Source organism: Brachionichthys hirsutus, chromosome 3 (genome assembly GCF_040956055.1).
Source record: "Brachionichthys hirsutus isolate HB-005 chromosome 3, CSIRO-AGI_Bhir_v1, whole genome shotgun sequence".
NCBI classification, from domain to species: domain Eukaryota; kingdom Metazoa; phylum Chordata; class Actinopteri; order Lophiiformes; family Brachionichthyidae; genus Brachionichthys; species Brachionichthys hirsutus.
Window position 1 is genome coordinate 4979170 of NC_090899.1, and position 138029 is coordinate 5117198.

The 138029-nt window shown below is 43.6% G+C and overlaps 17 protein-coding genes across 17 annotated transcripts in view; 9 read left to right on the forward strand and 8 right to left on the reverse strand.

Annotated features, from left to right (window-relative positions):
* The first annotated feature begins 253 nt into the window (after positions 1-253).
* On the forward strand, positions 254-7380 carry epn1a (epsin 1a). The gene is made up of 11 exons (XM_068756424.1): positions 254-322; positions 590-748; positions 1389-1517; positions 1845-1965; positions 2046-2203; positions 2377-2448; positions 3808-3891; positions 4376-4658; positions 5246-5410; positions 5602-5844; positions 6830-7380. Exons 1-11 carry the CDS (start codon positions 254-256, stop codon positions 7276-7278), a joined length of 1932 nt encoding a protein of 643 aa, XP_068612525.1. The 3' UTR covers positions 7279-7380.
* Positions 7381-7441: 61 nt separating this feature from the next.
* On the reverse strand, positions 7442-12467 carry foxj2 (forkhead box J2). The gene is made up of 10 exons (XM_068756435.1): positions 12425-12467; positions 11784-12131; positions 11572-11646; positions 11346-11429; positions 10547-10669; positions 10042-10462; positions 9852-9968; positions 9663-9764; positions 9195-9506; positions 7442-9114 (listed from the first exon to the last, which is right to left on the reverse strand). The coding sequence occupies exons 2-10, from the start codon at positions 12114-12116 to the stop codon at positions 9005-9007; spliced, it is 1677 nt and encodes a 558-aa protein (XP_068612536.1). The 5' UTR covers positions 12117-12131; positions 12425-12467; the 3' UTR covers positions 7442-9004.
* A 362-nt stretch (positions 12468-12829) lies between these two features.
* Positions 12830-14918, reverse strand: isoc2 (isochorismatase domain containing 2). The gene is made up of 7 exons (XM_068760274.1): positions 14834-14918; positions 14614-14679; positions 14254-14378; positions 13955-14167; positions 13542-13612; positions 13300-13417; positions 12830-13035 (listed from the first exon to the last, which is right to left on the reverse strand). Coding segments are annotated over exons 2-7 (594 nt in total). The 5' UTR covers positions 14615-14679; positions 14834-14918; the 3' UTR covers positions 12830-12969.
* Positions 14919-15271: 353 nt separating this feature from the next.
* On the forward strand, positions 15272-17694 carry atg12 (ATG12 autophagy related 12 homolog (S. cerevisiae)). Its single transcript, XM_068760405.1, has 4 exons — positions 15272-15415; positions 16264-16400; positions 16537-16599; positions 17523-17694. The coding sequence occupies exons 1-4, from the start codon at positions 15322-15324 to the stop codon at positions 17580-17582; spliced, it is 354 nt and encodes a 117-aa protein (XP_068616506.1). The 5' UTR covers positions 15272-15321; the 3' UTR covers positions 17583-17694.
* Positions 17695-19770: 2076 nt separating this feature from the next.
* si:ch211-149k23.9 (germ cell-specific gene 1-like protein) lies at positions 19771-23488 on the forward strand. Its single transcript, XM_068759336.1, has 6 exons — positions 19771-19966; positions 22002-22184; positions 22445-22492; positions 22633-22785; positions 22901-23012; positions 23116-23488. Exons 1-6 carry the CDS (start codon positions 19771-19773, stop codon positions 23486-23488), a joined length of 1065 nt encoding a protein of 354 aa, XP_068615437.1.
* A 1626-nt stretch (positions 23489-25114) lies between these two features.
* rcvrn2 (recoverin 2) lies at positions 25115-27558 on the reverse strand. The gene is made up of 3 exons (XM_068757949.1): positions 27178-27558; positions 25586-25697; positions 25115-25203 (listed from the first exon to the last, which is right to left on the reverse strand). Exons 1-3 carry the CDS (start codon positions 27556-27558, stop codon positions 25115-25117), a joined length of 582 nt encoding a protein of 193 aa, XP_068614050.1.
* A 2932-nt stretch (positions 27559-30490) lies between these two features.
* LOC137914354 (transmembrane protein 100) lies at positions 30491-30913 on the forward strand. Its single transcript, XM_068757961.1, has one exon. The coding sequence runs from the start codon at positions 30491-30493 to the stop codon at positions 30911-30913; it is 423 nt and encodes a 140-aa protein (XP_068614062.1).
* Positions 30914-33749: 2836 nt separating this feature from the next.
* si:dkey-17m8.1 (C-Jun-amino-terminal kinase-interacting protein 4) lies at positions 33750-41225 on the forward strand. Its single transcript, XM_068760307.1, has 27 exons — positions 33750-33848; positions 33982-34176; positions 34250-34370; positions 34506-34576; positions 34711-34775; positions 34869-34941; positions 35039-35205; positions 35321-35538; positions 35800-35857; positions 36092-36244; positions 36353-36395; positions 36508-36635; positions 36754-36807; positions 36981-37121; positions 37222-37354; positions 37542-37628; positions 37712-37759; positions 37875-38016; positions 38607-38649; positions 38778-38858; positions 39031-39098; positions 39226-39374; positions 39462-39633; positions 39823-39936; positions 40007-40105; positions 40200-40289; positions 40390-41225. Exons 1-27 carry the CDS (start codon positions 33750-33752, stop codon positions 40506-40508), a joined length of 2931 nt encoding a protein of 976 aa, XP_068616408.1. The 3' UTR covers positions 40509-41225.
* Positions 41226-41669: 444 nt separating this feature from the next.
* LOC137917846 (transmembrane protein 238-like) lies at positions 41670-42389 on the reverse strand. The gene is made up of 2 exons (XM_068760582.1): positions 42297-42389; positions 41670-42046 (listed from the first exon to the last, which is right to left on the reverse strand). The coding sequence occupies exon 2, from the start codon at positions 42037-42039 to the stop codon at positions 41710-41712; it is 330 nt and encodes a 109-aa protein (XP_068616683.1). The 5' UTR covers positions 42040-42046; positions 42297-42389; the 3' UTR covers positions 41670-41709.
* Positions 42390-43212: 823 nt separating this feature from the next.
* ccdc106a (coiled-coil domain containing 106a) lies at positions 43213-46679 on the forward strand. Its single transcript, XM_068759881.1, has 7 exons — positions 43213-43319; positions 43414-43512; positions 43617-43838; positions 43965-44021; positions 44164-44439; positions 44525-44692; positions 44787-46679. Exons 1-7 carry the CDS (start codon positions 43250-43252, stop codon positions 45101-45103), a joined length of 1209 nt encoding a protein of 402 aa, XP_068615982.1. The 5' UTR covers positions 43213-43249; the 3' UTR covers positions 45104-46679.
* A 342-nt stretch (positions 46680-47021) lies between these two features.
* u2af2a (U2 small nuclear RNA auxiliary factor 2a) lies at positions 47022-53889 on the forward strand. Its single transcript, XM_068755327.1, has 12 exons — positions 47022-47561; positions 48331-48472; positions 49006-49041; positions 49320-49423; positions 49898-50049; positions 50170-50286; positions 50592-50748; positions 50860-50939; positions 51122-51244; positions 51414-51500; positions 51613-51861; positions 51951-53889. Exons 1-12 carry the CDS (start codon positions 47513-47515, stop codon positions 52083-52085), a joined length of 1431 nt encoding a protein of 476 aa, XP_068611428.1. The 5' UTR covers positions 47022-47512; the 3' UTR covers positions 52086-53889.
* A 2465-nt stretch (positions 53890-56354) lies between these two features.
* LOC137917367 (zinc finger protein 420-like) lies at positions 56355-59811 on the forward strand. The gene is made up of 3 exons (XM_068760140.1): positions 56355-56526; positions 56857-57624; positions 57709-59811. The coding sequence occupies exons 1-3, from the start codon at positions 56355-56357 to the stop codon at positions 59367-59369; spliced, it is 2601 nt and encodes an 866-aa protein (XP_068616241.1). The 3' UTR covers positions 59370-59811.
* Positions 59812-61214: 1403 nt separating this feature from the next.
* On the forward strand, positions 61215-68592 carry cacng6b (calcium channel, voltage-dependent, gamma subunit 6b). The gene is made up of 5 exons (XM_068754754.1): positions 61215-61260; positions 62674-63518; positions 66061-66135; positions 66968-67105; positions 67190-68592. The coding sequence occupies exons 2-5, from the start codon at positions 63155-63157 to the stop codon at positions 67408-67410; spliced, it is 798 nt and encodes a 265-aa protein (XP_068610855.1). The 5' UTR covers positions 61215-61260; positions 62674-63154; the 3' UTR covers positions 67411-68592.
* A 3713-nt stretch (positions 68593-72305) lies between these two features.
* Positions 72306-77360, reverse strand: cacng8b (calcium channel, voltage-dependent, gamma subunit 8b). The gene is made up of 5 exons (XM_068754763.1): positions 77336-77360; positions 76201-76425; positions 73853-73936; positions 73335-73475; positions 72306-73099 (listed from the first exon to the last, which is right to left on the reverse strand). The coding sequence occupies exons 2-5, from the start codon at positions 76421-76423 to the stop codon at positions 72306-72308; spliced, it is 1242 nt and encodes a 413-aa protein (XP_068610864.1). The 5' UTR covers positions 76424-76425; positions 77336-77360.
* Positions 77361-87995: 10635 nt separating this feature from the next.
* cacng7b (calcium channel, voltage-dependent, gamma subunit 7b) lies at positions 87996-93285 on the reverse strand. Its single transcript, XM_068759862.1, has 6 exons — positions 93271-93285; positions 92062-92257; positions 91687-91773; positions 91157-91300; positions 89098-89243; positions 87996-88451 (listed from the first exon to the last, which is right to left on the reverse strand). Exons 2-6 carry the CDS (start codon positions 92255-92257, stop codon positions 87996-87998), a joined length of 1029 nt encoding a protein of 342 aa, XP_068615963.1. The 5' UTR covers positions 93271-93285.
* Positions 93286-97939: 4654 nt separating this feature from the next.
* Positions 97940-109819, reverse strand: prkcg (protein kinase C, gamma). The gene is made up of 16 exons (XM_068760306.1): positions 109590-109819; positions 107300-107331; positions 107105-107187; positions 105378-105489; positions 104771-104899; positions 104501-104657; positions 103975-104176; positions 103478-103675; positions 101685-101858; positions 101441-101532; positions 100967-101029; positions 100682-100820; positions 99817-99897; positions 99566-99673; positions 98905-99045; positions 97940-98101 (listed from the first exon to the last, which is right to left on the reverse strand). Exons 1-16 carry the CDS (start codon positions 109817-109819, stop codon positions 97940-97942), a joined length of 2103 nt encoding a protein of 700 aa, XP_068616407.1.
* Positions 109820-123640: 13821 nt separating this feature from the next.
* The window catches only part of LOC137914364 (glutamate receptor ionotropic, NMDA 2D), a 24475-nt gene continuing 10086 nt past the window's right edge, over positions 123641-138029 (reverse strand). Inside the window, exons 6-16 of the mRNA XM_068757968.1 lie at positions 136933-137138; positions 136300-136468; positions 134880-135033; positions 134244-134369; positions 133255-133484; positions 132754-132914; positions 131633-131702; positions 131423-131540; positions 127538-127773; positions 126283-126850; positions 123641-126174 (exon numbers count right to left, since the gene is read on the reverse strand). Of these exons, the coding sequence (XP_068614069.1) occupies positions 123641-126174; positions 126283-126850; positions 127538-127773; positions 131423-131540; positions 131633-131702; positions 132754-132914; positions 133255-133484; positions 134244-134369; positions 134880-135033; positions 136300-136468; positions 136933-137138 (4572 nt within the window). The remainder of the gene's footprint in view (positions 126175-126282; positions 126851-127537; positions 127774-131422; positions 131541-131632; positions 131703-132753; positions 132915-133254; positions 133485-134243; positions 134370-134879; positions 135034-136299; positions 136469-136932; positions 137139-138029) is intronic.

A 138029-nucleotide genomic window follows, 5' to 3' on the forward strand; every position in this document is an offset into this window, starting at 1 on the left:
TAACAGGTGTGCACGACTCTTTCTGTCATCCTGTGCTGCTTCTAGCTGTCACAAGATTGATTTCTGGTCTCGCACTATCCTGACTATTTATCCTCTTCGGGAGTTTTCTTGGCTATATAAAAAAAGATGTTTGATTTGTTTAAAATAAAGATGTTCGGTGTTCTGTGTTTGGTTTGTTTTAACTATATATTACAATGAGTTTTCACCATCTACTCTTCAGATTGTAACAAACCTCAACAGCCAGCCTGTTGCCATGTCGACTTCATCACTACGGCGACAAGTGAAGAACATTGTCCACAACTATTCAGAAGCTGAAATCAAGGTTGTCTGCTCCTCTGTAGATCTAGCTTTTTTTTCCCTTCTCTCTTATTTTCGCCCACAACTCCCAACTGCATGTAGGTTTAATATGAAAGCTTTAAGTAAGGGAGATCACAGAGTTAGGCCTGAATGATGCACTGCAAAGATAAAGTGAAACTGTCTTTCATTTTAAACCTGATTAAACATAACATGTTTATTTTTATTGTCACACACTTTACCTTTTGAACGTGGACACGGAGGCTAGTTTAATGTGATGTCTTGTCTTGTACAGGTTAGAGAGGCCACGTCCAACGACCCATGGGGCCCCAGCAGCTCGCTGATGTCAGAGATTGCTGATCTGACATACAATGTTGTGGCCTTCTCAGAAATCATGAGCATGGTCTGGAAGCGCCTCAATGACCATGGCAAAAACTGGAGGCATGTGTACAAGGTGTGTGTTCAAGTCTGCAATGGTTGATGGCCGTTTAGCACATGACATATTAATATCATACATTAAACTAACATGATCTGTGATGCACCGGGACTATTATTGCATGGCATATCCAGATGTGTCCAGAATCTCACTCGAATGTCTGTTATATTTTAGACATACATTTGGCTTATCATGCGTAAAAACATTCTGGGAATTATATTAAATTTGGAAACAACACTCCCTACTTTGCTCCTAGATTATAGTCTAGAAACTGAGCAGGGAAGAAAATTTGTCAACTTGCTACTAATGTACCGCTAATGGCGGCGCACAGCATTGGCTGCAGCCCGATGCTCACTCATTGAATGTAATTTCGTTGTCGTACCGTACTTGTAATGACAATAAAGTCTATCCATACGATACTTTCCAATGCTAAAATTATAAGGATGATTATGTATTAAAATATATATATAAATAGAGTTGTTGATTTCCACTTTTGGATTCATGTATTTGCTTGTAAATAGATGCAGAGTTTACTTAAAGGACTAATTGTTACTGGTTAACTACTGTAATTAAATATTTGGATTTCCTTGAAGTCACTGTCGAGACCGTTTTCTTTTTTTTACGGGCTGTGATTGTTTGTGCTTTGTGTTCTTCCCAGGCTATGACTCTTATGGAGTACCTGATCAAGACGGGTTCAGAGCGGGTCGCTCAGCAGTGCAGAGAGAACATATACGCAGTCCAGACCCTCAAAGATTTTCAGTTCATCGACAGAGATGGCAAAGACCAGGTAAAATAAAATACAGAAACAGAGCTGCATAGAGTTAAAGTGCTTAATGAGTAAGGTCCACATTTATGGAATGCAGGGACTCCATGGTGCATTCATGGACATTATACAATAAGGTCCTGGCCTCTTGTGCAACCCAAAGCAAAGCCATACAAGTTTTTATAGTTTGTTGACTGAAAATGTGGTAATAAAATAAGCTTTTACACAATGCTAATTATTTAAGAGTAATTTATTGGTTTAGTAATTAAGTTAACTGCGTCTATATAATATTTAACTTCTGTAAATTGTACTGTTGCAGTATTTTATTGCGTGTACGTGGTATTTTTCCAGGGAGTGAATGTACGAGAAAAAGCCAAACAGCTAGTGACCCTGCTGAAAGATGAAGAGAGGCTAAGAGAGGAGAGGATTCACGCCCTCAAAACCAAAGAGAAGATGGCACAGACATCCAGCGGTAAGACCGGCACTTTACCTGTTTTAACAGGTTCAGGGCAGAAAGTGGCATGAATGAAATGCCTGTATTTTTCACCATAGCCTCCTCTGCTCCCTCAGCACCCAGCATCGGGGGCAGCCTGTCTGTGGGCTCCCACTCTGGAGGAGGGGAGCCTGAGCAGGCCTGGCCACAGAGCTCTGGAGAAGAAGATCTGCAGCTCCAGCTGGCTCTGGCCATGAGTAAAGAAGAGGCAGAGCAGGTAACCCAAAGCAGCCTATTCAAGGAAGGAACCGCTCGCTGTCCAGGATGAGGACGAAAGCGTCACGAGAACGAGCCAAGTTTTTAACTTGACTGTTCAGAGTGATGCTGCTGATATTATCCACTTCATAAACGTAGTAATGCTCTCACCATATAACGCCTGACCTCCCCCAGACTAGACCGGACCCTTTGGAGGACGCAGACATCCGCTATGCAATCACACTCAGCAAAGAGATGCAGCAACAGGTCGGGGCAGAGCGTGTGCCCAGAGGACTGGCTAGCCTAGTCATCTGTCTCTTTCTCTCAATTGGATCTTTGCAAACCGATATCAGGCTGTGACAAATCGAAATAATTTATGCTCGTATCATGTGCAATTTTCCTCGGGATTCTGATTTACCACTCCAGTATTAGCGTTGCGATAATTTAGTTTGTTGCAGTGTCACATGCCTTCTGGTGCTGGAGAACCAAAATAGGTCCTTTTCAAATCTCTGTCATGACAAATTAATGGAAAAGCAAATGGCCAAAAATTCAATTCTTGAGTTTGCATGAGATTGACAATTATTTATCGGAAATGACAAAGAGTTATTTGAAAGCATTGATTATTCTTTCCTCTCTAATAACTCCACTAACAGCATGCATTTATCTGAAACACTGATTTCTCCTGCTCTACTGTTTTTACTGAGTGCCAAAAGTGTTTGCTTGTGATAATCAAATGGTTGGTGTTCCTCGTCCTTCCTGGGATGACCTAGGATGATCTGCACGGTCTTTGTGAGATTGAATAATTTGTTTCTGTTTATGTTTCTGTTATTGAATGTACCGGTAACTAGAAAAACAAACCTCCGCCCAGCAGCTCATTCCCCTAATTGAATTTACACCGTCCACATGATGATCTGGATCATCATCGAAAGGCCCTAAATTGTTCTTGGTATCTTTATACACCAACCGTGAAAAGTAAAATTGAATCAGCGTAGATGTGCATTTTTTACCGATTTCTTTTAATCCATAAATGGGTTTTCAATGTTCAAATTTCATATTTTTTCCCTGACCTCATTCTGGATCAGATCCGGAAGACATTTGACATGATAGTGAATATCGTGTTAATTTAATGCAGATTTTTATAAGATATTATTTTTTTGAAAAAGCCTCCATTCGAAGTAAATATAAAATAAAAATGTATTTTGTATTCGGACTGGTATCCGGATCGGTCTGAACATTTAACGGGATCTAAATTAGACCCGTCTTCAGATTTCTTTTTTAATCAAGATCCATCCGGCAGTTTTTCTGTAATCCTGCTAACAGACAGACTATCAAAAACATAACCTCCTTGGCGGAGGTGAATATTTCCCTGTTCATAAGCCAAATGATAACGGAGCTCCACTGTGCTAAGCTGAGAGACTGGTGCCTTTTCCTGTTATAGAGGAGTGTGAGTGACCATTGAATCACAAGCAGTTCTGTATAAGGAATCGTGTGGTAATTAGAATTTCTCACTTTGTTTGGTGTTTATTCATAAAAGTTACCACTCCGTCTCCCACCTAGCTGTGATGTACTTTCAATGGTGGAATGTTTCAGATTGCTGACATCACAGTGCATTTCTGTGATCGGCAGGAAGAAAGACTGCGCAGAGGCGACGACCTGAGACTGCAGATGGCCATTGAGGAGAGTAGGAGGGAGAAACTGGAGCCCGAGGAGGTGCGTTTAAAATGCATCCGTTTAAATCTGTCCCGTGAGATCAGCCACACCTGAAAGTTAATCATTAAGAAGTGTCTAATAGTGAATGTAGCAAGTTATTGCATGAAGCCGGTGTCAAACAGTCAATACGCATTGCTGTGGAGCCGATAGTGAATAAAGCGCGTTCACTCGATCGGTACATTGTTGCTTCTCCGAAGGTTTGATCTGACCCAATGTACAAATTCCATCCATTTTGTGTCCAAAGCTGTGAGACTTAAATGATCTCTGTGTATTTCTTGAAACTAGTAACTGGCATGAAAATTATACAACTGAGTAAATTACCTTTCTTTGCTGCTTTAAACAAATGTATTCAGACAAAATAATTAGAAAAATGAAGGTTTTTATTACATTGTAAGCCTAGATTAAGATTAAGTGCCGGGGTCGCCACATTTCTTCCTAAACACGGGCAGAGAAACATTAATCTATCATATAATTTCTTGTACAGAGTGCTTTGATGGAGCTGAGTGCTGTGGACCCCTGGGGGGCCCCTGCTGCTGCCGCCACTGTGAGCTCTGCTGGCCCCTCACCCCCACCCACAATTTCTGCCCCTGCAGCCTCAGGTCCCTGGGGCACAGCCCCCGCAGACCCATGGGGGGTGTCATCACCCACATCTCCTACAAGCTCTGATCCCTGGGGTGGAGGCGCTGCACCAACGATAGCCCCTCCTCCAGACCCCTGGGGAGAGACGTCCAACAGAGTTAACAACGTTGACCCCTGGGGAAGCTCGGGTAAGCCACTCAAACAGCCAATGAAGTGTTAACTCTGCAGCCAATCGGGTTAGCCGGATACACTCATCGAGTATCAGAAGACAACCGTGTCTTTCTCTGCGGATGGGGGAGGAAGTGAAGACCTTTACTCCTTTTCCACTCCTCTGTTCCATTTTCTGTCGTGACGTAATCCCTCATCCACTCACATGCTTTCACTTTGTGAGGAGAAATGCAAGCATGTCTTATTCACTCTCCCTCCGTGTCTGAACCAGTGATTGGAATCCTCTTGTTTCCGGTCGGGACTGGCTGCGGCTGGGTCCCAACCAGAGCGGTCTCATCTCCTACCCCTTTGTGACTTGTAGTTTATGAGGTAGCTTCTTGTCATCTTTCCCTTATCCCAGTCCTCGGTTGCTGAATAGTTGGAAGTAGCATGGTGGGTAGCTGACACCCCCCACCCCTGTTGGGTTAGTTAGTCAAACTGCAAAGGTCAAGGAGAGGAGCGCTCATGTTGGAACCCAGCCCAGCTTCCTGATTCCTTAATTGTGCGTTGTACTGTAAGGTTTCGTGTTAACCCTCCCCTCCATTGCGTCTGCACCCTTACCCTGTAGCTGTGACCCCCCCCAGTGCTGACCCGTGGGGCCCCTCAGTGCCACCCAGCACCTCCTCTTCGGGGGGGCCAGTAGACCCTTGGGCAAGGGACGGGCCTGTCCCTGCCTCTGACCCTATCACGTCTGACATCTGGAGTGACACCGCCAAACACACTAATGGCACAGGTACATTCACACAGCGTTGAGGTGCTGGCTCCGCCCCCTTGAAGGGAACTCCGCTGCATGCACAGTTGTCTCGTCTCGCATTTCATCCTCCTCCAGTGTGTGATCATGCGGTTCTGTACCGTTCTACAACGACAGACGGTTTGAATGTTCTGTCTCTGATTTACCATTTCTGTTCCCCCTCCCCCCTTTAGCTCACTCAGAGCAGCGAGGGTCCCCGGCCATTGGCTGTGACAGTACAGGCTCCCCGGTGCCCTTCGACCTATCATCTCTTGGCCCTTCACTTCCTGTTCGCAAGACTCCCGAGTCCTTCCTTGGCCCCAACGCAGCCCTGGTGGATCTCGATTCACTGGTGTCCTCTAAACCCAAGCCGAAGCAGCTACCACCTCCTTCTATCTCTTCCTCGTCAGCGCACAACCCCTTCCTCCAGAGCGCAGGTGAGCTGCAGGTGTCGAGTTAACTACTATGTGTGACCCGAGAGAAGTGAGCCGACTATGGAAGCGCAGTCCTCGAGTAAAGACACGTTGGACAATGTTCATTAAGGGTTTCGTGGCTTTATTAGAGCTTGCGTTGATTTTTTTTTTTGTACTTGATTGCATTTGTAGAAAGAAAGTACTTTATCATCATCTATTATTCAACATGAATAAATATCAATAGCTTGGACTTTAATAACATCATGAACATGGCAGCAAATATTTACTTTTGTCAGCCCTAAAGTTGCATTTTTAGAAAAATCTCAACATAAACCAGTTTATACGTCTCGTAATTATTTTATACATTTCCTGCATTAAAATGTGTAAAAACAACTTAACCTTAAATTGCCTCAAATATTTCCAACAATATTAAAACCCAGACCGATCCACGGTTTTATTCAACATAACATTTCATTCATCCACAGAGTGAGGGAGGAAAAGCGTCACTGATATTTCTAAAATGTCCAACAATGTGGCATCTGAAGATTTCAGCACGAGTCTCATCAGATGACTTTCATATTTTCACAAACCATTAATGCGCCCTTTTTTTTCCCTCAGTTGATGGATCTACCATCTGCTGGACTTAGTTGAAATATTTTTTGGCTCTAATCCAGCCAGAGACATAACTTTGGTAGAGTATTAAATGTGAAAGTGCCTTCCATTCACATTCATTGTTGTCCAGTTAGACAATCATCTTCTTGTTGTTCAGTCAACGAAGATGTTCAGCTTATTCGTGTTAGTTTCTTCATCCCAAAGCCTTCAAATGCTCACGTTGTTCCGACTAATATTCAGTCGCATACAACAGAGAAAAGTTGCAAACATTCACACTGTGCTAACAGAAAATAACGAGTGTTTGTCTACAAACACACATTTTAAAACGGGTTAAAAGCTGAACTTAATGATTGAGAATTGAACTCCTCTTGCGTTAAACGCCGCCTTTGACCATCAGGCTCCTCTCCTGCTCCTGGAATGGCAGTGACTCCAGGCAGCACCATTTCCAGTAGAGGAGTGTCTCCAACACCTGCCTCTTCCAACCCTTTCGGCGTGGCTCCATCCATGACTTCCATCTCACCTCAGCCGTCATCACTTGGACTGAGTGGCCTTCGCTCCAGTCCTGTGCCTCCCAATCCCATGCTGGGCATGGTGCAGCCAGGAATGAGCATGGCACCAATGAGTGTGGGTATGGGGCCTCCAGGAATGAGTTTGGGAATGATGCAGCCCAGCCCGATGGGAATGCCCTACAGTGGGCTCTCGCCTATGGCGCCCCCAGGTTCCGCCCTGTTGGGGCCCGGAGGTTCAGCAACTCCTCAGCTCATATTGGGCGTGCCCTCTGGAACAGGAGGAGTGATGGGAGCAGGAGGAACAACGGGAGCGAGCACCAACCCTTTTCTTCTTTGAGGAAGTGTCACCACTACTATGATCACCTGTTTCAACCTGTCATACCTGCTGCCACCTTCATTCATCGCCCCCCCCCCCCTTCAAAACACACTTTGTGTCCAAGAAGAAAAATGTATACATCTATATATTTAAAGAAAAAAAAAGAACAAAAAATCTAAAACTATCTTTTCCTTCAAAAGCATTATTTCATTTCATTTCAGAATAATTTCCCAGATTGTTCCGTTCATTTCAATAAGGATTTTTGTTGTGGAGAGATCTTATTTATTTTTGTTTTAATCCCTTTCTGTTCTGTATTGTTTATGTTGTTGTTGTTGTTTTGCGGTCCTGTCTTGAGATGAAGGTAAGTCTATGTGGAGGCTTTTTCAAGTGTAGTCTAATATGACTGCACTGAGAGGAAGAGAAAACATGGCCACTAACTGACAAACTGTTCAACCTGCCTCTGTGAATGAGGGCAAACGCTGAATCGATGTATTGACACCAGCACATATTTTTATTTCATATATATATGTGTATATGAAATAAAAAAATATGGGAAGAACAGACTGAAGAACCCTGCATTTCTGGCACAATGTGGTTAAATATTTCACTTTTTAATTTAATGTTAAATGTAATTTATATATTTTTTTCCCAATTCCTGGGAACGAATAAACAAGGAGAACGACACGACGATGCCATATAAATCAAATGCTTATATTTTTTTTCTTCCTGATTTATTGCAGAAATCTAAAGAAATCTCTGACGTGTAGTCTGAGGAGAAATGGGATGTGTGTGTGTGTGTGCGCGTGAGTGTGTGTCTGCAGCAATGTGCAAATAAGCATATGAATGCTCCATGTGTGGGGCATGCAAGAATGAAATGGTGCAAATGCCCAGTTTGATGTCTGTGTCGATATCTGTCTCCATTTTTCCTGTGTCCGATCTTATTTGAGTGACTCACGCAGGGAGAATTGACATCTGTTATTTTTAAAAAATGGTCACATGTATGAATACTATGTAACGGGGGATTTCCAATGAGGTAGTCACACATTTCTCTGCCAATCGCATCATTTTAAAAATGAAGCCTTTCTTTTTTTCCAGTCACATTTCATACGGGGGGGTCCCTGGTACAGGGGTGTCCCAGAGCACCGCTGTGTTTCATCCCTCTTTTTTTGAGGAGGGAGAGATACTGCTGCTTCTTGAAAGACGATTATTTCACTGAATGAAATGGGGGTGGGGGGGTGGGGGGGAGAAACGGACCTGACAACATGCTCCATGCTGTTCTTTTAATTGAGCTGGATGAATTTATTTTATATCAACAAGAAAAGAATGTCATATTCAGTAAGGTTGAATTCTGTGTGGTGATGACTGTGAACATTCACTCGCGCTTGAAAGTAAAATGGATAAAAATAAAATGAATTTATGAAATGAAACAAAAACACAGGACGTCTTTGGCTTTTGTCATGCTTGCTCTATTTTAAGCTTCTTTCTACATCCCGTAACTGAACTAGAAAAAAACGTGCACTCTTTGGTGAACACGGTTACAAAGCTGCTAGCCAACAACACAAAAGTTCACCCTGCAATTAAACAGATATTACAGCATAGGAATTTGAAAAAAAAAATGAACGACCTTTCTGACTTTGAACTTTCAGTCGTGTGAAAACTGTTTTCTCTGAGAAGCATCACAACGCCCCCAGTGAGGCAGTTCCTGCTTAGGTTGAAGATGGCTGAGTGGGGTGGGGGGGGGGGGGGGTCAAAGGAGCAGAGAGTCCCAGTCAAAGTCATCCTGGATCTCCTCACTGTTGCTGTGCAGACTCTTTAATGGAGGACGCGGTCGTGGCGCCGGAGACTGATGCTGCGTACCTGTCGAGACCGAAAGAGGAGACGGAGTAAAACTGGTGCAGGCAGACGTGACGGGGAAGGGAAAATGTACCAGAACGTACCAGGTTGTGTTAGCTGTGGTCTCAGCACACCTTGCAGGGGCCTCCGGGGAGGCTGTGTTCCACCGGTGGGGGGGACTGTGGGAGAGTAGGCCAGGGGTGAGGGCTGTGTAAGGCTGGTGAGGGTAGGAGGAGGGGCACCGGTGGCGAGCAGTGGGAACTGTAAGGGGTGAGGTGTGCCGAAGGTTCCTGGGGAGTTGGTGATCATGCCCCTCTGGGTGAAGAAGCGGTTCATAGAGTCGCACAGGGAAGTGAACAGCGCCGGGTCCAGAGCCCAGTCGCAGAGCTCCGCCTGACGCATGCTCTCCAGCAGGTCTGATGGCGGAGGCAAAGGAGGGGCTTTTAGAACAGATGCTTTTTACACATAACCCCCCCCCCCCCCCCCCCCCAACAGGTAAAGCCTGATGCGATGTGAGAACATATGTTTTTATATTAGTCTGGGTGAAGCTGTCCTTTTAAACGGCTCGTTACCCGGGTGACCGGACAGGTCTATGTTCGCCCAGTCCAGGCTGGTGGCGATGCGGAAGCTCTCCTTCAGAGAATCAGGGTTGCTGAACCAATCAGGCGGCACCGCTGAAGTGGTAAAAAGAAAGGGAAACTTCTAGAACTCTTTACACAGTTCATGCGTTTATGGGATGGATGAGGCGACGTGAGACTCACTGTGTTGTGTCTCGGGAGGGGGTGGAGGAGGTGCGGGGTGAGGAGACATCGGCAGCAGAGTTGGAGTGTGAAGTGGGGCGATGTCGTTGCCCACGACGGCCAGAGGAGCGCCGTCCGCTGGACAGAACAAACGCAGTCACTCACCCAGGCTGCTGATGTGGGTGGTATAGTGAGTCTACGGGGTACTTACACTGTGAGCCCCCCCTCTCCCGCATGGTCTTGACGAGATATTTGAAAGACGAGTACATGTCTTGTAAATTCAGCTCATCAAAGGTGAAACGGAGTGGAGGGTCGGCGGGGGGGTTTATCGACACAGCAGGAGGGGCGGCAGAAACCGAAGAATGGCTGGGTCCCGACACGGTGCTAAGGGTCGAGGAAGAGGAGACGGATACAGGCCTTGTGGGAAAGGACTCAAAGGATGAAGCGGGAGCGGCCGGAGAAGCTGCAGTCATATTGGAAGCAGGCAGAGGTCCGGCAGTGGAAGTGGGGATGGACAGGATGGGAGGGGGGAAAGAGTTAATGGAAGGCATGAGGAAAGCAGTGGGAGGAGAGACCGATGGGTGATGGACAGGGAGACTGGGCGTTGGGTTTGGAATGTAGGTTGCCGGTTGCTGTGGAGATAAAAGACACCATGCAGGCATTTAGAAACGGCCCAGGAAAAAGCAGCGCTGAAGATGGGCAGACGGTAACGCTACCTTGCATGGGGGAGGGGAGAGGGAGGCAGACTGGTGTGACTGGATGCCTCCCAGTGGCTGGTGCTCCATCTGGGTAGATGGTGTTGGTGGATGAGGTGAGGGTTCTCTCTGCGCTCGTGTCTTCTGTAACGGCACAGAGCTCTTATTTATTTACGAAAGCAGAAGAGGTATCCAAATCTGGCAGTAGCATTAACGAAGTTTAACTTATAACTTAGAATACATCCCCTGTTAATGCTGCTGACATTAAGGTCTGCTCATTACTTTTTCTCCATTTACTTTTTGACACAATTACGCAAAAACAACTTTTTATTTATTTAGGTGGAAGGTTGGGGGCGGACAGAGGAAGAAACCGCTGAATGTCAGAATGAATCTGGATGAAAGGGTGAATCCAGGAATCTACTTTCACTTTTATTTCAAAAAAGAATTCAAACCATGTTAAAAAAAATTAAGTAAATTAAAGGGTATCCATCGTTTTCATTTTCTTTAACATTTTGCGAGAGGGCTCTTCTTTTCTTTTAATTTAGCTTTGATTAGGTATAAACTACATTACAAATGCTCACAAAAAATATTTTAGAAATTTGTGGGGTTTAGCATTTACCGTGTGATTAAACTGTGTGCGCTTCTTTGCTCTTCTGTTTTTCTAATATGGAGAGGCTACAAAAGAAGGTTTGTTTGCCTTTTTTTTTGGTGCAACCAGAAATTGTAGGGGGACTTATATTCTTAAAGCTGTTACAAATAAATCCGGCAAATTAAAAGCAATTAAAAGCAAATAAAACAGTTATTCGTTATAACAACATACATCCTCCCTCTCCTCTGGATAGGCTCGTTTCGGAGGTCTCACTTGATTGGCCTGCGTGGGTCCGTCCATCGTCCAATAGGCACCCTGGAAATAGAGTTCAGACTTTCAGAGCGGTGTTCTTATGTCATTTCTTCATCTATAATAATAATAATAAAAATAATGCAGATTCTAATGTGACGAGCAGAATATTCAATGCGACATCACAAAAGTAAGAAAAGTAATTCACCTTTCCGGGGTCGTTCTCTGGGCGTGGAACTTTCCTGAAGCATTTATTGAGGGACAGATTATGACGAATGGAGTTCTGTTAAGAAAACAAAGTATCATCAAGTAAGAAATCAGAACTGAGTAAAAAAAAATATTAGGTTTAAGTCAGCAAAGTAAACTTTATATTTCGGCTGTTTTCTCTTCCGTTCTGCTGCGTCCTACATCAAAGCTCACCTTCCATCCACGGCCAGCTCGGCTGTAGTAGGGGAAAGTGTCGCTGATCCAGGTATAGATGTCGTTCAAACTCAACTTCCTCTCAGGTGCAGCTGCTATTGCCATGGCGATGAGAGTGGCATAGCTGTGGGGGGGTTTCCCCTTGGAGTTACAAGGTGAAGGCTCCAGCAGAAGAGGTAGAAAGTCTCCCCTCGCCCTCCCTCCGTCTTTCTTGTCGTCTTTCTCCCCTGCCCTTGCTTCTCCTCTTTCCCTCCCCGATCGCAGGCTGCTGAGTCCCAGCTGAGGCAGCCAGTCAATACTGGTGAGACTGGAGTCCAGGTTGGAGGAGGACATTGTCTCTCTTTTTCTCTGTTCAGGATGTGAGGGTACAGAAAAAGTACTTAACTGTTTTTGTTTTTAACCATACATGCATGAAAATCACAAACATTGATAAATAGACTTCTGACTGCCTTCTATCTGTTATGTCAACAGCTCTCGTACTGAACTTCAACCATCAGTTACAAGCAAATAAGCCCTGACGCAGGACACCGTGGAAACTCTCCACTGACGGGCAGCAAGCCTCTGCATGAATGTGGAACCCTTTATTAGAGCCGTTTTGCAACTACATGATGTATTTCATAGAGAAAGAGTGACTTGCTTACCTCTTTTAAGTCACTCGAGGCCCAGGGCCTTACGAGGTGTAAATGTTTGTTATTAGCGGAGCACGTCTGCCGTCCCTCCTTCCCTTCAGCATGTTAACTCCCACAAGCCCGATCTTTGTGAAAGTTTGTTTAACTTTGCAGAAACATGAAACGTAAAAAAAAAGAGAAGAAAACTTATCGGAGTGCTTCCTCTTCCTCCCTCCCTCCCCTTCTTCTCCTCCCTTTCTGAATATAACAGAATTACATCACTCACTCCTCCCCTTGTGAGGTCATCCTTAGCGCACGCCCCTGTAAACTGGTTCCACCTCTCCATTTTGAAGTTTACACAGCTGTGAGCGCCACAGGAAGCTAATAAAAAGGGAATAACCATTCAGTCATTTTCACCCAAAACCGCCTCATGAACACAGAAGCAAAGCATTTTTTATTTTATTTTTATTTATAGCAGCAGCATCACTTTATTGCATGACTTTATCAGGGATGTTTGAAGAATCTGGATCTGTGTAACAGAAGGACAGATGATGGTGACGATGATGATGATGATCTCCCTACAGAGCACTGAAGAAGGAGAGGAGGCCGGTGTCAGGAGACGGGTGAGCCAATAGCGCCTGGATCTGTCAATAAAGTTGGGAGAAACGTGCGTTTGTCATTTTGCTTACTTAGACCGGTAAGTCACTCAGCATGAAATCTCCCTTCTACACGTCAGCAGGCGCAGAAATATTTGTTTTCTGCTGTGTGGTTTGTCAATTTATTTACTCCACCGCTTTTAAGAGTCCAAACTCGAACATCGAACTTGAGTTCCTTCTGTGTAAAGAGCCAGATTCATATTTGTGACGCATCTGAAAGCCGACACAGACAGCAGCGGTACTAATACGGACCTCCTTGAAGTTGGGGTGTTTGGCGTCCTGAACCAGCTGCAGCAGAACAGCCTCCGTGGTCGTGAGGAAAGCGCCGCTCTGCTTCAGTCGGGACAAAGCAAACAAACGATCCGTCTGGCTGTAGAGAGAGAGAGAGAGAGAGAGAGAGACACTGAAGTAATAACATGCAGCGCATATAGTTTCCAAACACATTTATATTAAATGGAGGCCGTTAGAGTGATTTGTAGCTGACGAGGAGATACCTCCTGGAGGAGACGGCATCCGCCACGATATGAACCTCAATCCCGGTCTCAAGCAGGTCATATGTCGTGCACTGCGACAAAGACAAGAAGCTGAGGTTCTGGAATAATAACAAGTGATGCAGCACGCCGACACAACAATTTAATAATGCGTCATAATATAATTATGTTTAATTTCCCTCATAATCTCACACGATCTTTGCCAATTCAAAGATGTTTTTTCTGTCTTTTGACAGTTTGAATTAATCAACGTGTTCCCGACAGATTTGGATTTTGGGATGGGGAGTTCCCAGGTTCAAGAGGGAGCTGCTATACGGCCGCCCCATCTCTCTCTCCATTGATTTTAGACCCTTATTTGCCAAGTATTCCCCGTGGGTAACTATAACTTATAGCAGAAACACAAACAGACGTCTTACTGCAATGCAGGCGTGTGCTTCTATTCCACACAGTATGGCCTGTTTGGGGTTCCCCAGGGACTCCAGCTGCTTCTTCACTTCCCCCACCATCATGGTGAAGGACGTTTTAGCATGAGCTGGGAGGCCTTCTGCTCCGAGCTCCGGCACCGTGGGGCCCAGACCTTTAGGGTACTGCTCCGTCAAAACGGCAGGGATGCCAAGAACGCGACTGGCCTGTGAGAAAAAAAATAAATGCAGGCATATTTCATCAGCCATGTTAACACACACACACACACACCTGAAGCTGGGCCAAGGCCAACCTTGAGCACTCTGGCTGCGTTGCTCACGATGTTGGTGAACTGGAAGATGTTGGGTCGGAACTTCTCCTGCATGTCACAAAGGAGAAGCACAGAATCCTTGCCGGAGAGTCTGCCGATGTTTGCCACTGGAAGAACAAGATCACAGAAGAAATTGTACCCACATGAATTAGAATCAGAATACTTGATTATCATAAAGTCACTAATGGAGCATGTTTTTGGCTGCACGATCTTTAGAGATGCACGCGTTTCAAAAAACAAAAAACCTGATTGTGCTGCTGAACTTCAAAATAGCACATTACCTTTAAACAACCGCTCGGTTTTTTGTTTTCTACAAAAATCGTTTTGAGCAAGTGACCTTACTGTTGCGTGAAGTGAGGTGAGGTGAGGAGTGGGTGACAGAATAAAGTCCAGCTGTTACGTCTCCTCCTGTGTAATTTCAAGCCAACAGAGGTTTTACTTTGCAAGTGAAAGACGAGAAATGCATTCAAAAGTAAGCAGATCCAAAGAATAACGAAAAATCAGACTTTTTTTTATTGTGCAAACACGTCATTGAGAAACTAAAGTCAAAATAATGACTCACCCAGCCTGTAGCTAAACGCTCGCTGTAGTTTGCTCGACGAGATGACCCGAGGAGCAAACACAGCTCATTTCCTGTATGTGTCACGTGGCTCTATTTGTGACACGCCCCTTGTGAGTTTATACAATTCTCTTGTCCACAGGTAGCGAAACGAGATGATCATCATTAATATTTTTTCATTATTCAGTATCAATATTCTTTTTCAAAGCAAGTTATGCACATTTTTGAACATTCTCACACCAACATTCAGCCAGATAATTCAGGAAGGCATTCATTTGTTTGAAAGACGATTATTGAAGAAGATGTGTAAACGAGAATATTTAGTAAATAGATAATGTTTCGTCATTTGTTATGTGAATGTGGAAACATTTAACGAAGGAAAGAAAGGTTGCTGCAATAAATACTAACCAATCGCAACCCAGTATTACTGGCCAACCACAAAGCAGTAAGGCGGGACAAAGAGGGAATTGTATTATGAATGTCTTTCTAAAATGTCTGACAACGTCGAGTCTCCACCAGATGCGCAAAGAGAGGAGTCGCAGCCACCATCAGAGGATTCGCCGACAAGCGAAGAGAAGAAAAAGTGTAAGAAAATATATTACGAGAAATGGAATAAGAGAATTACGTTTTGCGAGATTGACGCTAGTAGATACGGAAGTATTCCTGTTTGGTGATGTGACGACAAACCATTTTGTCCAATGGGAAGTCAGATGTAGTCTCGTTGAGCCAATCACCTTTTAGCTTTCATTGTACTGTTTACTGACTAGTGCGCAGCAAAGCAACGCTGAAGCTAAAGCTGCTAAAGCTAAAGCCAGTAGTTAGGAAGGTGTCGTACCATAGTCTTACTCAAAAGGTACAAATGTTACAAATACTTCCACAATTTATCAAATATATGCCGCACTAAGGCCGATAGCAACCCCACATTTTGTACATTAGATTATGAAACTATCAGGCCTAAATTAAACTACGGTTAGCTTAAAACTGGCACACGAAACTTGTTTACTTTACATATCACTGTTTTGCGGGGTTTTTGGGGCTTTTGTCGGGACATATCATGGAATTAAACCTTTAGTTTAGAGCCTAATCAGATATATTTGATACAGTCGCCTACCTAAACGTGGACCTTCGATTTCTTAACATTTCAAGGTCTTTTTACGGAAGTCTTTAAACACAATGTTCAAATACAAGCTTTAAATTTTTACTGCCAGGTCACCACATCATTATCATGTCATTATCATGTCATGTCATGAGGAAATTAAATAATTACAAATCAGAAATGATTGAATTTACTGAAGTGCTGTACAAAAGATAATTTTAGACTGTAGTGTCAAATGCAGATAGTTTTACAGTTCATATGTCAGTATGAAGAAATGCGTTTTTAGTCCTGGTGACTGCATCATGAACCTTACTTATTATTTTCTGTCTTTTTGTAGTTGATGTCCTGTTGAAAGCTGTGGGGGACGCTCCTATCATGAAAACAAAGAAATGGGCAGTGGAACGGGGGAGGACAGTGCAGGCCCTGTCTCAATTCATTTCTCGATTTCTCAAGCTCGATGACAGTGAGCAACTGGTAAGGGTTTGTTTATTTATTTATTGATTCATTTACTGACATAATTTAACAATGTTGTGCCTTGGACAGAGGCTGTTTCAATTCTGTGTTTCTTTTAATTCATTATGCATAATAGCACTTTTTTTTTGTCTCCCAGTTTATTTATGTAAACCAGTCATTTGCCCCCTCACCAGATCAGGATGTAGGGATCCTCTTTGACGTGAGTACACTTACCCTTTATTGAATAACTGGTTACACCATATTGTGCACTATTTTCTTTGTCTTTTACCTTGTACAAAATTGAGCAAAGAAAAGCAAACAACTGCTCGTCACCTTTTATCTCTTTCATTTTGGGATCCAATTAAAACGTGAGGAAGGAAGATTGTTCTTGCAAATAACAAAATTATATCAGGAAATGGCTTTTGTGTTTTAACTGCAGCTTCAGCAAATAGATGATAAAGACCATTAGAATGTAGCTGCACTTTAGAAAACTGCCTCGTAAATTTTTTTTTTTTTTTTTACGAACTTGTCCGCAGACAAAATTAGAACACATGCAGGCACAAAATCTAAGGCTTCAGCTTTGCTAGACTGTCGTCATCGTAGCTTTAATACTTGTTTTGTTTTGTTTTTATTCAGTCAATGCCAAGCCAGTCATTACAGATGTGATGTGTTGATAATAATATTTATCTACAAAGTATAAAAACCATAAGAAGGTAATAAATATAGCCTTGTTCCTTTTGGTATCTGTGATTCCAACTCAGGCTTCAGCTGAGGTAATATTCAAAACCCTCAATGACAGAAACATTTATTTCCATTATCATATCAGTCTAGTCTTTTAAACATAAATGAAATCGTACATTTTGAGCTGACCATTTGCTAAAACTTGATTTTAGAAGTAAATGAGCAATGAGAAGCTCTGACCAGCAGGGGGAGCAACAGCAGCAAAGCTTGTTTGACAGAACCTAGAGACAACATTAACATGTTATTAGCAAACACTGTACCACAAAGTCCGAGTCTCCTTAAACCTTTGATCAACCCACCATGCTTGACAGATCAACACAGCTGTTTTAGAGTTGATGAGTCAGCTACATGTTTTACTGCTTTACTGAACAGTTGTCTTTTATGTGTTTCTGTTTTTTTCAGTGTTTTGGCAGTGATGGCAAGTTGGTCCTACATTACTGCAAATCTCAAGCTTGGGGTTAAACTGCTTTTCTTTCATTCTTATGTCTTCAATTCTTCCACAAACATTTTCTGCCTTTTTTAAAAGACAAGTTCCGTTGATTCTTCTGTACATATTGTAAATAAATAATCATTATGTGCAGCTGTTTTGGCTCTTATTAAGGTGTCACATCTGTCTCCAATGAGACGATAAATTGGGTGCAGGAATTTGCTTTGCACTGCATATGAAGTAAAAACCGTTCACAGTTAACAGCTTTATATTCCTGGTTTAATACTGTATTTAAAAAGCAGGGAGCTTAAACTGGTGCTGAGGGTTTAGAGAGAAGCCACCTCTGAAAAGGGATGGAGGGAAGGAGAAAGGGGGGCACCACAGGAACAGATGGAGTTAGAGGGATTATGTGGTTCAGGATGGGTTTGTGACAAATTACCAAGAAAGAAAGTAAACAGAATTTGGTGGTGTGGAGACGGGTTCAGCCGCTCCGCCAGTTCTGCATCTTCGTCCAAGTATTGGGAGGATTACACGGGAGCGTGCTGCTGGAGAGCTAAGGGTCGCTGATGCTCATCTGGGCGGAGGAATGCTGTTGACGGATAAAGAAGGAAGCGACAACGAGGCGAGTGACGTGGTTCTGGAGCAGCTAAAATGAAGTTACTATGGAAATATTTGACCAAGGCAGCGATAACCAAAGTTTTTACATTTTGCAAGAAGTGAGGTGTTTATCTCTGGTGTTAAATCTTTGACCGGAAGTAGGACCAAGGCAAAGCTCCACGGTAGGTGACCGTCACTAATTACTGAGAATACAGGTGAACTTATGAGTTGTTTGATAAGAAAATGAATGCTTTGCAATTTTTTTGCATCAACAAAAATCTAACTATTTAATTTTTTACAAATATAACAAACGGTATACATAATATAATATTCTTTAGGTCGTGGACTGATGGTCAAAGAAGTCAAGGATTTTGCCCTTGCATTAGCTGGAAAAGAATAGGCATTTTTATTTCTTTCATAATTGCCTCGAGTTTAAATATTTTGGAAATGTAACGTTTGTCTTCTTAAAGCCTCGATTGAGCACTCAGATATTTACTGGAACTAATGTCTAAAAGTCCAACAACGTCAATGTGTGCCCAGTTTCTAATCAACACCTTCATATTTGTCCAGACAATAATGTCAATTTGAATTTCCCTAAACTCCAATGTGCAATTTGATGTATTTTTTGTCAATATATTTCAGCTAGCATAATCCATAAAGTGTTGGTTCTCATGCAAATTACTGATCGTGCTAAATTCACTTAGTTTAAGTAATTCTCTGCTGTGTTTATGGCCTGACAGTGAAATGCCGCCTAAGAAGAAGTGATAGAGATGGCGAGAAACTATAAAATACACCAAACACAAGCAGATTGAAGCAGATCACCAAGGGTTCCAAGCAAGCAATTTCATTTCCCCATTTAACTTGTCTTCCAGGGGGTCCAGCCGTGGAGGTCGTCATGAGGAGGAGGGTCAGGCCTGAGCATGCTGATCAGGAAGCCGTTAGATATTAGCCCGGGTCACAGGAGCGCACGCGTTAACCCAAAACGATTCCTTGTAAAAACAGTGTCAGGTAGATGTATAGCATCTGTCAGCATTACATGCCACCATATGGACACTCTGGTGAACACCTGTGTGTGTCCCAGTCTTCCATTCAATCTAATATTAGTGCCTTTTGATGGATCCGATACACAACTTCTAATGATGCTTTTTAGTATTTTATAAAGGATGTATGGCCACACCCACAGGAATCAATAAGAGGATATCACATTAACGCTGTCTGGCCAGGATACTGTCCTCACCTCCTACTGTTTTCTCCCACTTTGAACCATCTTCCATCTAAATCCCCCTCCTGCATTTTTTTTGGTTTCCATCTGTTCATCTCTCTTTCCACCGATTCTTATATCCCATCTTTTAATCACGCTGACTGCACGATATCATTTTGTCATCTGTGTTTTCTCATCTTCTGTCTCTAGTGTTACGTCACATTTATCTTTGCTTTCCATTTAAACCTGGCAGCTCATCAACTTTATAAAACCACCCCAAAGCATCTGTCCCACCCTCTTGGCTCCATCTCTGACTGCAGTCACCCCCCCCCCCCCCCCCCCCATCCCGTTTCTCCTTCACCCATCTCTCTCTCTCTCTCTCTCTCTCTCTGGCCTCCCCTCACCCTCTCCTCTCCTGCGTGGCCATGCTGGAGGGCATGTCCCGTCGCTCTCGCTCCCTGCTCTCCCTGACCTTGACCTCTCTGGCTCTGGCACTCTCCATCCTGGCTCTCTGCACTTCATACTGGTGCGAGGGAACTCACAAGGTGGTCAAGCCGCTCTGCCTGTCTCCTGTCAAAATGAAGAACTGTGGTCAGAACAACAGCGAGCCTTACACCACAGGTACTTGACTTGGTCTTTCACCTTCCCACATTGAGAAGTGTTTTCTGCAGTGTTACTGTGATCCATGTTGTTTTAATCTTTCTGTGGGTTAGGTAATTGCTCTAACTGGTAATAGAAGCACATTTGGATACCTAATTTCTTTTTCCAGTTTTACAAAGCAACGATTATGTGACAATGATTTGTGTCCCGACAGATCATTTAAACAAGCAGGCAGGGTGGAGGAGACTAGTTAACGCTTAACAATTAGAACGATGCTTATCCAAATGGAATGAGAATTATTGATGTTGCATACAGTTTAGCATCTAATAACCAGATGTCTTCTATGGATTTTTGTCATAGAAATGCAAAGGAGCAAATAAAATGTATGTTTTCTCTTAACAAGAACATACAAAGCATGAAAATACCAAAAGATATGTTGACCGTAAAGAGACGTCATAGGAAAAACCAGTTCTACTACACTGTGAAAGACCTGCATCCAAATGTATATAAAGTGTATATGTATAATGTATATATGAATATGAAGGGCAGCACAGTCGTGCAGTGGTTAGCAACGTTGCCTCACAGCAGGAAGCTCACGGGTTCGAATCCAACTTGAGGCTTCTCTGTGAGGAGTTTGGATGTTCTCCCCGTGTCTGGGTGGGTTCTCTCCGGGTTCTCCAGCTTCCTCTGACTGCCAAAAACATGCAAAATGGACGCATTGATTACGCTAAATTGTTTGTGTTGCCCTGCGGTGAACTGGCACCCTGTCCAGGGTGTACCCCGTCTCTTGCCCGTAGACTGCCGGGATAGGCTCCAGCACAACCCGATCACGGATAAAGCAGTTAAAAAAAATGGATGTATGAATAAATAAATAAATTTGAGGATTCAGAATTTTGTAAAGCAAAACTTGATGAGTTTTTCCTCATTCTGTAAGAACAAAGAGACAAAGCCTCATGAAGACGTTAGTCAGTAGTGACTGCAAAGCATCGCTGTGTTGTAGCATGTTTGCAGACATGCCAGTCGGATTTATGTATTTATGTAAAAAAAAAAAAAAAAAGGATTTATGTATTGATTCTACGTGCCGTCAACAGAGATGTGATGTTTTCCTGGCGTTAGAGTTTAAGCCTAATTTAACTGATGAGTTATCGTTAGGCTTTGCATTTTGCATTTTTCCAAACCAATAATCTTAGCAGTAAAACAAATCATCTCATGCATGGTCTCCATCTGCAGGTTATGAAGTACAACAGAAGTGGTGCAAAACCTTGCTCGCTGACCAAATATCTGTGTGACAACCAATGGCAGGAATCAACCTGACCGCACCCCTCCCGCCCCCGCTTGGATACTGAATGTTCTTGTTTTGAAATGTCTTTTTTTATCCCTTTTTGCCCACACCTTAGTCCTGCAGTGAACTTAATTATGGCTTAGTCCAAATCTCTGGGGGTGTGTAGTGAGCTCCCAACACTTTATTTATCCATGGAGAGGTTTACAAGATTAACAGCTCCTGCTGTATAAAGCAATCAGTTTAGCTCACTAAGCGTACTTTGTGTATACAGAAATATCTACCTTCATAGCATTGGATGCTTCTAACCCAGTTTACAAAACACACATAGAATCAAGGGAAGACAACTCGGTGGCTGACGAAACCTGTATGTGACTGCAAAACTTTATTATGTACCGGTACTGCATTTTTAGTCGGTGTGTAACAGACTGGCAGGTGATTGGAGCGCTCATTCTAAAGTCTTCTTAATGATCTTTCTTAGTGATTTTTAGTATTTCAAATCAGACGTCATATAGTTTCCATTAACACAAACGTGCATGTTCAGTGTGTGCTATTTACTTTATTACGATTTAATGCAACATGTCCTCATCAGAATCAGTCAGGCAGACCAAATATTCTGGGTCTTTAGCAATAAATACAACTCCCATAATGACCTGCAGTTTTATTTAGAGAACCACAGAGACAGAATAAACATTTGCAATTTAGCTGATGCCCAGTAAGCAGCAGCAAAATCACCTGAGACACTCCACTCGTTTCACCCTGTTGTCCGCCACACAGAGGGTCCCACGCAGAACCCCTTCAACCGGACCATGTCTCCATCCAGGAGGGACGAGCTGGCCAGGATCAGACAGAGGCAGCTGGCCAACGCCGTTCACTACATCTGGGAGACGGGAGAAGACAAGTTCGCTTTCAGATACTTCCACACCGGCTTCTGGGAAAGCTGCGAGAAAGACAATGATGGTGGGATTTGAATGCACGACAGCAGCTGCACTTCATCAGAATGTTAGCTCCACTTCTCCACAAGGAGGAGGCGGGGGGTGGGGGATTGATGTCCTTTGACCACATCTTTTGTCCTTTGACCTTTGGCCAAAAATGTATCAATCCCTAATTTATCAATGGCTTTTATCAGCTCTGTGTGATTTGTTTTTCAATGTCCAGTCAAAGAACACTGCTTTCTATCTTTTTGCTTATTTGAATCTGTATTATTTTTTTTGCAGCAGGGGAGATATGTCGAAGCTTTATTGACCTAACACCTGGAGAAACACAAGGTGAGTTGTAAGTCAGTGATTGGCTGAAATATTAAAACTATTAAATATATATTTCTTTGACAGTGTAAAAAATACTTTCAACTATAAGTTTCCATGGAAGATCAGTTCACGCATCGTGTGTGTATTTCCTTTCATTGCAGGCGTTCTCTGGCTGTCGGTGATTTCAGAGTTTACGTACATCGGTCTGCTGGGGATGGGCTTCTTGCTAATGTGGCTGGAGGTCTTATGTTCCCACAAAGAAATGCACTCACTCAAAATCAATGCCTATGCAGCTATCTGTACCGTGTTATCAGGTGAGACTTTCAACCATTTTCACAACACTAGAAGTTGAAGAACCTCCTCCCTCTGTCCTGCGTGTTTTGTTTTCTAGCCTGTTTGGGCTTTCTTTTGTTTTATCTCCTGTGGAAGGTCTTCTTGGAATGGTTGCTCATATGATGTACACCACGGTATTCCAGATGACTGTAATTGTTGGGCCCAAAGACTGGAGGCCTCAAACCTGGGATTATGGCTGGTCATTTGCGTATGTAGCCGTTCCTGTATTATACAAGGATAAGTCATCATTCACTGCGATTGGTCGTTATTCCTTGTCTTTTTTTATAACTCTTTATCCCATCGGTTTCCAGCCTTGCCTGGGTGTCTTTCAGTTGCTGCATGGGTGCCGCTGTGGTCACACTCAATTCCTACACAAAGACGATCGTCGAGCTCCGTCACAAACAGAGGCTCCGTTTGGAGGAAGCCAGAGCCACCACACAGGCCCCTTCCTATGATGAGGTTGTTCCAGGAGGCGGGCTCTACGCGGTCAGCGGCCTCCTGCAGTGTCCGGACGGTATGATTGATGTGACGTGGGCGTCGAACGGCAACGTGGTTGGAGTGGGAAACGGGGATGTACCGACACTGGTTTTGGTCGGAGGCTGCGGGACGGAGGGATGTGAAGACTGCGAAAGAGAGATGGGCGAGAATGAGATGGAGGGTTACCGAGTTGATTCACCTTGTTAGGGGGATTCTTTATTTATCTGTCAACAAAAAGACACAAAGAAGACGAAGGGACGAGAAGGCACCGATGCCCTGCTGGAGGAGGATCAATGTGAGCAGACGTCTTTTTTCTTCTATTCCAGCTGGAGCTTTAATGAAATAATGAAATCAATGCAGATGAAACTGTAAAAAAAAAATGATACGCGTAGATCACAATGACCTGCAGGACTATGTTTTCTGGGTAATTCTCAGTGCCTCATGATGGTGAAGAAAGTGCACGTCTCTATATGTAAATTCACACAATGTTTATTTTATTGTTTATACATATTAACATGTATCAGAAACCTCAATGAGCTTTTCATCTCATAGACGGGACAAATGATTTTCTGACAGTTTAACAGAACGGCCTGTCCTTCAGAGGGAATGTACGACACGTGATCACCCGAGTGGGACATTGAAGACTTACTCTTCTTTAAAGTAACGTAGTCTCTTTTCACAAACTTTGGATGGATGCAACGTGCGCAACGTACGGCACGGACAAACTCACACCCATAGAGATAGAAAGATTACAGAGATTTTCAAAAGTCTGCTCTCTGATGTTGAACAGAAGATTACGTGTAAACCAGTAATCCCGAGTTGGATGGAGCGATGGCAGGCATGCGATGGGGTGGCGATGGCGACGGGTGGGGGGGTAAAAGGGATACAGACTGAACGCACACACACATATGCTAATCTATTTTAACAGCAGCGCATACTTTCAGGGAAGTCCTTGTTCAAATGGGTTTTACATTGTGGTATTTACATTTACCTTAAATGTAGGTTAAATTCCCTGCCAGTCACGTCTAAAGAGGTTTTTTGAAACCCAAACATTCACTCCCAACCCTGACGTTGAAATCTGTCTCTCTTCAATGGCCAATAATTCTGGAATGAAGAAAATGGCTGGAACTCACCTTTTTTTCCTGGTGAAAGAGGAGACTTTAATCTGTCATTTGGCACGTTTGGTGTTTGCATAGTCATAGTAACGAATATTCTGTGGGGCTTAGAAAATCGGGCACTCAGCACATATAGCTGCGTTGGAAATGGCTGGCACTGAATGAGTTAAAGATGTGGGATAATCCTGGATTTACAGTCTGAAAAAAATATATTTAAAGGTCTGAAGCACTGTTGTGTATTTTGCAAAGACAAGCATAAAAAGATGAATTTATTCTCCTTTGGTAAAGAGAGGTGAGTCATTTAGCTGTATGAGAAACGTTGAATTTATTGTACAGCGAATAAAGAGCAACCGCTGAGAGCTACTGTGTCTAAAACATTTACAGTTCTGTAAAAAAAAACTTCAATCAGCTAATATTATATTAATAGAACCTTTACTTTACATCTAGAGCCAAGTTTAATTTCAAATATTTAAAACATATTGAGTTAAAGTTAAATATACGATACATCGCCAAAATGTATTTACTATAAATCTATGCTTTAGTGGTACACATTTTATAAAACTCTATTCCACACCTGGCCTTTTTTTTATAGTTTCTATAAGAACGTGACACAATAAATCAAAGACACTGCAAAGAAGAATATTTACACAGATGGGTCGAGCGGGGCCAAAAGGAGGGAGTCTAAGGAGAGAACGAGGAGAGTGACATCGGAGCACGTTTAGTGTTTGAGCGGTTCGTAGTGGATTAGACGCATCGCATTCTCATTTTCAATCACTCCTTTGATGAACTCTCCTTCAGCCAGTCTCTCTGTGGAGGGGAAAAAAGAACAGGAGATGTTAAAGCGGAATGACAGGATATAAAGTATGAAGTGGGAGGGGAAGATGAGGTTAAATAATAACTCTTATCTAAGAAATCCCGTCTTATCGCCTGCGTGTGTGTGTGTGTGTGTGTGTGTGTGTGAGCATGCAACTCCAGGCTGTTACATACTGTACAATGTGATGCTGGCATGAAACAAGTGGTTGTAGAGCAGAAGATTGTGAATTATAATTTCCACTGCAGGATGTAAGAACAAATGATGAGGAAAGGCACTAAGGGCTTCTGCTGATTCGCTCTCTCTCTAATGTGCGCATATCAAGATAAAACACAAGGTTCTATATCCGCATGCGTTTTTACATGTTATTTCTCTCACCATTGTCTTTCTTTTCGAAGCAGGCCCACAGCTTGTTGGCTCTCTTCTCGGGGGTGTTCTCGTCCCCCGGTAGCTTGCTCTGGTCCTCTTTGGGGATCAGCTTAAATATTGCCTAAGAAACGGTTGGGGAAAAAAGGTTGGAAATACATTTTTGCAAGATTTCTCTCAAACAAGTAATGTAGCGAGCATCAGCGTAGCTCGTAAAACAAATGTGTGCAAGCCTCTTAATTCAGTTTTTAATTTTGCTTTTGATTTGGCGGACTCTCGTGTTTACTTCCTGATTGCTGTCACAAGATATGCAAATTCTGCACAGTTTAACTGGATGTGACCAAATCAAGTAGGCTGTCTACTAAATGCAGCCAGGAGAGCGAACCTTAAGGGCCGAGCATGCAATTAAAGAAATCCCCTCATTGCATTAAGATGCCTGCAAGTGGCACCTTCAGGCCTGTGTGTGATTCCTCATTTCTCATTCTGTACTTGGCCACTTGGAATTCAGCAGATTGGAAATAACTGCGCACTTTAGGTTCAGGTCTGTATTTGTGTGTCCCACTTTAGAGAGGAAGAACTCATCTCCCACATTTAAGACACCAAGATTAACATGGATTAGTGCCAAGACTCAGGCCACAGTCCAAATACCGAGATGTCATCTTTTTTCTACCAGGGCTGTCCCTCCATCTTGCCCCTCTGATCCGATAGTCCATGGAGTTCAGACTGTGAACTTGGAAATGATAAGTACCTGCGGTTATTAAAAAACAACAACAATTTACCTGATCTGGATTCAAACAAACATATATGGACACCGGTTATAGAAACGATGTAGTCACACCATAGCATTGAATTATACTAATATATATATTTTAGAATTTAAATCCCATATTTAAAACAGCTCTTTATGTAATAATGATGTTGTATATGGATTTAGACCAGTTGGCCAGGAAACTAAATCCCATTACAATGCCAGCTGGATCCTCGGCTGATCTGTTTAAACCGCTTACATTTCTGTTTAATTTGCTCCGGAACGTACAATCTCTATCAGACTGAGCTCTGATCATGTGGAAAATAATGGCAAACAAGTAGTATGCAGTAATTAGCATGAATGAATCAAAATGTGATTAAAAACCAGGGGTGACCAGTAGTTCTCCTGGTAGAGCAGAATAGGACTGCCATCATCTGAGCCTCTAAACCTATAATCATGGAGATTATCAGGGGTTTGAATCTCAACTAGGACGAGCTAATTGGGCTGCTTGTTCCAACCGAGACCGACATACCATAAGAGCGATGCTCACTTTGCAATAAGGAGAAAGTCGTTTTCCTTAAAGGTGCAATAATTATTGCTCTATTGCTCCAGAATCTGGAACTTTACGGAGGACAGAACTATTTTTTTAAAATGTAATCTTAAAGTCAAATAAAACGTTCGTTACGAAACCTTTTTTGAAGGCACAATAATGTTCAGCAATGTGGCACACTAAAAAGCCTTTCTGTCTTTGACACTTTCTAGTCACTATAATGTGATCCTCCAAATGAAGGGATAAATGTTGCCCAAAAGGGTCAAAGTTGAATTAAGATCTCATCCCTCCTGTCCGACCCCTCACCTGGCAGATCTCCGTCACTTCTGTCTTGTTGATGTATCCGTTCTTGTCTACATCAAACAGCGAGAAGGCCCACTCCAGCTTCCTGGTCGTCTTCCCAGTGGAGGTCATGTGCAGCGCGATGATGTACTCCTTGAAATCCAAAGTGCCATCGTCGTTGGTGTCAAAGGAGCGAAACACGTGTCGGGCGTAGCTCTTGGCGTCGCTGTCGGGGAAGAAGCGGGTGTAGATCTGCTCAAACTCCTCCGGCGTTATGCGTCCCGTCGGACACTGCTTCTGGAAGTTCTCGTACCACTGGCAGATCTCATTTTCTGTGAATTTGGTGCTGAGCTTCAGGTCCTCCAGGATCTGCTTTGATATCGCGCTACTGGTTGCATTTCCCATGGCGGTTGATTCTTAGTGTCTTCTAGTGGGAGATTTCCGGCAAATACTTGCCACTTGAGTTTTTTTGTCCTCTTCCTGTTCCACTTGAACCTTGTTGAAAGTGGTGATTTCAGAGGCCAGAGAAAAGTGTCTGCAAGTCAACAAAGTAGATTTACAGTTGTGAAGCAGTCTAGATTAAATCCTACATCAGATTAATGCTCATCAATGAATCATATTGTTAGGATGTGTAAGGAAAGCTTACTTGCGTGTTGAGTGTAGCGGTGATTTCTGGAGAGTGCCTGTCTCGACAGTAAGACAGTGAGAAATGAAGAGAGCACGGGTAAACACACTCCTGCTGTGGTTAATGCACTTAGTGCAGGATTTAAGGTGGCTGAGCTCTTGACCACAATGAACCCCCAGTTTTTTTTACTTTTGGCTCTGGACGTCTCGAGAGTACCTGAGTGATGAGGTCATACTTCTGTTAAATTATCTATGAACCCGTTGGTATTCTGCTTGTGGTGACTTCATAATGGTTAATAATTTAATGCTAATAAATCACCAGAGATTCCGCGCACTAAGTGAATCCCTCTAATTAGAATCCTATTAATGGTATGGAAACATTTGACGACAATGAAAACCTTTTTTTTTTAATGCCAGTAATTTTCAAAAGCTGATCCAGGATGGGTTTTCGCAACCAGTCTTGGGTCTTTAAACAGTCTGAGTGCTATTTAGGTAGTGCCATTTCAATTAGTTTACTTGACCACTGACATTTAATTCCAGACTACCATCTGTCCCAGCAGGTTAACTCCCTCCTCCCCCACCCACTTTTACCTCCAATCCCTTACATTATCGCCTCTCGTTTTCTTCGTGACCTCATTTCCTCCTTCCTATCCAACATGAGCGATGTTGATGATGAAGTCCTCCTTGTTTGTTTTTCACTGAACCAAACAACCAACAGAACGTCTGCTTCCTCACGGTTTTGGTTGAGGGCTGTCCCATCTCAGATTCTGACAGAAACAAACATCTTCACTGATGTGAGCTTTTCTGCACATTCCCTTGTAGTCCCGTCTCACACCTCTTTCTTCTATCATTTAGTGCTTATTCAGCAATTTTTTTTCTTTACGTCTGGATTGTCCTATCTGTTGTTTCTGACCCGCTTCGCATGGAGACCTATGGAGGCTATAACTGACTGCAGATTACTATTTGTAGAAGAATGCACACATCAACATAAAACATCAATAACACTTTGACATGTGCTGCTTTTATAACATTGTATATCTATAATTTATGCTCTATTTTTTTTTGCAGCAATAGTTTATTTGCTCCAAAACTATTCACAGTAAATCCATTTATTGGATTACAAATGCCCTTCCCCTTCCCACCCAATCCAACATTTAGCCAATTACCATCATCCTCCTCCTCCTGTGAACGTCGCGGCCAATAAGAATTACTCCCTCCTCTTCATAAAACAATGCCTGAGATGTTTTTGCTCAAAATATAGCAGCTAACAATGTGTGGTTATACTTGTGAAGGTTTTACCCGAGCCGAGACAGCGATGATTCGTAGCATAGCCTAACAACTACAAAGCATGATGACACAATAATTAAAGTATTTAGTCCTAATACTATATCTTTGTAGCTATTATGCTATTTTGCATGACTAAATATGATATAATTTCCTTCTGAAGACAATAAAATATACATGAAATAAATAAATTGTGCAGCCACAAATGGTGATTTGTCAGATGTAAAAATCAACCCATCTAAAAATAAATGCATTTAGGTCAGTGGCTCTTCACTGGCAGCATCCCAGTTGGCCGGACAGCACCACCACCTGATGGTGTCAAACGTCTCTTGTGTTACTTTACAGATCTGGGGCCAGCTTAATGTCAGCGCTGAAGTGTATGCACAGTAAATCAGCCTCACTCGGTGTATAAATGTATAATTTGTGTGTGATTAAAATGGGTCACTGTATTTCTCAAAGGGATAAGGGTATTTATAAGATATTCCATCGGCAGCAGACAATCTTCAATGAAGTCCATCCTCTTCATTCCAGATTTAGTGACAAAAAGAAAGCAACTCATTCTACAGGGTTTTAGGACTGGTGAGAGAAAACTCGCCCCCACCAGCAGTGGCACAAGAATTGGGAATGTTGAACAGGAAAATGCTTTTGAAAAAGAAAAACCCACTCCCAGCCTAAACAATGCTTCGACATGGCTCGGATTTGAACACTGAAAAATGGAGAGGAAATGAGGAAGGGAGTTGTTTCAAGATAATTATCTGCTAATGCGTTAAAATGATGCTTAATGACAGACAAGCACTTCCTTCTGAACACAAGGGGAGAGAGAGAGACAAACACATGGTGACAACGATCTTGAAAATTGTGAGCGCCATCTTCTGAGGCCAACGTTTGTGACGTATAATAACAAAGGTGGACGCACACACACGCACACACACTTTGGCGCCCTGCTCCCATTTCTTCACCCATTGTCCAGGGAGAAAGTCAGCAGGCTTTTTAGGTGTTCATTAAAATCACCTGGGGAAAAAACAAATCTCTTGAACTACCAGGATCCTTTCAGAAAAAAAACAGTTCCCATCAGCATCTAAGCTTCTGAGCCAACATCGAGGTAAGTAGCCCGATGCGTGTTGTATGAAATACAGTTTGGCTGCCACAAGTTAGCATCGTTAGCAGCACATTTTGATTCACAGTTATTTTACAAATGCAAATCTGAATTTCTGGGCAAATGCCCTTCAATTGAATATTCTATCCCAGTGAAGTAAAGAGTAAATACATTGTTTAACTGCTGTAGCTGTACAGTCATGTGGATTCTTTTATTTTATTTTTACAAAGAGTCTGGACTCTGAAAAAAAAAATCCACAATTTAATAATGTTGTGTTGTAGGAGAAAGAAAGAAAGAAGAAGACGCAGAGATCCATATAAACCCTGACACAAGATGGAAGAGCTTGATCCTTCAGCTCTACCAGATGTCACTGCTGCCGTCACCTACGACCGTAAAGCCGAGGCAGTGATCTTACCGGGGGGGGTCGTCTCAGTGACGGGACTCACCACGATGACTGGGGGCGCTGAGCTGTCCTGTGGATCCTGCATGCTGGCCTTTGGGTTTTGGGGAACCCTGATCGCTTTCAGTTGTGTAGCTGTGGGAATATGGGATGAGATGAACCAGTCCAGAGGGGGAACCTCTCACCTGCTGGTATTTGGATTTGTGATTCTAGGCTTCAGTTTAATGGTGGTGGGGGGTGTCGTGGCTTTTTATCTTCTGACGAAGAAGAAGAGAAAGATGAAACGGAGGGAGAGAGAGGAGGGGAAAGAGGTGCTTGTCGCGAGTAGCAGGGTGATTAAAACAGTCACGGTATAAAAGGTTAATGCCAGAATGTGAGTTAAGGAGCCGGATTCTAAATGGACTGTGTTATACAATAAACTAACGGTCACTCGAAGCCTAAACCACATCCGTGACACTCCTCTCTCTATGCCTGCTGCTCCCTAAGCTGTGCAGAAATGCAACTCCTATTTAGTAACACTTTAACTTGTAAATTATAGTTACTGGTTTCATTGTTGTAAAGATTTTACATGCAACACCTTTTGAGAAACGCCTGTGTTTGCTTGTATTATTACAGAGTCAACTGCCAGACAGTGTGAAATAAAATGATGCTGAGCTATTGATGCTGTTATTCAAGTAGCACTGCGCAACTCTTCTTCCACCATTCCATACCATTGTGTGTTCTTTTGCTCTCATTATTTTCTATGTATCTCGTGCGGAGTATGCAATAAATGGACCATGTGTAAACTGTGTGTTTGTGTGTGAGTGATGGAGCAACACAAAGCCAAATAGAGAGAGGGAAACACGCCAGGATGAAGACATGAAAGGAAGCAAACGTGTCTGGATCACATTCTTGCAGATGAAATTGTTAGATATTTTTTTAGTAATGCATTCACGCTTACAATGCATAGGCCACACCAATAATCTTAGCTGCTTTATTTCTATATACGTTTTAGTAATCACACACATATAATAATCACATATAAATCATGGAACATGGTTAACTGATACATGATAAGGATAAATTAGGGCCCATCCCAGGAGGAGAGTGTAAACGCCCACTATAAAGATCATTGCCGTCTGGACTCTTCTAGCGCTGTATTTCCTTACCAATTTTGTAATGACTGAAAACACGCGGTAAATTTATTCTTTGTATAATCCTGACTATCATTATTGAATATACACCTCCAATACGAGAGAAAAGAACCGAGGGAAAATTGAGAAATCTAACAAAATGTTTCTTGTTAAAACAGCCACCTTTAACTCAATTGAGCCTCATTTAAAAAATAAAATAAAGAGTTTGTGCAGCCCCATAAAACACACACACACACACAGGGAAACATGTAAACTATACCACAGAAAAACAGACAAACACAAAGGGAGACGACAGGAGAGCAAGTGGGGTTAAATGTATTAGTATCGCCACCTGCTGGTCTTTAAACAAACTGCACCCTATCACGTCATTCCCAAAGCGGCGTTCAAAAGCTGTCGTCGCTTTTAACCTTTTCTATTTAACTTTTCGCAAACTTTATTGACAATCATCGTGCACAGCGCAAATATTGCCACCTGAGAATATTCTGAACAGTCACTGAGAGAGAAGCGATAAGCGGTGTGGAAGTTCTCAGGTATGTGCGGTATTTCGACAGGTATCGCGCGTTACTCGAGTCACCTGACAGTCCGCTCCGCTGCGACCTCTTTGGGTCACGTGTCAGAGCTAAAGTTTCAGTAAAGTTTTTTTTTTTTTTACGTTTCGAAAACAAAACGACCCCCAAAACCCGCCTCTTCCCTCCTCCAATTGGTTACGCACGACAAATACGGAGATCTGATTGGCCGGAGGGCGGCCTTGTCTCCTGCTCGTCAGAACCAAAACAGGATCCCCTTCTTGCAACTCGTTTGTGTATAATTAGTGTCATCCCCGAAGAGGGAGTGAAAAGAAACCTTTAAATTTAGTAAGTTAAGTTAGAAAGAAAGTGAAACACCAGAAGGAGTCGTTTGTTACGGTAAGTCTGTAAAACGGCGGTCCATGCAGGCTTGTGTAGTTCAAGTTACAACTTGTTAACTTGCTGCCAAAGATCTCACGGTGTCCACTGTCAGTCGCGTTACTTATTTATATTAGTACTTACTGTATGTCTTTGCAGACCCTTCACTAGTTCTATTTAGCTAGTTAGTGAACGCCAACCTTTTGGGGAACGTAACCTGACGTTATTCTTAAATTTGTCGTCTTTACATTTCGCCAATTGAAAGCTTTGGAGCTACAACCCTTTCGCTGTGGTTCTGCAGCATCTAAGGAATTGTTGTTGTTGTTGCTATTATGATCAGTTAAATTACTGTTTTTATTGGTTAATAGTTTGATCGACGAGGTCCAGGGAAATAAACACACATCTTGGGGTTGCATGTTTTTGCTTCCAGCTGAAAGGTATCCATACTTTGGTTTTCCTTTTACAATCTCACAACTAATTTAGTAATCGAATTGATGAAAAATGTTTTGCATGAGGGGACATTGTGGTCAGGATTCATCTACAGCTTTTATGCTTTTCTGACAGTCATCATATGACATGGTTATGTGATTTAATTTGAAAAATAGTTCAAATCTCAAAGATCATAAATAGTTTTTGAAGCTTTTTTCTTTTCTCTTGTACTATCCTTGTCGTACTATTCTTAATTTAATATTGTACAAAAACCATCTACACTTGTTTTGCAATTAAATATAACAACTCGAAAAGCACTCCATAATCCAGGATCTCTTCTGGATCATCACTGAAATGGAATAATCTGTTCCTGGTAACATTCCCAACATCTCCTGAAAATGTCATAAAAATCCATCCAGATCTTTTTGCCTTCTTTTGCGAACGGACAAACCAACGTCGGCGACTACATAACCTTCCGCCTCGGCGGCCGTAACAATGCGGAAAAGACATTTATGTTTTTATTATATTCTCTTCTTTCACAGGATGGAATCTAAATCACCACCTGGCATACAATAAACTTTAGTGATGGTCTCGTCAAGAACAATTGGAACGCTGAGTTGCAGAGGATGGGGTGGAAGAACAATCTGAAATGGTTTCCAGAGACATAAAAAAAAATCATTCATCTTTGGTTTTGAGGGTGAGAAACCACTTTGGTCGTTAATACAGGAAATAAAAGTAGCCGGGAGATGGAGTGCAGCGAGAGAGTGCTGTGTGGGACGGGCGAGCTGGAGCTGGATCCCAGCATTGTGAGTGAAGAGGCAGGAAAGCTCTATTCAGAGCTGCAGGTGAAATAAACTTTATTTCTCTTCTGCTGCTGTTTAAAAATACATTTTCTTTTCTTTTTAATGGAATAATTAAGCTGCTGCGGCTGCCCGTGATGTACCCGACTTCCCACTCCTTTGCTTTGCCCCATTGCAGACCGTTATTGAGACTCACGGTGAAGCTGTGGTGGAGACCATGTTACCCATATTTGTGTGGGTGCTGGAGGGACTGGCCAGTTCCAAAGCCCAGCTGAGGGACCGGGAGGAGGATGTGGAGAGGGAGAAAGCTGATCGAGAGGAGCTACTTGGGAGATACCAAGCAGAAAGAACATTGAGGAAAGAAAGTCAAGAGGTGGGCGTTAATGGCTGGTTCCTAATGAAGTGTTAAAAGTTGTTCTACTGTAAAAGCGCTTTGTTTTCTGTAGCGGTATCTGGAGCTGGATGACCAATTTGAACAAGAGAGGAGGGCCATCAGGGGGAGGGAAAAGGAACGAGCACGGCGAGAGAGAGAGCTTGAAATGAAAGCCAGAGAACAAGCTGATCGGTGTGAGTCGTTGAATATTAACTGTTAATATTAACGCCAATTAGCTCTCCTGTTTTGAACTAGTAATCTGCATCCATCTTCCTTTTGTCAATTTAACCACTGAAGATATTCTAAATCTCTGTTTTGTTTTCTGCCAGTGGTGGCATTGGAGGAGCAGAAGGGAAATCTAAATAGAGAGCTGAGCACATTGAGGCATAATCACAGCAAGGTCAGAACGCTTTTATGCGGTTGCATCAACAAGTATGAGTTGTTAAATAGCCTTTTGCAGAGTGCAATGTTGTTCCTTTTTTTTTTTAAAGTAGCATTCTACACCTTTCCCATCACTGTTGTTCTCTCCTTCAGTTGGCTCATACCTATCGGGAACTTTTGGAAAGGAAAAAGGACTCTGAAAAAGATTCTCCTTTCAGGTTGTTCTCATTCAGGGCTCTTCTTTCTAGAGCTAATTCCTGATATTGTTCTGTCAGATGACTAAGCTTGTAACACCACTATGTTGCATCTAGGAGTCCTGTGCAGCTCAAGAATGCAGAATTTCCATCCAACCCAGTTATGTCACAATCCAGTGTTGGTGAAAAGGTAACTCTGCTCTCACATTCATATTTAAAAAGATAGCTGCAACACGAACTTGGCAGAAAGGTACCTGTTATTTCCCTTTTTTTTTTTTGCTTTGCAGATGATTCAAAGACAACATGCAGATTCCAGCCCTTCATGTTTTGAAGATGTAATGGCCAACGAGGAACAGGGGATTGACATTGCAAAGCCCCCTGTAGATCAGTTTATCAGTGACATCATAGGCTCCACTCCTGAACTCAGGGCCTTTCATGGCGGTGTGGATGCAAGGTAATATATTTCATTGACAAGTTAAGCAGACTTAGCCTCATTGACCTATTCATCTCAAAGTACCTTAAATATTCACTCAAATTTACTCTCCTTTCTCATTTTTTTTTATCATCAGTACGCCAGTTAGCACCAAAGAGCTGGAGAACGGCTTGGGGATTCAGATGGGGAAGGATGAGCAGAGAGATATCAAAATGGAAGGAGAGAGGCAAAACAAGGAGGTGGACGAGGATAGTATGGAGTGGGAGCTGCGCAACACCGACTCTGTGTTCTCTGAGCTGTCGGATCTGAGTCGGGATTATGTGGCGAGCGTAGACCAAGGGGCGAGCATCGGAGGTAAACTCATCCACAAATCCGCTTGATGCACGTCCCCCTTGTGTTCACCACAGGTTTAATTAAAGCAAAGGCACCAGGAATTCTCCAGCTATCGTTTTGAGAAAGGTGCTGATGTTGCATAGACTTTTAGTTCCTTTTTTTTTTTACCATTTTGTACTTTCCATACAGTAATCTCATCTCGGATGGGAATGAAGACTTAATGGTAACATTACAGGAACGCAGCTCTAACTACTGTGAGTGGTCTCCGATCTTTTCCTGTAGGCAGCACAGACCAGTTTGAGGAAATTGCTTCCCAGTATGAGGAACTGAAAGTCACCCAGTGAGTTCTATATTTAATTTGCTTCAGCTTTTTTTTTTGTCTTGTATTTTATTGTATTTTTTGGGAGTGCTAGGGGTTTTCCACATGTGTCGGTATGGTTAAATTTTTTGTTTCCATACAAACGAATCAATAAATATTCTTGTCTCTATTTAACTGAAATTTGAGACTCAAACAAAATTCTTGTCTATACTGTTGTCATCTGAAAGTGTTCATCTTTGGCTGTTTCTTCTAAAGTGAGTTAATAGAAGCGGCTCGTAAGGCTTTGATATTTCGGGCCGTAGAGCTGACCGGTGACCGCACGGATCTTCAACTGGAAGTGTCCTCCCTTCAGGAAACGCTCTCACGAATGGAAGGACGGATAAAAGAGAGGGAAGAGGAAATTAAGAGGTAAGTTTGACTTCAAGGAAAGATAACTGCATTTAAAAAATGTATTTTAAATACTTTATATTCTAGTGTTACAATAACTTTGTGCTTTATATCCACTGGTTTTCATAGACTTCGGAATGAGCTGGAAGCATGCCAGTCTGAGAATCCTGACGTAAGAAAAAGGTTATATTCATCTGTAGAGCAAAGATGAAGTGCTAATAGTTAATTATGATTCATCAAGCTGATGTACGTCTTTATTAAATCGCATAAATCTCTGTATCCAGGTCTCTCTACCACCATCCATGCGCCACTTCTCCCGTTCTGAAATGGCTCGTGTTGTTATGGAGAAGAACCAATATAAGCAGCGTCTATTTGAGCTGCAGGAGGCCGTAAGACGCAGTCAGACGCTCAGGTAACACTGCAAATGAATCAGTAGAAGATCTTAAGTTAGGTTTCCGTACCAGTAGTTTACAATAGGGCATTTATTTTTAGTTTCTATTTTCAGCCTACATTTCTTTTCTATTTTATAGAGCAACAAAGGAGGAGAGGTTAACTGAAGAAAAAAGGTCAAGTGTTTGGAAAAAGTGAGTGTTTTTATCTGGGGGAGAAAAAAATAGTACGCTTCATATTTTCTTCTAATCGACACAATCTCGACTATAACTGCTTGTTAAACCACTTGCGTTGTGAGGACGTCACACGGAGTGATTTAGCATCATTTTCTGATTTAGTTTTTTATGGTATATTATTTTACTCAAAGGTTCAACCGCTTCTTTGGCCTGTCAAATGAACCCCTAATCCCACTGTCTGCATCCGCGTTCGCCGTGCCAACTTCTCTATCAATAACTCGCTCTTCTCTGGGGTCTCCACAACTACCGGCCGTCAGTCAAACTCATGCCGGGTAAGCTAGTTTGATGCATACACTCTTGTATTTTCAGCAAAATGTAACAATCAGAAAAAGTTCAGTTGAGCTGTTTTAACCCCGAACGTGTTATTTTTAGCTCTGCTCCTTCTGCTACTCTTTCCCATCGGGTCAGGAAGAGAGAACTGTACAGGGAAATCCGCACCCACATTTGGGAATCACTAGGAAAACGTCAGATACACGGCTGGAGCACACCATTGGCAAACATGCAGGTCATTGAAATGCACACATTTGTAAATTAAACTCTCAGGATGCGTTGGAAAAATACTTCTCTTTTTTTCTTATGTCTAAATTGTGCATTTTTGATACTGTAAATAATTTGTCTGTATTAAATCAATTAAAGTCACATGCACAATTCCGCAATCCTAATATCCTTATGATTACCTGCCATTGTTGTAGGAATGCCAGGAACCGATCCCAGAGCCTAAAGATGTTCCTGTTCTCATGCAGCTGAGGCTGTTGGATCAAAAAGACTCCATAGCTAAGGTAGATTTTACTGTTGGACACAAACACACGAGCCTGTCTTTAGATCCAACCTCTGGTGGTTCCTAACCTATTTCTCTTTCCAGCTGAACTGTGCTGTCGCAGTCCCACCTGAGATCTCAGGAGAGGGCACAGTAAGTCTGTCACTTAGCATGCAAAATGCCATCGTGACCATGACTAACGGATCCTTCTGATGTATGGTTTCATGTCAGTCATCTTTGATTTTCCACGTCCGCCCTTCTCCGCCAGTGTTCCGTGTGGGTTATTTCTGGGCCTGCTTTCAGCAGCGACGTCACAGTGATCGATCCGGCACGGTCTAACACGGTACTGGATCAGTTCAGCCTCCCTCCCACAGCTCCTGCTATCTGCATCTGTGCTGTGCCTCCTGTAGGTCAGTGCCATATGACAGCCCGCAGTTGAGTGTGCATTGAGACCAAACCGGGTGAAGTCTAGTCTTTCCCTTAATGCGGTGTGTAGTGCATTTAGACTGCAGCAGTGCAGTCCACAGGGGTCTCAAATAAATCAGGCTAAACATGGACATGGATTCAAATTTTGGAGAAATATAACTCAAGATCTAGCAGTGGTGGCCAAAAAACAACAACTGCAGCTCAGAAAAATTCACAACTTGCTCTGCGTTTCTAACTTGGAGCAGACTTTTGCCTATAGAGAATCTGAATACTTCATTAATTCTAGAGGGAAATTCTACTAGCAAATCCTCTGTAGATGAGTTGTTGCTTTCAGGGCAGGAGTCTGAAACCATGTGTTATCCAGATGGAGTGTACACAAACCCAAGAATGATGTTTCTAGGTTGTCTACTTCCACACCACGAAGCCTCGTTTGGTCCGAGTGCCGACTAAGGAGCTCTCATTATTATAGTAATCAACTCTTACCATATCGAAGGTTTCCTAGAACAGTTCGTAATGTAACTCTGCAAACTCAGCCTTTCCTTTCAACACAAGCTTTCTTATCTTGTTATTTCAGGTGCAGCTGCAGGAACCGTGTGGATTGGAACTCAGGAAGGAAGGTTGGTGTTTGCTGAATAAGAAGCGAATTTCACTGAATAACACAAGTGAAAGCATTCGTGTGCACAGCGCTCCGAGCCGCTCATTCTGTCTTTCCTGTCCCCTGTCCCCCCCTCTGTCTGTATCTCAGTATATTGGTACACTCAGCCTCCGCTGGGAGGAGGTGGTGCTTGCAATCTGTGTCCCTCTCAGAAGGTGTTCATTCACTCACGTGAGTTCAGCCTGCTCTGTGTGTTTGTGTTCATCTGCCGCCATGAAGAAAAATAGGATGGCTAAAGGCTTACGTTTGTCCTTCAAATGTCGTTTCTGGAGCCAGAAATGTTTAATGCTTTTTCTTTTTTTTATATACAAATAATCTTTCCTGTTATTTCTCAATCTGGTAGATATTCCCAGGGTCACGTCGTAGCTGGTTTAGCTGATGGGACTTTAGCATTCTTCTCACACAGTTCAGGTAATTCTTTCCTCTTCCAGTAATATATTACTGCGACAAGTAGCCTAGCTTACCGTTTTAGAAGCTTCACATGCCTTACCTTTTTTAGTGATACCAATAGTAAGATAATAAGAGTTGTGCATGGCAGGTGGCTGGAATCTACTTTCACACTATTTGATGCCTGTTGGATCAACTCCTCTGCAGCCCATTCGCTGCTGCCTTGCAAAAGGTAGCCGTCTGTGGGTGGGGTACTGGAACCGAGTCCATGTGGTTGACACGGACAGAAAGAAGGTTGAGGTAAGAAACTGAGAATGTGCCCCACACTGTGTGTGTGTGTGTGTGTCTGATGACCTCACTGTCTTCATTCCCTGTCTGACCTCATAGCAAACCTTCTCGGTCTCCGAGCGCGGCGAGCAGCAGGTTCGCTTCCTGTGTGCAGGTGGAAGTGGGGTTTGGGCAGCCTGCCGACTTGATCCGATCCTTAGGCTCTTTGATTGGTCCACAGGAAGGCCGCTACAGGAAGTGGATTTGACTGCTTTGGTCACCAAAACATTAGGTGCTAAAAACATTTCATCTTTCATCACAAATCTCTTTGAAATGTCCAGGTTAATATTAAAACGTTTATTTAATTACACCAAATGTTTGATCCGCTGAGATGGAAATTGTTCTCTGCTTTGCGTCGGGGGAACTCTCTAGTAAAACCCTTTTACTTCAGGCCGGCTAACACTTCTGTCTGCTTCTGAAGGACGAGCCTTCCTGACGCTCTCGCCTCTCCAGATCTCATCTCTCGCGCTCATCTCTGGACGTCTTTGGGTGGGCACTGGAGGTGGCGCCCTTTTCTCCATCCCGGTATCCATAAGTGAGTTTTATTTAAAATGAGATCGTGATCTGTCTGGTGTAACCCATGTTAATGAAAGTGTGCGCTACAGCGTCAGAGGCTGTTTCCATCCCATATTGCTCCATTGGATCGGCACAGCTGTGTTACCACGGACATCGACAGGCTGTCAGATTCATTATTGCCGCTCCTGGTGAGATTCTAACTCTGACCAGCTCAGGATTTCCAATAAGTTGATTGTTCGGGCAGAGCCTTCAGTGACCTCAGCTTTGGGTGACTCCCCACAGGCTGTTTGATCGCCTCTCCTGGTAGCAGCAGCGTCACCACCTCTCATCTGATCCTCAGTGGAGGAGAGGGTTACATCAATTTTCGAATTGGTGAGTTCAAGGAAAGCAACATTGTGCTATCAAAAAAAAAATCTAAAGTATTATGGTTAGTGGTTTATTAAATGCTTAACTGAGCCACCGACTCCCTCAGGAGACGATATGAATGACGGATCAGATGAGTCGTCCCAGGCGACTCCTCAGCGGTCTGAACGCAGCCACCTGATCATCTGGCAGAATCCCCTTCCGTCTCTACCCAGCGCTGCACTTTGACGTCGCTCATCGCCTATCAAAATGTTTTAATTGGGGCTGAAATGGAAGGGACATGAACTGAACGCAAACAGAGACCATATGAGGAATTAAAGCCACGTTTTCAAAATAGTGGTTTGCAAACCATACGTAAACCATAATACCTGTACCTAAAACCCTTTATGAGATATAAGACTCTCACCCTTCATTGGTGAACCATATACTTATTACGCACATCAATATTTTGTGATTTTCCTTTTATAATGAGAAGACAATCTTTTATTTAGAGAGGCAAGATGATGAATTGCTCTGATTGAGTGGTCTGCACTGTTGCTGCTCATTGGTGTATCGGGTACCTCAGCAGAGGGGTGACGACACAAGAGTAAACAATAGAGTGGCTCTATTGTTACCATCCACAGCTGTCAATAGTGGAAACGAAGAAATCATATTTCTAGTGTGGAATGAACTGGTGGGAGCAACAGCTCAATGTGGCAACAATAAAAGTATGATATTGTGATCTTTATCTTTTGGCTGGATTATACTAACGTATGATGATTTGCTTTCTTTGCCTTTTATATGATTTCATATAATTACTGTGGAACTTGTCTGTAATTCAGCAATTTTCACGTTTTCTCTATCACATGTAATACATGTAAATCACATCTTAAATGTATTTTTTAATATACATAATATATGATATTCCTTTTAAACTATTTCAGTGTTATCCTTATAAATTATTTATTTTCTCAGAGAAAGTAGCTTATGGTTTCTGAATGTCTGAATGATACTTTTCTAGATTAAGGGGAGAGCATATCTTTGCAGAGTCATAAAGCAGTCTAATTAAACACTTGTGCACACAAATCATCATAGTATTTATTTTTTGACAGCATGATCAAGATATGAGTTATTGATTGCTCGGTGGTTTATGCATTCACTTCCATCCACAGCGGTGCTTCTTTGCCACCTTTGTCAGTGAATAAATGAAAACACTAAAGAAAATTGATTAGCAGCCGTTTCTATTACATAAAGATCCAGGGTATTGTCCATAAGCATCTAGTCAAGTGCAGAGAAAACAAAAAATGACCATTAAAGTTGTTCCTTCTTCTGAACTAGTGTTTAGGAGGAAATCAAAAATCACCGATGCAACTTGTTTGCCTTGCAGTCCTGTGAAAGGCAGACGCTCCTGTGCTTTGATTACTCTGGTCATTGTCAGGGTTTGCATCTCCTATGTCGGGCTGCTGTGAGTCCTGTTGATTCGGATCCTGCGGCTCAAGGAGCGGGCGATTCGGTCCACAGCGCCACCTACAGTCCCTCCCAACTCCTTTGCGGAGGTCAGACCCTCGATATTGCCGCTGTACCACAGAACCCAGCCCGCCAGGGAGAACAGCACCAGCAGGGCTCCCGTGTATACAAAGAGATCCCCAAAGTCCCGGCCGTTGACCTCCAGCGTGGCGAAGACCCCGAGCAGCAGGAGAGCCACCCCCAGCAGGTCCATCAGCACGGCAAACGCCAGGACCAGCTTGCAGTGCGACAGGCCGTCGTACTTCTGTGCCATTGTTGCGCTGGAAAAAGAGGAGGATGTCATGTACTGTGTCACCGATCAGAATTAGAAACGCAATGACTTTTGCTTTTTGCGGAAGATACGTCGGCGAGGAAACATTTTTCTAACTTCCCACTCACAATTTACAGTTTGTGAGGCAACTCCTGACAAAACAAGAGCCCCACCTGTCACCGACGCGAGGGAAACTTCATTATGCAGACACAATTTAAAAAAAAAAAAAGTTTTTAAGAAATACAATCCAATTCACTTACCGTTGTAGTACCACGATGCCGAGTGTTTAAAGTTCAAACGCATTAAGTATTGTAATTGTACGTTTTGAGTCTTTCCCGATCCACTTCAAACAGCGACCAGCTACAGTTGAAACCTGACACCTCTTCACCTGCTATACCTGTCCGGCAGTTTTGTGTAGCGCGATAATAAAATGTCAGCTGAGTGTGTTTTTCATACTGGCTTGTATGCCTTTTTTTTTTTTGACGAATGTATTTTTTCCGCTTTAAAAATGTAATAAGTTAAAGCAACACACGTTTATTTTTCTATTTAAAATACTTACGGTAGCTTAATGTTATTGACACAGGAAATGACGCAACGGAATGGAGTATTGAAAAAAATAAAAAAGACGGTAATTGTTATTGTTAGCTTGTTAGCTAGCAGACGGACTCGTGAATGGAGATATGACAGAGTAATAACGTGCTATTACATGTACACGATTAAGTTATTACAAACGTAAAGTGGTACGTACCAATCTCAGCATAAAAAAGGCAGGATATAGGATCTAGTACTTTCTGAATAGTGGAAATAAACAGTCAGAGTATAGAAAGGATGGAATTGTAATTTTATTGTCGTTGCTAAATTTTTGCTAACATTATGCCAGGCTAACTACTGTGGTGGAGCTAACTGATGCGAGCTCTCTTATTTGTGGTTTACCAGGCCGTTAAAAACTTAAATTCGAGTAAAACAAAAACCCCAAAATAAAATCGAATTTTACTGTTCAGCATGACGAGAGAGGTACATAATAAAATGAGCGCTTGGTTGGCTGGGTGTCAGAAATAATTCAGATCATATCATGAACGCTTTGAACTGCATTCAATGTATATTAATGTGAGCGTGAGCACAGTATTCGTGTGAACTACCCCCATTTGTTCAGTATGGCCCGGTAATATATTATCAACTAACCAAAGATTATTCATGTTTCCTTGTGTGTGAGATGGAGGATGGAAATAGAATTGATGCTGCCTCTACATCCAAGAGCCACGCAAGCTCCCTTCACCTGCAGAGTAAGGTTTTTAAGACTACAAAGAATGACACTGCCACTGATTTAAGGTCAGACAGTATTATTTATTTATACTATGCATGATTTCTCCTCTTCAGCTCCAAAAAATGAGGATGCCTATGAAATTGCCATCCCCTATGAAGAGAACAACTTTGAGCAGCAAGGATTTTTCAACCAGAATGATCAGAATTTTGATGGTGATTACAAGAACGAATATTTATTATGAATATAGTTTTTCTGTTAAGTTTTCACAGCTATGCAATATTATGATCTCCCAACATATCCTGTCTGTTCTCCTCAGAGTCACCCCAGTCTGCGGGCCCATCCCCAATCAACAGCTCATATATGGTGATCACCAACCTGCGGACCCAACTGCAGATTTCTGTGGAAAAAAACTCTTGGCTTCAAAAAAGAATTGAAGACTTAGAAGAGGAGCGAGACTTCCTCCGTTGCCAGCTAGACCGCTTCATCTTTTCCACAAAGAGCCATGTGCAGGAACAGAGTCAGAGCCAATACACGAATGGTGAGGATGGCAGATTTGTGACAGGAATTTGAATATAAGTTAATCAGAAACAGGTTTTGCAAGAGACGTCTCGCAGCATTAAAAAAAAAAAAAAAATCTTACCGGTTGCCATTTTTCACTCTGTAGGTTATGAATCTAGACGATTCAACTGGAGGCCTAGAAGAGAGGATGATCATCCCATTGGTAAGAAGAAAGATTTGTTCACTTAACTGCTAAATGAAAAACAAAAATAGTTAATCATAGCCTTACTGTACTACATATATGTGTGTTTATTTACACCTGAAGTTGTACATTTTCAAATATTGCATCTTCCATATCTTCACAGAGCAAGAAAAAACAGACCCGCAGCATTTTCCCTCACGCTCCTTGATGCAAAGAAGGCCTTGCCCACTAACTAAGATGTCTTCCAAAAACCACTCCTCGAGTCAGCTAACCAGTCAGCTTGCCTCTATAAAAGCTCTGTTCAGCACAGCACAGTCCCAGACCCTCTTGCAAGGCCACAGTCATAGTACTTCCAGTACAACACCCACTTGCAGTATCGCCAACAATGCTTCAAGGCCATCCGTGAGTGAAATAATTGGACATAGCAATGCTGGACCAGGTAATGCAAATAACACAAAGCTTTCCTTCACTTTAGTGTGAAGCGAAAAGTAATGGGAAGTAAATGTTTTCTGTTTTTCATTCAGACCCACTTTCTCTCCTGGGGGAATCTGATGAGTACTTGGAACAGGATAGCTACCTGGAGGAGGAGGCAATTATATCAGGGGAAGATGTTATGTCAGACACCATTAACAACAACAGACACCAGTTAAAGAGAAGGAGGGTCTTCCAAGCCCCTAGAGAGAGGCAGAGAGGTATGGGAATGATAACATTGCAATTAATCATTTAGTGTACATTTTTTTAACCACAGACATAAAGATAATTTCCTTGTTCATTTTTGGTTTTCAGTGAAAGATGCTGCAGGAGTGCTTTTTCGCTACAAAAAGATCCTTCTTACATATCAACGTGTAAAAAATATGTCTAAAGCTTTCCAAATCCACGGAGTGGACCGCAACACTGTGGCATCCACCACACCCATCGCGGAGCTCTTATTAGTAGCACCAGAGAAGGTGATCGAGGTGGGGGAGTTTGACCCATCCAAGGAAAAGCTGCTGGACTATGCCCGACGCTGCTACACTGCTTTTGACGAGGAGACACTCAGCAGGGTGCAGGCCCTGAAGAAGAATAATCTGCTTCTGCCCATTTCCTACAGGTTCAGACGTTGAGAAGAGGAAGAAAGAGAAGCGGGGAAGTGTGTCGTGACAACAGTGGATTTTGTGGATGAGTGTGGCGAGAAGAGGAAATTGGTTTTAGTTGTAGCAGGCCGTCTTTACTCAGAGCAAATAGAAGTCCAGATCAAATATTTTTGTTATCTCTGTGTCCTTGATATGGCCATGTTAGCTGTGGCAGAGCTCCTCAGACAATTCAACATTTCACTTTAAGCATATGCATATTGTATTAGGAGGCCAGTTTCTGAAACAGAACTTCACTATTGTTCCAGTAATATTAAGGATTTTGGATGCCTGTGGCAGTATGGAAGGAAAATATTTGATCCCAATCACTCAAAGACAAAACTGAGGTGCTAAATAAAAATGGGTACACATTTGAATTAGAGAGTGGCTTGAGCTCCTGTAATCTGTCACTGTAACCAACAGAGCTCATTCATATTTCAGCCCACAAGATGACAGAGACACACCACAGAGCTGTTCTTTGTAGAAATGATGTAAGTGTTGTATTAAAATTCCGCTGTAACCCATATATTTTGTACATGAACGTCAGAATTTTGAGAAATAATTGTTGCGTTTTATTTATATTACCTGGTGTTTTTTTGTTGTATCGATTTTGACACTGTTATGTTCAAACATTTCCACTTATGTTAATGCCTATTTTGTGATTCCTTCATGTGAGAAATACAGTCTTTTTCCCTCACTCGTCTACTTGAAAACCCCACTGAGTTAATAATCTGAGTTGCTTTGCATTCTCTTTTTCCCCTCGCCATAGCCAGCTGTGATAGGCTCCAGCAGACCCGTGACCCACAAGGCGGATAAAAGACGTCTTCAACAAAACTTACCGTAAACAAGTCCAGTTGATTCTCTCTTTTTTTTGCCTTTCGTGACCGCCATAAAATGTTGGTGATATTGTACGTGTTTGACTTTTATTAATCAAACAATTACATTAATCTGTTCCACTGTGGGTTGCACCTGTGTTTTAACTATCCATGCTAAAACACAGCAAACGGCTTTTGCTTCTGGTGATGAAGCTCTTGCATTGCTTTGGTGACAACAAGCATTCACTACATTAGCTATTTATTGTATTGCTGTCAAACATATAGCCATGCATGAGAAATTGTGCACATAGATCATACCAACAGTTTTACAGTGTGAACTACAGCAGAAATTTAAGCGACCGTTTAGTGCACATGGAATTGCTTCTCCCTACACATGCATGTGAAAAGAGCTCCTTCCTGGTCTTTACTTCATAGATGTCAGATTTCAGAGTTGATAAAGCAGCAGACTTATTGATTTTTATTGTTTTTCAATTTGTAGTATTTATACTGGTGATGTGAAAATATAAAATCATAGTAAAATAGATTACCAATATGTTATGGTTGAATGCAGTCTTAGATGATTTTTTTCTCAACCCATAGATGGGCCTCCAAACTGAAATTAGCAAACATTTGATCAGTTTGTCTAAAAATAAACAATCTGAGACACATTTTGACTGTCCAAAATAAATTTCACATTATTAAGGGGTGCTGAATTTTAAGAAGCAAATCTGTTTTTTGTGATTATTTAATGGAATATGCATCTCACTGAAACAAGTTATTTTATTCATTAAATGTATTTTGTGTCTTACAATTCAGAAAGGTATTTGATTTATGGTGAGTTGGTGTGGTGATTCTGATTTATGTACCATATTATGCTTCTGTCTTGATTGACAGATATTAAAATTCGGAGCCAGTGGCACAACGCTGATCCCAGTTTAGATAAACACTTGGTAGGTCATATTGTTTGAGAAATTAGTGATTATATAGTTATTTTGATACCTAATTACTTTTCTGTGAACCTGAAACAGAGCGAAGGCTGCTTTTTTACTCACCGGAAACGTGTCACGTATCAACCTCCGGTGTCACGGGGACCCGGGAGACGGAGCGCAAAGGCGGCCATACCGAAGTCTTTATCCTATTTCTTTGTCTTAAGACGTTTGAAAGAGTATTTATTGACCTATAATTTCGTTATAAGATTTGCAGCTAAGATTTGTCGTTTGTTCTTTCGCTTTGGTGGAAGCTCGCTCGCTGGCTTCCTCCGCCCTGGTGTCTGGAGCAGTAGGCCCATTCTTCTGGACCTTGCTACAAGCTAGTTAGCTAAAATTAGCAAGCTAGCCCATGCGAACACGTTTCCTTTCTCAATGATTTTGTATGCTAACTTGTAAATTAATATTACACGGTCAATCTATGTGAATGCTAACTCTTCTTTGTAGCTTCATCGTTGCGAAGACTGCTAGTTGAAGCCAACCAGGCTGAGCTACTACGAGGAGGCTTTTCTTTTATTAGTGTTCTCACTTTTTCGCTAGCTTACGCTAGCTAACAATTGTGCGACGCAGTCACTGAAAGCCTAATAGGCTTCTACGCAGCGATGTCCGACTTCGACGAATTCGAAAGACAGCTCTCTGAAAACAAACAAGGTAAATGATTCATCGCACATCGATTGTTAATGAAATGTGTATATTTGGATGGAATTGTCCTCGTTCTGTCTAATCCTGGATGTGTCTATTTGCTGGAGCATTGTACGCTATATTGCTAGCGCGCAGCCTTGTGCAATTTGAGATGCGATAGGATTGCAAGATACTGACTCAAACTGAATATACTGGAAATATTTATTTATTAGGATTATGTGGCGTTAGACAGTGACTGGTTCAATTGAATGAAGGCGACCATTACTTTTTCCTTCGCGGTAGGGCCAGTCGTCGTCGTAGTAGTGCTTCAAATGACCGAATTCACGATGTAGCTTAGCATCCGTTCTTTCCAGCTTCAGCATTCATTCCCACTATTTAAATTATATATATATATATATATACTTATGCTACATTAAGCTTTTCTAAATCTAGTAAAAAAAAAAAGTTGTTTATGCATATTAAACGATTTAAATTCTCATCCAAAAGTTCATGTGTGTATATATATATGTTTTGTTTGTTTATTGCAATGATGAATTACTATTCAATAATTGTTAAAATAATGTAACAATTCCAACATTAACGCTTTGCAATCATTTCCCAAGTTTAGACAGTGTTGCTTACTTCATGTCTGTCCGTCTGTGGTAATGTATCTTAATTGAATCTTTGAGGCATCAACTAAGCCTCTATTTCCTGTTGACTTTATCAATATTTGTGAATTGCCAGGTTTGTGCTATTCCACTGGTTTGTCATTTACATTGATTTTGTATGATTTCTGCAGCTGAAAGAGATAAAGAGAATCGCCACCACCGCCGATCCTCTTCCCGCAGCCGTAGCAGAGACCGAAAAAGGAGGAGCAGAGACAGGGAGAGACGCAGCAGGGACCGCCGTGGAGACAGTAAAGATCGCCGACACAGACGAAGGTGAGTGCTGATTGTTGCCTGCGCCTGTACCAATGAGCCTCTAACGCGACTGCACATTAGCATATATCCCCCATTGGTAAATCTGGTAATACAGTAGATGGCATTCACTGTTTTTATCAGCATATATATTGTAAATACAATTCAATGATACAGACATGTTGGCTGTGGGTCACATACAAAGATGAATATGAACAGTCACATTCAGATAACCTTCCCACGTTATAGATTTAATCCAAACTGGTAAAGATCGCATCTGTGGGGGATTTTTTTCGGATTTTGCTTTTGGTCTTTGAATTTGAAACAGATTGGAGACTATCGACCCCCTCCCTCAGAATATTTGACCTTTTTATGTAGTTTGAACGATATCCCTTCTGCTTTATTGTAATTACATTATTAGTTTTTTTAATAGCACGTCAACTGTGAGGCTCAATGAATGTACTGGTTTGACATTAAAACTTTAAAGAAAATTTCACTTGGACATGCTGTCATGGTTGATTTGAGAGAAATGTGAAACCCTTCCAATGTCATTTCAGCTCACCAGCCACCTACCCCCAGGACAATACTGGAAGGTAATACAGCTAACTAGCACAACGCCAGTGTGCTCATTATTGCAAAAGCTACAATTTAATGATCTTTGGTTCTATTTGTGGTTCTATGGTGTTTTCTCTCCGTTATATTTCCTTTGTTTCCACCGTTTTCGTTGATGCAATCATTCAGAGGTTGTTAGAATTTGTTGTGCATTTTTGAAGGCGCTACTCGTAATTGTAACTCCTAATTTACCGTTTTGTTAGTGAGATCTGTTTCATGCTGGCTTATTGCACTTTCACTTCTTCTCTTCCTCCAACAGCCGTTCTCCACACCGTGAGAAGAAGAAGAAGGTGAAAAAGTATTGGGATGTTCCCCCACCTGGTTTTGAACACATCAGTCCGATGCAGTACAAAGCCATGCAAGGTCAGAATAACCCATCCTTCTCATGAGTGCTGTACACAGGGAGCAGCCTCATTTCCTTTTTAATTCATATTATTTGCAATATTTATGAATATTATTTAAAAATCTAATTATACTACATTATAATATTTTATACATTGTGTTAGTACTATAATGACATCACTCATGCTTTTTCTTATCTTGTCTTATTCTTGTTATATAGTTAGTAAGTCCAATATTTTGTCTGAGCTAGCTCAATATTAACATATTTCATGTTTAGAACTCCTAAATCTGCTTTTTTTAAGGCAATTATGAGCTTGAACCGCAGTACATGTAAACATTTTTTAATTAATGTTCATGAAAGGTGGATAATCAGGTAGTTGCCTGATTTAGGGTCATCTCTGCTACAGTATTCTCAACAAGGTATGGCTAAAAGCAAATAAACTGCAAAAAGCACCATTCATTGTTGGATGTTTCCTGTTTGACTTTGATCCTCAGCTGCGGGCCAGATCCCAGCTACAGCCCTCTTGCCCACCATGACTCCGGATGGGCTGGCTGTTACTCCCACCCCTGTACCTGTAGTGGGCAGCCAGATGACCCGGCAGGCCCGTCGGCTCTATGTGGGCAACATCCCATTTGGTATCACAGAGGTGAGAAAAGGGGCAGCATTTTGCTTCTAAAGTGTATAAACCTGCTTAATGTGTGTGTTGCTTTTAATGCGTAGGTTAATGAAGTAGTGGGTTCCTTAATTCTCTCCCTCTCTGCTGTAGGAGTCCATGATGGACTTCTTCAATGCCCAGATGCGTTTGGGTGGTCTGACTCAGGCCCCTGGAAACCCTGTCCTTGCAGTACAGATCAATCAGGATAAGAACTTTGCCTTCTTGGAGGTAACCTCTTTGTGCCCTACCAAAGGAGCCGTATTGTATTAGTGCATTTCATTTTAATTGTCATACATGCTTTGTTAGGGGCCCTAAAGGTCTGTCTCATAATTGCTACTTCATAACGCTAATCTAGACACTAGATCTGATGTGAATGTTATGTCTATTTGCTATGTTAATGTTTATGCTCTATTCACAGCGTATCAAAAGGACTGCTTCAAATTGCGGTGGCAATTTGTGTTGTTGGATGCACATTTTCTGTTGTTGTTTTTTTCCCTCCAAGTTTTAGCAATTTTAATTTTGTGTCTGTGTAGTTCCGTTCAGTTGATGAAACTACACAGGCTATGGCCTTTGATGGCATCATCTTTCAAGGCCAGAGCCTTAAGATTCGCCGTCCTCACGATTACCAACCACTGCCTGGCATGAGCGAGAACCCCAGTGTCTATGTGCCTGGTACACAGCCCATTAATGGTTTTTAACTCTAAGTACTTGTGGCATAATTCACTTAAATTATTTACAGGAGCTTGCTCCTTTTGGGTTGTTGGTTTTGTTCTTTTACTGTTATCTTGTTGTGCTCTGTAGGAGTTGTGTCCACAGTGGTGCCTGACTCTGCTCACAAGCTCTTCATCGGCGGATTGCCCAACTACCTGAATGACGACCAGGTCAGTAATTTTATACCAACCAGCTTTGCCGGCTACAGTGTATGACGTTTCTTTTCCAAAATGTCAAGGTGATGATATCCTTCTAGCAGTGATAAAGCCTGTCACCACAATGGAGCCCTTTAACTTTGTTTTTTTTGTCTCAATATTTCTAGTTCTCAAAAAGACTTTATTTCCTGTCACAGGTGAAGGAGCTGCTGACGTCATTCGGCCCGCTGAAGGCATTCAACCTGGTGAAGGACAGCGCCACAGGGCTATCTAAAGGATATGCCTTTTGTGAATATGTTGACGTCAACCTCAATGACCAGGTAATCAAATCAGAAAAGTGTGCTTACAAGTCTTCCAGAACGTTTCTTAATCACTTTATTTAAAATCAATATCAATGTCCTTTGCGCCGTCCTCCTCAAGCTACTTTTTTATGGTTTCATAATAGTACGGGTTAAAAATAAATAACTTTGTACCTTCATATCTCAACAGGCTATTGCTGGGCTGAATGGCATGCAGCTGGGAGACAAGAAACTCTTGGTGCAGAGGGCCAGTGTCGGGTCCAAGAATGCCACTCTGGTGAGTCTCAAAGTGTTGAACAGGCCCCTGCTGGGCGGCGGGATTTAGCATGTTCTTAATAGAGTGGACGATGTAGCCCCGGATTGACCCTTTTTTGTGTCTGTTTTTGTAGACCAGTATAAACCAGACCCCAGTGACGCTGCAGGTGCCAGGTCTAAACAGCTCGGTGACTCAGATGGGTGGCCTGCCCACTGAGATCCTTTGTCTGATGAACATGGTGGCCCCAGAGGAGCTGCTTGATGATGAAGAATACGAGGAGATTGTTGAGGATGTCAGGGATGAGTGCAGCAAGTACGGCCAAGTTAAGAGCATCGAGATTCCTCGACCAGTGGATGGCCTGGAGGTGCCTGGTACCGGCAAGGTAGGACCGTCACACGAAAATATAGATGTGTTGTCATGTAACAATCATGTATTTGGTTGCATTGATCCCCCCTCCCCACTCTCCTGCAGATCTTTGTGGAGTTCATGTCAGTCTTTGACTCCCAGAAGGCCATGCAGGGACTGACAGGAAGGAAGTTTGCTAATAGGGTGGTGGTGACCAAATACTGCGACCCAGACGCTTATCACCGCCGAGATTTCTGGTAGAGAAGACGTGGCGAAGACGGGATGTTAAGGAGGGGGGGGGGGGGGGGGGGACATGTGCTGCCCATTTTCTTTTCAGACCACCGACTGAATTGGAGTATTTCAGATAGATTTGGGAGGCTAATTCTTTCGGAAAAAAATTTGTGGCTATATCCAATTTAGCATTTAAGATCCATGTGAAATGTCCATGAATTGAAAGAGAATGGGGAGGGGCATAGCTGGGTCAGATAGGAGTCAAAGATTTTCAGAAATGTGTGTAATATTAGGTCCAGGGTGGGGTGAACAATTTTTTTATACTTTGTGAGACAGGGGTGACATTTCGAGAGGGAGGGGTGCCACACTCAAAGGTTTGTATTTAAATGGAGCTAGCCTGTTTTAAGTACAGTAGGTAGTGTTCAGATCGAGAAAACGGGGGGATGGATGTAGAGGAAGACGAGGGCATTTCAGTTTGTCCATCTAACGTAGAAACAGTAAATGTAACGCCCACTTCAGTTTTTGCCACGTTAGAAAGGCAAGTCCTTTCTGTTTGGATTCAGTCATGTCTTTGTGTTGCTTCACTTTCATCAATCTCCTACCCCCCCCCCCCCCCCCCCCCCCAGGATGGGTGTCAGAGGATCTGTTGTCCAATTGGACTCTTTGAGTGTTATCTGTAATTGTTCCAACGCTGTGTAGCTTCACTGATTTCAGCTGTAATATCACCTTGTTTTCACGCCACAAAAATAATCCGAAGTGCAGTAAACGGTGTTTAATTTTCTTTCTTCTTAGTTTTCTGTACCCCGTTCCCACATCCGTAGTCTGTACAGAGCTTCTAACAGGTGACGGTGGTTTGTTATCAGAATAGTACTCAGTAGAGAGCAGGTCCCGCCAAGGCCGTACAATCTGTAGCTCCTGCTGTACGGCGTCAATGAAAATCAGCCCCTCCCAATACATATGCAGATCTGAGTTTAACATGAAGATCTGCCCTCCAGAGACAACTAAAGGAACGATCAGAGCAGATTGGTACACGGTAGTGGATTTATCTCTGCCCGATGACAGCCTGTCGTGGAGCTTGGAACAGAAATTTAATGTTGTCTTGATGCTCACGGAGGTAACTAGCTTGCTTGATCATGGCATTCCTAGTTTTCATTTGCATTATTTCTCACCAGATTTGGATTATGGGATGTGTTGAGACGTTTCTGTGCAACATCTCCTCTTTGACAGACCAAATGAACACTGATACCAGTAAGAGAAACCATTACCACACAACTTCTCTGCTCTTTCTTCCTTCCTGCATCATTCATGGAAAAGTGATGAGCAGCTCGCTGGCAAAACCAAACACCTAAGATGCTTTTTGAAATAGTTTTGGTTGTGCAAACTTGCTTTCATCAAACTAATGTTCAATAAAATCATTTAACTTTTTCGTGTCCAGCTGTAGCGGCGCCGTTATTCTGTTTGGCTGTCGGATGATTTTTAACTAAATCCAAAAGGTAGACGTGGGAAACTGTCCTCGCACGCCAGGACAAACGTTTTCTCTTCCGCCCCGGATTCTCTGAGGAGCACGTTGTCACACTGTACGGGCTTGAGACTGCTTTCATTTGATACCTTGGGTTGCTCAATGTGGAGCTGGAAAAATGTAACACCATAAGATGTTGCTCCTTACTTTCTGAAACATGCTGTCACTGTCTCTCTCTCCCCCCCCCCCTTCTGGAAATGTGATTTCTTAAACAATTTAAAACCTAAAACCCACATCTGGCTTCTAAAAAGCAGATACAGTCTTTCATTTGTCCAATTTGTTTTCAAATGTTGATTAAAAACCGAATTTACATGACTTTTGTCTTTGTTCTGTCTCTTATGTACGCTCACGCTGTTCGCTCACCCAGCTGTTTAATCCAATCCTCAGTGTGGTTCAGCGCTGATGAATACTACACACTGAGTCCTCTTAGGGGGCATTCAACAGGGAGACCCTAGAGTAGCCCGCAAGTCAAAAAGTTTGCCCATACCTGTCCTAGAGTCTAGAGCAGGGGTGGGTAATTATATTTTCCATGGGGGTCACATGAGAAACGGAAAATATTCTGGAGGGCCGGGCCAAAAAGTTGAACTCAATTCTGCATAATTGTATTTCTTTGTTAGAAAAAGCAGTAACTATTATTGTATGTTATAATTAAGCAATGAAAACAATTGAGGTTGCCTTACAAAAGATGACATTTGTTCAATGACATTTCTCAAAATGGTAAAATCCATGTACCGGTAAACGTTTTACCATTTGTGACTCATATTAGTGAACATTTTGAGTTTAATATACTGTTGTAAAGTTGTGTGAAGGTTCTTAGCATCCTAAAGACGTCACAATATTGTCTCTGTGCTCATTTAAGAAAGATGCATCATGTTGAACTCACTGAATGCAGTTTTAGTCCATGCATGAGTTACAATTAGAACATTTGTTTATATTTTACAGTCAGAGTCAACCAAAGGGCCGTACAATACCCAAGTCTGCTCCAAAGGTAGCAAATGATCCATTTACGACATTCCCAGTGTCTGCTTTGTGCTGCCCATCTGCATCGCTGCACCAATGAGCAGCAGCCAGAATCAGGACCACTGATGCGATACTGGTTCCCTGCAGGACTCGGATAAAGGATCAGTTCTCCTGGGGCTGTATAAACCATATCCATCAGTGCACACGTGCAGAACTGACCTGCGCCCCCCACACACTGAGACTCTCAGGCTGCAGAACGTGAGGCCCAGTACGGATGATTGACAGGCCGAATGCCGCAGTGGGAGACTGTAAATGCATCATCTCCCTCTGGTGGTGGATGTAAAGCTCTAACGATGGCCATTGTCATTCCGGGCAGTGCCTCCATGTTGATCCTCATTCAGAGAGAATACTGCAGTATCGGGGGAGAGAAACACGAGAGCAGGACAGATGCAGGACTGGTCCTAACCCAGCTAACCCTGCAGACAGAGATAAAACATCACAGAGCAAAAAGCAATATGAGATCATTTCCTCTTACACTTACTTCTAATTTGGCTTTTATCAAACATCACACAAACAAAAGTAAATAGCTGGGATTTATTTTCTGCTGCGCACTCCAGTGCAATAATTTCCATTCATGGCACAGAAGCTACGGGAACATGCAGCAGTGCCCATGAGGTGTTTGGCTCATTAACAGTGTTGGGAAAGTTACTCAAGATCAGTAATATATTACTTATTACTAGTTACAACAAGCTCAAAGTGCTGGTGCATTTCAATGCAAACAATATGCACATTAGTGTAATAGGAATAACAAGAAAAACATTTATTTTAACTGTCACAAGTTGTGCAGAAGGTGCACCAGAACATTCTGAATGTTGCCAATACTACAAACAATTACTGCAATTTAAATACATCTCCAATATTCATGTAAATATTAATTGACATTTTGTATTCTAAAATTGAATGTGAAATGTCTAAATTATAAAAGCAAATTCTGATATAGAATAAATATATGTTTAATTATAAATTAGACCCATATTCTGTGGATAAAGTGCACTAATTGTGTTTTTTAGATTTTATTTCTCACTAGTTTAATCTTTGTCTTTGCATGCAGCCCTGGTGAAAGTCTAACTCTCCTCGCCATAGAACAAACATTTGGTAACACTTAAACTCAGCGAGTAGTTTATGCCTTTTGTGCACGGACGATGTCCTGGAGTATCTGTGTTGTTAGTCGTTTAGTTAAATAAGAACTCCATTACCCAGCATGCCACAGGAGTGGAGTATGCGCAGAACTAACCTGTACGTGATGGAACAGGATTGCTATGACTGTAGCGCGGCACAGATAATATGCAAGCTCCGAATAAAGTATATTACGGACCAGTTAACGCGCCTTGTCTGCATCGTATAAGCAAGACAACACAGTATCTGTTTGCTATTTTAACAAAAGACTGGCACAGCTATTTCATATAAGTGCCCAAGAACTGCGTTAACTTGTGGAAAAACGGTATAATATGTCTCGTTTAAATTTCAGGAAATTGAGTTTCTTGAGTTTTTCAGCCCCTGCTGGAATAAATGGAAGTTGATTATTCCTTTCTATTGATTTGAAGCACTCGAATTTTGATTCCCTTCCGTCAGTCGTCGTAGTTTTACCCTCAGCGACAGCGGAACAAAAAAGCTTAGATGATTTTCGAGTCGGAGGATATTGTGGGGGACAACAACCGGAAGTCAACAAATGTTTTTGTAGCGTTAGCTTTCTGCGCACATGAGATCAGTGAAAGTCGGTATTTTGTTTGTTTCTCAAGTATTTCGTTCAGTTAACAGAAATGTCTTCATTTGAGTTTTTGGGAAATGTAGTTAAAAATCGACTAACAGCTCCTGAAGAGGATATTTTCGGAAAGTTTGATAAAACTCCCGCCGAGGACGAAGAAGAGATAAATCGTCAGCAAGGACTGCTGGGTCGCAGCCTGAGGCCCGAATTGAAGTTACACAGGATAGGTAAACAAAAAGTCATTAAATATTAATAAAACGGAAGATTTGGCGGTCAATTTATCCATATTTTATCAAACGATAACTCTTTTCCTCGTGTATATGTATATATATATATATTGTTGAAGGACTTTTAATGGAAACAAGACAGCAAGGGCTTTTTTGAAATGCTCATCTTAGACAAGATGTTTTACTGTACTTGTACTGTAATACATGCTACTGTTTGACTGTACTTGTACTGCTCTAACATTCTATCTAATAAATATATGCATCATCATTATCATCTACGTCTGTGTCATCACAATGGCGTCACCCTCCTCTTGTTCTCTGTCCCTCCAGATCGCCCACAGCGTCATGTCTGTGAGGAGGAGGAGGAGGAGGAGGAGGAGGAGGAGGTCCCTGCTGACCAGCAGCTCTGGAACCAGGAGGTGAAGTCCAGCATGAAGCAAGAGGACCCAGAGCTTCCTCACCTGAAAGAGGAACCGGAGGAACTCCTCACCAGTCAGGAGGGAGAGCAGCTTGTGCTGAAGGAGGAGACTCATGTCGTCATGTTGACTCCGACTCATGAGGAAAATGACCAGAGGGAAGCTCAGACTCTGTACATGAAAGATGAAGATGGTGCAGCAGAGACCGAGTCTGATGTCAACATGCCGATTATAATCTCTGTGGTTGGAGCAGCAGACGTTGACCTGCTGATCTCTAACAGCTCTCACGTATCTGTCAGCCATGATGAGGGAGGTGGAACAAGCAGAAGAGATGCTGAGATTGAGCCTCAGTTTCAATCCCAGAGAAGAAATAACACAAGTAAGAAGCCATATGTTTGTACATTATGTAACAAGGGTTACACAAAACACGCAGGCTTAAAAGTCCACATGAGAATCCACACTGATGAGAAGCCCTATGAATGTGAAACATGTGGGAAACAATTCCTCCAAAAGAATGTTTTGAATGTCCACATGAGAATCCACACTGATGAGAAGCCCCATGAATGTGAAACATGTGGGAAACATTTCAGACAGAAAAGTACCTTTATTAGGCACATGAGAATCCACACTGGTGAGAAGCCCATTGACTGTAAAACATGTGGGAAACATTTCAGACAGAAAAGTACCTTTATGAAGCACATGAGAATCCACACTGATGAGAAGACCTTTGACTGTAAAACATGTGGGAAACATTTCAGAACGAAAGGTAACTTTATTAGGCACATGAGAATCCACACTGGTGAGAAGCCCTTTGACTGTAAAACATGTGGGAAACATTTCAGAACGAAAGGTAACTTTATTAGGCACATGAGAATACACACTGGTGAGAAGCCCTTTGACTGTAAAACATGTGGGAAACATTTCAGACAGAAAAGTACCTTTATTAATCACATGAGAATGCACACTGGTGAGAAGCCCTATGAATGTGAAACATGTGGGAAACAATTCCTCCAAAAGAATTATTTGAATGTCCACATGAGAATCCACACTGGTGAGAAGCCCTTTGGCTGTAAAACATGTGGGAAACATTTCAGAGAGAAAAGTACCTTTATTGAGCACATGAGAATCCACACTGGTGAGAAGCCCTTTGGCTGTAAAACATGTGGGAAACATTTCAGACAGAAAAGTACCTTTATGAAGCACATGAGAATCCACACTGGTGAGAAGCCCTTTGGCTGTAAAACATGTGGGAAACATTTCAGAGAGAAAAGTAGCTTTATTAATCACATGAGAATGCACACTGGTGAGAAGCCCTATGAATGTGAAACATGTGGGAAACAATTCCTCCAAAAGAATTATTTGAATGTCCACATGAGAATCCACACTGGTGAGAAGCCCTTTGGCTGTAAAACATGTGGGAAACATTTCAGAGAGAAAAGTACCTTTATTGAGCACATGAGAATCCACACTGGTGAGAAGCCCTTTGGCTGTAAAACATGTGGGAAACATTTCAGAGAGAAAAGTACCTTTATGAAGCACATGAGAATCCACACTGGTGAGAAGCCCTTTGGCTGTAAAACATGTGGGAAACATTTCAGAGAGAAAAGTACCTTTATGAAGCACATGAGAATCCACACTGGTGAGAAGCCCTTTGGCTGTAAAACATGTGGGAAACATTTCAGAGAGAAAAGTACCTTTATGAAGCACATGAGAATCCACACTGGTGAGAAGCCCTTTGACTGTAAAACATGTGGGAAACATTTCAGAGAGAAAAGTACCTTTATTAATCACATGAGAATGCACACTGGTGAGAAGCCCTATGAATGTGAAACATGTGGGAAACAATTCCTCCAAAAGAATAATTTGAATGTCCACATGAGAATCCACACTGGTGAGAAGCCCTTTGGCTGTAAAACATGTGGGAAACATTTCAGACGGAAAAGTATCTTTATTAATCACATGAGAATCCACACTGATGAGAAGCCCTTTGACTGTAAAACATGTGGGAAACATTTCAGAGAAAAAAGTACCTTTATGAAGCACATGAGAATCCACACTGGTGAGAAGCCCTTTGACTGTAAAACATGTGGGAAACATTTCAGAGAGAAAAGTACCTTTCTTAATCACATGAGAATCCACACTGGTGAGAAGCCCTTTGACTGTAAAACATGTGGGAAACATTTCAGACAGAAAAGTACCTTTATGAAGCACGTGAGAATCCACACTGATGAGAAGGCCTTTGGCTGTAAAACATGTGGGAAACATTTCAGACAGAAAATTGCCTTTATGAAGCACATGAGAATCCACACTGATGAGAAGCCCTTTGGCTGTAAAACATGTGGGAAACATTTCAGAGAGAAAAGTACCTTTATGAAGCACATGAGAATCCACACTGATGAGATCCCTTTGAATGTGGCAAAGATTTGAAAGAAAACAGCAAAATGAAAGTCCACATGAGAATCCACAATGATGGTTAAGCCTTATGATTGTCAGACATTTGGTGAACAATTCACACAAAATTCTGATTTGAAAAGGCACATGACAATAAAAACGGGAAAAGACTGACAGTTTAAATGTGTGAAGAACCTTTCGGTTACGCCAATGTTTTGAAACACCACATGAAATGTGTCCACCCTGGGGGGAAGGCCTCCCTTTGGCATATCTATGAAAAAATATATTTAGTATCTGAATTGTCAATTTTTTGAGATTTTTGTAAGATGGAGCACAACGAGTCGGTCTCTTTCATAAGGATTGCTGAGAATTGAACTTTGTCTTCAGGAACCTGTTATGTAGAAATATTTGTTCTTAAGTGTTGATTGTGTTGAATATTTTATTCATGACTATCATTCTGTGTGAATATATTAATAAAAATCACTTTGTTTTCTGACTGCAGAGGCATTATTGAAAGTAGTCAGCAACCAGAAATGGAAGTTGTTGCAAAGGACATTCTTTTAAAGGTCCCACATGATGAAAAACTCACTTTTCCCATGTTTCTACACTATTATGGTGATTTTGGGTCCTTATCAACCCGAAAACAGCTCAAAAAAAGTTAAAGTTAGACAATAGAAATGATAAAACCAGGGTTAGGACTCCTGGAGACCAGAGCCATCCCGTGATGCGGTTTCAGTCTCACCGTGGATCTGAAGGCACAGGTTGAGGCGCGATTTATGAATGTCTCAACATCTGAGAATTTAATTAAGACATACAAGTTTCAGCCAAGAGACAAAATGATGCTGCGTTCGTGTCTCAATTAGAACGTAGGAAAATACCAAACTCTGTACAGAGAAAAGTACTTCAATCATTTTCGCTCAGTAAAGTTATTTACTGATCAATGTGCCACTTCTCATTAATCGACATGAGCATGATTGGCTATTGTTATGGCCGTCAGCTCATTCCTATGTTGTTTTCAGAGTTGATCACGTGACTGCACGTTCTTCAGTTTCTGTTGCCAAATTGGGATTAAGAAATTTCATTTCATGAATGAATTCGGGCATCAGTCGGCAAGTATTTATAAAGTAAAAGGCTTTGTACCCCCCCCCCCCCATCTCTCTCCCTGGCCCCTGGGTTGGCCTCTCTCTCTCTCTCTCTCTCTCTCTGCCACGTATGTAACCCAAACTGTAGAGGAGCCAAGCAGGGCTGGGCCATGAAAAAGCTTTCCATAAGACCAGCCGAGCCTCTAAAGTCGGCCTGGACCTCGTTCAGGGACGAATTAAATGGGGGGGGGGGACACTTCCTTTCTCACGTTCCTCTCTACAGCTCTGCGTTTTGACTCAGTGCGCTCCACACCAGACATCATCGCCCCTTCAACCTTTTCATCAGTCTTTCATCTACTTTTTCTTTCCCTATGCACCCCCCCCCCCCCCTATCAGATTCCCACTATCACCGTGTGTTGCTGTAAAACGTTATCTCCCCCCCCCCCCCCCCCCCATGCTTTAATGTCATTAACAGGTGGCCGTCGAAAATAGACACAGACATGTGCGCACAGACGAGGTTTTTTTCAATCAGCTCTTCCGTCGTCGGAGCAGAGCGCCCCCCCCCGGCTGATTCGTGACGTCATACATGCGTGTATTTTAGTTGATCCTGAACAGGAGTTACAGCTGCGGTGAAAACACAAACAGGCAGATTTAATGATCAACAGTGTTAACCAACCAGGCTGCAGCCCCCCCTCGTTACTCCCACTTTACATAACCCCAGGGCGCCCCCTCCCACTTCTTCCACTCCTTCCACTTTCTCACTAACTCTCCCATCACCGCTCCTCGCCCTCTATTCAGTTTCAAGCGTCTCTGACTCCCGAACCGAACAACTAGCACCAAAACAGGTCAGACATATTCCTCTTTTCACTCAAGCGCTTTAAATGGCTTTTTATTTTTATTTTTAAAGTGACCCGTTTATAAAAGATTACTGTAGCCTCAGTTTCCAAAACAACTGGAATTCTTTTCAGCATTTATCCGCCTCACAAAAAAAGGCGTTCTTACCATAGCCTGTGGTTTAAAGTGAACTTTGTGTGCATTATTCCTCCAGTAAAGCAGCTAAACTAAACTGCCATGTTCTAAAAGATCCGATCATCCGGTGGCTCTTATGGATGTAACGTGATCAAGGTTTGAAATGTGACCAATGACCACGGACATGCCTGCAGACTGTCCAAACCATGTTCATGCAGTCGCTCTATTAAAACATCCCTTGAAGGGCTTCCTTGTTAGTTATCATTGGATGATTATTGATTTAATAACGCTTCATATCCCAACATGATGACTAACTCAGTCCCTTTGCTGTGATGAAATGATTGTCTCCAAACAGAGGCAATTAAAGCTAGTTAAGTCTCTGTAGTGTCTGGCTGTTTAGCTCATATAATTTGATCTTTGCCCCCCCCCCCCATCAGACAGAGTAAAAAGGTTTTCAAATATATGAAGAGTTTGATGATATGAGTTTGTTTGAGTTCAATATGGGATTTTGTACACACGTGCGATACCATAAATATTAACAAAATGACTACAGGGTAGCGCCTTACTCATTATTGTTAGGATAGTTCTCGATTCTTTTGTCGTTTTCAATGAAAATCTCTTTATTAATTTCTTTGTGGGTCCATGGGGTGTGTTGCCTGCCTATATTAAACCCCCCCGATGCTGTCAGCGTGACGTTTTGCATCAAGTGATCCACCAACTGCTGGTTTCTGCGTCCTAAATGGCCGGGCCTCCTTGTTGGATTACACTGCGGAGTTAATTACTGCAGCCCCCACACTCTGTCAAGGGGTCCAGGCATGAATTATCACCTCCCCTGCACCCCGACGGTGACGCCGTCCTACCCCGTCACCCATGTGTTTATGCGTCTCCGAAGGCACCTCGCTTGCAGTTTAAAATAACAGAAACAACCGTCTCAGCTCACGTCCGGTTAAAGTTTGTTAGCCCCGCACAGGAAAAGACACACACACTCACACACACACACACACAAACACACACACACACACTCAAGAACACAGTCCTGGCAGCAGATTCCACGTGTTTGCCGGTACACGTAAAGGATGGGATGTATTTGTAGAAGCCATCATCCCCTTCAGATCCACAGGGATCCGTGTACCTGCCACGGAACGAGCTCTGCTGCCTCCTCCTCTGGGATAACAGAACATGGGGGGTCCGGTCTGGCCCTGCAGTGTTATCGCTCAGCTAGACCCTCCAGCAAAAAAAAAAAAAAAAAAAAGATTGCTACTCCATCTGAAGCAAAATCTGCCTTTCAGGGAATTCCCATTTGGCTCGTCTGTTGTTGGCTGATGGATTGTCGCGCAGCTCTTAGGGAAGGACGTCTGTTGCTGGTGATAAAGCTGGCGGACACTGAATGTTAAGTTGTTGATGAAAGGATTTTGCTCTGGTGAAGAAACATGCTGGTTGTTCTCACATCTTTCTGTTTCAATCTGTCCGTTTCAGAGTGGTGACTGGAAAATACTCACTGGCTCTCCTGCTCCACGAGTCTGTCTCCCTCCCATTTCATCGACCACCCTATGAATTGGATTCCTACTAACATATAGATCTAAATTCAGTGTTCAGTGCTAATTGTTACGATATACCACAGGATAGCTGCGATATATACGCTTTACCATTATAAAGATTTGCATCCTGTCGCCTCTTCACCCATAAGCTCTTTGCCTTCATAGTCTCATCGAGCAATCTTAAATCCAAAGTGCCCCATTTCTCCTCTGCCTTGTTCTTCTGTGGGCTAGAATGTGGTCCAACTTCTTCGTGCAGCAGGATGAGGAGGGGCGCATCGGGGTGGTAGGGTCTGGACAGGCGGGGGGCCTGGGCGGGGTGAAAGGTGGACGTGGACAGAGGAGGATCCACAAGATGAGTGACAGCCAGGAGGGAAAGATCAAGCTTGCCTTCTTCATATCCATCGTCGGCGTGACCCTGACGGTGTTGGGCATGGGGACAGAGTTTTGGGTGGAGCTGGCCCAACCGAAGAATTTCAGCGGCAACCAAACCTGCCAGATGGCCCATTATGGGCTGTGGAAGGGCTGCATCCGCACCCTGTGGGTGGCGGACATAGACCCAGAGAGGACAAGCTGCGGCCCTGCCGAACTTCCTGGAGGTGAGACTCCTGTCTGCCGCTCTGCCTGTCTGTCTGATCTCTGTTTCCAGAGGTGAGACTTCTGGAAGGCATTTGTCTGCTCTGTTACTGAGGCCGTCTGCTCATGTCTGTAAAAAGGTGTTTCTGAGAAGCTGCACGTTGTTGATGTTACAGAGGAGGGAAAAAACGTGCAGTTAATTGCTGCTGTTTCTCTTTGCCATCGCCGCTGATGTGAAAACAGAGGGCGCAGGCACAACTAATATGGCGTATGCCCTCTGGGAATACGGTTACATCTGGAGGTCTTTCATGTGAGGACAGGAGGGACTGAGAGAGAGTGTGCCAAGGCTTCATTTTAAATACAAATCTTTTCCCTTGATCAATCCTCAGATTTTTGATCATAGTTTATACACGCCCAAGACAGCGTTTCCCAGCGCATGTGCACGGGTGACTTTGTAAAGGGATAGAGAGAGGATAGTTGTGTATGTGAAGCCGCCTGCAAACACATGCATCGAGGTCATCCTACAGATAATGTGCAAAAGTAATCATGAAAGAAATACAATTTAGATTCTTGTGCAAAAACAAAAGCCTCATGCTAATTTGAGGTTGTACAGCTTAGCATCTCCTGTTGTTGCCATAACGCAAGACATGAAGGAGAGACCACAGGATTATTTTGGATTAATATCAGTGCTCAGATTTGTGACAGCTCCGTTCTCAAACTAGACTAGAAGAGCACTCTGAGAGCGCAGACCTCTGCCAAGCAGCTCATTCCCCTCCTAATTAGATTCACACCGTCCAAATGGTGACCTGGATCATCACCAAAAGGTTCTAAATTGTTCTTGGTATCTTTATACACCAACCATGAAAAGTAAGAGTGAATCAGATTTGATGGGTATTTTTTAACTGATTTTGGAATCCATAAATGGAGTTTTCAATATTAAAATTTAATATTAATATCCAGAAGACATTTTACATGATAGTTCATATCGGACGTCTTTATGACTGTGATGTTTGGTGACTAAAGTGAATGCATATTTTACAAGATCTGATTTTTTGAAAAAGCTGAAATAGAAAATAGAAATGTATTTTGTATCCAGACGGGTATCCGGATCACTCTCAAAATTGTTTGGGCTCAAGACTCATCTTCAGATTTCTTTTGGTATCAAGATCCGTCCAGCTGTTTTTCCATAATCCTGTTAACTAACAAACAAACAGACAGACAGACAGACAGACAGACATCGTCAAAAACATAACCTGGGGAAAAAGGGTTGCTTTAGGTTTAGGAGGAGCTGTTCTTGGAATCACTCAGGGAATCCGCTTTGACGAAACAATACCCCATCCTAAAGGGAAAATGTGGATTACATAAATACTACTCACACTTATCACCAAGATGTGTCACAACATTGTTTTTCTATCCAGCGCTTATATTCATCTCACCTCCAGATGCCTGGTCTGCTGGTGTGTGAGGGCGGCCAGCATGTGTCTGCCAATCTTTTTTTCACGCGTCCTAACACTGTTTAGACCCCCCCCCCCCCCCATCTGTGGCAGGCGGCCGTGGGCCTGTCATGTTTGGATAAAAACAACTGCTTTGCTATCTCTGCTTCTCTGCTTCACATCCCTATTTACGCGCCTCTGGCCCCCATCCCGAGTAAAACGCGGCCCGTCGCCTCAAGACCGGCGGAGCCGTCTTTGCTGTCTGCTTGGGTTACATGGCAGCTTCGCAATTACAACCTCAGCAGGGGACACCAGTTGACTTTGATAGAACGGCGTGTGCAGCAGGCTGTGTCTTCTTCAGTAAAACATATTTGCAAACGTGCGCGAGCATAAAGCATGCATGTGCGTGACAGAAATGTGTGAGTGTGTGTGTGTGTGTGTGTGTGTGTGTCTTGGACCACAAAGTGGTCGCTGTGTGCTGGTGAAGTCACACAGAATATGACTACTTCACAGTTTTGTTTAAATACAGAGAGGAGGAAATGAGGCTGAGGGACAGACAGTGTATGTTCGATGCAGTATTAACCAACCCCCCCCCCCCCCGTTTCTTCCCCCTCTTGACATCTCCTGCTCCCTTCACTGCCTCCTCCATCTGTGACTTTCCTCGCTCTTCCCCTTCTTTCATCACCCCTCCATCTGCCCCCCCGACTCACTCCTCCCTTCCCCGACAATCTCATGCTCTGAGCCTCTATGGATATTTCCTGCATAACCGCCCTTCATCATTCACTCACCCTCTTCCTCTTCAGTCTCTCCATTTCTATCCTCCATCTGTCCTACGTACTTTTCTACCTCTTTTCTCTCTTCCATCCGCTCTCAGTGTGTTGCTACCTCTCGTCCGCTCTGCCGGCGCCATATGCGGTGATGAGCATTGTGCACGAGTGTCTTACTGTATTCCAGCTAATGCGCTACACTCGGATAGAAATAGTATTATTGTCTGGAAGGACTGGGGCATGGAAGCATGGGAGCCACATAACAGAAGACCAGCAGCAGTGTGTGCATGGTTGTGTGTGTGTGTGTGTGTGTGTGTGTGCATGTGTTTAATCTCTTTACATGATCTCTTTCCTTTTGCCCACAGAATCCAACTGCACTTACTTCAAGTTCTTCACCTCTGGGGAGAATGCGGTCATATTCAAGAAGACGACTAACAAGAGTGAGGCATCACGCATTTCCTTTCGTTTTTTGTTCTAACGGTTGCAGTCTATCGGTTATCAATAAAAGACATTCACTGCATATGTATAAGAACGTGCTGGAGGTTTTAGCATGTTCCAGCCAATAAAACAAAGTGCCCAATCTCGAGCTGTCAGACTGACGTGTTCATTCATCAGTCTCAGCAGCCTCAACCAGCTTTCATAACTTTATATTTTGATCCAAATGTTCTGATAATATTCCTGATGCATGCTGGGAAATTTGCTACATCGTGTTAGAGGAGAGAGAATGAACCGTGCACAGTAAGGTGTGTTAATATGAGCCATGGAAGACATACATAGAGCAAACATGCTACCATTGTAGCTGTATGAATATAATGTAATCAGAATGTTGGTCAGTTTAAAATATATCAGTCAATTTCACACTGCGTTGCCAGCCAACACAAACCTACTAGTAGCCTTGATATGCTGCTCCCATGTTGGCTCCGTGGCACCTTCTTCCTGCCCGATGGCGCAGTCCATCCCTGAAGCCTGGATCTGCCGTGCTTTGAATAATAACATAATGAATATATCTGTTTGAAAACCAACCAACAGGAAGCTGGCACTGGCTGTTGGGAAACGTTGAATGAATTACACCTGTTCAGATAGTCACTGCCAAAATCAAATCTGAAACACATCGAGAATGGAGCGTGGTACAATCCACACCGTCTTCATAATGTCAGATATTAGTAATCAAATATAGTCGTCATCATTTCTCGCCTGTCCATTTCCAACTGCGTTAACTTGGCATGCATTTTTACACATCCTCACACATTTTCTTCGACTTCTTCTCCACAGATCTGAATCTCGCTTCAGCAGTTGTAGCCCTTCTGAGTCTGGCCATGATGGCAACGGGTTCCATCTGCATCGCCATGTCCCTCAGCAAAGGAGTGTCCTTCTTTCTGAAGCCAGCCTCCTTCTGCTTCATCCTGTCAGGTGGGATTTCAAAATGCTAATAATTCATATTTACATGAATTATTTCCATATCGTCAGTTTGACTTCCTTTCCACCTCTGTGCAGGTGTGCTGGTCCTCGTCTCTGTCTTGATATTCCACCAGTCTGTGCTGGCCTTGATGTCCAGCGACCACTCCATACCTTTGCACCATGAACTGTCCTGGTCTGTGGCCTGCGTGGGCGCAGCGGGAGCCATTCTCATCCTAGGAGGTCTCCTCTTCATCATCCTCTCCCTTCCTTTCAGCCCCTGGCAGAAATGCTGGCCTCACAAGAATAGCACCACCTAGCAGTTGAATGTTGAATTATGACACACCGTATTCTCGAAATTGCGTTCGGGAGCATGAGGAAAAGTCAGTTTCCTGAGTGCTGCGACTTTTGCTCGTTCTTGGCATTACTTTTCAGAGAAGTCATACTAGGTCTTAATCAATTTTATCAGGAGAATTTAGCAAAGGTTCCAGAATTTGGTTTTGCAAATATTTTAACAAATAGATGGAAGGGGCAACATGTCTTGCTGCTGACTGCTTAAGCTGTAGATCTAGTGTCACAAATCACTAGTTTGCTCATGGCTGTAAGGCAGGGATCTCAAACTCAGAGCCCCGACACCTCGATGATCAGACAGTAGTTTCAAAGCTACCATAGAATAAAATCCTGTAGGAATTCTCCTTGTCAGCTGTTTCTTTGTTATTATTATTATTATTATTATTATCTCTCAGATATACAAATATGCACATAATTGTGCAACATCACAAGTTGCCCATGCGTGCGTGGCTTCACCTTGATCAGTCGAAAAGACGTATCCGAAACCTCCCTCGGTATTTGGATTCACCTCAATATTTACTCGACTTACCGGTACTTACTTCCACACTGAATGCAGGAATCAGAACCAGAATCCGTTGAACCTTTTTTTTTTTGAAGAATCAAGTTTTATTTTTTCTTTGTCACCGCCAGAGCCCCAATAAATAATATTTTTTGATAACATTTTGGAGCTTCTAATGACATTAGCTGCTCTTATCTGCTACATGTTGTCTTCTGAATAGTGTTGAGTGTTAATATTTTAGCTTATGAGGCTTTTCAACACTTGAGGCTCCAGTTGCCATTATTTGACTTGTGTTTTATTTTACTGTCGGATGTATTTGTGTTGAATGAAATGAATGGTGCGAAGTGATCAACATAGCATTTTGTATATGAGAGAATTCTATGGACTCACTTTATAAGCTCAACTGTACATAAACTGGGTAAATGTGTTTATATTTCATGAATGGTCACTGTTTGCCGTGTTTATCGCAAGTCACTCTTTGCAATCTGTATGCAGTAAATACATGTTATCGTAGAATGCTTGCCTTAAATCTCTGCAGCAAATGAATCTTGACAAAACACATGCTTGGCTCATTTCTACTCATGTATATTTATGCGTGTGCAGTATGCAGCACCGGTTTTGCTTATAATTAAAGAATAGGTTTGACATGAAATACTTGCCTCTCTTTTGTTTCCTGAAAGGACACCCTGCTCTCACTCTCAAACTTGACATTCACCCATTTTCACCCCTTCACAGTTCGACTGCTAATATCTCTGCCAAACATCCCCCCTCCTCCAAATCCACGCCTCTATAATTAGACCAGAGCTCATCACAGTGAATTTCACTGCAGAGGTTGGGAAACCTTATCCTTGAATTTCAACCATGCACCCCCCCAGAGCAAAGCCTCATACCTCTGCTTCCACACCCATGACCTGACTGCGTCACTCTCCTCGAGCCTGGTGGTCGCTGCTCCTCAGTCGCACCTTCAATCCCCCTAGCGCGCACACACACACACACACATGCTTTTAAATCCTGGTGGGCAGAAACTGGATCCACATGACACACTATCCTGGTCGTATATATAGCTGTTAATAGTCCTACTGAGACAGAGTGACAAATGCTATGTAACCACTAGCTGCATGTTTGTAAATGGAAATTGGCTTCTTAGAATTCTGAAGCTCACAGAAGAGGAAAAAAAAAAAACTTTTATTATTGATATATTTGCAAAATAGGAATATCAGTATATTTAGATGATGTTACACTGTGTTGAAGAATGATCCTGCAGCTTCTCACCATTCCATGGTGAATCTGTCATCGTAGTGTCATTGTGACGGTAGCGCTGGGTAAGGCGTGATGATAGCAGGAGAAGGCACTCTAGAGGAGTCACGAAAGGTTCCCTCTGGTTTCAGCGTTGCTTCTTGTCTCTGAAGCGAACCCTCCAGCTCCATCTTGTATTCCTGATTCCATCTCAGGTGTTTGAAGCACAACCTCACCCATTAAAGCTAGCAGGAACCAGAGCTGACCACGTGCCGAATAGAAATAAATGAAGTGGGCACAGAAAAGTAAGCTAATATATCTAATATAAAGTGTGTGAGATCTTTTTACTGTTTGGGACTGTTCTGGAAAAGTTGTAACAGCAGGGCCTGTCTCAGGTACAAAAGGGAAGCAAAATGGATTTATTGGGACAGACAGACTGAGAAGAAGACAGATTAAACATGCACCAAGAATGTTAAAGAAAAGAAGCCAAAAGTTAATTTCCCCATAATATGATTTCTATGGTTTATGTGAAAAGATATTCAGAGAAATTAGAATCATTATTAGCTGGACAGATATTCAAGAAAAATCAAGGTTTAATGACTGGAGTTTTTAGGATCTAACCCTAACCCTAACCCAAACATTTCCATACAGCTTTACTGAAATGCATCAAGTAGTTTAGTGACAAGTATTCCAACATTCCAAATAATTCCTCACTCAGGCATGTTCTGTTTTCTTCTCTGTCCCTTACCCACATCATACTAATTTTCATCAGAGTCCATTTGTGTGTAATCCTTCTACCGAACAGACAGAAAAAACTACCAGACAGAAAAAGGCCAGCGGAAATCTTACCTCTTTGGCAGAGGTAAAAATAACTCTCAAATCGAGGTAAAAATACCCCGGACAACTCAACAAGTTCCACCACGATGTGCAGTCGGATTCAGATCCGGATCATAATCTGTATCTGGGAGCTTAACATGTATATTTGGAGGAGGACAGTATGTGTCACAGTACAGTAATAGATCTATGTAAAGACATGCAGCCAACATGTGGCTGAGATAATGCAGATACGGAGTCCCTCAAACGATTTCCGTGTCTGTTAACGCCTTTGTGACTTTGACTGAAGTTTTGTCCTCGTTTCTGCTCATTTGTAGGAAGATTACGCAGAGAAATACACCTTTTTAATTGATAATATACAAACTGTGATAATTGGCTTATTTTTCACTTTTATGTACATGGATTTTACTCACTTACTCTTATTTTTTAGTTAGAATTTCCATAAAGTAACATTAAGTGTACTTTTACACTGAGCGTGTGAAATATTCGCGTACTGTTCACACCTTTGCTTGATGTTCACTCTGTACTTCAGAGGCGACCACACTTCTGCACGAAACAGAAAAAGAAACCAAAGACAGCAATCTGTGAATATATCTGTTATTTTTTTTTATAGAAACTTCGTGCAATACAGTTTTTAAGTTTATCACACATTTAGATAAACCATATTCATTTATCTAGATATATCTATTCTCAACTACATACTATTCATATGCCCACATAAATGCTATCTGAGTGCAGGTCTATCACATTATTCTTCTTTTTTTCTGAAATGAAAATTAAGAAATGAAAACACATAGCATCTGGAAGCATCTGGTTGCTGTTGTTTTTGTTGATTTGTTTGTTCGTTCATTATCATATTACGTAGCGACGTGTCCATCTGCAGTCACTCGGGACAGTTTGGAATCGAGTGGACGAGTGTTTACATTCTCATCAGCATAAAGAGTTTGGACTCCAGAGTCAGGGGAAGCACAGTGAAAAGAATCTTTGGGGAGGTTGAGGCGTTGTCTCTGTGGTGAATCTTTTGTTGGCGTGATAAAGGAACCTCAGACCATATATGGGCGGGGAGGCAGGGACAAATGTTGCTACAGGACTGGCAGATGAAACCACACAATGAGAGTCCAGGAAGGGAAAGAGCGAATAAATGAATGCATACCCAGTTTGAACAGTGGTCCCAAAACAAAACAAAGAAAATATCAATAGACTACAAATATATGTACGCGTAATTACAATGTAAATGTATGTTTTCAAAAGGTTTTCCTCTCATGTTTTTTTAAATCCTCTTCACCCACATATGTATGTTGTATTTTTTTTGCCATTGAAAATGATGACTTGCATGTCTCACGCTTCATAGAAAAAAAATGATTCGGCTTTTTTGTTTTTCCGCTCAGACAGGGAATCATTTACCTGAATCTGTACAAATGTATTATCCTGCGTCTCTTTTTTTTCTTCTTTTTCCTCCTGTCAGAGGTTTCTGTTAATGCCCGAGAATAAACATCTTCAACACAGCTATAGCTACAAGTACTACTGTTAACACTGAGTAAAATGGGAATGAGGCTAACAGAGAGAGGCCCATAGAAAAAACTCACAATAACAATGAGGTCATCCCAGTCGCTCACATTATTGTTGCATTTCAGTATCAATATTGGAAGACAATTTACAGTATTCAAATCTGACTTCAAACTATAAATTAAAATTGTATAATACGGGGGTTAAAAAAAAAAAGAATGCAGGCCCTCAATCTCCCACATATTGTGCACATTCATGCTTGACACTTTGACACAGTTACATACAGATCCTGGACTGTCCAAGTGGCTCTGCAGGGAAGAAAGTTCACAGTAAAAGTCATCAAGATCTGAAATCGGATTGAAAATCCAAATCTCATTCCAAACCATAGCGTTTGCAAACATGGCTGAGCCTGTAATAACGTGAAGAATAATCACAACAACAATTTTTACATGAATAATGATCTAGTAGATTAGCAGTAATATTGCACAAAAAAATATTTCAAACATTTTGTAATAGCCCAAGGTTAATTGCGTTTGATCGTTAACAAAATAAATAATTTCTAGCACATTGTAATATCAAAATAGTTTTATTGTGAACGTTCATTGTTGTTGTTATTATCACTATGTTATTACTCTTTACTCTTCTTCTTTTTGCTCTCCACTAAATAACAGTGAACATGGAGGGAGACATTTAGCATTCCACCTGTATTGTTGTTTGCATCTACATCCTGTTGAAACACAGACCTCGTTCCTACCTTCCCTCTTGCCTCCCCCTCTCACAACCTCTCCCCTACACTGGCGTCGTCTTCCTATTGAGGGTGTTAGAGTTGCTCTCTCTGTCTCCCTTCAGCCTGTCCAGTGTCCCCATCCCTCGCTCCCTGTCTACTGTTGATGAGGTGAAGGGTGGCGGGCCAGAGCCCACCGAGTTGGACATCGGCGCATTGGAGTTGGTAGAATTGGAAGGGTTATGAGACTTCAGCGAGGGAAGTGTACCACTCATCATCACCCCTCCGCCGCCCCCGCCATCCTTTGGGAAGCAGTTGTGAAGCTGGTAGAGCGTGGCCCTGTCCACCGTTCCATACATGGGTGGCAAACCCCCCAGTTTGGGGTCTCGGGACAATGTGTAGAGGGAGATGTCGCCAGCCAGCGCCGTGTGGGATCGGGAGTGGGGGTTTGGTAGAGTGGATACTGAGATAGGGCCCTGGGAAAGCAGCGCAGATGGTGGCAGGCCAAAGTTCTTACCACCTCCCCCTACAGGTGAGGCGTCTCGGGAGCGGGAGGGGTCAGTGGAGCGCGATGAGGAGCGAGAGCGGCGGCGAAAGCGGTAGCTGGGCAGACGGAGCATGGCGTGGGTAGTGCTCTTGAAAATGTCGGTCCGCGATCGGCAGCGCAGCTCCTTGTTCTTCTCGATGTAGATGTTGACAGCCAGCACCCCCACCATCTCGGCCATGATGAAGGACAGACCGCCGAAGTAAAAAGACCAGCCGTAGGAGTACTGCCACTTCTTATCCTCGTCCTTCTTAGGAGAAATGTCCCCCAGTGCAGCCGAGATGTACACAATCACGCCGATTATGTTACTCAGACCTGAGAGCGCAAAGAAATACGCTATTTACAAAAGAGATAAACAAACTCAGACAGGCCAAATTAAAGTACTAATAAACACACTTGTTTGACATGATGATATGTGACATTCTCAATAATGACACCAAAGACAGGATGAGGGCTGAATGCAAATACCTCGTACATGCAAATAGACAATCCCAAACAAGACATAAAAATCTTGCAGTCAAGCACGGTACATGCAAAAGTCTTAACTTACCTGCAGCGACAAAAAGAATTCCTGCCCCCAGGATGATGTTCCTTTTGCTCCTATAGAAACGACTAACAGCGATACAAACTCCTCCCATCAGAAGCAGGATGGCACTGAGGATTGGGAAGATGTTGGAAGCCCTGACTACCCCTAAACAGAGACGAGAATAAGAGAAGGGAGAAGGCTTGTTAAATGTGTTCAAGTTGCCCTCAGCACCACACACACACACAGCACACGCACACTATAATGCTCCTTAGGCCACGGGAGAGAAAATGCCACCTAAATGCCAGCAAAGGGCCTAATTGTAAACACAGCATAGCTTTTCTTCATGCATGTGCAGGCGAGCTTGCGTCTTATTACCGAGCAGAGATACTGTCACTGCAGGGCACTGACTATGAACTAGGGCGCCACATCTCCGCTGGTTTTCAGCAAACATTGTCACGTGTTTATTTGTTGAAGAGCGAATATTCTGCAGGATAAGTTTAAAAAGTAATGCAAAGGAAATTGACGCGCTGGTATTGACTTACGTAGAACGTACTCTGCCCCATCATGGTCAAAGTCTGCATCCTCTGGGAAGTGGTTGATCTGAGAACACACTCCTCTCTTCACACCTGAGACGTGAGAGAAGAAACATGAACACTAACTGTTAGGAAGCAAGGGCAGCAAATCTCTCCCAGGGGGGGTCTCAAATTAGTTACACTGGATGATAAACATCAACATATTGATAAGAGCACCACTAAGGTAAACGCTGATAATACATTCAAGTTAGTAACATCGCATACATGTATTACACACATACAAGTATGCAGACACACAGGTAGATACAACTACCCGCCGAATCCCTGCATGTGGACAGACAGACGGACGGAGGGACGCACGCATGATGATGACAGCACACCACCGTTGCTGATTGTGGATTGTGAGAACGATGGATGGAGGTGATGCAGTGAAGAGACACAGATGGAGGGAAGGACGGACAGATGTGGGATCAGCTGCTCTTGTTCCCATAGTTATTCTATTCCCACAGGTTGGTCTGCAAAGAAACAGACGGAGGTACAAAGGGATGGGATGTCAGTCGAGCCACACGGATCAGTTTTATCACCTTCAGACACAGATTCAAAAGACTTCAGACTCATGTGGATTAAGATGTTCAAAGCAATTAGATACTGATGAGTTGAAAATGCTGCATGCGATTTAGTTCAATTTTCTATTTTATGCCGTGACACAGCTGTGCTGAACGTCTGTTTAGGTTTGAGTTATTTTTTTTCCGATCCTATTTTGATCTAAACTGCCTAACCTGGGGTTGAGTTGTTGCCAAAAGCAATGATAAAAGTGTCCCCACTCCTGTGACATGTCCATTAAATATATCCTGTTTCGTTACCACCAGGATTGGCATCCGCCTTGCCGTGGTGGCACATTACAACCGTCCCCTCCGCATCTTCCATCCTCTTTAAGCCCATCCCAATCTGTTTTCTCACAAGAGAACGGAGTCAGAAAGCACCGCTGCGGTTTAAACTGAATTGTAAAATGCAGTCTAGCAGCATCTGCTTTTATACATTAATTGTATCAGCTCACTGGACACATTCAAAACATAAAGCTTGGAGAACTGACAGCTGACAGATCTCTGAGCTCAGCCTTAACAACAAAGATTGTGATCTAATGAACTACAAGAATAAAACCCCCACAAAGGAGTCGCTGCAAGAGAGGAGGGCAGGACAGGAGGCGTCTATATCTACAGTATAATGTGCCACCCACCCACGGGCATAAATCTTTTACACATAGCATGTCCTGCATTTCCAGTCGAGCATCCCCGCATGACTACTGAGCATATTTTCTTGGCGGAATGCTCCAAAGACATCAAGGATACTTGACCTCTAAGTCATGCAAAGGCACGGTCAGCTTTACTGCATCCCGATATGAGGGAGGAAGACTGAAGGAGAGGAAGTACAAGGACGGGAAGTTGAGGAGAGCCCATTGAAAATTTAAGTGTAATATTCGGGGGAGTAACAAAAGGACAGCGAGTAGAGAAACTAAAAGAGTGAGGTAATGGAGAAAGTGGGTGGGGGGTGAACTGCGGCAGTGCTGCAAGGGATAGAGCTTATCTGTAATTGGCTGCTTTGCAATCAGGAAGCATAGAGATGAGGACAAATTAGCTTTGTACGAAGTCCAAGCCCAGGATGGGCTGGGAATGCTTTACAAGAGGAGCCAATAGGCTTTCCTGGAGACCGAAGGGAGCGAGGCACTTACTCACACCACCCTATTGGCTGCCACTCCTACACCGCTAACGTCAGTCCGGTCTTTATTAGCAAGCGTCAGTCAGCATAATGTTTAATGAATGATCATCTTGTGTTGCAGCGACAACCTGAAGGCTGCAGCTTCACCCGCTCGGAACGATAAATCGATGTGCATCAGGGCGAACGCGGGCCTTTTCGTTTTAGCCTCTGGGTTAAATTTCTGCAGCCTGAACGAAATTCAATAATTAATCATTTATTTTGAGCGAGAGTTACGGTTCAGTGTCATGATACTGCAATTACTCTAAATTGTTTTCTTGCCGCTACGGCACGGACCAGCAGCTACGAATTGTTGATCGCTGATATCAGGGTTGCAGCTCTGTGAACAAAGAACCTAAAAACTAATAATAATAGAGTAATTTCCTATCTGTGTTACACGAGTTTATCCATGCCCTGCTCCTTTAGGAGACTAGTGCCAGGTCCTGAGTCGATTCAATCTGATGGTACATTTGATAATTGGCACAGATCATGCAATAATTTCACCCCATTGTCACTCAGCAAAGCAAATTTGCTCCCACATGCATCTCCCTTGTGTCTTAATCCCTTCCATAAACTCAAAAGGACTCCCAGAATATCTCCTTTACCTTCGAGGCAGCATATTCGCCACAGTCCAGAGTGGGTGAGTGCCCCAGGGTCCTTCTTGTCCTTGTTATGGGGGTCATCCTGGGTGACGTTGGCGGTGCTGTTGCAGATGAGGGCACGGGAGTACAGCCAGTAATCCGTCCCTATTGCTACCGTCATCAGGCCGAAGGCAGCAAATGCCCCCACGGTGGTGAGAAGGATCTGGATCCCCTTCTCACACACCATGCCTTCATGGAGAAAAGACAGGAGGACAAAAGAAGTGCAATGCAGTGGTCAGTAGGGGTGCAAAAAAACATGTATTGTAGGAGGGGGGGGGGGGGGGCAGTGAGAAAAGTCGAGGTGGATGTGGGAGGTGCTTGAGTGGCTGTATGATGTGTCCTTGGAGGAGAGTTGGATGACTCTGCTGACTCCTCTTAACAAGACAGAATTGATGTGAAACACAATGGATCACCCCCCCCCCCCCAATCTCTGTGTACTCCATATTCATGACCCCGACACTGCAGGGCTGGAGATGAATACATAAACGCCACACACACACACACACACACACTCACACTCACACACACAGCAGATCTCCTTTGTGGAGTAATAAGAGAGATATTATTGAAAGGGTCTAAAAACAAAATAATTTTGTTGCGAAAATTTACCCTGATTTCAACTGGATCCGTTTCCTCAGGTATTAAAGATAGAACAAATCCGTTGACCTGCTCCGATGTGGAATTGACTCAGCTAGAAGAAGACGTTCGTTAGAAATCTCTATCTCTAATATTAAATGCACAGCAGGACGAAACGCAAGTGTACCCCCGTTCTTCAAAATAATATTGACAATATCCACAATCCAGCTCTGATCTGGATGAAATTCGGTGGTGAGTTAGAGGCCCCCCGCTCTAAACATCAGTCATTAATCAAACGATATATTGAGGAATACATTTTGAAGCTCTATTTATGGCAACGTTAATGAGAATTTCAAAGTGATGCAGAATCCAGGATCTCTTCTGTCCGTAACTTTTTGTTACGTTGCTGACTGACAGACAGACAATGGTTCACTGATATCTCCTCAGAGATATCCACACATGTTCCCCCTTCATGCAGATGAAACCGATGCCAAGCAAGGAATATCAGGAAGTTAAGACGTACCTGATGGCGAATTTCTATCCTTCGACTCAATTTTGAAATCTTTCTTTTCCTCGTCAGTGAAGAACGTGCTGTCCCCTCGATCCGGACAGCATCCATCGACTGTTTTCACCTGCTCCCCTCTGTCTTTCTGTCTTTCCGGCTCTTGTTTTCTCTCTTTTTTTTTTTTGCCTCTTTCTCTTGCGCTGTCTGTTTCTTTACTGCAGGAAAGCTGTAGGCGGTGGAGGCTAAGGCTCGGACCGGTGTCCCTCTCTCCGTCCCTTCTGCTAGCAGAAAACGTGCACCATGGTCCCTGCTGAGTTGTGATTGCACAGGAAACACAGGAAAAATAATTGTATTTGTTTAAAGTGAAGTATTAAGGCAAGAAATAACAAAGTACATGATGCTTGATGACAAAAATCATTTTAACATTCATGTTTTAAACTGTATTTTCATTCTATTCACACACTTCACACTCAGGACATCTTTGTTAAAGAGAATTAATGCTTTCAGTTTGCCACCCAGTATAAATAATGGTTGAAAGAATAGTAATGGTATGGTAATGTAAACTTACGGTACATATTAAAATCAGAATGCTAGCGTGAGCATGTTAGCATGCTGATATTAACGTTTAATACAGAACTCTGCTGCACCAAACTGGAGGCGGCTTCACAGAACTGACTGCTCAGTTAAAGTAGCTTAGTGATTGGCCCTGTATGAGAATAGTTGTATATTAATCTTCTGCTGAACATCAAATTAAACATCACATCATCCTGACTTCAGATTATTGATTGATTGATTTGGTATTGGTGTTAAAACAGATGAAAGTATTAATACAAGTGGCAGTGTTTGAGGCTGTAGACGGACGGACTCCGTAGCTGGTTGTTCTGCATCTAGCCTGAATAAGAGGATCAAAGGGGGGGGGGGGGGGGGGGGTAGAGAGGACCAACCCGACATTGTTACCATAGCAACATTGAATTCCAAAGTCTGGATCAGCATAGAGCGAGGATGGGGGGAGGCAAAAGATAAGGGAGAAAGAGAGAGCAAAGCAGAGGGAGGACAGAGATGGGAACGAAAGAGGCAGAAATGAGGCATTTTTTAAAAATCCGTCACAATAAGGCTGAATCTGAACCCCCGATCAAAAATGAAAGACAGTTCACAGTGCCAATATCCTATCAATAGATTTGTGTGTGACCACAGCGGTGCTCCCAGACACACAAACGTGCACGACGTGCACACACAAACACGAATGAAAAGAGGCAACAAGCCATCCGATGCTGAGAGAGGAGAACCGGGGGGGGGGGGGGTAGGGGGGGTAGTAACTTCTCTGTCAGGGCTTTCTCTCTGTGGCTTAAAAAAGAAGAAGGAGGATATTCAGTCATTATTCATCAAACATTATTTAGCAAACATAATGCAGTGCAGTGAAGTCTGTTAATATTTTATCGTGCAATATGGCACCGTGATCAAAATAGGTTACATCCTGTTTGCATTGTGAGACCCAAAACTGAGCTGTCTCAGCAACAGAAGGAGCAATGGAAGAAGTGTGTGTGTGTGTGTGTGTGCGTGCACGCATTTCCTCTCCAGTGAATCTGAGGATGGGTCTCGTCCAATCTTCTGAATCCCAGTAATGTTCCCCCTCAGCTCCCCTCACTGACAGTTAGCCTTGTATTTCTCCATCCAGGCTCTTTATTATGTAAACTGTCATGACGTCACCGCTGTGAGGTTATTTCATACGTCGTGAGTTCATTGTGAGCTCCTCCCTGAGGAGATCACATTTCCCGGAGGCATCCCAATATCTCCCAGGCCTGAAAGCCCTGCACTGTGAAGCTGTGTATGTGTGTGCAATGTAAAATTTAATGAACGGCCTTAACACTAACCCCCAAGTTATGCCCCTCAGCAAAAACTCCTCTGTGCAGGGGATCATAATTGTCATTTAATTACCAGTAATCCCGATTCTGCACCAATAATTAAGAGAGAGGGGAACGAGAGAAGGCAAGTGTGAAGGAAAATTGGGAGCTAATCTAAATGAGTTAGACTGAAAGTGAGGTGGAGAATTAGGGTATTGCAAAACCACACGAACCTGGCAGCTTCTTGCTTTGAGGTGACAGCGCTACCCACTACACCACCGTGCTGCACGCATAATTTAATTTTATGCATTTCCAAGACAAATGATGGTTTGTGTTTATGACGCATCTTTATTTCACAATTTGTACGTGGATACTATGAATGGTGTGAGACGCATCGTTTTACTTTTCATTAGCGTCACTTCAGATTTCCGACTGAAAAACCTTCCTTTCATGCATCCATGCATTCAGACTGTTTCACACTGCCCGTTGACGGGAGGATTGTTGTGCCTGTATTTCTACCTCACAGCTCGGTATAATTATCCGAGAACACCTTGTGCAAAACTCAAGCATGCCCAACGCGCTGCGGCTCCAATAATGCATCCATAAATCACATAGGAGATTTGAGTTTTGTAGCAGCTGCTCCATTAGCTATTCATTGCATAAATCAACTACCAAACTGCTTGTTGAATAAATGATGACATCTGTAATATTATCTTTCCCCACACGTATGAAAGGTAATGCGAGTGCGTGTGTGGGAATATAGATATATAATACAATATAATACAACACCAGATTAACCGCAAGTCACACTACAACTACATTGACTGCTGCATGTCCAGAAGAGGAAATTTAGCAGGTGAATATGACATAAGCTATTAGTGATTGCTTGACCAGAGGGAAACACACACACACACACACACACGGCACATAAGATCTGCTTATGATGACAGCTCTAAAAATACAGGCAACATGCAGTTTTCTATTCTGAGTACTGGAAGGCAGCAGTCAACATTAAGAGAACATGCTTGAAGATTCAGGGCAGCGACTCTGGGATGATTTGTCTACTTAATCAAGAGCGGCAACACACCTGAGCTCATTGCTGAGCTCCCACAGCTGGCACAGGCAAATATTTGCACGCATTCCAATGCGCGCACACGCACACACGCAGGTGCACAAAAAAAACATCAACACACAAACAAAAGCCTTGGCATTCAAGCACACGTGTAGCCTTAAACCCCCGTGACTGCCAAAATGATGACAATAAAAAAATAGAAAAAATAGGTCATCTTCGAAAGGCCCTTCAAAGAGAATCTGAACTGCCATTAAACCCACGTGAAGAGTTGGGGAAGATCAGCCTGCATGTGACCAAGCCTGCGTGAGCAGCACAGCCTGAGGAGGCAGTGGCAGCAACACCTCCATCTAAGAGGCTCCTAAAATAAAGTGTCTCAGGATGACCCGATGCTCATGAACCCATGAACACATTCCTGAACACATGCACACATGCAAACATGCACATGCATGAGGACTCTCTGGAAGGAGATTCAACTCAAGATTGCGCTTAGAATGTATGTTTTGATACAGGAAGAAGTGTGTTGTTATCCTTCTATAAAAAGGAGACCGGAGTTTGGTACAAATCTCCAGATTGAAAGTAAATTAAATGTTTGCAAAGAAACATTTTCATGCTAATGAATCAGGTCACAACTGCTTTATTTGTTACATTCATTTTAACATTATAGAGTTAACTTTCTCTTCCTTCAGGAATCTCCTGTTGGATGAACTGATTTCTATGACACTCAGACACGCCTGTAGTTTGGATGGTTTGCACACAGGTTGGTTCCATGTTGTGTCTCCGGTCCATTGGGCACACACACACACACACTCCTGCCACTGTGTCTGCAGTGTGTTTAGATCACACGGCCCTGCACAGACGGGTTGCTTCAATGCATCGCTAACATTACCCAGTTCAATAACAAGCTGTTATAAAACCCAGCCCTCGGACACACTAACCTGAGTGGAGCGCCTAAAAGCACCAAACCAGGAGGTTCATTGATGCAGGAGCTAAAACCACTGAATTAGAATTACAAATTACACAGCAGCGTAAACTTATATCACTTTGTGTGCAGAAGTTTGTGCTTGTTGACATCGTTGCAAAGACATTTTATTTGCCTGAAATCATGTGGTTTAATCCAGGTATCTGTCGCTTCCTATCAAAGACTGTTGGCTTCTCTCCCGAGGCCCCATTTGAAGAGAGGAGGAGACATTTTGAAGTCTTTTTGCAGACCATAATGAAAACTGCAGCAAAAGCATTGATCCTCTGAACAATAGCTACGCGACAGATACGATGATCTTTGCAGAATTTCCTCTCAGAGATAAACAGAGTGCGTTAGGGAAGCATCCAAACAGCCATGGAATTAAAAATAAACTAAAGGAGACAAAATCACCAGAAGCCTCAGATCATCTTTTTCCGATTCCTCTGGACCGCTTGTGTATTTGCTGATCAGGATTTGGTCAGCACTACAAAACAAGTACAGTCTGTGTGGGCTATGCACCAGTATCGACTGCAGTGAGTCACCTCCCAGCATAAACGGTGGATCACGGACTCCTTTGAGGTGTTTTAATGCCAATCCAAATCTAGGGAGACGAGCGTCGAGGCCACACAGCAGCCACACAGGAGAGACAGTGTTCGCCACGCGGGAGGCGGAGGGGGCCAGTGGGTGCAACCAAGCAGACAGAGTGATCTGCTACGTCTCGATGACGGAGACGCGAGCAGTCAGCAGCATCTCCACCTTCACTCACCGCCATTTCCAAAACAAAACTTCATTAATTACCTCTGCCAGCAGGAGATGGATAAGGTCATGTTATCACCCGTTTGATCAGAGCTGTACCTGTGACTGCTGGGCTTATCTATCTATCTATCCATCCATCCACCCTGCGTGCAAACTCGTGATGAAGTTCAACTTTAAGTCCTTGCACGTGATCCTGCCGACACGCCTGACTGAACACGTCGGATCTGCATTACCGCAGGTGCCAACTCCATTCCTCCCTCCTGAAGATATGCAGCGTCTAAATCCAAAGCTCAGCTCAGAGGGGAAAAGTTGCGCTGTAGTCACCGAGCATGTGACCACATTTGCTCCCCCCCCCCACGGGACAATTATAAACTGTTATGGAACATTCAGAGGTGTACCTGGGATGGGCTGGAGCCCCAGCAGAGACAGGTATCATGCGTCTCCTTGTGTGCCTGTGTGTTTTTTTTTATTTTTATTTTTTTTACAGTGCATGGTGACTCCTGAATTCTGTAGCGCACACTCCTATCTCCAATCCAAGAGTTTGCATCCCAGATGTGATCCGAAGATCAATAATTGCCAGGGTGCCAGATGTTTAGTGCCCCTTTCTTTGAGACGCATCAGAGACAGGAAGCAGACTATAAATGAATATAAATATAAACATGACGCTCAGATGTCGCACCTCGACGAGGAGTCCAGCTGCAGAGCATGTGCAGACTTGATCAGACCCATCCGAGCTCAGAACTCCGGAGCTGAGTGTGCAAAACTGGAGCATATGCGGACTGCGGTGCATTCATTAACAGAGGAAGCCGCACAGATCAGCCTGCTTGCATCAGATACTCGGTGGAAAATGGACGCCTGGCATCACGCAGCCGGCACGGAGGAAAAATCAGCGTGCTGAGACACCGATCACGCGTCAGAGACATGCCCAGGAATAGCTCCTGAATGTGCAGAAAGGAGTGCAGCTGGTCACCTCAGAACATGCAGCAAATATTCTAGTCCCGACACCTGCGCCGCGGATGCAGGGGGAGATTCAAACGAGCTATTATCCGGGCTTCATTTGCATAACATGCAGCCGCTAATTATAGGCCTAGAATAAAAAAAAAAAAAGGTGGGTAATTATTATTCAGCGTTCATTCACAGAGAATGAGAATTACTATCATCATTTGTTATTTCCCTGAATTCCGTCTGCACTGCGTGGAGTGCGGGCTAAGTTGATGCAACGTGGAATCACATTTACGTGGCGTCAACGTTGCAGCGGACGAACGACGACGCGTCAAACTGCAAAGTAGAAACAACAGTGTAATTAGTGGTTATTAAAAAAGCTCGGAGAGCTCTTACCTGCAAGGCTTTTATTCTAGCGCAGCGATTCGCAGCGCGTCGCGCTCCCGAAGAGGAGGAGATGATGGGAGGAAAGAAGATAGGGCTCGGACGGTGGATGGGCTAAATGCCTGGTGGCAATAAATAAATAAATAAATAAAATAGATAAATAAAAGGGGGTGAAAGAGCCGATCACAATAAGAAGCGAACGAGGGACTGGTTTTTAATTCCAGTGGTGGGAGGGGGGGGGGGGGGGGGATAAAAAAAAAGAAAAAAAAGAAGCTAATCAGCCAGTGATTGAAAAGGGCTGAGGATGCACAGAGAGGGCGAACACAAAACACGTCACAGAGCGCGGGTTTGTCTCCAGAGGATGCGGCCGCTGCTTGTGAGCACTCCGGGAGAATAATGCGTCTCCCCCCTCCCCCCCCGGCTGAAAGGAGCGCTCCTCTCTCGGCTGCGCTCACACTGAGCCCGACGCAAGCAACTTGTCGCATCCCAGCAAAACAGCTCCGTAATGATGTGAAATGATGACGGGCGATGGCTCAGCCGACACGAGGCAAAACCCCACGCAGAAAGTACGTCACGCTGCAAGACCACTGGAGGAAGGGTTAAACGCTTTAGGTTTATCCGCTCGTTCTCGGATTGACAGAATTGTGCTTATTGGAGCGTGTGCGTTTATATACAGTGCGTGTGTGTGTGTGTTTCTTTGCATTGTGTGTGTGTGTGTGTAAAATTGCATATTTACCTGTGAATCCAGAGAGAGAGACAATAATGAAGTGAATATCTACAGGTTAATATTTCTACATCTTTAAAGACAGCCAATCAGCATGCTCTATATAATGATTAGAATATATCGTTATATGCATCATTATTTAGTTCAGTGACTTTTTCCCTGTGAGATTTCTGCCGTTTATAATACTAATAAATTATGTCACACCCAGATCTATAAAAAAAAGGGTCACACAGTTAGGATGCACGAAACTGAGCATATATACAATGACCTTCAATAGTTTTAAAATGGCTTTGCAGCACAGCCCCCCCCCCCCCCCCCTCCCCTCCCCTCCCCTCTGCCTCACACACATGTACACACACACACACACATACACTGAAAGGGGCGAGGGAGAGCTGGAGAGAGCTAATGCAGAGTGACAGGTCTTTCATGCAGTAATGGTGACGGTGAAAGGAGAGATCCACTCAACCCACGCGGCCGCACATGCACACGCACTAACACATGGGCCCCCCACACACATGTACTACTCACACATGTACACACAGCAATACCAAAAAAAGTGTCACACAACAATTCACTGTCAATAAGCTGTCTTTCGCGAGAGATGCTTCATATACATTTCTCTTGTCATAGAATCAATTTTGCTTTACATCGCAAAGTTGTATTTCATATAATGTAAATGTTTTATATTATTATTATTATTATTATTATACTCTACTACTAATACTAGTACTAGTACTAGTAGCAGTAGCAGAGTAATTGTATCAGTAGTAGCATCATGAGTACTGTATTACTATGTTGATGTTGTTGTTCTTCTCTCTTGGTGACCTTGACTAAAAGCAGGTATAGTTGCTTCCGTTCGTCCCAGAAGATATTCACTATCGGTGATGTTTACTTTCCCTGCACCGTCACATTTTAATCTGATGTCCCAAACAAAGGCTGTTTATGATTTAAAATGACTAACCTTTACAGAAACACAAACACATATGGGGGCTTAGTCATGCACAAATGCATACACATAACACTCTGATCAATTTTGTTACCCCCCCCCCCCCCCAGGCTGTGGTGGCTTTGTGACTGAGGAGGGAGCTGGTGAACACCCAGCGGCTCACTGCAGTGCAGAGTGAATTCACTTAGCAAGTTTTTCTCCATCACAGAGACCAGCCGGGAAAAAACACTGGTCTTTAAATTATTATTAAACCATGTTGGGCTCTTATCACAAAAGTTCAAAGGCAAATGCTCTTATTTTGGATTTCTTTCCTAATTTAATAAAAGGGTCATTTATACCAAAAAAAGAGAAATCAGAAAGTTTACACATGTATGCATGTAATTCAGATGACAAGAGAAGGTAAACAGGACAAAATACACATTGGAAGTTTTATTCATGTCTACAGGAAAGTGACGGATGTCAGTAATTTTAAGAACAGTTGTTTTAAAAAAATGCTATTGAACTATACGCACCATTTCCATTGAAGCATTGTAAATCTGTTGTTTTATCCATTTCATATTTTCAAAGATGGTTATGTGCAAGTGTTTATGTGGGGAAAAAAGCACAGCTACAAGACTTTTTAGGGAACCATGTCGAAGCAAAGACAGAGGCAGCGTGTAGAAAGGGAACCCCAAAGAGAACTGCTACAGATTAAAGGGCACCAAAACGATCTTAAACTGTTCTAAACAGGAACCACGAACCTTGATTTGGCTGCCGGGGGGTGGAAAAGTTATCTTGATCTTCAACAATTACTGCTGTGGTGACCTTGAGCAAGGCACTTAACCTCCAAACTACAGCAGCTGGCCCACCATCAGAAGGCTGCAGTTATACTGGGCTTCACCGCAATATGAATTTGTCCAGCTACATAAAGAACAAAGTAGGGAGAATTTCAAAATAAAAGCCACAGACCTGCTCAGTACAGTCGTGATGATATCTATAGACGATCTCACATTAAGTTCTGCACCGTAACGTCATCATTGCACAAATGTAAACTATCAGTGCGTTTCCTTCACTCCAGTGTCAGAGTGAAGATGACAACCAGACATTGCACAATGACACAACGTTTTACTGTCACCATAGTCATAACCATATGGAAAATATGCGTAAAATAAAGAGACAGTTCCTGCTTGTGTTGGTTGGAGAAACATATTCAAGACTACTATATAATGTTTTTGAGACACTGTCCAGTATTTCTATCTGGAAACAAACATTATTACAATAGAACAGCAAGCTAAGTGAAGATGCTGAATGTTCTGGCCCATGTGGGCTACCTGCCTGCAATGTTTATCAGAATGAATAACTGTTCATCTTTGAGATACTGTTAAGCATCCAATATGCCGTTTAACGTATGGGATGCTTGTTCTGTGAAGCCTTCCTTTACTCATTTAGAGCTGCAGCAACTTAATCAAGAAGCCAATAAATGTAAATGTTATTTGACAAAATGTGGTAGAAAAACTTGATTGAATTAAATAAATGAATGCATTGAGTCATGTGACATTACAAACGACATGTCCCACTTTTTTTTTTTTTTTTACATCTGGCCACTAAATAGAGAAATTCATAATAAATAACCTTTAGCTAAATCCCTAAACATGATAAATAATAGCATCTACTTCTTTGGCTTTTCAAACAGCTGCTAAAAATATTGAAATAAAGCTGCGAGTTCTACTTTGTCTGCAATGTCAAAAAAACAAAACACAGCAAAACAGAGGATCTGCATTTAACACTCGGTGGTATTAACCTTTGATAATTAATGTTTATTTTCATCACGTTCGTTTCCCAGATATACAAACAAACAGCACTAAAGCTTAAAAAAAAAAAAAGAGTCTCAACCAGTCTGAAAATAAGCAAATCCATGCACAGTTCAAAATGGCATGTCCTGTTGCTCCTGACATTCAGCATAATTCCTCCTGTGGATGGACGACTGCTCCACCTCATCAGGGCTGCGCCATCAATACAGCAGGCCTTTGAGGAGTGCATGAAATAAGAGTCAGTACTGACGGTGGCCAACAGAGGGCGACACACCTCTGTTTCAGCGCCGGGTGGCCCATCCTCCTCCCAGCCTGCGTGAGCAGCATCCTGATGATATGTCTTTTGGTTGTAGGAGGCCTGTTGCAGTCATCATCCAAAGCAGAGTGAGTCAGACATTTTCTTGACGTGCCAAAGCTTCATTCATAATTTACAGCGGCTACACTGAATCTCATTGTGTGCAATTTTCCCAGACAATAATTTATAAATTGTATACAAATGTGTAAAACATTAAGTTGATTTTCTCTTTAGGGTAATTCAGAACATTCACATTATAGTCTTGCCATTTCAGAATAACTCTACTGATAAGTAACATCTCAAGCTAATAATATTAAGAATAATAAAAATGATACCTGTGAGTTAAATTGATGCAAAATGTAAAGAAGACAATAATGTATCTTATATTTTGGTAAAAAGGAACATAGTCCATTTATTGGCATGAATTTTGTGTTTATAAAACTGTTCAATCTGTCTGTGTGATAAGTGTTCTATCATATCATTTCATATATTTCCAAGTGCATTCCATTTTCCTGCAGCACTGCAGTATCTTACTTGTTATACCGCAGCCCCTTGCTCTCCCTTGCTCTCCCTTGCTCTCCCTTCCTCGCTCTCCCCCCCCCCCCCCCCCCAATCTCCTCTGTCACTCAGCCTAACCTCTACAGTCTTTTTAGCAAACACTCTTCCTTCTTTCCTCAGTGACACACTGAATTCCTCTTTTCATTTTTCCACTCTACTCCTATTCTAATCTTTCTCTATCCATTTGAATCTCCACCATCTTGTTAAACTTGAAAACCTCCCTTGTCTCTCTGGTTCACATTAATCCAACAGCTATATATATTTTTTTATCTGACACTCCCTTCTTCAATTCATCTCCCTTAATCTGTACTCCACGTTCATCACTGACACACATTCATCATCTAAATGTACTGTATTAATGATTATGAGGAATCACAGTGTCTCTTCTTCCTCCCCCGGGCCCCCCCTCTTCCTAACAGGGGGAGGCACTCATGTGCATGTGCGTGTGATAGTGAGGGGGAAGTACAGGTGGTGGAGGCACAACCATTGGGAGAGCCTGGCCTTGGGGATGCGAGGAGTGTGACCTGGTCAGAGTGTGTGTGGTGGGGTATCCAGCAGACTGGGGGGCCATTTGGTAGATCCGTGCGGAAGAAGAACCAGAAGGCGGGCTGCCCGGACCGCCGGTATGGAGCTTGCCTTTGGGTGGGGCTGGGGGTGCCTGATTGAGCTGGATGGAGATGTCACTGGAGGCGTTGGAGGTGCTGCGGCCTCGCTTTTGCTGGGGCCAAGAGGACTCCGGATGGAGGAACTGACCGCTGTAATCGCTGCTCTCTGAGAGGCGGGGGTGGTAGAGGGCAGGGTGGGGTCGGTACATCTCTTCCTCAGCGTAGCGCTTCATGAACAGATAGACTGACATCACCCCGGCCCCCTGAGACCAGAGGGTGAGACGAGCAAGCAGAAAGAGATTTGGGGTAAATAGGATGTCGCAGGAAGAGAAGGATATTGTTGCATGAATCAAGTGAGTGCAGAGACAAATACCTGTTCAAAGAAGTAGGAACAAGTGATGGGGGGGGGGGGGGGGGGTATTATTGGATCAAAGGTGAACGATAAGAATGATAATGAAATGCACAAGCCTGGGAGACTGTGCTTTAGATTGCTGAGGATGTAGAAGGATGAGGGCATCCTTTGAGCTCTTTTAGGCTCTTAGTAAGGATAGAAAGGGAAAAGAGGAAGACGCATGAAGGACACAGGAGTGCAGAGAAGAGATGGAGTGGTGAAAAAGAGGAGAGAGTCGAACAGTTCACGCAGAACTGTCCACTGCAGCACATTAGGAGCAATGCTGCTGATGATGGGAAGAGGCAGAAGGAGCGCAGTGGGGGGGGGGGAGAGGAGCAGATGGATGTAAGCATAAACACGCAAGCACTCGGCAGACCCAGCAGGTCTGCGGTACTGACATGTCTGTTATCTACAGGATAGTAATCATCCATGCTAGTGCATTTAGCATGTAGCATACTATGCTTATGAGCATGAGGTTGAAAATGGACAGAGCAGCACACATCCTCTCCCCGCCTGACCTCTTTCAGCAAGAAGGAGGAGGCAGCGAAGGCGAAGGACCAGCCGTAGTGGTAGTTGAAGAACTGTTCGGGCTCCCTGGGCCGGTTCATCACCTCATCGTTAATACTGGAGATGTAGAGCACCAGGCCCACCACTAGACTGAGGCCTGCACACACAGCACATTAGCAGCGACAGTGAGCCTGAGAGGCAGCGATAAGCCGATAGGAGAGAGAGAGAGAGCGAGGAGGTCATCGTATAGCACTTCAGCCAACCAACGTCGATCGTTAACAGAAAGTTTTCAGGAGGATAACAAGACAAAATGTCGTTAGAGAAAAGTTGGTTATTATACAAAAACTAACACGAGACGTGTGAAACATGCAGAGAGCTCCTTCTGTTGTTCGGCTTCATATAATTAGTAAACTTGCATTCTGTCTGACTTGGTCTATATCTGAACAAGACCTGGATGCTTCCCCAATCTGAGCTAAGTGCATTAACATGTTATGGTTAGACAGTCTGATCCTCGTCGGCTGAAAAACAGACATTTCCTCCTGATGGTGTTTCACATTAGCAGCATTTAAAATTCTACCAGACAAGCTTGCCTTGAAACACCCAGTTTGTCGGAAATAAACTTTCTTTTCTCCACTTGGCCAAAGAGAAATGTTCCTATTACATTTTGTTTTGTGTGCGTGTGTGGCTGAGATTGTGCGTTTATAATACAAGTAATGTGAAGATTTAAAGAAAAGACAAATGCGCAAGTGGCTCTACAATTCTGAGCTCAAAAGCAACACATACATTAAACATTAAAACCCTGCAGCTACAAGAAGGCTCCCTCCTGCTGCACGCATGGTAAATGCATGACATGCAAACACATGGACATCACTGAAAAATCAATATTCAAATAAAGCTGCATGATGTCAGCAGCAAATAGGAGTATTTTTAGCTTCCACTGCAATATTCAAATGTACCACAGGACAGTCAAGCGGTTACGCATTTGCATAAACAGCTAGCTTGAGAGGTTGTGTTGTCAATTTTAAAACTAAAAAAAGGGTAGAAAATGGAGAAACCTTGCTGCTGTCAATCATGGAGTGGAAGTACATCTTCTTCTAAATAAGTAACACAAGTAAACTGAGGGAGACGCGCACACACGCACACACACACACACACACACACACACGTGTGCATGCGAAGGGCGGATGTGGGGAAGAAAAGGGGAATCAAAAAGGAAGAAGAGATATATTTAAATGATCTGCCTACAAGTTCACAAGACGTGGCTCGAATAGAAGAGCAGCAGAAACCTCTAAGCGTGATTCGATGAAGGGATCGAAATGAATGAGAGGAAGGAGTGAGAGAAAAAGAAGAACCGAGCAGCAGCAGAAGGAATAATGGAGTGATGAGGGAGGGCAGCGCAGGGGTTTGATAAAAAGACGTTTTACCGATTATCAGAATACCTCATTAAGTAAAACAGTGTGTCACTTCCAGCACAGGCACACCCCCCCCCCCCCCCCCCCCCGTTATATAACACCTATTATTTTCCTGCACTCTTTATCAGCAAGTCCCTGCTATGGGGAGTTAGATCTGCAGGCTCTGTTTGATGCTCCTTTGAGCTCTGCAGCGCTGATGATTGACTCTAACGCATCGACTGAAAGTCTTCAGAGAACGCGAGCTCCAGTTTGGCTTTACCACACACACACACACACACAGAGAGAGAGAGAGAGAGAGGGCATGAAATGGGCGCACTGCAGCCACCTGCTGTTCAAGAGGCTTAACTACACTCATGCAGAAAGCGGGAAACCCTACTGGGACATTTTGTGTAATTTCAGTTTTGACCATCTCAAATTGAGAATTCTGCTTTGAATGTGAAACACGTCATTCCTGGTTTAGTTCCAAAGGGATGGAAAGTCAAAAGAGAGCAGAGGAGAAGCCTCAATAGGAGTCACCTTTTCAGATGACAGCCTAAACGCCTGCATCACACACTAAAAATAGCTCCACGGCGGCGCGTCTCCCTGTGTGGCACTGGACACACCGAGCTGTTCTAATCCATCACAGAGCGACGGCAGGACATGAGTAATGGGCGCCCACCTGAGAGGATGAAGAAGATCCCAGAAACGAAGGCCAGGATAGTGCGCTGAGGCTGGATATGTCCTATGTTACTGATGATGAAGGCGGTGAAGACAAACAGCAGCGACACCATTGGGAAGGGCGTGGCTGTCCTCATCACCATCTCTGTAAGGAGGACAGGCCACAGTGTTAAGCAGAGCTGAGAGAAGTGTCCTCAAAGTCACTATAGTCATAGTGATGGAACATTTTAATGAGATCTACAGCATTTGGTAGAATGTCTGATTGATTTTTAATTATAGGAAATATGTTAGATATGTTGAGGGGGGGGGGTGTATAAAATTATATTCAATGCAGACCAAAATGTGGAACACTAAAGCTAAATCTTAAATAGAATCCTTCACATTTCCTTTAGAAATGTATTTTTTTGTTTTTAAATCACCTTAGTGGCATTTGTCATTAAAATGTTGATATTAATAATCTTATTTTCTTGATACTAGTACTCAGATTAAAGTTAGTCACACAGCAGATAAGGAGCTCTGTCTTTTCCTTACTCAGGATATTTGCGGTGTTTTCAGTGGTGATCTCTATTTCAGGTTCTGTGAAGTACTCTGATGCGACACATCTACCGTTTTCTGATCCTGCGAGGAAACACACACACAAACACACACGCACACACACACACACACACAAAGAAAGATGGTGTCAGGTAACAATCATGTTTTGTGATGATTAAAAATCCAAAGGCCAGACTCTTGCGTCCTCTCTTTTGTAGCAGTGATCATATTGACTTTATGCACACACACACACACACACACACACACACCTACACACACACCTACACACACACACCTACACACACAGTCTTATACAGTCATTTCATTATTGAACGTGAATGTAAATTCAAACATGCAACCGCATCTTCCTACCGGCCACGAAGCAAACTCTCCAGAGGCCTGAATGCAGTGCCATCTTCACCTCCATGCTCTGGTTCTGTTGTAGGATGATGCCCTCCACCATGATCAGCCAGTAGTCGGTGGACACGGCCACCCCCACCAGCAGGAGCCCGCAGGCTCCGAACACCGTGGACAGGATGGTCAACGCACGGCTGCTGCACGAACTCATCTGGAGGGCAGAGGGGAGAAATGACATGTGCAGAAAGCAGAAACAAAAATGCATTTGGGAACGGGTTACAGGGGGATGTCATGTGTTAACAGAGTTTGCTATGCATTAGGCGCATCGTCACTGTAATGCAGCTGACTTTCATTTGTCATTTCAACTCATATCTTTCTTTCTGGCTTCAGTTTTGCTTTAATCATTTTTATGCATTCATGCATAAATTGCATGAATTTCCATGTACGGACAAAATCTTAATATTTTTCCCTCTCATGCATCTGGTCTTCTTTTAATGAGGAGAAAGTCTTCCTGCAGGACGTTGGAACAGCAGCTCTGTGGCTGCAAGTATTTCACCGGTGCATGCCTGCTATGAAATCACCTGCTATCTGGCAGACTGTGCAGGTCATCTCAGCACAGTGAAGTGACTTTAAATGAAATGAGACAATGTAATAACTGGATGGAAGAGGCCAATTATGGCCGTGAAGGAATGCACCTGCTCTCCAATGAGGCAGAAATACAAACTGACAGTCGATCCTCGGCCGTTCAAAAGCACACGTGGTCTGACGAGTAGAAAGAAAACTTCTATACCATCATCACACAGACTGGGCTGTTTACAGCCCTGTATGGAAACGGTGAAGGTTTACACTAATGTGCGACTCTAACCCCGACAAAATAGCTGAATTAGTCAAGATAGGAAATATTTTCAGAGCCACAACGGAAGAATTGTACGAATAGCAGTTGATGCTGTCCTGCTGTAAATGGGCTTCCTTGTTTCTTTTAAGTCAGTGTTCCAGATGTCGGCTGGTGTCAGGGAGGTGAGGAGGGGTGAGCATGAAGATGATCAGGGGGGGTCAATCGCCTTCCAGGAGGCGGAGCATGTGTTACAACACGGCAGAAATGAGGGGGCTAAAGTCAGACTCGTTCAGCACCATGGACAGCACCGTCATCTTCAGCAGGGGCAGCTGCTAAACAGGAAACACAAACCCATCTGAGTGGTGAATTATGTTTGGCTGATTTAGGACAGAAGTGAGCTCAGATGAAAGGAAACACTCCCTTTTCCCATGTTTCTACGCGACTATTACAGCGGGTTTGGGTCATTATCAACCCAAAAGCAGCTAAATAAACCAGCCAGTCAGTCCTGTGTAGTTTGTTTAGTTCTGTAATCACCTACTGAAACGCGTCTGGCAGAAATCTTCGTCAGTGTGACGTCACACTTTTAGAATGTGCACAAGCTGTGTGTGCACGTGCATGCACATTCATTACATGCACGCATCTTGTAGTTTTGTTCTTGTTTTCAGAGGCTTTTCCGAGACAGACAAGAGGGACGCTGTCCTGCAGCATCTGTTTGCTGTTTGGACCAAGGACTGTAACAGATATTTCATATGTGTCTGTCGAAAAAGCGTATAATATGTGATCTTCAAGTTTTCCTTTTGCTCACATCATCCAGTCCTTTACAGAACTGGTACCGCTTTTGGAGGCCTTGGGATTGAGATTGAGAGGAAGACAAAACCGAGCTGCTTTATAGATTTGCGATAACAGACCCGCTTTGAGACAGACCCCCAGCGCCCTCACCCAGAAAGCAATGAGCCAATTGAATTGGTTAGATAGGAGCCACATGGGGGACAAAAGGTTTAATTCTCTCCAATCTGTCACAATCTACAGACTGACATCAGCTCTAAAGCTCAATGAGATGAAACGTACTGAGGGGAGGATGAGGAAATGTGGTGCTGCAAAACATCCAGGAGGGGAAACATGGGGGGGGGGGGGGGGGGGGGGGGGGGGGGGTGCAGCGTCCATATCCATATATATGCAGCAGATGTGGGTTCAGGGAGAAACCTCGCCCCCCCAAAATGGAAGGAATATCAAGCAAGGGCGCGCATGAAGGGGGTTCTCCCTTCATGCCGGGTTCACCGTTCGGCATCTCAAAATGACCCCGGGAGAAGCACGGAGAGGAAAAGACACGACTTTATCACGGATGTCGTGACTCGAAGGCTTGTTTCACCATTTGAAGCATCTCTCCTGCGCAGCCACATTTCGGCTTTGATTTCGTTCCACGGCCAAACGGACACGCAGTTCAACATTCACAGCCCTGTAAGCGCGTTAAACGTGCCCGATCATGTATTTAATACATGTGTAATAGTACAGGACTGAAAGCGGCGATGTGCGCGCAGGGCTGGCTCCGAATCCCCCTCCTCTTTCCTGCAACACGCGGAGTTTGGAGATGATAAACAGAGCAGAAAACGCGTGAGCGACGCGCAGCGAAAAATTCAGTTGGAATTATAAAAGGGGAGCTGCAAAGCAAACGGACTTCCAGGTAACGTTTCACTGTGACGCTCCCACGAATGGATGAGCGACATGTCTTTTACGCTGAACGCAATAAGCGCACACGCCAGGAACGCAACGTTTTCCTCCAGTCACGCATATACCGAGTCAGAAACGCATGACTGTAGTTCTGCAAAGGGAGAAAATACTCACCCTGCCACGGAAGTCGTGCGTGTAGCGCACACGTCAGGAGCCAAGAAACCTCACAGCGTGAAGGCTTGGAAGATTTTTTGCGTTCTTTCACTCCCCCCCTCTTCTCTCCCCCTTTCCCTCCCTCTCTGTCTTGCGTTTTCCCCCTAAGCCCTTGTCTTTCACTCAGTCTGTCCCAGCCACTGCGGTGGATTGGTCCATCCAGCTGCAAAAGAGATCTAACGAGAGCGCAGGAGGAGGAGGAGAAGTGTGTGTGTGAGAGAGAGAGAGAGAGAGAGAGAGAGAGAGGGGGGGGGGTGTACAGGACTGGTGAATTTGTCATCTTGTAATTTTCTGTCTATAGGTTTTTAAAATATTTTTTTTTCATGTTTTTCTGTGTCTAAAATGTGTTTGTCTTGTCTCAAGGACTTTTCAAACAACTTGTAAGCAGGGTCCCATCAAAATAAGATCAGATGGTATCATTGAAATAATCAGTCAGAGGTTACCTTTAAGTAAAATTGGATATGAAAAGGTAAAGTGGAGGAGAGAATGAGGTTGAATAAGGAAGATTGTAATAGTACATAAAGCAGAAAACAAAGCGAGCTCTCCCTTTGTAGCTGCAGTTCACTGAACGCCATCGTTTAACCAGTCAAATGGGACGGCTCTGAATCATTCCCCTCCTCTTCCACCTTTGTCTCCTGTAGATCATGTCCTTTGGTCTATTTTTAGATGACTGGTGGAGGAACCCTGTATTTATAGCAACAATATCAATAGTGTACAGCACACTTAGTGTGTGTGTGTGAGAGAGAGAGGGAGAGGCAGAGAGAGGAAGGCGAGGCATGAGAAGAGGGCTGATGTGTCACAGTGACAGTGAATGATGGATTGCACACACACACACTGACTGGAGGTTTGCTTCGGTTGCACAATGACAGGCAGATGAAGGTTGTGATGAACAGTTTAAAACCAGGCAGGTCATGTCAAATGCTTTTATATAAATATGAAAATAGGATTTACACTTGGAGTTTTCTTTAGGATTTTAATATCATGCTACTCATTGTTGTATTTTATTTAGACGAGGATGAAAAAGTATTTTCTACCGCTACAAAATATATCTATGGTTATTTTGAAAGGGAAAAAAAAGGCACATTTATTAATAGGATAAGAAACACAAAGAACACCTGCTCATGTTTTATCGTCAAAACAAAGCGAGCCTTTAAGACGGGTGGAGTCTGACAGGGCTCCCCTCAATCGACAATTTACACCCAGAGTAAAACAGAGGCCCAGACAGAAGGTGCTACACCCGAGAGATAGTAGTAACAACAGTAAATCCTGAACAGATGATTTAGAATAACATCAAACAATGCAGTAAAACATGTCAGAGCAGCGTAGACAGAAAAGAGAGGAAGAGAGATGAAGGGCAGATAGGGAGGAGGAGAGGGGGGGAGAGAGGCAGCAGAGAAGTAGATGAGATTTTAACGTGAAGGTCAACTTGTTATAACCGAGGTCTCTGTGGATGTTAGTCCCATCGTGATGCTGGAGCTGGGAGGCGTGTGGGGGGGTGGGGGGGGGGGGGGGGGGGGTGGAAAGTGAGACGCATAGTTCTGCTGGTTCGACAACTAGAGCGTTACAGTAAATAGAGAGGTCAGCATCTTCTCTCTGTGTGTGTGTGTAAGAGTGTGTGCGTGCATGCGGCTGTGTACGTGTGCATGTGCATGGTTTAGCGTTTCTGAGCGTGAGCACGTGCGAAATTGACGGACTTTAAGCGTGACTGAGAGGCGCGTGGAGAAGATTATAGCAGCATCACACAAAATCACCAGAGCGAAACACTTCACTGTTTCATGATTTATTTCCTCAGTTTATTTTCATGTTCTTCTCTGCAGCTCGCAGAAACAGGCAGCGGCTCACAGACACACAGATGCACATTGTGGTCACACACACACACACACACACACACACTACAACCAATCCATCCTAGAGGTGCCTGAAAGGAAACAAATCAATTTCTGTGTGAAATAACCTCCTGGTTTGTTATATAAAGATGCTGAATTGGGATAATTTAGCTGTATCCTCAGAGTCACGTGTCAGATAACGCTTAACGGCAGAGCTGCTGATATTTTTTCCGTGTATTGAACCGTCCCAGTGAGCCTCACTTTTAATTACACCTAATCAATGCAGCGAGTGCATCATTACACAGCAAAAAAGCTTCATGCAATACGCCACAAAAAAAAAATAAGCGAGTACTCGAACAAGCTTCTTGCTTCATGCGGAGAAACCACGGAAAACGCGCCCGTGCCAGCTGTACGACGTCGCTGAGGAGGGCAGATGGTGTGTGTTGTGATGCGGATGTGTCTAATTCTACAGCTAGTTCAAGAATTACAGAGACAGAAATCACATTCCTGTGGCAGTGATGCGAGAAGCGCCTCTGGGGGGGGGGGGGGGATCGACTGGGGGCAGTAACTGCCTCTGCATGAAACGCACCCACTGCACTGTTTTAATGTCTCTGTGGGTCACGTGAGGTCACTGCTGTGACGATAAACCAAAAATGTCAAGCCAGCCCTGTGGAGCGGGTTCAGTCGAGGTCGCACGCACACACACACACACACACACACACACACACACTCACACACAAACAGAGACGGTTGCATATCACGCTGCCACGGACGCTGAGATTTTGCACTGTGCGTGCAAATGCAATATCTGATTGCAATGAAATTACAAAGGAATGTTTTTATTTGCGTATGTGTGTGCGTGAAATGGAAAAGTAATTTGATTTGTCTGCTACGTGGCCCGTGTGGCTCAATGAGCACAATCTGTCGTACCTTCTCGCAGCACAGGACGATTATGAAGCTTTAAATGAATCCTGTGTTAAGTTATACGGGTATATTTTCATGAATACTCTTTTGCTATTAAGAAAAAAAGATTGCGTGTCGAGGCAATTAATTCTAAAAACTGTTCATGCAAAGGAGTTCGTTTATCAGGCTGACTATTACAGTCATTAATCTCTAAGACACTGGTTTTGTTTGCATCTCTGCAACAATCAGAATTAAATAAACACATAGAAGAGAGTGCATAAATATAAAGTTGACTTGGAATTTTTTCTGCAAACTTCAGAATTTTATGAGCGATGTCTTTACGGCTAATTCTCATGTTAAAATTCTGTTGTATAACCACTAGAAGTGTGTAACAGACTAGTCTGGGAACATCTTCCAGGGATTTTTGGAGCGGGTTTGGGAGCCATTTTCAAACGGTGGTGAGCGGTGAGGTGTCAAAGTCTGGGTTTATGAAGGAGAAGCCCTGGAAGTCCTCCTGGTTAATGGCTGCTAGGACGTCTGGGTCAGACGGGGTGAGAGCCGGCGGAGCTCCCGTGAAGAAGTTGTCAAAGTTTTCCCCTTTTTCCCCGCCCTGGTGAAGAAAGAGAGCAGATTAAATGTGCATATTCACACGGTTGTGGTTCATACTGATTATTTGCACACCATCATTAGTCTCCTGAAGAACGAAAGTCCTTATAAACAAGCATCACCTCCATACCTCTTTTTCTCAGCCACTGTCTCTCTCTCTCTCTCTCTCTCTCTAAGAAAGCTGCTCCTATCTTTTATCCTGCTTCAGTGAATGACAGTCGCTCTGCTGGATGACATGAATCTCATTTCGCTAATGGGCCTGGCCTCTAACCTCCGAGTAGACTCGGCTCACTGGAGGAACAGCCTCAGCGTCGGCCAGCGGGGCTGAAAACTGGCGTACGGAAAGCTAATGACGGCAGACATTTGCATATGGGAGGAACAGGCAGGTAAGGTCGAGGGGTCATGCCTATTATGATTGGACTTGTCTGTTTCTGAATGCTCAATGCCCATCACTGGGAACCAGCAGAGGTGTTAAAGGAAAAAAGAGGAGGAGAATGTGGGAGAGGAAGGGAGTGACAGGGCCGTTTAAACAGAGAGAGGAGGCGATGAAACGATCGATGCAACGCGGATGGTTGAAAGAAGCTTGCAGAGAAATGAGGGAGAGCGTGAGAGAGTGGAAGAGAGCGAGAGAACAGATCGGGGGGGAAAGTGACAGCTTTAATGTCTTAAAGGTGTCTCGGGAAGACAGAGAAAGGATGACAGGAGTGTCAGGAAAGAAAGAAAAGATTAAATGAAGACAGACAGAAAGAGAAAAGCAAAGGAAGACGAAAGAAGCACTCATGAGCCTCATCCGTCTGTTCAACTGACAGTTCTGGGTTTGAAGGGCGGCTGGATCTCCAGTCTCTCCAGACGATCCCAGTCAATCCAATGGAAAAACAGATGTTCCTTAATCTCCACCTCTGCATTCTCTCCTCCACCAAGCCGTTTGGCCGGGTGCTTCGTCAGGAGCTTCGGCGAGAGTGACGAAAAGGAAGGGAAAAAAGCGAGAGAAAAGTACAGGGATTATGGTAATGGGTCGACAGTAACCTGTGGTGCAAGCTTTACTACATTTACAAATATTATTACACTGCAATGACATTTAAGGTATTAGCATAGTGATTGTGTGTATTTTTAAAAGAACAGTTTGACATTTTGGAAACGTGCTCGCTTTGCTGAGTTATTCTCGCGTCTTTATGCTCGCTATGAGTCTACAGGCAGACCAAACGAGAAAACAGCTAGCCTGACTTTGTCTAAAATTAAAATAAAAAAAAGATTATTAATCTCACTAATAGAATTCCTATTTATGGTTTTAAAAAGTGTTAAATCACGAAACAAAGGAAACCAACTGAATGTAATTTATTTAGCTGAGAAGGAGGGGAAGAGTATTTCTTTAACAATGTACATCATTACATTAAGATGTACTTTAATGTTTAAATGTAATTTCAATTAACCTTTCTTTATTGTCTGTATATTAAACTATATCACTCACGCCTTTGCAGATAGCGACAGCTTCACGAGACAGACTTTTGGGATACGAGACATTCTGCTCCATGATGGACTGAAACAACTCCTCCTCATCGATTCCGTCAAACGGTGGCTGGAATGAAAAGAGAGAGAGAGAGAGGAAGAATAAAAAGAGAGGTCATGAACCCTTATGAGCAAATATATTAAAGTTAAAGTTCTGTTTTGTGTCTCTTGAGTTGGCCTACATTCTGCTGTGAAGACTAAGCCGAGCGTTACCTGTCCTGCCAGCATTTCATACAAGAGCACTCCGTAGGACCACCAGTCCACTGCTTTATCATAGGGCTGATACGCCACAATCTGAAAAGGACGCAGAGAAAAGAAAAGAGGATGAAGGGGAAGAAAGGTAATGTTAGCATAAGGAAGAAAAGAGAAGAGCGGGAGGGTGAGAGCAAAGTGCAGCATCAGAGACAGCTGGAATGAAGGGCAGAGACAGACGCAAAGCAACTCATGACCAAACGTATCAGAAGTCTTCCACAATGGCAGACGCAGGAGAATCAATGGGAGCTTACATAAAAGAGTCAATACCCAGAGGCATCAGAGGAAGGTTTACAATATCAAAGATGTGCACAACAGTCACTTCCTCTCCATGTGATACCAGTCAGCAAAAAAAAAGAGAACCCGATATCACCTCCACTCTTTCTCTGAATGCTATTTTTGTTTATGATGACTTGAGAGTGAGCATTTCAAACCGTCTTAAAAGGCCAACAGCATCCAGATTTGATACTTTGCATTTCAAACACATGTCAAGCAAATCCACCTCAAGTTAGATTTGTCGGTCAGAGGCAGAGAAAGTCAATTAATAAAAGGTCTCTAAGGGACAGCTGCAATTTCTTTGCTATGTAAAGCAGAAGCGCACGGCGCCACTCGCTGAAACATGTGAGGTTAATTAAGCAAAAATGCTGACAAGGTCAGCGAGGACGGGGACGAGAGGAGCTGCGCACACACTGCAGTGCTGCACGAGCCGGGCAAATGGAGAAAGGCAAGACGGAGGTGAAACGAGGAGGAATGGGGAATCTACGGGTCAAACACAGGGGGCTCAGGGGTCAGGTTGGAGCAAGAAACAAGAGCCGGGTTGGCGTACCTCAGGGGCGATGTAGTCCGGAGTGCCGCAGAAGGTCCGTGTGGTGTCGCCCTCAAACACGCCCTCCGTGCACATGCCGAAGTCGGCTATCTTTATGTGCCCCTCACTGTCCAGCAGCACGTTATCCAGCTTTAGGTCCCTGAGAAAGGAGCAGATCGATCACACAGGAATGAATCATTTTGATAGACGACCTTTATAACAATCATTGGACACAAAAGACATGATAAATCTGTGTCCCGTTTACGCTGCACCAGACCATGCTAGAGGAGCAGGCCTCCGCTCTACCTGTAGATGATGCCTTTGCTGTGGAGGAAGAGGAGGCCGACTGCTATCTCTGCTGCGTAAAACCTAGAGGGGGGGGGGTGGAGAGAAAATTGGCTTTTCTGGAATGGAGCTCAAGAAGGTGATGAAAGAACGAGTAACCAAATAGATGAAAGACAGAAAGGAGTACGAATTAGCTTGAGATGATTGATCAAAGATGATTGTAAAGATGGACGGCAGGGGGGGGATGAAAGACGGGTAGAAAAGTTGAGATTAATGGGAGAAGAAAGTGAGAAGGAAAAGAGGAGCGCTTGTATTTCTGGTCATTTTTGGTTTTCAAGAACTCCTGGGGATAATGAACAAATGTAAGAGGTGTGTGTGTGTGTGTGTGTGTGTGTGTGTGCGTGTGTGTGTGTGTGTGTGTGTAGAGGAACAGGCAATGAAAGAAGGACAGGAAATGAGACGCCGGCAGAAGAGAGCATCTGTTTGACTACATACGCTGCATGAGGCTCTTTGAACTTGCCGACTATTTGAATGTGAAACATCAGGTCTCCTCCATTGACGTATTCCATCACATAATACAGGCGGTCCTGCAGAAACAAGAGAGAGACACACACACACACACACATGGTAATTATTACATTTATTAATCAGATTTCTACGCCAGGATTATGGACAGTTTAATGAAAGCTATGTGGTTCAGGACCTGGCACATCTTTCACACAAAGAGACCAACACACACCTTGGTCTGGAAGGAGCAGCAGAGCGACGTGAGGAAGTAAGGGCGAGACGGAAGCGCTAGGACCCTCCGCTCGACCATGGCGCTCTCTGTGTCCTCGTCCTGGAAGAGAACATCTTTCTTCAACACTTTCACTGCAAACAGGCTCTCGCTGCCTCGCTCCTCCGCCAGGAGAACCTGCAGGCACAACAAAGAGAGGATGAAATTACTTCAAGAAGCTCCATACCTTCAACAATAAACACGCCATTTATTGAAGAGCATCTTCAGTGTTTTGCTGGTTATGTTCTTGAAAGTGTAATACCAAGTGCCTATTATGCAGAAACCACTTATTCTGATAAGGAATAATAAAAGTGATCCCATTATAGAGACAGACGCTGAAGGATGTTTAGTCGAGTGCATGTTTAACCCATTGTTGAAATAACTCAAGCAATGGGTTGTTAAAGTTGCTCTCTGCAGAGCTGCCATGCTGTTATGAATTAGAAAGCGAGAACTGGAACCAGGTTTTTTTTTTTTAAAAAAAGCTCATCAAGTGGCTATTTTCACCCTTGTACAAAATTGCACTTGAGCTGTAATAATGAGTCGGTGAGCATCTGAGAGCGCTGGATAAGACTGTTTAAAGCCGACCGACCTGCAGAACGACGCTTTAATCATCACCGAAGGGCCTCATTTACTCTCAAATGGTGGCGTTAGGGTAGAGAAAATTACACAGTTCAATTTTTCAAAACTCCTCACAGCAACAAAGAAAGGCACTTTTGATATTGACGAACTGCCTGTTAGGGGATATCGGAGGCCATTCAGGGGGAAGTATGTGCACACAACCATTGACATCGTGCGAAGAAGCACATTAAGCCTGTGAAAATGTGAAAATGTTGAGTTGAGTTTTTTTTTTTTTTTTAAGCCCATGATCAGTCATGGGTTAACTTGTACTACAAAGATGAAAACACATACACAAGGGGTTGGGGTGCGGATGTGCACGTTTCCAGTGCATGTGAGCACATATTTAAATATTTTTGGCCCTGCACAGAATCCCATAGGCCTGTCGTCCTCTGTGATCTCGTCTCCTGCTCCTCCCTGTGGCATCAAACAAACTCTCATTCACCCTCCAGCATATTACAACTCATATTCACACACTCGCATATCATTTCTTCTGACTCTTGCGATCTAAATTTTCTTTCGGTCATTTTGTCACTTTTGCAGTGTATTAATACGTCCTCTTTCTCACTTCTCAGCAGCCCGAGGGTCCGTCTCTCCTCTCTCGGGGTTTCTTTCGTTCTTTCTCACATCTTACATAAGTCAAGTCGATTTCTCCTGTCCTCTGTAGAATCTCCTCTGACAGTTATGAAACAGCACAGGGGAGCTTCCGAGGAGGAAGAGGAGGAGGATAAATCCTAAAACTGCATCCTCTTCATTATGGCTGATCTACTGGGGAATTAAAGAGAAAAGAGAAAGAGGCGAGCAGAGGCTTCCTGTGTGGCAGTAGGAATCCAGCCAGCAGTAAAGAAGCCGCTAAGGGTTAAATGAATCATTCTGCAGCGAGGGAGAAACAACGACAGCGTCGGTATGAAGGAAGATTTCTTCTGAGGATATTCTGACTTGCTCTTGCCAGGAGCTGCTGCATGAAATGTCACTTAAAGGTCGAGTCCATTAATAGGAACAATTATCTAAAGCTGAGAATAACCTCAGTTGTTCAAAGCATGAATATCCCTCTCTGATATCACTCACAGCTTTTGGATCAGAGGTAGCTGATTGTATGTGTAGAGAAGATGACATTTGGTCTCAGTGGACGCTGTGTTTACCTTGCCAAAGCTACCTTTGCCCAGCACCATGAGGAAATTGAAGTCGTGGATGCCCACTTTGATTTTGGCAGGGCCTGGGCTTTGAACAGGAGGACAGGATGGTGCAGGGATTGGGGGCAGGGCCACGGGGAAGGATTCCGACAGCGGGGCAGGTATCGCTTCAGGCAGAGAGGGCATCGTGGCAGCTGGCTGAGGCTCCTGGAAAACCGTAGAGGGAGGATTGAGAGATGCATGGTTGAATGCAATCCAGTTCACACACACACACACACACACACACACACACACACACACAGTCTGAATACAAACAGAGCAAACCTTTGGATTATGACACGACAGAACAATCCTGCACCCTGGTGGAGATGGAGTGAAACAGACAGGGGGGGGTGAAGTGGGACAGAAATCTTCAACTTTTTATTTTGGTCATTAGCTAAAGATACATAGAGGGGCGGGCTACTCCACCCTGATGCAAGCGAGTACTTCCTGTCTGTTTTCCTTACCTCCAGATCTGCATCCGGCACAGGAATGTTGTAGTACTCGCCCTCATCCTGGGCCAGCAGTCTGAACCACCCGCTGATTGGACGACGGAAGATCTCACTCACTCCAAATGACAGCGCCCCCATGAAGTCGTTCCTGGATGTGCGATCCCAGTCCCAAACCTCCACCGACAGCCGCCTGTCCCACTGGTGACCACGCACGGAGCTGGAGGAACAAAGAGCGTTAGCTCACTGGGTAAACAACGCAGCGCTGCACAAAGACAGGGCATCGGAGGTTTTAGTATTACTCAATATTACAATTAGAAATAAAAATGTAAATCAAAGGACAGTAAAGGATGAAATACAACTGAGTCCACATTATCATGAGCCCTTATTAGCCTTAGACTCCATGCTCTAGTCTCCATCTTTCAGGGTCCTTTCTATGGGCTGTGTAATTCCAATTTCTCAAACATTTGATTTTACTCAGACCACATCTTGTCCCAGACCAGTGAAAACTTTCAAGCCTTGATTACATTTCACAAGGACTCACAAGGTGAAACTCTCATTCCAGACCGGATTTAGCGTTGAGCGGATGGTCTTGGTCTTCTGTTTGCTGTGGCTCTTGGGGTCTGGAATCAATTTCAGTTTAACATAGGGGTCCGACAGACCGTTCGGATCCATCGGCATCAGGTTACGAGCCTCTTGCACTGGGAAGGAAATAGAATTGGAAGTACTGATAGAGAAATCCTGTATAAGTCACGTAATCCTACCTGCTGATTTATTTTTAAACAATTGCCAGAAATCTAGCAGAGTCCCACACCTGAGACAAAGACATCCTCCGACTCTCCTCTGATGGTCAGGTGGATCCTCCCTCTCTTCTCCGTATGGTCTTGGCCACAGAGACTGGGAACGCTGGTCTCACATCTTCTATGGACGTTCATGTCACAACCTCGCAGTGTAAAGGTATACATGCGGAAAAATATAAACAGACATGTAGCTACCAGAAACAAACAAATGCAATTAAATGTAAAAAAAAATTACATAAAGAGGCGAATCAATAGGTGAAATTAAAAGAGGAAAATGAACTTAGAAAACAGAAACTAAATAAATAAACCCAGAAACCATGACTGCAAGGGATGGCTTTCAAGTGCCTGTTGAAAATCATGTCAAAAAATGTGACAAATAAGATGACAGGATGAATCCACAGTCCAGGGGGGGGACAAATCTAGAAACAAGAACCATGGATTCCCTTGGAGGGCCTGGGGTCATGACAGAGGAAAAGCTGGAGACAGGCTGACAGCAGAAGGGAGCAGAGTTTGGGATATCAGCTGGGAAGCCTGTGGAACCGGTCTGCTGGATGCAGCCAGTCTGGTGCTAATGATGAAATCAAGTACACAGCTTCATGACGTTATGTTTGGTAAACTCACTGGAACATCTCATGCCTTGGTGCATGAGGCCGTAGAGCAGCGAGCCGCAATGGTCACAGAAGGTGGGACTGGAGTAAGTTTGGACCTTGAATTTGTGTTGACTCTTCAGGTCCTGAAACTCAAAGGAAACCGCATTGAAGTCTCATGTACTCACACACACACACAGAGTGACCATTGACAACGCTGCAAAGGCGTATTATTTACACACAAACACGTCGAGCGTGATCAGCGGCGAGACGGTGCGTTTTATACTGGGCCTGGCTAATTAGATTCCTCCATGAAAGGCCGTCCCGGCTGCGTGTGGAAGTGTACGATGCATCAGCGTGATCTCTGCTCAGCTCATCAGACCCCATCGCCACCCCGCTCCTCACACACGCCACTCTCTTAAACTGTTTTCCCTCCCTTGTCTCTCTGAGTGGCTATTTGAAATCGCCTCCTCCCTCCCTCCCTCCCTCCCTCCCCCTCCCACCCTGCCTCATCCTCCCTTCACTCACTCTCATCCTTCTTCACTCACAAATGTTCCCCTTGACCTCATTTCCGAGACAGTTTATTTGGCTGGCGGAAAATAAATGTGACAAAAAAGACAAATCTCCTTGAAATCCTTAAGATGCCACTGAGAGGAAGACCAAGCTGTCTGCTGCTCTCTCACCCTTTATCTCGCCCTCTTATCACCCCCCTCCCCTCTACCTGCATCTCCCAACTCTCCAGCTCTAATTCTCTGTCTCCAGGCCTTGTATGGTGAAAATGAAGATGATGACGACGAAGATGACGATGAGTGATTATGTGCTATATGGTTGAAAGCAAAGTTGTTAAACATCCATTTTATGTAATTTATTTAGCAAAATGCACTATTTGTCACCTGCTTGCAGTATATAAGTCAAACAAGGACATTTTAAGTAGCGTGATGCAACAGATATTAAATGTGTTTTCGCTCAAATATAGAAAAAGGTTCTATATATATTTTTTACGATTACTGCAGTCTCAAAATGATTCATGGCCTTCATGAAATGTGTCTCTAGTATTTTTGCAGCGACCCCATTGCTGCCAAAACCTGCTGTAAAGTTGATGCATATAGCCAGACATCGGCTTCTGGAAGCCTTCTTGAGGAATCCTAGTCCATTTGTGACGTGCGAAGGCCTCCAGTTCAGTAATAGTCCTCGGTTTATGTGACGCACCCCATCTGCTTCAAATCCCATTAGAGATTTTCTATTAAGTCAGGCAACTGTGACGACCGCTCTACGGCGATCCAGGGCGTCTCGGTGGCCTTTTGAGGTAAGCCTGGGATTATTGTCCTTTTGGATTGTCATGACCAGTCTTCATATTCCTCAAGGACAATGAGATGATTTCTTCTAGGAGTTTCTGACACTTTATGGAATCCATCTCACCCTCTGCATGATACCGGATTCCTGCGTGAAGCATCTCCAGATGAAGCACTGCCAAGCTTCACTGCAGCTGGGATGATCTTTGCAATGGGGCCATGCCATTCAGCTAAAGTAAGTATACGACAATGACATCTGATTTCATGAAGGATGCTAGGGGTGTGGATCATTTTGAGACTTGAGTAGTAAAAATACGGCTCACACGGTTCTTTTTTTTAATACATTTTTGTAAACAGCTGAAAATTGTACATTTTGCCAATAAAGCTGAAGTAAAATGGAGGTGCAACAACTTTCTGTATCTGGAATAAGATGGGAAAACAAAAACAAAAATATGTTTCTTCTGCTCACATCTGGTTTGGGGCCTGTCACAGAGCCAGGACAAGTGAAGGTCACAAACTCGTGACATCTTTTGTGCACCACAAAACTGCAGACTACGGAAAACACGGGGGGGAAAAACATCTTCAAAAATGAATCAGTCAGACTGAAAGAATCATCTGAGAAGATGAAAAGCTGCAGTAAACGGAACAGCGGATTTATCGTTACCTTGACATTGGAATCCCTGTTTACCGATACCCCTGAGTGGGAAAAAGTCACATGGATTAAGACAGAAATGCAATCTCTTCTACTCCTATTTTGCTTCTGAAGCTGTTTCTCAGGCAGGACACTAAAGAGATCGGTCCCCAGACGGAGCTAGGACTGTTGCACGATTGCATGCTGTACGTAGACCTGCAGACGCGCTGAGAACAACCTTTAGAAGCTAACGTAGTAAACAAGGTCATTATTCGTGAAGTATAATGTTTTATTTCTAAGCCACACAGCTGACCAGGTCAAGTAAATCACATCCCACATACACACAAGTGCATAAGCACAGTTCTCCTGTTTCCAGAAGTGCAGTGTTGGCTCGGATCCAGGAGCTCCTTAGAGCTTTAATTGAATAATTAAAGCAAGCGATTGACTGAAGAGTCAGTCTGTGGTTTGTATTCTGTGAATCAAGAGGTTTGAAAAGGTAGGATGAACAAGGCACTGCTGAGAGGTTCTCCTAAATCAAACTGGAGAGGCTTAAGGGGTTAATAGGAAACTAACTAATCTAAAATCAGTTCACCATCTGGCTGAGTTATAATTAAAGAATGAGGTCGCAGGGGATAATCTGATCCTTGATCAGCATTCAGCGGAGGCACGGCACATATGAGGCTGGTGCTGCCTTTGACCAGCAGAGCGCATTAGAGAACCAGGTACGGATTTGAAGAAAATCAATAATGTTGCTTGCTGCCCAGGACTCACAGGGAAGTCACTGAATTTTAATATGCCATTAAATGAAAGAGTGCCATGAATCAACATGTGAAAAGGTTTAAAACGAACTGACCAGAATGCTAAAAAAAACCTTGTGGGTTATAAAGCATTGATTACAAAATGAAATGTTGCAATGGCTGGTCGTCATTTGGCTGCTTCAGATCTTTAGTTTAGAGTGAGAGCTAAGTAGACTGCCGACCTCCCACAGCATGTTGAGACGCAGTAATGCTACCATTAATGTTATTTATAAAGCCATTCAAGACGCTACACATTCCTTCTTGGAGAGATAAGAAATAAGACATCTACATTTCCTCCAAACCCAGGTTGAAATCCTGTTTGAAGGAAAGGCATTTCGACTTTGAGGTAATTACTGCCTCCACATTCGAGACAGCAGCCAGTTGGAGGCGCATGAGCAACCCTGCATCTGGTGGTTCATCCAGCCCGCATGTCAGAAATCTACATTACAAAATACATTTACAGAAGTCCTGCGAGTACGTATTTATTTGTATTTATTTTCCTGTTTACACCGCCTCCCCATTAATTTTCAGATTATTGTAAATACGTTCCAGATTAGTATTTGCAGAAATGCATAGAATCCTTTTTTTTTCTTGTCATGATTTATCCCATAATCATTTAATAGGAGAAGAAAGGCGGTGTGATATGTACTCTATTGACTCGTGTACATGTTCACACATTGACGATCTGCCAGTACGAGTCATATTCAGTGGTATAATGAGTGCTGATGAGATCTGAGTTAATAACTATAAATCTGTTCTTTTACAGTAATACAGCGACATTTTTAAATGGGGTACTGTCAAATACTTTCTAATTGGACATTTTTATGTTGCAGTGTTACATCACAAATGTTCCCCTTTATGTTTTACACACATTTATGAGTACTATTGCCAATAAAAACGTCTCCATACTGTGTTTTGTGGCTCTGGTGGAGCTTTCTCGAGTCTGAAAAGTAACTTTTCAGACTCGAGACCGAAGGAAAGGCACCACTGAGTTGCATTATGGGAAAGCAGAATCTGGCAGTTTTGGACTTTAGCCCATATTAGAGATGAAAAGTCAGGACATTATTTTAAATTGTCCTCTGTGAGTCCCTTTGCTTTATACAAGAAGCATATTAACTGGCTACTCCTCCTTTAGAAGCTAAACAACTCCGACACTCTTAGTTGTGCGTGTCTGGATGCTTGTGTGGGATCTAAATCGGTTCGTAAGCATCGGTTCCTAAAAAAGGCGTCCTTACTGTGTCTATCGTCTATGTTTTCTCCCTCTGTGCATCTGCCTGTGTGTGAGACATCGAGTTCCTGAAGTAGCTGCTGTATTGTGTGGGTTGCACTGTGGAGGTGAGGTTATGTGATCACATTAAGTCAGTGTAGGATGTTTCCCCAGCAAGCAGCCGAATCTGGTGCAGTCAAGGAAAAGTGCATGCAAAGTCAGAGTCGGATGGAGAGGTGGGCTGCCGAAGGAGGCAGCTCGTGATCCGCCAGGTTTGTATTGGTGAACCTGAGTGTGCACGTATGTGTGCATGTGTTACCAGATGAAGTCGGTGCAGTGGCTGCAGAAGGTGGGCTGTTTGAAGAAGCGGGCTGTGAACTGGTGGTCTTTCACCTCAACAATCCTCTTGTGTTTCAGTGCTCCCTTCCTCTGGAACACTGGGACCCTGGGTGGAGGGGAGAGGGGTGACGGCAGCGGGGAGGCTGCTGATGTAGGGGAGGCCAGGGCCAATGGGGAGAAAGAGGGGGAAGGGGAGACCGGGGTTGACATGATGCCTGGAGGACATAGTGGAAAGAGGAGAGAGGGATGGAGAGATGAGTGTCAGTGAGGAGGATATAGAGTTTTCCAAGTGAAAGACCTTGAACATGGGGGGGAGGAAGGAGGGAAGGAAACAAGGGCATGAAGGATGAGCAAGGGGGGGAGGCGGAAAGTGCAGGGTCATGATTGATACAGGAGTTGCATTGATGCCGCTTGGTAAGTAGTGCAGGAAGTGGTGGAGGAAAGAAAGATCAAGAGAGGATAAATGAGACGGAAGTGTAGCAGAAGATGGAGGGGGCATGAGGGAGGAAGAGAAAAGAGGGTAATGAGCGCGACAGAAAGGTTAATTCACACACAGAAACAGAACTCTCTTAGGAGAGTCCATGATGCTAAATGATTAGAGCGACTGACAGTGTCCCACAAGCTGCCTGCCCTTTCTACCCACAGTGTCCTCACTCTGTGCCCCTGACATCGACATCTCCACTGTAGCTATGACGACCCACCCCAAACCGTTCCACCATGTCAACTGTGCCTCCCGTTGCCATGCGAACAACACCATCCAACTCCTGCTCCAATGATAGCGCTGATATCCTCTCTCAATTTCCTTCCTGCTCCTTTTAGCAATTAGTCCCATTTCCGTAGTAAAGTCCTGACCCCAATAAAACGCAACTGTCTCGATAGATGGATAATTTTAGGCAGAGATATTACAGTGCAAGAGTTGAACGCTCGAAATGGCAGAGGAGACATGAACAGAGATTTAAAGAACCAAAAAATAAGCTCACAGCCAAATCCGATGAAATAATGGTGTCTCAGAAAAGACGCAGGAAATCCATTAAATCGGTGTGTACCCCCCCAAAATAAATAAATAAATAAATAAATACAGCTATTACCTGAATTTGTTGTGATTTTGGCAGGCAGGTTAAGCTAAAGGAGTTTTTCTCCTCTTCCTCTTCCGTCTCTCGCTGGGCTCACTTCAAAAGAAGGCTTAAGGTGTCACACTTGTAGCTGGTCACCACAAAGAAAACAGAACAAAAGGAAGGAAAAAACACAAGAGAGGTGCAGCACTGCAGTTGACGAGAACACCCCCCCCCCCCCCCCACACAAAAAAAGAAAAGAAAAATCTATTAAAAATAAAATAAAATGAAGCAATACATGTTTCAAGAGATTCAGGCTTTCTAGGAACCAGAGACAGAAGTTGTGTGTATATCCGTAAACCCGGAGGCAGGCAAGGAGGAGGATCCGAAAGAAATGTAGGATCCTCTTTTTTTTTTATCAAGAAGAGAGAGAGTGAGAGAGAGAGAGAGCATTTCATTTTGAAATCTGGGTTACTTCTCTCAGGAGAGGGTGAGGGGGGGAGGACAGATGAGACACAAGCTGCCATTTTGCCACCACCAGTACAGTATGGACAAGCAAGCCCCAACTGTCCCTCACTTCCTCTGGTGCAAGACAGAGAGAAAATGGAGGGAAGAAAGGAGGAGTGTGTGTGTATCCATCCATCCATCCATCCATCCATCCATCCAGTGGAGCACGCCATGTACAAGATGCCCGTTCATCACAACGCCGCCACGGAGAGACGAACAACTACTCCGACTTTCAGACCAAGTTAAAGCTGCTAATTCACCTGCCATAAACTGTGTGACTTTGAACTATGGAAGGAAGCTGCTCTTCATTCTGCAGCAAGAGAGCAGAGCGCCTCAGAGATTAAGAAAGCTGAAGATGTGGCTGGCTGAACCCAGTTAAAACGGTAAAGACGCAGTCCTGCTGCTCCTCATGAGATCCAGGCGACTGAAGGATCAACAGCTCAACCAAATAAACAACTGTGTCAATCATCTCAGCAGCAGTGCCGTGTTTTCACAGAATGTGCAGTTTGTTCTGAGATCAGAGCAAATGGTTGCATAATATGGCTGCTCCACAGTGCACTGAAACCAGGTCAGCCGCTGAGCATGCTGGGAAGGGTAGTTCACAAACATGCACACACGTTTCAACTCTTCCTATACATGCTTGACATTAGTTGATAAAAAGCAAGCAAATATATACAGGATCATTCAAGATAATTATCTTGCAAACGGTCAAATAGGGCAAACAAATGCACGAACTGCAAACCCCGACCAATGAAACTGTTCTTTTGCTGCGTTTTTCCACTTGTTTACTTGTTTCAGCTATTCATCAAGCTAATAAAAATACCAAGAGACCATCTGCTTCTACAAACATGTCAAATTAACCAGTGCACAAGAAAGTAAAACACAGTTAAAAAAAAAAAATCTTCAGTATTACAAGTACTGTGTCCCTGATGGCCACAACTCTGCCTGCCTGAGCCTTCGACCTCTGAACCGCAAGCGGAGAAAGCCCAAGGCAGAACTATAGATGTGCAGCTTAATGGTTTCCCTTGTGGGATCTAGCTTTCTAATCCCAAATGTTAGGTCATGAAGTTACAATATGAATAAATATTTGTTCCTGCCAGGTTAGTAATCAAATAGTAGGATTACATTGGATACAATCCTGACTGAGGTGGGCCTGGTGGTGGTGGAGATGTGGATTGGAGTGGCACGGAGAGACGGAGCAAAGGGGCAAAGTGTTAAAGGTCTAATTAATGGAAATGTAGGTTATTAGTCTCCTGATGAGGACGCTGGCAGAGAATTAATTAACAATTATAATTAGCAAGATTATTAGACGGCAAAATGGTGTCAACCTGCAAGATAAGGGTGAGCTAGTCTGCACGAGAGTGCGTGTGGAGGCGGTCATCATCATGCATGGCATGAGTGCTTTAAAAATAAAACCCTGCTGTACATGTGTATCCTATCCAACAATGATATCCGTCACGTCAGCATTCAGAACTACGTGCTAAATGCTTGCTTGACTTTCCCTTCACACAAAAGCTCTCTCTCTACACTCTCTAAGTGTCCTTACAGTCGTCTTTTTTCTGCAGCATAATTCCACACTCTTCATCAGTGTTATCTTGGATGAGTCACGCGCTTGTTTTATTGCCACAGATGAGCAAGACGTCCTCCCATAGCAAAGGAAAGGGACACAGCAATACGAGCTGTCCAACCATGTATTCAAAGCTAATTAGGACATTGAAAAACAAAGTGCATAAATGGCTCACAATACCTCCCGCCATGTGATGTGATGAGTAAGCGCCGTAGTGCCTCTATCAGTGTGTGTTGGCGTGCCCGTTGGTGCATGCGTCATACTTTGATCCTGGGCCATAAAAACCAGTTGGTGTAGAAGCAGCCAGTGATACATAGAGGCTGTAAACCAAGAGGACATATGCACATGGCTGAAAGAGACAGAAAGATTTAGCCTTTGGGATTAAAAGCAGAAGGAAAACTCAAATAGTAATGAGTAAAGACAATATCCTGCCAGCCCAGATCAATCCTGCATGCCTGTCTGGCTCTTATCCTAATTATGGATACGTACATTGTTTATTGATTCTTTCATGAAATGGTGAATGTTGAAAAATGCTCCATGTTACCATTATGAAGAAGTCCTGATCTCGACCTTCTGGCTGCACCCAAATTTAATGAGTTCTTGGCCAGTGCCCCCCCCCACACACACACCTCCGCAAAGTTTGATGGAAATCACTTTGCTGGATTTTGCGTAATATCGCCAACAGGGCAGCCAGATAAACAAGACCAACAAAGGAACAGACACAGGTGAAAAGATGACCTCCTTAGAGACGGTAATGATATAAAATACAAATAGAAGTGAAGATAAAAGGACAGAAATGACATATGACTGGAGATGCAAAGACAAACAAAGACTGGCCGATGGGAAAAACAACAACCTGTCTCAACAATAATCACTTACAGTACTGGAAGTCGTGGATAATGAGCGTTTCTCCTCCAACCCCCTCACTCTCAGTCTCCAGTCGACGTACCTTATTATTTTTGACCATGGCTTAATGGAAGGGAAAGCTCTCCTCCGGTGGAATCTTTTTTGGGGGAGCAATCAGCACTTCGCCAATTACATGCATCCATTATCGTCTGACGAGCGCTCGCTCGCATCCAGCGCCGTCTTCAACCCAGCTGGCTGGCTGGCTTTCCCCTCCTGTGAAATTAAAGTCAATAGACTTGCCTGACTATAGTTTGCCTCTGAGGTAATCATATCTGCCTGTTCCATTTTTCCCTTCAGTAACAATTGACTTATTCTATTTGTATTGGTTTTCTGTTAGAGTTTTTGGAACAGATGAACAGATGAAAAAGCATCCACACATTTTGCATGTAATAACACCCATTAACATGACATACAACCTCCCAGCAAGAAGAATAAATCTGCCCCCCAAAACAGTCTTCCTCTTTTTCATCACAACTGGACGTACCGTATGGAAAACTATACGGAAAAATGAGACAGACTATGATTAAACCCAGCCTAAGAAGTCCGGGATTTCTGCTGTGTGGAGGGACACTAAAACCTCTTAGAGTGTATCTGAGGAAGATGCATCATTAATCTAATATTGTATTGTTTCAGGAGTTATGATGACTTTGCACCAATTTAATGTCAAACCTTTAGTTTTAACTTTTATGCCAATGAGAGCCATTTTTTTAATTTGCTTGCGTGAACCTCCCACCACCAGGGGGAGTAGAGGGCTGTCAAAGATTCAAGGATAATCATTAAATGCCACCGTGTTTGGTAGAGGAAGCGCGCAACGTGCTAATGTGGAGAAAATGGTAAATCACTGCTTTTATTTTGTAGAGAAATTCTATTGATTGGAGAGCTGAAAAATAAAGTGCATTACTTTGGTTGGAAACTGTCACATAATTGTCTCATACATGATTACAGCATAGAGATTAAATAAGAGAATTTCCGTGCACTTTGATGCGTCCCTTTACACATCGAGTGGCTTTCTGGCATTCTTTTGATTTCTAATATTCACTTTGCATTTACCTGTTTTGGTCGCCTCTAACCACGGGTGAAGTTTGTCTCTTTATCTGCTAAGTGGTCCACTTTGTTCACAAGCTAGTTGCTAATTGTGGCAGTCTGTTGTCTGGTACTGAAGAGGTCGCAAGCATTACAATATGAGGTCAGTGAGAATGAGTCAAAACAATGAAGCTGCAGCCCATAAAACCCCAAACAATGAGCTGAAAGGTAGTAAAACGCTTGAATTGGGGGTGAAGAGAACCACAGAGCCAATAATCCTCCGTGTTTTCATCACTACAAGTGGCCTGGTTCACACATAAGCATTCATGTGATGCAATATTGATATGAAAATATGGCCTGCATTATGCCAGTTTTAAACAAGAGGAGTACCATATAATTCCGATTCAATATTATTTCTCTAGATGAATAACATATTTGTGTTTGGCAGGTCTATTTCCTCCAACGAGGCCCCGAGTATATTAAGTTTGGGATTGTGGCCCGGCAAATAGATCCTCTACCAACAGATATGTGCGCTGAAGCATCGCTATTCATAGTATGTGCAAAATACTAACAACAACCGGGAGGAAGGGAATGTTGTGAACAAAATGTGCTCAACTACACTCATATTGTGAACAAAATGTGCTCAAGGGGAGGGATGAAAGCAGGAGGGCAGGAGATTCAGGGTAACAGGGGTGATTGGATAATTAGGCAAAGGGAGAACAAGGTAAAGTCTATAAGGATATCTTAATCTTCATCCCAGTTTTCTCGGATGAACTCCCTCTGGGTACGAATCATTACACTCTCCCTCTCTCTCTCTCTCTCTCACACACACACACACACACACACAGGGAAACAAGGATGTAGTGTGAATACTTATTATGTCCTTTTGTCGAACACACTGGCTGCAGGAAGCACAAATCTCTGTTTCTTAGGCTCTGGCCATTACATCCTCTTTAAACTATGACAAATAAGGGCAAAAAACAACAACGCAGCAGCAGTATCTGCAGAAATCACGACAGCATTGGAAGATAATCCACAAACCTCATTGTGAATATTTCCATGTGGGGTCTATTTACTGAATCCCTCGGTTACATCTATGATTTCAACTAGCTTGTCTGATCTACTGTATAAAGAATACACAATGCATATAGGTGACTAAACTGACTGTAGGAGTGAATGTTTGTTTGTCTTCTCCTTTCTTGGCGCTGTGATGAAGACTGATCGCCCAATGTCAGCTGGGATAGGCTCCAGCCCCTCCATGCTACCCTGCACAGGATAAGCGGTTGCAGAAAATGGACAAACAAAGACTCTAATTCATCAACAATGACAATGAGCATCCATAATAGTTATAATCACAAAGCGCTGGAGCAAAGATAGACCACGTTCAGAACAACCGTAGCACGATCCAATAGGCAACGCTATAGCTGGAGTTTTAATTCCACAGAGACCCTAGTGAGCCGAATAACGTCAACAAATCTGCATTATAAATGTGTTTGCGTTATTTGTTTAAATACTATAAGCTCTAAATTCACTGGCTAAACAAATTGACACGGTGTTATCACTGCTGCTGCTTGGATAAAGTAGCAAGCCATGAAGCACACACACACATGCACACACCTACACACGCACACACACACACACACACACACACACACACACACATAGACAGCATGGTTTAAGCTGTCAGTCGTTTAGCTCATTTGTCCCTGGTGGTGGTCGATTGTGCTTCATGTGAAAATGGGATCCGGGAGGAAAAGCCTGAGATGAAAGAGTGTTTTTTCAACTTCAGAGATCAAGCAGATGAGTAGAAGAACCCTGTGACACTGCACACATGATGAAAGAGAAACAGCGGCCTTCCTCCAGATATAAGCCCACTCACACAGGTGAAACGCAAAGGTAGACAGACAGACAGACAGACAGACAGATAACTGTCACAGAGTTTTGAATTAAATGATACAGAGTCAATAAAAATGCAGTCTAAAAATCCACAGGGAGGATAGAATGATTTTTAAGCACAGGATAAAAAGAAGCACAGTGGCGCAAAAAAATAAAATGAAATGACAGAATCAGTCAGAGGTAACAGAACAGAAAGACAATCAGAATGGAAAGATCAAGGGAATCTGTTATTGGCAGAATAGTGACAGGAAGTGAGGGTGAAAGGTATGAGGACTGTTGAACTACCCAGCAAGATGCAACACTCGTGTTGCTAGAGAGACAGAACGAGGGAGAGTCAAAGACAGAAAGAGGGGGAGAGAAAGTGTGACGCCCTGCAGAGCAGACATGAGTTACACGTCCCTGGAACCTGGTGGCATTCCAGCACAGGATCAATGTGTTGCACCTCAGCAGCAACTCCCCACATTCCCACGCACCGACCATAAGCATCTGTGTGTGTGTGTGTGTGTGTGTGCCACTGTATGTGTGTCCTCAGTCAGTGGAACAGAAGTGAAAGAGAAGAGAATGGAGGGAAGAGAAAAACCAGGCAGGTGGAAGAACTGAGCTGAGCAATATCGATTCAATTCAGCGGATGCTTCGTCTAATAATAATCGTGTTCCTCTATTTGATGTGTAAAAAAACCCCATCAAAAAGCAGAACATGGACCTTTGAGCTACCGTGTGGACTATTAAAGGTCAGTTTATCCTTTCCAATCGTTCATCATAACTAATAGAATGAAAAGCACAACACTGACCCCAGATCAGTGTTTGGGGACACCGTGCCTGTAGCTCAATCTTATTAGAGCATTAAGTCATTACTGCATGTACACACAGAGGCCTCAAAATGCAATTAGCCATTAGCCCATCACACTGACAAAGCATGGCTAATTAGCAGATTGCAGGCGCACAGGGAGCAGAACAAAACATATTTAATATCCCCATCAACACCCTTGCAGACGATCATATGTCAGGCACTGTTTAGATGTTTTGTCATGCTTGGCTGAGCAACATTTTAAAGAAACAAGATTGTGAATACATTGAGCGCCAGGTCAGAGAAGCAATTAAGAGACTTCCTGCTGAGAAGATGGAAGTCAAAGCTATTTGGTTTCGTATCGCTGGGTTTGTAAAGGTGTTTGACTTTGGCTATGCTTGATATAATTAATGCTGTTCAAAAATATATATATATATATATATTATACCAAAAACCGAAAGCTATCAGTGCAAACATGATTTGATAAAGGTCCATGGATGGCTGCACCTGGGTGAGGGTTCTTTCAAATTCTGTTCTAATCAGCAAAAAAAACAAACATATATCACGAGGAGTAAAAACAGAGGCGGTCCGGTGGTTCTGACCTCGCTGCCGTTGGCTGAGGTTGAGAGTTGAGGTGGAGTGTTAAGTGTGTCGCTCTCTTTGAGGGTGACAGAAGTGGATTGTGTTTGGTCAGCTCCGGCCAGATCAAAGCAAAAAGTCTGACAGGGACCGAGAAACCTCTGAGAAAGATATGTGAGGTAGAACACACACACCTTGGCAGAGGACTGCCTGACAGAATGCCAAAAAAAGATACTACACTGAGCTCTTAATACATTTACTTTGAAGGAGTTCTGGCTGAGTAATAGCTTGTATAGAGAATTATGTCACAATGGAAAATGCAAGCACGCACACGTCGCCATCATAATCTCAAAGCCCCTTATTTATAATCACAATTGGGGCAAAAGAATTGGAAGGAAACACAGCACCACTGGTATTAATTAAAGATAATCATATTTTATGAAGCATTTCTCAGGAAGTAAGTGCAGCACTGACCCCCCCCCCCCCCCCAACCCCACCCCAGAGAAACAATGTCAAATTAACCAACACTTTTAAATTAGGGCATAGACCAGACCCAGTCTGGGCTAAGAGCAACATCACCCTACTAGCAACCTGCCTTAGCAACCCGTGAGTAGGCCTATAGTGTTGGCAAGGTTACTAGAGCAGAACTGGGCCTTGAACAATGCTGAAAATACACACTCACACACACACTGGTTTCTGTGGGTATAGGTGCCCTATCACCGGTGGGATAAGCTCTCAATGAAGACCCTAGACCTGGTGAGTAGAACATGTGGCACCCCTGTATTTCCTTGATATAATTCATGGCTGGTTCAGCCAATGAAGACCCTGTTTTAACTCTGAAGCACCACAGGTATTGCTTCCCAGGTAACGGGCCGGTAAGGATCGAGGATGAGCTTGATGCTGCACTAGGACCCACAGGCGCTAGACTTAGCCTGGAGCACACCGAGCTAGGCTGGACTGTTCAATGCATCAAATTTGAACAGACAGTAAATCGGATAAATCAAATCAGATAATGACAGCAGGGTAAACCATAAAGGAACAAGTCAGCAAAGAAAAATAAACTGAGCTGATGACCCCAAATAAGAAGTGATGGATCAGAACCGGCAGGACAATGCAAAATATAGGGCAGCACCACTTATGCAGCAAAATCAGGAGGCAGGTAGCTCTTAGCAAACAGAACCATCTTTGATAATGAACGCAACTTCTGATGCCTGGTGGGAGCTGGAGGAAAATGAGGATCACTGGCTGAATGTTGGGAAAGAGGAAATAGGGAATAGGGAAATCACTATCATGCAGCAGTGGGATTTTACACATGCACATGCAAAGACAACGCATGGCATTTCTGTCATAACACACACACACACACACACACACACACATCATCCTGCTTTGAGCATCTTTTGGGAATGCATGCAGACTAGCACAAACTAGGCATTACAAATTTTGTGATCAATAAGATATCGACAGGTAATCGAGCTAAACCAGTCCAGTCTAGATCAGTATGGACGGCAGACTAGTCGCCCCCATGTTGTCCCTCAGCCCTCTCTCAAAGAGAACTTTGAAATATTTCACCTCCCACTTTTTAAGATCAGGCCTGAGCCAAGGGAAGCAGAGCAGCTGTTTGAGGAAAGAATGAAATTATACTACATTACCCAGCAGGCACCAGGTGGTGGTGGTGGTGCGGAGAACACCATGGCAACACCATGAGAATGCCATGGCAACACCATAGCAACTGTGGCCTCATTTGTTTGCTGTTGGTGTGGTACAGCCCAGATGTGCTACAGTGGCATGGTCGTCAGATACACACTTCAGTCACATCAGAATATTAACACTGTTAATTAATTATTTCATCAATCAATTAATTGATCATCGTCATCATCATCATCATTATCATCAATCAGTCAAAAGGAGCAAGAACACAGTATCTACTGGTCTCTGTTTTTTGCTAAGTGAGAGACAGACAGAGGAATGAGTCGACTTAAAAAGGGAGTGATCAGAGGGTAAAAAAAAGCAGGTCAATGGATGGGTTAATTAACAAAGAGACGTGATTACCATAGAATGAACATTTTAAAGAGGAGAGGAGGAGAATGTTCATAGCTTGTTAATGAAAACCAAGAGAAAGGACTACAGAGGAGGGCAGGAGAGAGCAAAAGAGGCAGCAGACTGTGTGAGAGAAACATACTAATGTGGGAAAGCAGCAAGTTAGACAGTGATGTTAGGTAGAACGAGAGGAGTGACAGACTGATAGTTATAGATACAGATGAATAGAGAGATTAGACTTTTACTTGTCTTTTTTGTCACAGGCACTAATGTCTTCACAGTCATATAGGAGGAATCAAAATTTAAAAATGATTTCAGTTTCTAGAGTCGCTACAAAGCTAAAACATTTAAAACTATTTAATCTAACACTTCCTCCAATATACCAAACTTAACTACCGGTAATGTAGTATATATATATATATACTTATATGTATATATATATGTATATATTTATTTGTACATATATATTTCTTTATAGATAAATGATCTTAAATAATAATTGAATACAATAAAATATCTCAGTTAAATCACAGTATAACATGGTACATTCTCAAAAACATAGTATATTTTAATATATTCTTTTTTTCTGAGCATAAAATCAAATGAATGAAACAAAGTAAGCCAGAGGGTTTTCAAGAGTCACTTCTGTTCATGCAGTCACAGACTTAAGTATTAGTGCCTCAATAGAAATCAAGAATATTCAATGACATACCAAGTGTAAGCCCTCTTCATTGGTTAAAAATGAATGTGTTTTCCTAGACAGGAAGCAGTCGAAGTGTTGCAGTTGTTTTTCCATTGATTGGCGTGCAGAGTGGAGCAAGCGTACTGCCTCAAAGAGAGGAAGTTGCCCTGGGTCCTAAGCATTTGCTACAACTGAACTTCACAATCCTCCTGCCAGAGTTTTTGAGATGTCATTCAGCAAAACATGCAATGATTCCGGTGCTTTGCAATGAATGGAAAATGACAAATGCATTAGTCTAAAGGTAAAGACAGACAAACCCAAAAAATTGCCCCACACAGACCTAGAAAAAAAGCAATCCATATGCAGGTATAAGGTACAGTCTGCCCTCGTTGAAAGGCAAAAGAGTTAAACGGGAAATTGAGAAGGTCAACTAACCTTGCGATCTGTGACGACATGCACAAACACAACGCGCACAGTCCCTCAGCAGGTAAGCCCCATTTGCTTTTAGCCGTTTATCGAAAGCATCCAGAAAACTACAAAGTCTAAAAGTAGGTGTTGTTTTGCTACATCATTTCAAAGCTACATTCAACTACAGTAGGAGAAGAGCTGGGCTGTGGCTGGTCTTAGGGTGAGAAATGAGGTGGATATGTTGACCTTATGGAAATGGAGGGTATGCATTGCAATTTTGGCAACATTGGCACAGTTTACACAGTAGATGGCTTTTGGCACAACTCACAAAAGGTATAAAGTTAGAGTTCACTTCTCACTCTCAAACAAATTTCATATGTCATATTGTTCAGCCAGAGCCAGATGCTGTAGCCTTGAACTCAATTATTACAGACAGAATCTGACCAAATTGAATGACACCTCTTCCACCTTACCAGAAAATCACCAAAGACGTAGAACATCTGACTCCGGCCGACAAAAATGATCTTATCTTAAATGAGAGGAAATACAATTACAATGTATCAGATGCTAACAGATATGTCACTGCATCCCTGTCACATTGAGGGTTGGAATATTGCTCAAAGTCAAACAGTCGTGTGATGGATTTTTGACGGGAGTTATTACTGACTGCATCCAGTGATGTCTCGACTATCATATGCGCACCTCAAATTGGAACTCAACGCATTCACAGTATATTGTTCAGTATTATTTGCCGAAAGGAAACAGTCAAAATATGAAATATTTCCTCAGCGCATGTATCTCTGGAACGTTTTTTTTTTTTTTTACCTATTTTACAGTGAATTTCAGCAACACGAGTCGATGGTTTTTCACATACCAGTAAAATACGTTGCCTGTAGATTGTGCTGTTACAACGGTTGGTAAGCATGTCTGAGAAATATGAATGAATTGTGCTTCATATAATCCATCAATTACAAACTCTGCCAAGGTACAGTATAGTCGTGAAATAAAACAATATACTAAAATAGCTTTTACAATACACAGCACTTCATTCCCCCCTTGCATCTTCTGAATAAAGGCTTATTGGCCACTTCCACATAAATAATAAAGTTCACAGCTGCACGCCTCTGCATCATATAGCTGGAATAATTCAACTCACTAGAAGCCTCTTGAACAATTGCTCACTTATTTGAATATTATGCAGCCATCTAGTGCCAATTACAGATATTGCACCAGTCATCCCCCTTGATTCACTTGCGTGATGATGAATTATGCCTTTTTTTTTTTTACATGTGGAAAGAAAAAAAAAGACGAGACTTTATCTCTGAAAATAAATTACTTGAAAACCAATCTTGCTTAACAGCTCTTGAGTGGAAATTTGGCACTACTATTAAATCATTCCCACTTCCAACACAAGCCACATCCAGCCTCTTCTTTATTAAAACACTAACACAGTGAGAGAAATATATTGATAGAATAAAAAAGAGTGAGTGGTGAGAAACATCTGAAAGAAGAGACAGATATAAAAGAAAATCCGCTACATGTTTTTTTTGTTGTTATAATTCATATTTCTTTTTTACAGTTCAGTTTATTGTTCAAATACTTTGATACTCGACCGTGTTCAAGCTCTGGTTGAACCAGAGGTAACATGACAAACTCCAACAGGGAGGAGAGAGCTGATTCCTGTTCAATCTGATTGGATAAAAGGTTTCTAGTAAAACATGACATCATGTACATGGTCCTGGGGTAGAGTTGGATGGGTCTGATGGAGTTATGAGGTCACTGTGGACAAATAAGTTGTACTGTCCTCACTGTCCAGTGAAACATGACCAGGCAGACAGGCTGCAAGAGAGCTGACTGCATTGCTTTTCATATCAACTGATTTACAAAAGGGAGGAAGAGGCAACAGTCTCTCCGACACCAAGAAACAGTTCGCCAGTCCAGTTCAAAAGCCAACAGCCAATGAGAAAAGGGATTCAGTCAATTGACCAAACGCTGGCCTATTTTGGGAGCGGACCGGGGGTTAGTCCACAACCCACCTCAAAACTAGAGGGAGGGAGCTGTTTGGATATAGGCGCATATATCGCATATATCTGTGTGTTTCTGTGTGCTCGTGCATGTGTGTGTTTCCGTGTATAAATATGACATCATTACTCACACGTCGAAGACTGTTACCCACTGTTGTTACTTGGGGAGGGGAGGAGAATTGAAGACGACATCACGAAGCTCAGTTCTGAGCGTAGAAGAAGTTCGGGAGCTGCAATCCCCACTGATGCAGCCTCGCCTTCACTCACGTTGTCATGGGAACCATTCAAACGGATGTAGCTCACCCTGGTGTGGTGTCTCACCGTCGCCCTTACCAGAACACGCACGATGGAGCTGGTGGTGGTCGCGTTGCTCTCACATGGAGAAGTGCTGGCAGTAGAACGACTGTCCACGTCAGTTTCTGCAGTGACGGCTGATTGATGACCAATGGTCACCAAGGCAGACATACCTCTGGTGTCGTGCCTGGCTCCGGCTGCCATGGCGCCACAGTTCTCAATAGCAGTGTTGCTCGCTCCCACGTCTCCCTCTCTCCTCTCCCCCTGTCATACCTCGCTCTCCAGACTGGAGAAGTGGGCTGACCCTCGGCGTGAGCACAGGCTCTTGGCTTTGAGTGGCAGGTGGGGAGAGTAGAACCTCCGTGGCTGTGGCACCGAGCGCAGTCTCTGATACTGAAGTTTAGCGCTGGCTGAAGCCTGAGCCTGGCCCTGACCAGCAATTCCTACCCCTGTTGGTGGTGAGACAGACGATGACGACGGCGGAGGCGGGATAGCCATTGGCAGGGAGGTGGGAGACATGGACGGCTGCTGGGGTGGGGACGGTGAAGGCTGTGGAGGATGGTCTGTGGGCTGTGTGCTGTGGCTGAGGTTAGATTGACTGCCTGATTTGGCCTGACTGGAATCTGGCTTGGGGGGCAGAGGTTTGGGACGAGAGCCCCCGCTGAAGCTGTGGCAGTGGGGGAGAAGTTCTTCCTGGCTATGGGAAAGGGCCATGGCACCGCGTTTGGAGCGGGAGGTGTGTGAGCGGTTGTGGGGATGTGGGTATGGATGGGGTTGGGGGTAAAGGCTACAGGAACACAAAGTGGTCCGTCCTGTGTCTCCCCCTCTGTCCCTAGTTTGCCCCTTGCTCTTCCTGCCTCCACTCTTCCACTTTTTCTCTCCCTTCACAGGGATCTTGTCCATGGACCAGTATCTTCTAGGAGGTGGGAAGGCTGCGGGTGGTGGTGGCCATGGTGCACCAAGCCCTCCACTTCCTCCCGCTGATCCCCAACCTAATCCCGGCCCGGAGCCCCAAAAATCAGCACCTGTCCATCCCTCGGCTCTGGCTCCTAGTAAGGAGTCATCCCGACTGTTAATACTGCCACCTTTCTCTCTGGAGGGATACGTGCCAAAGAACCAGCCTCCTCCACCTATGCCCCCTATTCCAGTGCCACCTCCCCCCACGCCTCCTTCCCAGTATCTTTCAAAGCGGCCAAATTCCCCTGATGAGCCCTCATCTGAATAACTGTCCTCTGCCCTGGCCCTGTCCCTCTCTGACTCGGACACTGCCCCCCTACCCGTTCTCCGTCCCCTCTCCTCCACCCGTTCTCGCATTCTTTCCCTCTCCTCCTCTTCATCATCCTCTTCATCCTCTTCATCGTCCTCAGAGTCCCACTCGTGGAAGGACAGCCCTTCCCTTGTCTGTGCTTTGTCTTTCTCATAGTGCATTAGCAAAGGGCGTCGCTCTCCGAGTCTACCACTTGATTCTCTGTCCATCCCGCCGCTTCGTCTGCGCTTGGAGGAGGGGAGGAGTGGATGCAGAGATGTTGGAGGAGTATTGGAGACATCTCCTCTTCCATTCACCCAAAATTTGACTGATGCAGGGAGTTTGTTGAGGTTAGGATAACGCTTACTGGGTGTGTGATGTCTGGAATGGGGCCGTGATGATTTAGGACGTCTTTCTCTACTTCTGCTACAGTCTTCCTGCTCCCTGTCATTGCCATCATCTCCACCTTCTCTCCTGCCTCTCTCCCGCTCTCCTTCCCATGAATCCCGGCCCTTCTCTCCGAATGTGCTCCGATACTGTGCAGAAAAGGACGAGTAGTCTTGTATTCCTCCTTCCCTCTCTCCTTCTGCCTCTCCTTCCCTCTCCGGCTCTACATCTCCCTCCTCTGGCTCAGAATGTCGACCTCCAATTGATTTCTTTATTTTCTTTGTCTTAAGTGACTTCTTATTCTTCTTTTTCACCTTTCGCCGCTTCCGTTCTCTCTCTCTCTCTCTTTCCCTTTCTTCCCTCTTTTTCCTCTTTTTGCTCTTTTTCTTTTTCTTCTTCTCTTTTTCCTTATCTTTTCTCCTCTTCTTTTCTCTTTTTTGCCTTTCAGCATCTCCACTGACTCCACTCCTCTCTCTTTCACTCCAGCTTGCCCACCATTCCTGGAGCTGGGACAGTTGGCTTCCACCTCTCTCCCTCCCTCGCTCCCTCTCTCTGTCACCCCAAGGTGTGCGTGGTTTCCTTGGGGGTACGGGTGGTGGCAGACGACCATGGCTGAAGGAACGAGGCCGAATGATTGAGCGTTCCCTCTCCCTCCCTCTGCCAAGGAGGAGGCTTGACTCCTCGGTCAACTCCTCATCATCATCGTCATCCTCCCTTTCTATTCCCCCAGTCCTATCCCGTGTGCTCCTAGAGGAGCTATAAGAGTAGGTAGGAGAGGTGGAGCGAGAAGAGGAGGCAGACGAGGACGTGGACGTAGTTGAGGTGGTTGACGAAGACGAGGAGAATGTATAGTGCAAGGACGCAGAGGGTGAAGGAAGGGTGTAAGAGGGGCTGAGGGGCACCGGCACAGGAAGAGAGAGCGGAGGAGAGATAGGGCGTGCCCTCCTTCCTCCTCCCTCCCTCACAGCATCTCGTGGTCCACCTCTCCGCCCCAGGGGTAGAATGTTCTCGTAAAGTGGCCCTCCGGGCTCTTTGGGTTTCTTGGGCCTGCGCTTTCTCCAGAAGGATGAGGGGAGAGGGGGAGAAGGGTGTGGCAACGGGGGTGTAGGAGGCAGAGGCGCTTGACTCTTAGGTGGTAGCCTGGGAGTGCCAAGAGATTTAATACCACCTTTCCCCTGACCTCCGCTGCCACCTCCTACAGCCCTCTTCCCCACCCCATGGTCCATGGCCTTCTCTGAGTAGAAGGCCACACTGGCTGGAGGGGGCTGGGGATGGCCCCTGGGGATAGTCTTGGGGGTCTGGGTCCCTGCCTGCTGCTCCATGCAGGGTCCCAGTCCCTCAGGGTCAATGGGGCCATAGTATCTTTTGTAACCATCAAGTCCCCCACCCCCTCCAGCAGCTGAAACCCAATTTGGCTGAACCTTCTGAGAAAATGGTCCCATGTCAGTGATGCCCCCTCTTACAGTCAGTGGGTTAGTGGCTGTAGCAGATTTGGGCAGCCTCCAGCGATCCACTACAGCCAGTCTGCGGTCTGGTCGGGGCAGGAAGGTGGTGCAAGGGAGAGGTGCACCAGCCATAGGGGTGTTAGAGGGACCCAGTGCTGTTCCAGAATGCACCACAGTGGGAGGAGTGCCTGGTAGAGGTGTTTTGTAAATGGGCTGCGGCTGCTGCGGTTGTGGGGGTTGCTGTTGTTGCACCAGGGCGATGGATGGGTTGGCCATGGACGCTGAAACAACATGCGGCTGGGATGGGACCGTCACCATTGCAGTGTGGAGATGAGTGGCCAAAGATTTAGCACCACCTGGTGCTGTTTCATCCTCAAAGCTGCAGCAGCTATACATGCCCTGTGGAAAAAAAAATACACAATCAGAAACAAAGAAGGGTTTGTGTACAAAACAAATTAAAATATATTTTAAAAAAAATCATTTTGGGTCAAAATAGTCTAAAATTGATGTACAGATTTCCTAAATTTCCAATCTATACATGGACAATATTTTTATTTCTGTTTTTATACGTTTTAGATTCATCTTTTTCAAATTAAAACATGCATTCCTATTCACAGTATAGTTGTACAATATTTTATTTATAAATTACATAAATAAATGGTTATACCGGTAGTATACCCACACAGTCAAACAGAGTTTGCATTATTATCAGTGACGCTACAATAATAAGTATCCATACAGTCTGGGCTGGTTCTGGCAAGATCTCTGCCAAAGAAACAGGCTATCCAAGGCGTGAGCAGAATTGAATTTACATCTCCTAAATCGACTGAATAGATTTGAAGTGACTAGAGACCTCACGCTCACACTCGGCAACAGATGAGGCCAGACAGGCAGGAGCATACAAGCTTACATGTGTGTATAAATGTTACATGCACTGCATTTTGATTAGGATTATGCAATAATTTCTCAGACACAGTTATAGTTTCCATGCACTCAGTATAGTGGAAAAAACAAAAGATACCAAGATGTAGAACATATAAAGTGCTAATATGGAGAAGTACCACACACAGAGACAAAAGCACTTACTCTGCTGATTGCCAGGAGAAAATCCAATCTGCCAGAACTAGTAGTCATGCAGTGGCGCAGCTTCCAGTAGACCAAGTGTTCCCAGGCAAACACCAACAAGCTGAGACCCATTGCTACCAGTAGCATGTAGAAGACCCCGGCCATGTTGTCAATATCCAGCTTGCTGCTCATTACCTCAATTTTGTCATTATGGCAAATACCAGACAGCCAGAGGCGCTCTAGCATCTCAATCTCATCTGGAAAAAAAAAAGTAGAAAGGTTTATATAGAAAGGAGAAAAAAAATAAGAAAAGAGAGGAGATAGAGGGAGAGGAAGGCTGAATTGCACATGACTAAAATCTAAACAGGATAATAGAAGACATAAAGAGGTTAAGCAATGAGAGAAGGAAAAATGTGGCAAAAGAGAGGGATTCATGTTTGAGGGCTCGGTTTTATTTGAAGGATACACTGGGATAAATGTCTGACTGGCTGGCAGCTACGAAGGACAATAGATGGTGTCGAGGGACACACAGAGAGAAAGAAAGGCCAATTATAAATACTAAAATACAAGTCTACCGTAGTGCTAGCTGTTTGCCCATTATCCAAGGAGACTTGGTCAAGGTCGAAGGTCAGTATTTAAAAAAAAAAACATTCCTGTGTTAAAAGCAACCAAGAAGAGAGATGGAGACAGAGCGATTCCAAAACAATGAAGCGGCCATGAGAAGTAAAATAGCAGTGACAACCTAATCTAACAGTCTGGCCCAGTATAAATGAGGAGAGGTGGAGAAAGGGAGACCAGGAGTCACAGCGAGATGGTTGTATAGGTCAAACACGCGTAGGAGAGAAGTCGAAAGGTAATGAGCAAGTTGGGAAGAATATTTTACAGAAACGAGGATGGGAACAGCATCCATTCTCTAGCCACAAAGGTGTGAGTGGGAATGAGACAGACAGATAGACAAAGGGAGTTAGAGGAAGCTGGAAAAAGAGAAGCAGGGATGGAGGACAAGAAGCTGAAATTGTGTCATTATGACAAACAGCAGTATCGCTCCTCAGCTCGAAGGGGATGAGGGGAGAGAAGAGGGGAAAATGTGACGGGAGAGGGAACCGATCGGAAGGGACAGAGACAGAGACAGAAGGAAAAGATCATAATCATTTAATTGTGCTGGAGGGATGGTCCGAATCCCTATCAAGGTGGAAAACTTTGGCGGATTCAAGATTCCAATCCGATAGCCTAGCAGGAATCAGGCAAACCACTTCACTCACCAGCCTGCCTTTGAATTTGTGATCTCATTGGCCTAATGAATGCAGGCTGCCCGGTTAAATCTGCGATTGGCTGTAGGGTTTGCTGGGGTAACCATAGTGATGGTCGGCCAGACGATACAGCTTATGACTCACAATGGAATGAAAGAGGCGCATTCTCCAGTACTGTATAACTCAGAATGAGAGCGTTTTGTTACACTAATAGCAAAGGCAGGGCAGACGGCGCTGCAGCATCAGGCCTGAAGGCTGTTAGAGGAGACATCACAGCCGAGGAGCTCTTTCAGGGTCAAAAGGTGAAAACAGAGTTTAAAGGCTGCAACGCATGCATGCACTTTCGTCTTTAAAGACTCCAGCTGAATATTTTCACATGTGAAATCATTAGCCGTGCTTGCACAGCTTAAATGACGCAGACTCAGCCACGGTCTGGTTAACATGTCTCTTGTAGAACATTTTTAGCCAATCAGCCGTGGCCTCCAGCTACAGCAATAGATGGACGCACTGCTACTTGCTGCTCACTGGCAGGATCGGTCTCCCCATCTCAATTTCACTCCGTTTTTAAAATAATTTATCAGTGTCATTGACCTTCAGAGGCAGCTGGAGTGTCCAAACAGGTGCCTGATGCAAAATTAGCAGGTGTGTTAGTGAATAGCCAGATAAGCACCTCATCTAATGTCTTTATTCCACTTCACAAGCGCCCTTCAGATCTTTTTTTAAGCCTCAAGCTCCTGCCTTTCCTACCATTTGACTTCATCACGGGTTTATTTGTCTCTCTCTTTCCACAATCCTACTCTTTCTCACAGCTCCCCGCTTACTTCCCTCCCTCAGACTTTTGTGATGGCAGTTGTCTCTACCTCTGAGTCGCAGCCAGCTCAGGCTTGCCAAATCTGACAGGTGTGTAAAACCCGCAGTCTACGTCTGTTGCTTCCTGCCAGGTCAGGTAGAGCTGGCAGACTGCAAACACCGAGCTGGCATGCACCGCAAAGACAAAGATTTAATGAAATGACTGTATTTGTATATGTCTGTGTGCTGCTGTGTGGTTTGGACTATACACTATACAGTGTGCCAGATGTGGCATGAGGCCAGACGTGCCCGGGGATGCCGAGTACCACAGTGGTTGCGTTGTAAACCGGGGCCTGTGCTTTTATCACCACATGACAAACCTCTCAGCACTGATAGTTAGATTAGTGGAAAAAATGTCCCTGTGAGCCAAGAGCAGCAAACTCTCCATTTTTTTTTTTTTTTTTTTTTACATCTACCGGTACTCACTGAATAATGCATTCTTGGAATCAAAATCCCGATACTATGGGGGAAAAAGAGCAGTGGATCCGATCAGTATGAAAAATGAAATCCTGCTACTCAGCAGTTGTGCCTTTATCTCGAAGCAGGTTGCAGAGTGAGAGCAATGGAGCATCTTCTGTGGCATGAATCACCAAAGACGGCAACGGCACCTAAGACGGACGGTGATTCTCGAGACGTACCACCCCAACGCCGTCTTCCGCAACACCCAAACAAACTCATCCTCTTCCTCTGTAACCCAACTCGAATAATTCCTGCCATGCGCTCAGCATTTACCACCCTTTAACTACATCCATCCAGCATCCAGGCCTGATGTTATCGGCTTTTTGCTACAAAGACAGAAGCGCCTTGAGTAAAAAACTAAATACAACAAGCACAGCATGTCCAAGCTGCCGGCTTTTTTATTTGTGTTTTAATAAGGACAACCTTTCCCAGCTCCAGACACTGGTCTGACTTAATAGTTCTTCAGACCAAATTGGCATTATCAGCCCGCAAGTGGCTAAACTGCGTGTTTGAAACAGATGAAGGTCTTTTTCCAGCAAACCATTAGTAAAATGAGGAGAAGCTCAACAAGCGGCATCTGGCTGAGACAATAAATGCATGTGGTGGACTTTATAAAATGACACTGGGAAAGACTGAGATAAATAATCAAAGAAATGAATTATCTCGCTTAAGCAAGGCAGCATAGTCTCATGTATTAATCCCAGACACAACTGTGTGCAGCAGACAGCATACTAATAATGTGCCAATATTGATTCATTATTCTATTAACTTATATTTTCTCTACATCCTTGTGGGCCTCTGGGCTGTTCCACATCTTGCATTCGGGCTATTTTCAGGTGTTCTTCTTTGGGTTTTCTTTTCTTACTTTTCCAACTCTGATTCAGTCTCAGCTAATCAGGACTGAGTGTAAAGATGTCACGAGTTTCATTAATCTTTTTTTTTTGGCAACTATGACTCACACAAGTAAATCCTTTTTTCTTTACCCACCAGGTAGGAGGCAGTGGGAAGGGAAGGGGTGAAGTTTAAATTGATTGAGATGAGGTGCGTGTGCAGTTTCAGCAAAATAATTGAGACATTTCTCTCATTTTCAAAACAAACAAATGACACTCCTCTGGCTCCCGACACACTCCATTCCCTTCCTCTCGGAAAGACTCACAGACCTCTCTGCCATCGCTTATACCTCTCCAAGACACCAATATCCACCTTGTCACAATCAGAATGCCTTCATGCCTCCATACACCCCCCCCCCCCCACTCTTCTGTTTGCTTCTCTGTCTCTTAACCTTCCCTTTGCCCCTCCATTATCGTAATTACCTTCATCTCACCCCACCCCTCCTCACAGCGCTTACCATCTCCCACCAACTGCAGCAGGGCCAGGTCAAGAGGACGTTTCCAGCGTGAGTTTTTGTGCAGGGCAATACCGTAGCCTGTGGTGGCAAAAACCTTCCCCGAGCCTATGGTCATCACCTTGAAAAAAGGACAATATGCAGACATAAAAAAAAAAACAGACTGAAAGGCAAACAAGTGTGTCGTACAAGTTCCTGTGTTTTGATCCTCACCTTACAACCTTCGTCCTTCCTTGCCATATAGTTCAATACGGCAGCATCATAAATAAAAGCATCCAGTTTCCTGTAAACGGATCAAGGGAGAATTCATTCATCATGGCGAGAAGGCGTGTAGGGATGGAGGGACTGGCTGAGGCAGGAGAAAGAAGGAAGTATAAAGGTGGATCTTTGTAATGTGCCCAGGAAGAGGCAGACAGGCACAAAAAAATGATAGCAAGGGCATGAAAAGTGAAATCATAACAAGGGAGGGGGAGGCCGGCTGAATAGTAAAGCAGGCTTGGCAGAATGAGTGAAAACACAAGGAGAATAAAATGAGACTGAGATCAGGGAAAGATGTGTGAGTAAGAGGGAGCAGGAAGGTGGCGGAGGAGGCGGAGGGGAGGAGGAAGAGGATTTATATGGAGCAAGGAACACAGTGACAGGGAGAGACAGAAATGCGGGGAGGGGGGGGGGGCAGATTTACACACTTCAGGGGAAAAGACATGGATAGAGCTGGAGAGTGACGAGGATTATAAAGTTTAAATACAGACACATTGAGAAAGTACATTGGGAAGGTGGATAGAATGGCCTGGGAAGAGTGGCAAAATGAGAAATGCTAAGATAGGAGAGCAGATGAGGAGCGACCAGAAGGGAAAGATAAGCACCAATGTGGGGAGGGGGGGGGGGGGGGGGCAAGAGTTGTGAATTTTAACATATAGTTGCATCTGTGGTGTCAAAGGAATGGGAAAGGAGAAACGATGACAGAGGCTTAGTATAGTTAACTGGGATTATCCAACACATGACAGGTGATGGAGATTATACCACAGAGTGAAGAGGGAAATTCTTCTTACACAGTGTGTGTGTGTGTGTGTGTGTGTGTGTGTGTGTGTGTGTGTGTCGAAGGTGGAGAGAAAGAGAGAGCGAGAGAAGCAGGACGTTGTGTCAAAAGATGGAGTTTAAAACAACGTCACCATGGAGGATGAACTGCTTGTGCATGAGTGCGAGGCAAGAAGCACGACTTCTTGCCACAAAGAACACAGCAATGTAAGAGTTAAATATTAAATGATTAATGTTAAATTAAGTTACGGTACATGGATTATTGGAAATACAGCCAGTAGATTTTGCAGCAGACAAACCCGGTCTTGAGGTTCACAATGGCTTCCTCGACTCCCCGCTGGTTGTACGTCCCCATGTACTGGTGCATGTCTGGGTAGTTGGAGCGGATGTTTTTTTCTGTGCTCCCATTGGGCACTGTTCCAAACTTCAGAGGCGGGTACTGCTCCTCGGGATGCTGGAACTATCAGAGCGCGGGGACGGGGACAGCAAGGACATGAGACACATCAGGCTGCTCACCAATCCGTCTGACCTATTTCTGTCCACTTTCCAATTAACAATCTGCGCACACAGAAATCTTAGAAAAGAAGAACTTGTGGGCTCAAAATACAATTAAAAATAGAGCAACTATCTTTTCAGTGTTCAACTTTGGTATGTAAGTCATGCTAAGTGAGGTTTAATTCATGTCTAAATTCCTGCGCTTTAATCAATATACCATACAAATGCATGGGATTTGGCTCACTCTAAGATTTTAATTCCTCTTCTGCCTGCCCTGCTTAATCGGAATTCAAGCAATGAGCTACCTTCTTGTCCGAGAGGCCTGACACCGTGTCAATGTACTCTTCCTGGATCATAAAGGCAGCCAGGTTAGCGGTGTAGGACGCCAGAAAGATGACGGCAAAGAAGGCCCAGATCAGCACCATGATCTTGCTGGTGGTTCCCCTCGGGTTCTCCACTGGCACAGAGTTGTTGAAGACAATGGCCCACAAAAGCCATACAGATTTCCCTATGGTGAATGTAGACCCTCCAGCTTCTGGCAGAAAAGAGAGCGAGCAAGAGAGAGCGAGAGAGGGAGAGAGAGAGAGAGAGACGGAGACAAATATTTCTTAAAGTAATGAGTGGCTGCAATATTAAGCATTCTTGTAGACATCAATAGTGTATTCAGCAGCTCCTGAATGCACAAGAAGCAGCCTATTCAAAGTAAAGGTCCCTGAATGAAGGGAGAAACGGGTTTACTGTATATAAAATACCGAGCAGCCGTTTTGACATTGAAGCGCGTAATGCGGCGACTGTATGTTTTGAGGATGGCAGCTATCAAATCAGCTGCTATGTGATTTTCCAAATAGTTCAAAGGGCTCAAATACTCCTGCCTGAGTGTGACAGAAGTAAAGGAGAAAGGTGGGAGAAATATCAAAGTGGATGAAAGGGATATATGGGACTAATGGGAGGATGACAGAAGTCAAATTATGCAGGGCACAGTAATCATACACAGAGAGGCCAGTCAGTATTGGACCTAGACATAGATTATCAGAACTATTGTGTTTAATTATAAATGGCTGCTTCAGTATCAAGGATGCTTGGATGCAGTTCAAAATACTGGAGGTAACTTATTCAAGGCCATAGATAAAAAATAGAAACAAAAATGTATTGTAGAAAAATGTTTGACTTTGATTTTTCTAACCACATTCCAGGACTGTGTTCGGTGTTGGCCCATTTGATCGTCACGGCAACAGCGATGGCCTGATCCATCTGTCAGACTGGAAAAGACTCATAACTCAGACCCATAACTCACTCTTGCCCGTCTGGAGACTACGGTTGTAGCCCACAGGGCTGAAGAACTCAAAAATGAAGACGGTCACAGCCACCACGGTCAGGCACATGACGAACATCATCACCCACACAGCCGGACTGTAGGGCTCTAGGAGGGGCAACAGAAGATGGTTTCAATAAACTGATAACAAAGAGGCTTCTTAAACAGTTTCACACGGCATCATTAAATCATTATTCCTGGTGGTATAATTATTATAATAAAGTAAAGGGCAAAGAGGCTAAGAAAGTGGAACAGCATGTACTATATATATATATATATATATATACACAGAGATGCGCCTCATATGCAGGAAAACAGAAACTATCAGAGCATATTCTCCAGAAGTTCATAAAAGCCATCTCTCTCTATTTTTTTTTTTTACAATCATCTCAGCGCTTCTATAGACCAATGAGCCTGTTCTCCCGCTGGAGTGTTGAGTCTGCTGACAGAGTAAAACTATGAATTGGGAAGGCACGAGCATCTCAGGAAAAGTAATGGCTAATCAAGATGTAAGGACAAGCAGCCAAAGACGGAGGCTTTTAATGCCAACTCAACACTTCACGATTAGATTACAGTCTGTATATCAGCTAACTGCCTCAAATAAACACAACCTCTTACCTAAGAAAGCGGATGGAGACACGGTTCCGTTGCTACGGGAGACCATTACGCTGATCCCCGTCTCCACGAAAGGGACGGAGAAATCCACGACCTCTGACCTCTCCTCATTTATAGTCAGTGAGCCGATGGCCATGTCGGCTCGCTTGTACACCACCTAAAGGGGATATGAATCGGTGCTAAGAGACGAAAGTCATTCAGAATTCCTGCAGCAGCTGCTTTAAGACGGAAGAGATACTTAAAAGGTCTGTTTTCAGGTGTGACACCGACCTTTCCTTGCACTCTCTTAATGTGGCTGCATCTGGTACAAATATTGAACACATGTCTTCTATGCATCTCGTTAGCATACAAAATCAGCTAAGGACCGTCTCCTCCCTGCCGCCGCCTGAAAACCGCTGTGTCTGCCGATTGTACAAGTGAAATGTTAATCTACATTAGACATGGCACTTCCTCAGAGCAAATCAGCAGAAAAATGAAGCGAAGCGAAAGCAAGTCACCTCCCCTCCCCTCGCCTCGCCTTGCCTCTGCCACGTCTCTGGATTACCTGATCAAAAGAATGGCATGCTTTGGAACATTTGATCAAAAGGCAGACGTTAGTTTTAGTAAACAAAATCTACTTGGCCTTTGGATGTGAAAATAGAGCCGACAGACAGCCATGGCCCGGACTCAAGTTATAAACGACAGAGCAGGACAGCGCAGTGGAACCGTTTTAGAACCTGAGACGAGTGGCGTTTGGCAAGTTCCCTCTGGGACAAGGATAGAAACAGCGGGGCGCTTCAGCAAAACAGCAGCCTCCACATCAATCTCAGCTTGGGTGTGAGCATGTGAAAGTGCCTCGATGTGTGTGTGTGTTTAGAATATCTTGCCTCTCTTAATGGGGGATCACGAATATCAGTGAGTATCGCCAAGAAAACATCAAGGACGCAACCAGCTACAGGGTGTCTGTCAATGTGTGTGTTTGCGCTTCACTGACTCATCATCGCGTGTGTTAGCCACCACTGTTGTATATAGAATTTGCATTCTATGTTCTTTTTTCTCCTCCATTACAATATATTTCTCTGCATATGTATGTGCGTGTTTGTGTGTGTGTGTGTGTGTGTGTGTGTGTGTGCGTGCAATGTGTATAGCCATGTATGTCTAATGACAGCTGTCAGCTTATTGGCAGTGGCTAAGTGGCGATTATTCTCAAAGCGATTGATGTGGCACGTAGCATTTAACTGGTCGCCTAGGACACATGAACACAGGACGACGCTACTATGGTGTAGGTTGACACGCAGTCCACAGAGGCGGAAATATAAACTCACATTCACACAATCACACATTCAGTGCGACTTGGCATCGACACTGTAAAACATGTTGTTCACAAAAGGACAGGCAGGCAGAAGCTTTCGGCACCAATGCACAAACACAAAGTGAGACTTGCCTCTCCGATCAGGCCATTCCAAACGCCATCAATTTTCTTCCCGTGTTTCCCGTTGGTCACTAAGTAAAGGTCGTAGGTGAAGCCAACAATGTTGGCCAATCTCTTGAGGATATCAATGCAGAAGCCCTTGCAGCACTGCTTCATGGGAGCCATTCCCTCGTGGATGGCGCTGTGAGAATCACAGGAAAGGAAAGGAAAGGAAAAGTGGTCAGAAAATAGAATAGATTGTTGCCGAGTGAAGGCGACAGGTGATCGACCAGCGTAGGTGCCCTCAGCTCTTAGGAAAGCTGATGAACTATAAAACTCGACTGTGGCCAAATCTGATTCCAGACATTTGAGCCATTCCATTGATCCCTCCAGAGAGCAGGTTGTTATTGATTATGGTCAAGGAGTGAAGAGACCACAGCTTTGATGGGTGATTGATGTCCTAAATTGATGGCATCATAAGAGCTTAGGAACGCCTTCTATGGTTTGTTTTGATCAATTCATTTTAGAATCCTTACATTACCACTTAGAAAATCCGGGAGAAACATAGTCATATTAACCAATGACATTAAACCCCACAAAAGATTATTAATGGAAAACACAAAATATTGTTGTGGGGCGGTTGTCTTCAAGAGAAAGGATTCACACCTGGCATTAAGGGGTCTTCTGCAGGGCACCGAGTCCCGGATGCAGGTCCCGGATGAAGGATCTGCCAGCTCCACGATGACAAATGGCCTTTCCTCCAGAGTGACAACACGCAAGTGCTGGGCATCATCAGGTGGTTTAAGGAACGGCCCATAGCGGGACCAGGCTGGGTAACGGAGCCTCAGCACGCCGTTCTCCCACCAGCCTACCTGAGGAAACAGACAACAAAACCGTTAGAAAGAGGTGGAGTCGGTCCCACCAATCACTGGGGTTTTCTTTTTATTAATTAGTCTTTAATGAGGAAAAATAATAATAATAATAATTACAAATAAAATAGACAAATCTAGCTCAGGAATGGCACTTTAAAAAAGCTTTGAATTCCCCAAATCAGGTAAAGTCATTTAGATGAAAAGGGTTCTGAAACATATTCAGTGATCAAGGAACCAAAATATGACAAAGTTCTGAGAAGATCCTGGATACCTGGTGGTGCAGCAACCTCGTGGAGTGAAACTTCACACATCAGTTTGTTTGTTTGTTACACAGATGGGATTAATATGGTCAATATGACTTTACAGAACAGCGCGGAACCAGATAAAGGCTAGGAAACCAGATCACAAAGCACACAGTGATGCGTACAGGACAGCGGCTACAGAGCCGTAGCAATAATAGTCACTTAGTTTTCCCTGTGGAAGTTTGACGGAAAAAGTCAGAAAGGAACTCCAAGACACGACCTGTTTTTCAGCGACAGGATACGGGTCTAAATGCATTTTTGGAATCTGACAGATGTGTCCTTAATGATGACGCTGAAAGGAAGCAAACCAATAGATGTTCCCAGGCTGCACCTGCGACACCTGCTGCCGCCTGTGCAGCAAATCTGCAGCTAATACTAACCAATTAAATGCCTCACTAATAGCCTCCGTTTCAGCAAGCAAACACAGCAGACGAAAGAGGCAGGGTGGAAACAGATGATGATGATGAAGCATAACATATAGAAAATATCTCTAAAGAGGGAGGTAAATATGGAAAGACGCACGATAACTTGAGCTTTCTAATGAACAATACTTCTGGGACTGTGGAAAGCTTGCTGCAGAGGATCCGTC

Bases quoted from the DNA above. Each gene is read 5' to 3' on its own strand.
- isoc2 (XM_068760274.1), bottom strand. The intron at 13,613-13,954 runs GTAAGACGTCTG...TCTTTGTCGCAG, and splicing joins AAGCACACGCCTGCATTGCA to TGCACGACATATGACCTGCT. The intron at 13,036-13,299 runs GTCCGTATTAGT...CTTTATTGACAG, and splicing joins AACACCCCAACTTCAAGGAG to ATCCAGGCGCTATTGGCTCA.
- cacng6b (XM_068754754.1), top strand. From the start codon at position 63,155: ATGTGGTCCAACTTCTTCGTGCAGCAGGATGAGGAGGGGCGCATCGGG. The intron at 63,519-66,060 runs GTGAGACTCCTG...TTTTGCCCACAG, and splicing joins CCCTGCCGAACTTCCTGGAG to AATCCAACTGCACTTACTTC. The intron at 67,106-67,189 runs GTGGGATTTCAA...ACCTCTGTGCAG, and splicing joins CTTCTGCTTCATCCTGTCAG to GTGTGCTGGTCCTCGTCTCT.
- LOC137917846 (XM_068760582.1), bottom strand. From the start codon at position 42,039: ATGGCACAGAAGTACGACGGCCTGTCGCACTGCAAGCTGGTCCTGGCG.
- atg12 (XM_068760405.1), top strand. From the start codon at position 15,322: ATGTCTGACAACGTCGAGTCTCCACCAGATGCGCAAAGAGAGGAGTCG. The intron at 16,401-16,536 runs GTAAGGGTTTGT...TTTGTCTCCCAG, and splicing joins TCGATGACAGTGAGCAACTG to TTTATTTATGTAAACCAGTC. The intron at 16,600-17,522 runs GTGAGTACACTT...TGTTTTTTTCAG, and splicing joins ATGTAGGGATCCTCTTTGAC to TGTTTTGGCAGTGATGGCAA.
- u2af2a (XM_068755327.1), top strand. From the start codon at position 47,513: ATGTCCGACTTCGACGAATTCGAAAGACAGCTCTCTGAAAACAAACAA. The intron at 50,287-50,591 runs GTAACCTCTTTG...GTGTCTGTGTAG, and splicing joins AGAACTTTGCCTTCTTGGAG to TTCCGTTCAGTTGATGAAAC. The intron at 50,940-51,121 runs GTCAGTAATTTT...TTCCTGTCACAG, and splicing joins ACTACCTGAATGACGACCAG to GTGAAGGAGCTGCTGACGTC.
- epn1a (XM_068756424.1), top strand. From the start codon at position 254: ATGTCGACTTCATCACTACGGCGACAAGTGAAGAACATTGTCCACAAC. The intron at 323-589 runs GTTGTCTGCTCC...TGTCTTGTACAG, and splicing joins ATTCAGAAGCTGAAATCAAG to GTTAGAGAGGCCACGTCCAA. The intron at 2,449-3,807 runs GTCGGGGCAGAG...TGTGATCGGCAG, and splicing joins GCAAAGAGATGCAGCAACAG to GAAGAAAGACTGCGCAGAGG.
- LOC137917367 (XM_068760140.1), top strand. From the start codon at position 56,355: ATGTCTTCATTTGAGTTTTTGGGAAATGTAGTTAAAAATCGACTAACA. The intron at 56,527-56,856 runs GTAAACAAAAAG...CTGTCCCTCCAG, and splicing joins ATTGAAGTTACACAGGATAG to ATCGCCCACAGCGTCATGTC. The intron at 57,625-57,708 runs GTACCTTTATGA...TCAGAACGAAAG, and splicing joins GAAACATTTCAGACAGAAAA to GTAACTTTATTAGGCACATG.
- ccdc106a (XM_068759881.1), top strand. From the start codon at position 43,250: ATGGAGGATGGAAATAGAATTGATGCTGCCTCTACATCCAAGAGCCAC. The intron at 43,839-43,964 runs GTGAGGATGGCA...TTCACTCTGTAG, and splicing joins TCAGAGCCAATACACGAATG to GTTATGAATCTAGACGATTC. The intron at 44,440-44,524 runs GTAATGCAAATA...TTTTTCATTCAG, and splicing joins ACATAGCAATGCTGGACCAG to ACCCACTTTCTCTCCTGGGG.
- LOC137914354 (XM_068757961.1), top strand. From the start codon at position 30,491: ATGGAAGAGCTTGATCCTTCAGCTCTACCAGATGTCACTGCTGCCGTC.
- si:ch211-149k23.9 (XM_068759336.1), top strand. From the start codon at position 19,771: ATGCTGGAGGGCATGTCCCGTCGCTCTCGCTCCCTGCTCTCCCTGACC. The intron at 19,967-22,001 runs GTACTTGACTTG...TCCGCCACACAG, and splicing joins CAGCGAGCCTTACACCACAG to AGGGTCCCACGCAGAACCCC. The intron at 23,013-23,115 runs GTATGTAGCCGT...ATCGGTTTCCAG, and splicing joins GATTATGGCTGGTCATTTGC to CCTTGCCTGGGTGTCTTTCA.
- prkcg (XM_068760306.1), bottom strand. From the start codon at position 109,819: ATGTCAACCCCGGTCTCCCCTTCCCCCTCTTTCTCCCCATTGGCCCTG. The intron at 101,533-101,684 runs GTGTGTGTTGGT...TTGTTTCTGCAG, and splicing joins GCTGCTCCTTCCAGACCAAG to GACCGCCTGTATTATGTGAT. The intron at 99,046-99,565 runs GTGAGTGATATA...CTCTCGCCGAAG, and splicing joins CTGTCGCTATCTGCAAAGGC to CTCCTGACGAAGCACCCGGC.
- cacng7b (XM_068759862.1), bottom strand. From the start codon at position 92,257: ATGAGTTCGTGCAGCAGCCGTGCGTTGACCATCCTGTCCACGGTGTTC. The intron at 91,774-92,061 runs GTAGGAAGATGC...GTTTCCTCGCAG, and splicing joins GAGAGTTTGCTTCGTGGCCG to GATCAGAAAACGGTAGATGT. The intron at 89,244-91,156 runs GTGGGCGCCCAT...CTGTGTGTGCAG, and splicing joins GATCTTCTTCATCCTCTCAG to GCCTCAGTCTAGTGGTGGGC.
- si:dkey-17m8.1 (XM_068760307.1), top strand. From the start codon at position 33,750: ATGGAGTGCAGCGAGAGAGTGCTGTGTGGGACGGGCGAGCTGGAGCTG. The intron at 34,776-34,868 runs GTTGTTCTCATT...TGTTGCATCTAG, and splicing joins GAAAAAGATTCTCCTTTCAG to GAGTCCTGTGCAGCTCAAGA. The intron at 34,942-35,038 runs GTAACTCTGCTC...TTTGCTTTGCAG, and splicing joins AATCCAGTGTTGGTGAAAAG to ATGATTCAAAGACAACATGC.
- rcvrn2 (XM_068757949.1), bottom strand. From the start codon at position 27,558: ATGGGAAATGCAACCAGTAGCGCGATATCAAAGCAGATCCTGGAGGAC. The intron at 25,698-27,177 runs GTGAGGGGTCGG...ACCGTTTCTTAG, and splicing joins AAGTGACGGAGATCTGCCAG to GCAATATTTAAGCTGATCCC. The intron at 25,204-25,585 runs GTGAGAGAAATA...TCCCCTCCACAG, and splicing joins CTTCGAAAAGAAAGACAATG to AGAGACTGGCTGAAGGAGAG.
- cacng8b (XM_068754763.1), bottom strand. From the start codon at position 76,423: ATGGTGTGTGAGAAGGGGATCCAGATCCTTCTCACCACCGTGGGGGCA. The intron at 73,476-73,852 runs GTAAGTCAATAC...GTCTCTGTTTAG, and splicing joins TGGGGCAGAGTACGTTCTAC to GGGTAGTCAGGGCTTCCAAC. The intron at 73,100-73,334 runs GTAAGTTAAGAC...TTGCGCTCTCAG, and splicing joins AATTCTTTTTGTCGCTGCAG to GTCTGAGTAACATAATCGGC.
- foxj2 (XM_068756435.1), bottom strand. From the start codon at position 12,116: ATGTCCTCCTCCAACCTGGACTCCAGTCTCACCAGTATTGACTGGCTG. The intron at 9,507-9,662 runs GTAACGAGCCGT...CTCCGCCATCAG, and splicing joins AGACCTGTCCGGTCACCCGG to ACCTGCTGGAGAGCATGCGT. The intron at 9,115-9,194 runs GTACGTTCTGGT...CGGTCTCGACAG, and splicing joins ACCACAGCTAACACAACCTG to GTACGCAGCATCAGTCTCCG.